The sequence below is a fragment of the Aotus nancymaae genome, unplaced genomic scaffold, assembly GCF_030222135.1.
Source record: "Aotus nancymaae isolate 86718 unplaced genomic scaffold, 86718_ANA_hifiasm-v0.15.2.pri h1tg000006l, whole genome shotgun sequence".
NCBI lineage: Eukaryota > Metazoa > Chordata > Mammalia > Primates > Aotidae > Aotus > Aotus nancymaae.
Window position 1 is genome coordinate 47,586,656 of NW_026988417.1, and position 144,179 is coordinate 47,730,834.

General features: G+C 40.4%; 1 protein-coding gene and 1 pseudogene across 1 annotated transcript; one reads left to right on the forward strand and one right to left on the reverse strand.

Annotated features, from left to right (window-relative positions):
* The first annotated feature begins 1,528 nt into the window (after positions 1 to 1,528).
* On the forward strand, positions 1,529 to 76,844 carry DCUN1D4 (defective in cullin neddylation 1 domain containing 4). The gene is given in 12 exon segments (XM_021670372.2): positions 1,529 to 1,601; positions 1,604 to 1,672; positions 21,904 to 21,974; positions 22,155 to 22,194; positions 32,454 to 32,568; positions 35,896 to 35,987; positions 46,513 to 46,583; positions 51,422 to 51,513; positions 58,819 to 58,927; positions 71,011 to 71,115; positions 73,208 to 73,310; positions 73,445 to 76,844. Coding segments are annotated over 12 exon segments (996 nt in total). The 3' UTR covers positions 73,501 to 76,844.
* Positions 23,536 to 24,020, reverse strand: LOC105709269 (deoxyuridine 5'-triphosphate nucleotidohydrolase, mitochondrial-like; annotated as a pseudogene).
* Positions 76,845 to 144,179: the final 67,335 nt, after the last annotated feature.

Consider the following 144,179-nt stretch of genomic DNA (forward strand, 5'->3'; position numbering starts at 1 on the left):
AGTGAGTGTGGTAAGTTAGTTTCAAGTATTGAAAAACCAGGGCAGAACTCTTAAAAATGGTGCAAATTCTTGACTTAGGGTCAGAAGAATTCACTAAAATTAACGTCCCCCTCTGCCAAATAACAGCCAGTTTCGGTTTCTGGTCGACCTCTCCGTGTGAGTGACAGGTTTTCTTAGATGCCGGCGGGGGTCTTTCGCGGGCTGCTGGCTGCCCCCGGACTTGTCCCTGTGCCAGGCTGAGTCCGCAGCTCAGAGCTCGGCCCTGTTATTTTTGTCTGTTGTCTGGGGAATACAGATGTTTATGACGGACAATGCCTGTGGCATTCGAAGCCTCTTTAACAGCCATTTGTGACCAGGGGAAAGAAGTGTGCGGACTCTGGAAAAGAGGTGCATTTCGAAAGTGGGGAGAGGATGGATCTTCGTACGAGAAATAGGAATTTGCTCCCCACCAGAGGGTTTGCTGGAAATGAAGACGCGGCAATTCTTGATCCAGTTTCCTACGGTAGGAAACAGCTGGCAAGAGAGGTCCCAGTCCAAGTTCGGCGTGAACTGGGCTCCTGCAGGGAGGCGTGGGACAAGTGATGGGAGACCCGGTCGCGTCGCGCTGGGCGCTAGGGACGGGCGCACTTCCACATTTCCAGCAGCCGGTACAATCCGCCCCAACTGCACTGCCCTCGATTCTTGGGGAACACTCCGCGTGCTTTGTTTCAGACGCCGACCCAGCTTTCCTGGTGGGTCTCCAGTTCCACCAATCCCGCCCGCCACTGGGCGGGGTTTCAGGGTCAAGGTGGACCAATTCCCCAGCTTTGCCCCTACACGCGCTCTTGGACCCCTGGGGGTGACTGACAGCAGCCGGGCCCAACCCTCTGCTCCGGAGCGTGGCCTCCGCCAGAGGCGTTACGGAGACAAGGCCCCAGGACCAATCGTATGGGCCGGTGGGGGGCGGGGCCTCGTTGCCAGCTTCAGACCGGCGCTATCTGCACTCCTTTTGTCAAATGAGAAACGCGGCGGGGCGGCCCCTCAGCTGCGGTTCAGCCAATGGAGAAGGCGAGATGGGCGGGCTGGGAGTGCCCGGCGGCGGGTCCTCAGCTCCTAGCTGAGGTGCAGTGAGCCGGTGGGGGGACCGCGAGGCGAGCGCGGGAGCCTGGGCGGCAAGCGGGGTGTGAGCTGCCTGAAAATGCACTCGGATGCCGCCGCTGTCAGTGAGTAGCGGAGAGCCAGCTAGCGGACCGGCGCCGGGCGGCTGCCAGCACTCGCCACTTGGCTCCCGCAGTCCCCGCCCCAAGCCTCCGGTCCCGAAACGTGCCGGGAGCCCCTGCCCGGGAGCCACCCCTTCCCCTCCCGGGGCCGGGGCGGGTGGTGACGCTGCGGGCGGAGTGGGGCGGGGGCGGGCGCGGGCGCGGGGGGAAGGGGCCGGCCTGCGGGGAGGGCGGAGGTGAGGGGGGTGGGGACTGGCTCTCTTTCAGTGTTGGGGGAAGGGGGGGGCGGGACGTGCGATGAAGGGCCGGGACCGGAGTGTCTGGGGTGAATGGAGGTGGAGGCGGTGTTGGGCTCTAGCGGGCTGGGCCGGGGGGTGGCACCGACGGAGAGAGGGAGGGAGCGAGCGAGCGGGGCGCAGGGGTGAGGATTTCCAAGGGGTTGAACGGTGCGGGCGGCTCTGTGAGAAAGGCGGGTGAGTGCGAGGGGGGCGCGGGGGCGGGGACAATGGGAAGAAGGGCTGGATGGCGGGGGTGGGGGGAACAATGGGGTGGGGAAATGGTGGTAGTGGCCGAGCGGGGCTGGAGGGCAGGCGAGGGGATGAGGGCTGATGTAACGGGAGAGCGAGGCGGTGGGAGGGATTGGGGTGTAATGGAGTAGTTGGGGAGTCCGGAGGGCGGTGGAAGGGTGGTGGGTAACGGAGAGTGGAGGGAGAGGAAGCTGTTGGGGTAGTGGGATGGGGCAGGTGTGGGACTGTAGGGCGATTGGGAGGAAGAGAAAAAGGTGGGGAGGATTTGGGATGGCAGAGTGGGGGCTGGGGTAGAGAAGATGAAGTGGGGGTGAGGAGCTAGTTGGGAAGGAAGGGGAGGTGGGGTGGAGTTGAGCAGAAAGAGGACTGTCATGTCCAGATTCGGTCCGGCGCCAGGTTAAGTGGGTATCAGACGGTGCTTGGGGGAGGTGCGTCTTCTCCCCGTCTTGGCAGGGTCCCTGGAGCGGGGAGCCCAGGCTTCGGGGTGCGGGAGAGGAGGGGGCGGGGCTGAGGTGGAGGGGACGGGGTAAGTGCCCCAAGGTTGGAACTGGCGCCGGTTCCCTCCGGGCAGCGGGAAGCGAGGTTATCGCTGGCGCGGGCTCCGGCTGCGGGACTAGGAGGCGGGGCAGGGGTGCGGGCTGCGGGTTTTCCGTGGCAGGAGCCGGATGGGTCGGGTCCTGAAGGCCGGGTGGGGGGCTTGGCGCAAGGGAGGTGTCGGGGTCCCCGGCAGTCCGTGGGTTTGGTAGTCTGTGACGCAGTTGTCTAATTTCTGGCCACCAGGTGTGGGGGTTGGTGCCCTGGAACCCGCTTCCCTGGAGGGAGGGCCGGGCCCGAAGCCGCGCGCAACGCCCGGGGGCGCGACTCTTCCCAGGCTTGCTGGGAGGGCGCTTGAGGGGTTTCCTTTAGGGTTTGTCTCCAGTCAACGGGTGTGAAGGGGAAAGGCGGTCCCGCGGAATTCTGGGACTTGTAGTTTCGACCGCACCGGGCCGCGGTTGGGTTGAGTGCACGTGGGTAACTGTGGAAACCAGTCCCAGCATGCAGCGCGCCCTCGGAGCCTCTCTGCTTTGCGAACTCGTGCTTTATTCCCCGGGCAGTCCCTGAGCGCTCTCTGGAGGCGCTCTAGTCCCCTGGGACGGAGCGGTTCCCCAGCCCTCACTTGGGAGAGGGAGAGCCAAGCCAGGTGCAGCGCTTTCACACTTGGGTTCTTGATCCCCAAGTGAATTTTCCCCCTGCATTGGGTGGCCTTACTTGTAGAAAAAATGCTTGGTCTTGAACCATCATGCGCACAGGTTGTGGGAAAACATTCAGGAAGCAATACAATCTGAAGCAGCCTTTAGGATGGTGTATTTAATTGTGGCATCCAGTGTATGTAAGCACTGGGTTCAAACATAGTCTTACATAAATATGGGATCACAGTGGAGGCACATGTAACCCTTGTAAAGATAATATATATGTTGGTATATCTTGGACTGTTTGAAAAAAATACCGGCTTGAAATGAATTGAGTGATGGAGGTGGTTTAATGGAGTTGAGGGTGAAAATGTGAAGGTGAGCAAAGGGAATTTGTGACATCCTCAATTTTCAAAGAAGCTTGGAAAGCAAATAAGAATAGAGGAAGATAAACTATATAAAAAGTGGAGAACCTTAAGACTTTTGTTTGCGTGTTTTGTTTTTAGCTACAGACTACAATTCCTTCTCTCCTTAATATTAGAAACCTTCCTCTCCATAAGTAGACTCCTTAAACATCACATCCTTCGCCAGTTCCCTTTACTGTTTACAGGGAAGGGACTAAAGAACCTGTAATGTAGAAGACTAAGATTAATGCAAAGATGATAGATTATTTTATGTGATATATAAGGTATTATGAAACTATTGGTAACATAGTCACTAAAGAAGAATATTGTAATTACTCTAATAATAAAAAAAATTACCAAGAAATCCTAAGATTTGGAAACCTTTTGGTGGGGTTGCAAATATACTAAACTTGCATACTTGATTGTTTGATGGTTCTTTTCATGATGTATGAAAAACTGGGCAATGTGTATGGTGTTCTTGTGTAAATCATTTATATCTATCTGTCATATTTAATCGTGTGGTGAAATATCCTGGAAACTCTTGGTAATATACAAATATGTACAAAAATGTGCATTTAATTATGGAATTTTTTCTTGCAGAGGATAAAGTGATGAGGTTGAAAAACGTGCAAGACCTATAATTGTCTTCAAGATGGTGTTTTTAAAGAAAATATGAAGCTAGTCATAGCTTTCCCTTTTTCTTTTGTTCTATTATATCCCAAAGGGCAGGTGCTTTTTATACCCATACAGCCCACTTCCCTCCATTCCCCAAAGCCCTAGGCTCCTACACAGTATCACCTTACGCTTTCTGCTCTGGTTTTTAGGTTCTTTTTTGATTTTTGGCCCTTGGGGAGGTCCTTTATTTTCTTGTGAACCTAGCTGTGCATTTAAACAGATGTTTCTTACACTTTACCCAGAATTTTTGACTGTTTTATATTAGGAAGGAGTTTTAGGTAATCTTGTCTGTAGCATTGCTGGAAAAGAAAGCCTGACTCATTTTCTCTGTCTTGGTGGACTTCTGTTCATTCACTGTCTCCTTCCTCTGTTCTTAACCTCTGTGTACCCCTACTGGCGCTTGATTATATTTTTTCAAACTTTATCATGATTTCCTTTTCTGTTTTTATGTTAAGTTGCTCCCAGAAGCTCTTCTTGGCTTATTGCCTTCTTCCTGGCTACATGTTTGCATTATTATCTCAATCATCATCATCTGCTAATTATAAGTAATAATTAACAGCTAATAATCCTGCTAACTCAGCAGTGTAAAAATCAACCTGTGAGAAACTGACCTCCTTATGATCTCTGTTATATCAGTTAGGATGCGTTTGCCAAGCTACAGTGCTCAAATTAATGGCTTAAATAATAGGGCTTATTATTGTTCGGCAGCAAGAAACCTAGAATTGATTCCAAAGCTGGCAGTGGCTTAATAATGTCATTAAGGATCTAGGCTCTTTGCATCTTTTTCTTCTTCTATTCTTAGTATTTTAGCTTTTATTTGGCATGGTTGGTTTGCCTCATGTTTGTAGTATGGTTGCTGTAGCACCAGACATCATGCCTGGGTTGGAAAGCAGGGAAGGAAGGAGCATATTTCCTTACAACTCCTTGTTAGCAGAGAGGTCTTTTGCAGAAGCTCACTTTAAAGAGTTCCATTTCAGTGTCATTGGATCGAACTGATCTCATACCACTGCTCGTTGTAAGGGAGGCTGAGACAGTGAACGTCTGGCATTTTCCAGCATCTCTTGTAGGATATGGCCTTTCCTAGTGTGGAAGAAGGGTGAGAAGATGCGCTGGGTTGGCAACTTGCAGGTTATATCCCTGAACCAGCTACTTTGGCCAGCTGTCTCTGGCTTGATCTCAACCTTTATGTTGATTTATTTTCTGCCTTATTCTGAAAGAACTAGGGGGTGACTTACTAAATATAAATAAAATCCTGTCAAGAGAAGGAAAATGTATATATAGACTTATAAGGTACACAGAAACACTTGCCATATGTTAGAAATATTTGGCTCTGAGCTTAATAGTCAAAACGAGAAGAACAAAACTAATAAATTTTTCTCATTTGGTTAATGAAACTGCAGTAATTTTAATAACCCACACTGAAATCCTGGACATTTCTTATCCTCTTCCCTGGTCAGTGGTAAGGAGAGATTGCATCTCTTCCCATGCCCGGCCTCTCTTTCCCATACCCATTGCCATGGCCTTATGGCCTATGCCTTTCTTACACTGTTATAATTACCAGCAATCCATTTTTTTCTCTCTCTCTTTCTTTCTTTTTTTTTTTTTGAGGTGGGGTCTTGCTATGTTGCCTAGGCTGGACTCGCACTCCTGGGCTCCAGGGGTCCTTCCACCGCAGTCTGAGTAGCCGGAACTATAGGTGCACACCACTGCACCCAGCTCCAGCTGCCCTCAGTGCCTCTGTTGTAGAATTTTTCTGTACTGTGCTTCCTCTCTAGCAGACTCTCTCTTTCCATGGAATCTCTGAAGCAGTGCTTCCTTCTGTTGCTCAGTTTTATGTTATATAACAATAGCTGCTTGTTTACTTCTGTTTCCCCTCCCCAATTAGTTTATTACCTTTTTGAGATCTGGGACCGTGTCTTACCTAGTATCCACTTTAGCATCTAGCATGATGCCTTGTGTGGGTCCCCAAACATATATTGAATTGAACTTAAATGGTCAACTATTGAATAATTTGTGTATTATCTAGAAAAATTAATTCTTCCTGCTGCTGTGGTTTTTCGTTATCTTTAGATTTTTCTTCAAGGAACACAAGCTTTCACCTATTCATTCTTTGCCTTTTTTAGACAAAGTCAGTTGTATGCAAACTAATATTTCTTTTTCAAATACATGCAGATAATCAGTTTTAGAGAAAGCAGCATGGAGAAATTCTCAAGGAGAGAGTAAAATGCTGGTGACGTGCTGAGGGAACAGGAGTGTTTGTGAATGTGCATACGTCCGTTTCTGGTCGCTCTCTCTCGTGTCAGCACCCTACCTTCAGAAGGTTAAGGCAGCGTTAACAGGTCTGATGTTACGGGGCCTAGATTGTTTGTCCTTTTCCTTTCTTTTTGTTTCATATCCATAGTCTGGTTCTAAGAATTTATTTCTTAAGTTAACAATATAGTAAGATTGCTGAAAGTCTTTCTTCATTTACAGTGTCAGTTGAAGTTAAAATTTACAGAGTAAAATTTTCTGTGATGAATCTGACATAAATGCTGGTAACTTTTTATAGTTGGTCAACTTGAATTGGTGTTAATTTGTCTCATAGCTTGCTTTTTTTTTTTTTTTGAAATTCACATTAGGAAAAGTACCTCTTGAGAAGTATTCTAAGCAGAACATACATTTAAAAATGTGTTTTAAGAAGGAAAACATTGAAATGCATTTTAAATAGAATTAGATATTTTAACAATTTGCATGACAGGTTTAGAGGTAGCAGAGTATCTGCTACTTCAGGTTTGAATTGCTTTTAATCAGAAAATGCTGTTAATGAGTTATGTTCAATCTAGGAAAATAGACTTGTCATTTGTAACTAATGTACTGAATAAAACACTAGATATAAAAAAGGCCCTGCCCTCCTCAAATAGCATTACCTGTGGTATGATTTATTTTAATTCTGCCTTTGAAGATTTTTTTTTCTTGTGAATGCTTTTGTTGGCCTGTATCAGTAGGATTTGCAGAGACGGGGAGTAATCCATTTGTGTCTGTAATGGACATTGTCAGTCTTGTGGGGCCCTGACTCTTGGTCTGATTGGGGAATTCTTACCCTAGCAGGCAGATCTTCTCAGACACGCTCACCTAACACTGTGAACCTGAGGCTGGAGGCAAAGGAATAAGAGGAGCCTATGTGACCATTTTCTGGGGGATGCATGGTGGTGGCTGCCGTGCTGCTTCTAGAGGCGAGGTCTAGTTGTTGCTGTGATGTGGTGCAGTCTGCTGTGTCCCCTTAGGCATTTACAGCCAGTGGGCCTAGTTCTCTGGAGATTCTGTGAACTGTCTAATAGCGCCCCCGCCCCCGACTCTTTTGTTTAAATTAGCTAGAATTAGTTTCTGATGCTCTCAACTAAGAATTCTGATACTTCAGCATCCAGACATGTCACTGTCACTGGTCGGATATGTGGTATAAGCCCTTGTGAAGGGCAGTGATGTATCTTTTTCATCCTGGCTGCTTGTGCACTCTGGTCAGAGGTGACCTAGAGGACTGGAGGAGGACACAGGCGATAGCCGCTGTGGGTGGTGGGAGCTGTCTTTGCTGGTGGTCAGGCAGGACTCAGAACCACACACTAGCCAGCCCACTGGGTCTCACGTGCCACTCTTTACTGCTGCTTTTTCCTAATTACTTCTTTGTCCCCCAAAAGTTGGGATGCCTAGGAGCGAATACATAATTCCTTGTGCATTTGTTTTGTCTCTGATGTGGGAATATTAGCTATGGAAGTGTGTGTGTGTGTGTGTGTGTGTGTGTGTTTGTTTTAGTAGAATGTTTATTTTGTTTAGCCAAAATTTTGATGTACCAAATACCTTTCTAGACAACTTCATTGAGGTATACTTTCACATATTATAAAATTGTACATTTTAAGTGTTGTTTGGTGAATTTACCACTACTAAATTAAGATATAGAACATTTTCATCACCCCAAAAGTTCCCTTGTGCTCCCTTATAGTCAGTGCTTCTCCCCCTGCCCCCCCACCACAGTTGTTGGCTTTGAACATATATCATCTTAGGCCTTCTCTATATTAGTTGATGATTTGTCGCTTTGCTGTTCCTGAGGATATTACAGTATAATAAAAGCATGATAAATTTCTTTTTTACTGAACTATTAAATCCAAAGAAAAACTATCAGTGCTATATAAGTTACAAATCTGATAAATAATACTTTGCCACACCGAAGTGTTTCGAGTTAGATGACTTGTTCTGGTGAAAGTCTTTCCAGTGGATGGCTATTCTGGCTTCTCTGTGGCCTGCAGACATGCAGTGCTAGGGTTTTCTCTGTGGATGTCATGATGTCTTTTAACTGTTATCTGGGTCAGGTTGGGAGGCAGGAAAGCCAAAATGACTGGATTCAAATCCTTGCTCTGTCATCTCCTGGTGGAGGGACTGGAGGGGAGTTACCCAGCTGCTGTGTGTGCACTTCAGAGCCCTCACTTGTAAAAATTACCTATTGCAGGCTGTGGAGTTGTTGAGTCACCAAATGTTTATTGGGCACCTACTGTGTGCCAGGCCCTGCTCTTCATCTTTCATGAAGTTTTCATTCTAGCATAGGGGAGGGGACAGATAATAACAAGTAAATTATGTAGTATGTCTGATGGTGAGAGAAAAACAGAATAGGGTAGGGGTGCATGCAGGCACTCCTGTGTGTGGGCATGGGGTGGGGTGGAGGGTATTAATAGCGGAGTCGGGAAAGGCTTCTCTAAGGAGGTTTTAAGCTAAGCCCTGTTGGAGGTGAGGGGCTGTTCCAGGCAGAGAGAACACAAATGCAGAGGCTCGGAGTGGGAGCAGGCCTGTATTTGAGGAACAGCAGAGGCTGGCATGCTTGGAGTAGAGTTGTGGGAGTGGGTGGGGGGAAGAAAGTAGGAGGCGAGATCATAAATGGTCCCAAGGATTAAATGAGATGAAACACATAAAATGTTTTTGTTGCTTGTAATTACTGCGTGATGACAGTCTTCTAGGTAGGCTTTAAAAAAGAACCCTTGAGGAGAAAAGAGGTTATAAGAACAGAACCAAGTGAGGCGTTCCCTCAGCCATTCAACAAACATTCAAGGTGTTTCTTGCTGCCAGGTGCTGCTGTCACAGACAGGACTTGTGTTTGGTGGGGGTGGTACCTGGGCTTCAGGAGCTTCCTTCAGGGAGTTCAGTGTGGAGACAGAAGGAATGTATGCATGGGACAATGCCTGCTAGGTTAGAATGGATGTGCGCGAGGGGCTTTGAGAACATGTGTGGAAGGGTTAGCAGTTGTCACGTGAGTAGCTTTTGAAGTTGGATCACATGAAGAACAGGATCTGTGTGCTTGTGCAGGTGGCGCATGGGGTCAGGTGGAGGTGCTTTCCAAGCCCAGCGACAGCATGGTGGGGACAGAGAAATGTGGCAGGAGAGTGGGTATTTAGTAGGCTAGAGTGGAGGGGAAGGTGAGGTGCAGGGCTAGGCAGGAGCTGGTGGCAGGGGTGGGGTGGAGGGCGGTGGGAAGGCCTTAAAAGAGGCACCAGGGAGAGAGTATGAGTGGAAAGGAAACCAGAGAAGGAAAGAGAAGTCTGAGGTGGGGCATAGTGAGGGAGGAGGAGCAAAGGGGAATGGGGAGGGACTAACATGAATTCAGTGATGATCTTGGATTTGCTTCAACTGCTTTGCCTGCATTAACTCATTTAATCCTCACAGCAACCCTCAGTAGGTTAGGGACTGTTTTGGTCCCCATTTCACATATGAGGAAGCTGAGGTGTGGAAAAGTTAATTCACCTTCTCAAGACCACACAGCTTACAGGTGGTGAATTGAGATTCTAACTCAAGCATTCTGATTCCATGGTCTTGGTGACCCTCTACTGCCGTTGAAATCATTCTTAACATTTTATTTGTGCTTTTCGTTGAACCCTGATTGGAACACTGAATGTATATTGGAATTATTATTATTTTTTGTTCTTGTCACTGGCCTATGAATGATGATGACAGAGCCATTTGATGTGATTATCTCTTGGTTCTTTTCTTCTTGGAATGAGTCCTGGCAGGATCAGGATCTGGGATTTCCGAATCCCTTCTTTCCTACTCTTCTTCATCACCTTTCATTTCTGCCTGTTTGCTACAATGAGAATAGGCATTTTAAAACTGATTTTAAGTGGGAAACTGAAGAATTGTGGCAAAGTATTTGCATTCTCTTTCTTAACTAATGAAATGGTCATTTTTAGTCTTCTTAGATTTTATTTAAATAGACTTGTTATTTTTAAATATAGGAGATCTCAGCGACATTGCAGCAAAACTAGAAAACAACTTAGTGGAGCTACTAACATTTTTGAAATTATTTTTCTCCTTTTTTTTTGTAGATTAGGGTAAGTTTAATGTCTTATTCTACATAGGCAATTCCCAAAATTAAAGCACAGATCACTTCTTAATGACTAAACAGGAAACTGGGGATAGTTATTACTTTCAAGTCCAATGGCTAGTAAATTAGTTTTAAACACCATCACCTTGTGATTTCTTTTGCTCTGTCTTTTTGCAGTTCTAGGTAATTCCCAAAATTAAAGCACAGATCACTTGTTAATGACTAATTAGACAGGAAACTGGTGATAGTTGTTACATTCAAGTCCAATGGCTAGTGAATTAGTAGTTTTAAACACCATCACCTTGTGATCTCTTTTGCCCTTTTTGCAGTTCTAGGTTCAGTCTTTTAGGTTCTAAGAATAACAGGGATAAAAATAATTAACCTTGATTGGTACATAATATGGACCAGCACTATGCTAAGTACTTGACATGCACCATCTCATTTAATAATCCTCACAATAGCCTGGCAAAGAGGGTTCTGTTATTTCTGTTTATGGATGAAGACGTGGTAACAGTGAAGTTTGGAAGCATATACAGGGTCACTCAGTTAGGACTCAGTTGGAGTTAAGATTCCAACCCGGGTCTTTCTGTTGTCAGAGCTGATTGACCAAAGTCTGGGCTCATTTAACTTTAGTGAGATGAAAAGAGTTTTACTCTGAGATACCCAGTGATTCTGTGTTCTTCAGTGGACAGTACAGATTATTTATGCTCACCTTCAATGGGTAGGTGGGGTAAAGAGAATATATCTAGGGCCCTTTGTACTGTATCATATTGGGAGTACAGCCAGACTGGGTATCCTGAAGTGACCGAGTCCCTTGGGATAGCACCAGCAGGCACAGGCAGTGTGGTGGGTGATGGGTGGATGCTGCCTCCCTTGGGCGGATGGTTTCTTCTCCCAGCCCCTTTTATGGGTCCTGTGAGAGGAAGAAAAAGCCAGCAGCAGCAGTATGCTTGGATGGCTTTAACTTTGGATCTGTGTTCAATGAAAATGCTGAGTCACTCACAATGACCTACTCCCTTATCAATTTTCTCCCTTGGCTTTTGTGCCATGTAAATAGCAAATATTTATTGATGAGGAGAATGAAGTTAATTAACACCTTCCTCACCTGTTAGTTCTTTTGGTTTTAACCCTGCTTTTCAGCTCTGTAGTCTTTTCCCTTGACCTCGGCCTTTTCTTCTTGTGCTGATGGGGTATGGTGAATGAGTTATATTCCTGTCTAGCGGTGCTGAGGTTGTTCCAGGAGTGGATTGGTTACTGGGAGGCCAGGATTGAACTGAGAGTGGGGGGTAGAACCTACTTCTCTGGTTGCACATTAGAATCACCTGGGCTGCTTGAGAAACGTGGTGCCCCACAGCCATTTTTATTCAATTGATCTGGATTGGGGCCCTGGTATTGGTGTTTTTCAAATTTCTTAGGTGATTCCACTGTGCAGCCAATGATTTCATTTAAATATTAATAGCTTAATTAGGAAGCTGGGTTTAGTTTGGGCTGTGGGGATGGGGCTCAAAAGATGCAGCGGTTCCCCCATGGGCCCTGCACTGGGCAGATCACACAGACCCTTCCTGCTTGCTTATGACATAATAGCCAACACTTCGTAGTGCTTCCTCAGTGCCATGCACTGTTTGAAGTACAGTGCAGCTTTAACTCATTTAATCCTCACGATATCCTTATGAAGCAGGCACTGTGATTATCCATTTTGTAGAAAAAGAAATTCCTGCTTGTAGCCATGAAGGACATGTAGTATGAAACTGACCCATAAACCTAGCTTTTGGTTTTTCCTAGGTTTACAGTATAGAACACATTTCACATCTTTGTGTTTTAATAATTTAGCCTCAAATGTGAATATATTTGTTTTTACAAATGAAACTGAGACCTGTGCCATGTCATATAGCTAATGACTATCAGTATACAGAGTTGTAAATTGGTATTGTAAATCATTTAAAACACTACTTTTTAATGGTTTTGACATAGATTTTACTTTATGGTGCATGCTATATTTTGGGTTATTTGAGTTATAACTCATTTTTAATGTGATCTTTTTTACTTAAAATTGCATTTTGTACTTTTTAAAAACATGTACTATGATCTTTGAGTGCATATTAGATCTTCACTGACTTGTGATGTGGCCTGCCTCTTCACATTCTGGCTACTGTAACCCTTCAGGGTACTAAGCAAAACTAATAGCAGCATTTGAAGCATGCTCAAGTCCTGCCATCATAAAACCCAAAGTCAGCACTCCTTCAAAGCCACATGCATTTCTAGTCTCCCCTTTACTGCCAGCTTATTCAACAAGTTTTCTTTGCTTGACATAGTCTCTGTTTTCTTCATCTCTTGTATGATCCTCAGCCCACTTTGTTCTGGTCTCAGTTCTATCACAGCAATCTTCTCTGAGGTCATGGAGTAACCTCCCTGTTGCTAAATTTAGTGACTATTTTAAAAGCATTTATTCCCCTATTTATTGGTACCTGCCTTGTGCTAGGCTTGTGCTGTTGTAGGTACAGGTTAAATATCCTTTATCTGAAATTCTGAAACCCCAAATGCTCCAAAATCTGAAACTTTTTGAGTGCTGACATGACACTTAGAGGAAATGTTCATTGTAACATTTCAGATTTTTGATTAGGGATGCTCAACTCGTAAGTAAAATACAAACAACACTACCTGAAGAAATCTGAAATCTGAAATGCTCTGGTCCCAAGCATTTCTGATAAGGGATACTCTAAAATGCGTTGGGATAGAGTGGTGAATAAAGCAAAAGGAAGTCCCCCTCCTCATGGAGCTTGGGCTCTAGGAAGAGTGACAAAGACATAAATAAATTTATTATATAATGTCAGGATCATGAAAGGCCTCATATTGTATGACTCCACTGATATAAAATGTCTAAATAGGGAAATCTGTAGAGACAGAAAGTAGAATAGTGGTTGCCTAGGGCTGAAGAGGGGTGAAGGGAGAAATAGGGAATGACTGCTAATGAAAAAGGTTTTATAATTAGACTGTGGGGATGTTTGCACAACTCTGAATATACTGAAACCATTGAATTGTACACTATACTGAATGACTTGCATGCTATGTGAATTATATTTCAACAAACCTGTTAATAGTAGGAAGTGGTAAGTGCTGTGAAAAAAATCCAAATCCACTGGGAGATGGAGGTACTGTTTTGGATAAAGAAGTTGCATGAGACATCTCTGATGAGTGACATTTAAATAGATATTTCAGGAAAGACAGCTGCTGGGCCTGTGAACATCAAGGGTCATGGAGGCTGAGGGCACATAAATGCAAAGGCCCTGAGGTAGAAATTCATTTGAATATTCATGAATTCAAGTTGGAATGGAGTGAGGAAAGATAATGGAATAGGTTGACTTAGATCAGATCATGCAGAGCCTTGTGAGGACTAGAATTTTTTTTCTTTTATGCTGCAGTAACAAATCCAGCATCTCAGTGATTGAAGTAAAAGCATGTCCTTTGAGGGTTGGGAGTGGTCTCTGCTCCACATCGTTGACATTCTCATCCCTACTCTATCTGAAACCCATGGGAAAGAGGGCACGTGTTTCTAGAAGGAAGGAAACAAGGCAAATCTGAACAGTGGCTCCCAACCGCAGTGCACCCTTGGCTTTCACAATTTCTGTTTTCTTTTCTCATATCATGTGGTAAAATTGACTTTTCAGGAGGCTGAGCCATGTGACCCATGGCTTGGAACACCCTTAAGCATACCCTGGTAAATCCCAGTTAGAGAGACAGATCCCTGCACTTCAGTCGTGTTCTTGTTCTGTCCCAGAGACATTAAGATGAGTGCTGAGGTTAGATGGTAACCTTTAATTTTGCCCAATTTTGTTTTGCTTTTTTGGCAATAACATGGTCATTATTTTGCCCTTTCCTTCTGCCACCTTTACAGGTTTATTTCATCATCTTTGTCATCAAAAAGTATTTATTAAGAGCATAATATTATTTAAAACTTTTATGCTTGACCGAATTGTTTACTGATTGGCCAGCTGGGGTTTAATATTGAAATACGTTGAGTTTTAATATTGAAATGACTCTTTAGTGACCAGAATAGTGAATTGTGCTTAAAAATAGAAATTCAACACTGGCGTTAAATCTTTTCTGAACCATTATTTCCCTGGGGAGAAAAATGGTGAATTGTTTTAGATTCAGCCAGTTTTAAAATATTTTTCTGTAATAGTAGATTATTTTAAGTTTGCGTGCTTGCTTATTGACAGCTTTGGGTTGGAAATGCTGCTGCTTTTTTCTCATTATGGAGTGTGAAGATAGATTGGTATTTTTGCTTTGATTGGAAATAAGCTAGAATGGAAGAAGTAGCCTTAGATTAAGAGTTAGAAGATACAAATTTTGCCCAGCTTGGCCATGGCTAGCTCTCTGACTCTGCTCAAACTAATAAAATGATAATGGACAAAAGAACATGAGCCATTGAACACCTTACTCACTCTCATCTCCCATGTGCAAGCCTATTAGTTTTTCCTTACACTGCAGTCACATTTTATATAGAGGTTGATTCTTACCTTTGCATAGTCTCGTGCCCCAGTTGGAAATACAGATCCTTAGGAGATTAAAGTTAAACTCTCAAGCAGGATTCACAAGTTCTACCCTATGTAAGCTGAAGATCATTGGTATTAAAAATACCATTGGAAACACTTGGGGAAGATTCCCCTTTGGAGGCTGTCTCAGAAGAATCCAGCACAGCCCATTCCTACTTCCAGCATTGGAACAGATCGCTGGCTCTCCATTTGAGCACCAGTTGAAGCATCTGGCTTGAATGTAGGGACCATGTTTTATGAAAAATACATCTCTTTAAATACTATACCATGTTGTGAGATGCACAAAATCTGATTGGTACGTGGAAACTGAGACCAACGGGTGACTATTCATGTGTCATGTCTCATGTTCATTAAGTAGAAGTGAGGGTGGGCAGTTACTGGGACAATGACATTTCATTTTGTCTTGCTTCCTCCTTTTTTTTTTTTTTTTTGACCAAATGAGAAAAGTTGAATTTGTGTGAGCTAAATGTCTATTTTCTGCATCTCCAGTGTACTCAGGATCTCTCCTCTCCACTTTTACAGCCACTGTCTAACTTAAGGCGTTAGTCCTTTCCCACCTCAGTCACTTCTAGTCATCTCCATAAATGGCCACTCTAAATCCAGGTCACCTATCATCCTTGCTGCACACTTGTCCTAGACTGATCTTTCTAAATAACTCTCCTGATCAGAACACTTTCCTGGCACCAAGACACTCACAGGAGTGCTTCTGAGACTTCCCACCAATGGTTTCCTATGCAGAGTTTGGTGGAATAAGTTGTCCCAGGGTCCTGGGAGCACAGCTTGGTGTGGTGAAATTTTTTTAAAGTCTTTTGTCATAATTATGTTTGTTTCCATGTAAGACTGCCATATTATTGTTGATTAGAATTGATGCTACTGGAATGTGCCATGCTTATCATTATGTTTGCATAGTCTGTGGTGTCCCAGTTGGAAATACAGATCCTTAGGAGATTAAATCTAAACTCTCAGTCAGGATTCACAAGTTCTTCATTTTCTGATCTTTGCCTTCCTGTTGAGTCTCCTCTTAACCATGATGCTTCTCACATTTGAAGATCACTTGAAGTGCCCTGAATGTATTGAATTTAAGCCTTGGTGCCTTTGTATCTGCATCTATTCATTTGTTGAGTATTTATTGAGCACCTAATATGTGCCAGGTACTGTTCTGGATATTAATATCAAAGGATACAGCAATGGGCAAGATTTAAGTCTTGGCCTTTGTGAAGCTTACATTCTAATGGGAGAGGACAATGACAAATATGTAATGTCAGATGGTATTAATGCTGTAAAGAAAAGCAAAGCATGGTAAGATGATAGAGTGAAGAGGGGGCTCTGTTGGTCTGGCAAGGTTATGTAAGGAGGCAATTTTTAAGAATTTTATTCTTAATTGACAAATAATTGTATATATGGAGTACAATGTGATGTTTTGATATATGTATAATTGTGGAATGATCAAATCAGGCTAATCAACATATCCATCATAGGTGATATTTAAGTGGCAACCTGATGAAGTATGAGAGCAACCATGTTATTATTAGGGGGAAGAGGGCTCATGGTAAAGAGAACAGCACAGTGCAAAGGCCCTGAGGTGGGAGGGTGCTTGGAGTGTTAATGGAACACTAGAAAGCTCACTGTGGCTGAGTAGAATGAACAAGGGGAGTTCCGGTGCTGTGGCTCATGCTTGTAATCTCAGCACTTTGGGAGGCCGAGGTGGGAGGATCACTTGAGGTCAGGAGTTCGAGACTAGCCTGGCCAACATGGAGAAACCCCATCTCTACTAAGAATACAAAAACTAGCCAGGCGTGGTGGCACATGCCTGTAATCCCAGCTACTTGGGAGGCTGAGGCACGAGGATCTCTTGAATTCGGGAGGTAGAGGTTGGGTTAGCTGAGATCACGCCATTGCACTCCAGCCTGGGCAACAAGAGCAAAATTCCATCTCAAAAAAAAAACAACAAAAAAAAATGAATGAACAAAGGGAAGATGGGTAGAAGATGAGATTGGAGAGATTAATAGATGCAGAGTGTGCAAGGCCCTGAGCCTGTAATAAGTTTTCTTTTGCTTTGAACAGCTTCCTGTTCCATCCGTTTAACTGTTGGGTGAGGTGGAATTAATTGTAATTTGTTCTACATGCTAACTAGTTGCCCCTCTACTTACTATTATCTCTTCTCCATTGTGTTTGAAATGTTGTGTAGGTAGATTTATACATATATATGTTTATCAACTCTGTCATTGATTTTTCTTCTTGCACACATACTATAACATTTTAATTACTGTACCTGTATACCGGGTCTTGGCAAACTATGGTTCATGGGCCAAGTCCAGCCTACCACCTGGTTTTTATAAATAAAGCTTTATTGGAAAACAGCCATACTTATGTATTGTTTATGGCTGCTTTTGAGCTATAATGGCAGTGTAGTTGCAACAGAGACTGTATGACCTAGAAAGCTGGAAATATTTACAATCTGGCCCTTCGCACAGAGTTTACCAGGCTGTGCTTTATACTGTGTATAGATACCTGATAGGGCAAGTTCATCCTCATTCTTCTTTTTCAACAATTTCTTGGCAAGCCTAACATGTTTATTTCTCCAGATGAACTTTAGAATCAATCTGCCAAGCTTGCCTGACTTCCTTTCTTTTCCCCACCTCTTTTACGGATTGGAGAACTGGGGAGCCAACAGAATAGGAATTTGATTGCATTAATTTGTGGTTTAGTGAAAGCGGTGATTGCTTTACAATATTGCGTCTTTGTATTCCAGAAATACCTCTCTACATGTATGTCTTTCAGCAAACTTGTCCATTTTGAACAATAAAATCATACATATTGGAGTTTATTCCTATATGTATTAATCGCTTTTTGTTGCCATTATATTGAGATTTTGTCCCAGTTACATTTTTCAAGTGACTGTGGTATAAAGGGAAGTTTTTGCTTTCTATGTATTTAAATTCTGTTTCTAACCTTCTTATGAGAGGAAACTATTAGGACTGTTAATTTTTGATTTGTTTCTTTTGGTTGACAGTCATTGTCTAAACATACCAGTAATTGTTTTATTCCTAATGTCTATGTCTCTGTCTATAATGTGGAGTTCTCTTACCTAAGTAGTTTGGGGAAATGGACTTTGACCCCCTCGGTGGCATTTTTTTTTTTTTTTTTTTTTTTGGTGTAGGTCACAGCAAATGGTAGTTAAAACAAGCCCCCCCACAAAAGAAACCAAAAACAAAACAGACAAGTTTATGCCCAGTCAGCAGTTGTTGGTAGTTTTAAGAAAATCCAGAAGATAATGTAGGCAAGCTGTTTATCAAGCAGGCTGTGCCTTTGCAGAGCTGATTGTTGCTTTTAATGCAAACTATAGAGTTGACATGTTACACAGGAAGAGTCAGACTCAGCACTGCTTTACTATGGAGAGCTGTTTGATCATGGAATGCAGTTGACTTAACCTAGTATTTATCCGTTGGAATTGAAATATGAGCAGAAGGAGATTTTTATGAATCAGTTAGTGCTTTCCAGAATACGTTCTTGGTAAAGCATTTGATCTTTACCCTTAACATCTGTGCCTTAAGGAGGTGAAATCTATTTTAGATTTCAAGGTCTGTTACTTGCCATGAGCACTGAACAGATGAACCATAAATCCAGTGTTTGTTAACCTTTGTGAATTAATCTTTTAATGCCATTTTTGTCTTTTTTTCCTCCTGAATTTGGATCTTCTCCTTAACTTCTCCTTATGTTGGTGAGATGAAAGAAAAATTATCCATGTTATTGGTTTCATTTCTTTGTTTTGCTTTTTCCTTTTTTTGGTTGAAGTAATGATGGGGTGGTAGCATAGGAATTGGATACAGAAATGGAAAGTTGCTGACATATACTATGTATTTGTGAAATGACCTGTTTACTTTTGTTGGCTTTAGTAAAGTAAAACTTCATATGTAGAACCTGATTTTAAACGTAATATCTGTATTTTTGTTCCTGTGTGTTATGATAATCTGTAGCCTTCATTATGAACATCAGTTGATGGTCTATGAGTTACTGTAAAGAAATAGCTGAGACTGGGTAGTTTATAAAAGAAAAGAGGTTTAATTGATTCCCAGTTCTGCAGGCTTTATAGAAGCTTTATAGGAAGCATAGTGCTAGCATCTGCTTGGCTTCTAGAGAGGATTACAATCATGGAAGAAGGTGAATGGGGAGCAGGTACATCACATGGCAAAAGCAGGAGAGAGACAGACAGAAACTGACTTTTAAGTGACTAAATCTTGTGAGAACTCACTATCTCAAAGACAGCACTAAGCCATGAGGGATCCACCCCCATAATCCAAACACCTTTTATCAGGCCCCACCTGCAGCATTGAGAATTACAATTCAACGTAAGATTTGGGTGGGGACAGATATCCAAACGATATCACCATCATAGCTGTTAAAATGTACCAGGACACCTGCCTCAATTACAGAGGAAACTGTGACCTTGGGGTCATTGATGTGAGGCTAGAATTGGACCTAGGAAAGGTTAGAGACTATTTTAGACAGCTGTGTGGTATGCAGAATGGTATAAATAAAAACAGTGGGTATTGGTGTCTTTTATTGAGCACTTACTATATTCCAGGCATGTAATGGGAGCCTGATATATCTAGGCATTGTAATAGGTGTCAACCATACAACAACATTATGAAGGAGAATTTCTTATTCTCATTTTACAGATGAGAAAATTGGGAGTTAGGTTAAATAACTGGTAGACCCGAGATTTGAAGCAGCTGTTAGATTCCAGAATCAGGTTGTGAAGCAAAGTAGATTTTTGACAGGAATAGTGTGTTTGTGAGCACATGCACACGCACACACATTTGGATTCTGTTGGGTGTAGGGAGGTCAGTGGGCGGAATGTGGGGTTGGAAGGAAGGGTTTTGTGGAGTGGGGTGGTGAAAGAAATTTGGAATATGAGTTGGGCCCAGCTCACGAAAGTCCTGGAATTCCAAATTGAGGATAACTTGTATTTCTTGTCTTTTCTACTGCCACATTTATATAAAGGAGAGAGAAAGATTTAACAGTTTTGGTTTATTTAGATTCTCTTATGGGAATTTTGAGAGTTGATTTAATAGCAGGGTGGTGAAGTGACAAAAGCATAGCCTGGAGAGTTAGAAGAGACCTCATTGCTGGAATGGCTTTTGGCAAGCCCCTCTTTCTCTCCCCTCCCTTGCCCTCAGTGAAAAGAGAATCTAGAGCCTAAAGTTGTCTCAGTTTTTGATTTGTTTTTTTTTTTTTTTGGGAGGAGGGCCAAAAGTTTAACTTTATATTTTAAGGTGATAATGAAATGTATAATTCGTCTTACCATGTTTAATCTGAGAGAGTACAAAAAGGGGGCTCTGGCTTGGTAGTAGATGGGACGGAGGTGCAAGAGTTGGATGTTCAAGCTCCTCAGCACCTCTTGCTGGTCCTGAGAGGCCTCTTGCTGATGAGAGGGCTGTTGCTTCTAGCTTCTACCCCTGTTCATGGTTAGTAAATATAAATGTAAATAAATAAGTCATAATACACATACTTTTCTAAACCTCTGTGCAATCGTATTAAGATGGAAAAATCCAGATTCTGAGCCACATTATGCCATCATTTACTGTAAGTATGGCTAGGCTATTCAGATGCTAAAGGATTCATGCGTGTCCATATTGGAGGGCCATTTAGAGCTTGAGGCCCTGCTCTGTCTGTCTCTCAGCTCAAGATACTGTTTTTTTGGACCATTCTAGATGGCTGGGACTGTGATATGAGGTAGGCTGGAACAGTGCATGTGAATGTCAGGGACTCTGCGTCTGTCAGCCCCTCTGCCCTGCAGACCTATTCAGAACTGGACTCCCAACAAGCTTTAGAAGAGAAAGTAAAGCTTTCTAGCTGTGGACAAGGAAGCCAGCTTGCTTTCAAGGTTCAGAGTAGCAGCCCAGAGGGTCCAGCCCAAGCACAGATACCTGATACTGTAGCTTCTGCTCTTTGGGTCTGTTCTTTGGATCTGATACGTGTCCCAAATAAAATGTTCTAGTAAAGGGTGCTTTTTTCCTTTCTTTCTTTTTATCAGAATGGTATAACTTAGAGAGTTACAGTATCTTTTCATGGTCATTTTCATGCTAATGTTTACTAATAGGAAAGAAGGAACTAATGTAAGTCCTGATATTTTATGAAAATACTTCCAGTGGTATTTATATATAAAATTATTAATAAACTTTCAGCTTACATTTTTGTAGCGTAATATGTATACAAACATACTTTATAAAAACATTTGAAGTTGAGGCTGTGCATGGTGGTTCACACCTTTAATCCTGACACTTTGGGAGGCTGAGGCAAGAGGATCAGTTGAACCCAGAAGTTTGAGACCAGCCTGGGCAACATAGGAAGACCCTGTCTCTCTACAAAAAAAAAAAAAAAAAAAATTAGCTAGGCATGATGGTGCACACCAGTAGTCCCAGCTAGTCTGCAGGCTCAGGAGGGAAGATCACTTGAGCCTGGGAGGTTGAGACTGCAATGAACCATGATTGCACTAGTGCACTTCAGCCTGGGCAACAGAGGGAGATCCTGTCCTAAAGAAAAAGAAAAAAAGAAAATAGAAAGAAAAAAAGAAACACTGAATGTTGAGATCTTTTCTATCATTTTCTTGCTTTGAGCTTGTTGTACCAGTGATTCTGGGGAAGAGAAGGAGAAAGTGAGCATTTCATTTGAGACTTATCTTCTGTTTTTATTATTTCTTTAATTTGCTAACATTATTGATATCTTCTATTAAGTTCAAGTTCACTGATGGCAGGATTTTATAGCTACTGAAGCATTTTTGTTTTACCTTAGAATTCACATGAAAATTTCATGAACTTAAACATTTGGTTGGGAGTTTAACTTTATTGTCAGACTATTTCTAGGAGGTAGGTCAGTAATTGCACGTTTTAAAAAAATTTTATTAAGTATCAAATTAATTGAGATAGTATTTAATTATATCAAAACATTTGTTTATCTTCTGAGTTTTTTTTTTTTAATAGTCTTTTTGTAGTATTGGAAATAAATGACACTGAAATTTCTCCTTTTTCTTTTAAAGACTTTCAGCTGAACTCCCATCTCTCAACACTGGCAAATATTCATAAGATCTACCACACCCTTAATAAGCTAGTAAGTCATTCTTTTAAAGACAAAATTACCAACTGTTTGAAGTAGTCATTTTGAGAAAGTGTATTTGATAAAAATTTGTATTTTAGATATTAGGGTATCAGTTGCTTATGAAAATAGTGAATGGTAAAACTTGCTATATGGTATGTGATTTCTTGGTAATAACAAATTTATTTCTTGCAGAACCTAACAGAAGACGTTGGCCAAGACGATCACCAAACAGGTATCTGTAAACGCTAACACTACTTAATTTTAAATAACTTCTTAATATAAAAGTAGGAAAGAGAAATACGAGCCACGAATGTTCTATGTTGTCGTAATATACTCCATTAACAAGTCGTTCCTTGGCTGAGGTTGTTTTTCAGGAAGTAATGAAGGCAGCCATGTTATAGCTTCTTTCCAGTAGGAAATCTCTTCTGGGGCTCTGATTTATAACAAAGCACTTTTTAATCTCTTTAAAGAGGCTGGGAATTCTTTTGAATAGTTTCAATAAACCATTTTTTTCCTCTACTGCAGTATTTTCATTTATACTAAAAAGGTGCTAAAGTAATGCAGTTTGAAAGGTATTCCACAAATGTTTGTGAAATTGAGCTGAAAAATGATTTAATATGGTGCACGTGTGTGTGCGCATGTGTGTATGTGTATATGTTTATAGTTCCTGAGGATTTAGGAATGGGAAAATTGAAACTTGATTATTATAAGTTATTCTCTAACCCTAAGGTTCTCAAAGTTTAGCTGGCATTACAATCACCTTGGGGGAGGCCTTGTTTAAAGTACAAATGCTGGGTTCCACTCCAGAGTTTCTGGTTCTGTAGACTTAGGCTGGGACCCCAGAGTTTGCTTCTACATGATGCTGATGCAGCTGGTCTAGAGACCACACTTTGAGAACCACTTCTCTCAACTGTTAGTAATCATAAAGTTCAGAAATTTGCATTTGATCTAAGTTACTAAACTCCCAGCAAAAGTTATTAAAACACATTTTAAATATGGCCATAGTAATAGATGAAATTTGTCATAGTCTGGGCAGCTATAACAGAATACCTTAGACTGGGTAGTTTATAAGCAGAGAACTTGATTGTTCATGGTTCTGGAGGCTGGGAAATTTCAGATCAAGGCACCAGCAGATCCCGTGTCTGGTGAGGGTCTGTTCCTCACTGATTGGTGCCTCTTCCTTGCTGCATCTTAATATAGCACAAGGGGCAGACAGCTCCCTCAGGCCTCTTTTTAAGGGCACTAATTCCAATTAGGAGGGCTCTACCTTCCTGACCTAATCACCTCCTAACCCTACCTCTTAATACCAACAGATTGGGGATTAGATTTCAGCATGTGAATTTTGGAGGCACACAAACATTCAGGCCATAGCAGTGCTTGTTGGGGGATTTTGAATAGCACAAAAGTAAATAGAGTGAAAAGTGACAGTTGTCTTTTTTGTCTCCTAATCCTATCACTTTCTGCCAGCACACGGTTTAACGTTGGTCCTTTCAGACTTTTTTTTTCCGAAGCAAAAATTGTTTATTTTTAAGAAAAAGGTATGATTTCTCATTTTCTATTCTTAGCATAAGTTTTAATTCTTTCCAGTGCAACCCAAACCTCTTGAACCCTTTTCAGTGTCATCCAAAGCTTTGAACTTCTATTTCTGGATAAGGAATTTGTTCACAAATGAACTACAATTCAATCATCTTTTTTGACTTCAGGCTTTTCTTTGCCAAAATTAAACAGTACAGCACCAACATTTCCTCTGTAATCTTCCTCTATGACACCACCTCCTACATCTGTAAAGTGTTTTGCAGCCAAGCCAGTGTGGAGCTATTCTTCCACAACACCTGGAAGTAGGAGCTATCTGAATGTCTGTTTTCACAAGAGATTTCTCCATAGATGGTATTGTGTCATCATAGGCACTGTACAGGTCATAGCCTGTAGTCTGTGCAGACCCTCAGGTCTGGGCTGTGGTGTGCTTGGAGAGCTGGGCAAGGCAGAGCTGCATGCTGACCTCTGCAGGCCGGACAGCTTGCTGGGGAGAATGGCAGGTACCTCTTTAGAGAAGGGCATGGCAGAACAAGAAGGTGAGCGAAGGAGAGAGATGAGGGAATGAGAGGGTGCAGGATCCTTTCTCACATTTTTATGCTTGCATATACATTTTTAGTAGTAGTTTTAAATTTAGTATCGGTGATATACTATACATGTTATACTGCATTTTTCTTTTTTCATTTAATGGTGCATTCAGGGGGGCTGTTGAGACTTAGGATTCTCTCTACCTTCACCTCTAAATTGGTTCAGAATCAATTGAAAATTACGTGTAAGATGGAGATTGAAGTAACAGTGTTTTTGGAAAACACAAGTTAGATGTGCAGCAAAATCATAGGCCTTTCAGCGTTTCACTGGAATCACTGCCACAACTAGATAAGCACAGGCCGGCATACATGCTGACCCTTCACACCCTGCACTGTGACAGTGGAAGTGTTCATACTCTTTCTGCCTGCTCCACTGGCAGGCAGATCTGAAAGGGAGTTCAGAGGGGCGGGGCTTTCTGCTCAGTTCAGTCTCTCCGCACTTAGATCAGGCACTCCTTCTTCCAGTGGGAGAAGTGAGACAGGGGCAGAGACTGCACTAGGAGTGTTCTAGGAGTTCAGGGGCACCGAGGGTCCCTTCACCTGATCTTTCCATATCAGCAAATATAGATCAACTCAAGGGAAGTCAAAAATTATTTATTTAGTAATTTTAAAACAATATATCTGCATGGTTTTAAAAAAATATGTAAAACAAAAGTGAAGATTTCTGTCCCAGTTTATCACCCCTAGCTTCTATCTTCCACTAGTAGTCCATGTTTGACTTTCCAGAGGTTAAGTTTCTTCTGTTTGTTAACCAAATGATGATGATGATGATGATACATTTTTCCTTAAATACAAGTGTATATTTGTATTTGCTTCTTTTTTACTCAGTATATCTTTGAGATCTTTTCATAGTAACACATTTATAAAGCATTTGCTTTCTTTTTTAATGGCTGTGTAATTTTCTAATTTATGGATATTTTACAATATGTTTCTTCAGCCTTCTGTTGATTTATGTACACTTGTGTATTTAACTTTTACCACCACCAATAATGTGGGAATATAACTTTTGGGCCGGTTTTAATAGTTACTTTTGAATTACATAAGTATTGTTACTGTAGTAATTTCACATGTAAATATTTAACCCAAAGTGTGGCAGTTGAAAAACTAAGTTAAAATTCAGGAAAGCAAAAGAGGAAAGTATACTTGGCCTTATGTTTCCACTTTTGCCTTCGTTACAGTGGATATGTCCAATACTGGGAGTACTTTTCATGGGATCCTTGGGGTGTCGCTTCACCAGCTGGAAACTTCTGTGGCTGGTGGCGCCTTCTGCCTGAGTATTGCTTGCACCTGCTGGCCTCATTCCACCCACTTGGCCAGGCAGGCTGCGCTCAGCTCACGCTACCAGCCCAGATCCCACACCTGCCAAGTGCAGGTCAGGCACAGAGCAGCAAGGAGTATGTGGGCAAATGAGCACCTGGTCCAATCACTGCTCACAGCCAGGCATGCTGGCTGTTGTGGTGGGGCAGGTAGCTACAGGTGCCTGCTCTGTGCGAGCCTGCAGCTGGACCAGATGTACTGCATGTGGCTTCTGCTGTGGGCACCTGCACTTGGATGAGGGGAATGTGGTAGCGTCTGGAATCTTGGAGACACCAGTAACCACAGAACCTCAAAGAGGGTATCACAGCCCTGGCTCAAGGAACCTCTAGGTCTGGACTCCCCAAAGGGCTGCGACTCTTCTCTCCTCACCACCCACAATGTGGCGAGTGGTAGGGGGTGTGTTTCAGTCCTGTTTGTGTTACAGCTGTTTTAGTCACGTATTCGGAGGGTCCTGAGTTCTTGTCCCACATCCAGGAAGAATGAGGTATGCAGACAACTGGAGGGTGAGCAAGGTGGAGAGGAACTTCTTTGAGCCGCAGAACAGTTCTCAGGAGCCCTGAAGTAGGTAGCTCCTTTTTGCAGTCAGGTCCTCCCGACATCTTTGCAGCCCTCAGCAGAGAGGTGACCTGGAGTGAATAGCTCCTATCTACAGGCAGGTTGTCCTGTCCTCTGCCCCGTCTGGGGTTTTTAATGGGCTTCAGAGGGGAGAAATTGCGTGCTGATTGGTCCATGGGCGGCCATGAGCAGTCCCGGAAAAAGCACCATAAGTTCTTACTCTAGTCCATGGAACTGGCAGCCCAGCCTTCAGGCATCAGGCCATCCCAGCCTTGAAGGTGTGGATTTACTAGGGACCCACCCCTTTCTGCCCAGAAGCCTATCTGCGTCCTGCTGCCATCAACCTGCCAACTATGGTGCCCACGGCGCTCAGGCTGTTTGTCCCAACAGGCACTTGCAGGTCTGCACCAAGCTGCCCTTAGCACCCCTTGGCCTTCCCCTCATGCTTGTCGGTGCCCAAAGTTTGGAGGGAGCTAAGGTGGCAAGGGGCTGGTGTGTCAGCACTGTCCCAAGCATGTGCACACCTGGCCAGGTTGCGACAGGGCTTGGGCTTGGCCTCAACTTTACTCTAAAATTGGAGCAGACACCAGGAGCAGGGAGATGGGAGCAGGCACTTCTGAGGCTGTGGGAGTAGGGGGCCTTCCCATCCCTGAGAGTGTAGGGATGCCTGGGTCTGCAGCCATGGCTGGGTGGCTGCAGCTGTGCTTGGGAGGGTGAGGGGGGTCCTCCCCAACAGCTCAGAAGGGGGCGGGGCTCCTGCCTGTTCCTGCTTGGTGGTGGAGTGTGCAGAGTTGCTGCTTCTCCCCGACTGCAGCCGGCCTCATGGCAGTGATCGCTCCAGACGGGCTGCTGCTGCCATCAGTGTGATGTGCTGGTTTATTGCCTGGTACCTTGTAAGTGCCCAGTCAATGTCAGTTAGTGTTAGTAATTTCTTGGAGTAGCCCATTTCATTAACATTTCCCATCTGGTTTTAGCCTCACTTGTGATTCCTATACCTAACAGAGTATACTTTAAAAGCTGAGCAACACAAAATCTATGATGTTTAGACATCTGAGAAAGGTGAGTTGTTGTAGTACTTCTTTGAGTCTCTCAGCCTAACAGTAGTAGTCTGGGCAATGCCTGTAACTCCTGTGTGTGGAAGAGCCAAACCTCAGTTCTAGAGGTCAGGTATCTTCCTGCTCTACCTCTTCTGACACCTTTCTTGGGTGCTTCCAATCTTTCTCCCACCAAAAGGAAAAAGAATGAATTAGTAGTTAATCTTGGAGAAATAGCACAAAATAGAAGGAGTGAATTTTAAAAAGCCAATCAGAGAGGACCAAAAAAAATTAGGAAGATGATGATAGATGTCACAAGTATTGAGAGAGAAAGGAAAAAATTCTTTTGTCTTTAGTTAGGATGAAAATTATACATTTAAGCACTGATAGTTTCCCTCAAGCAAGTAAGTAGTTTAATGATCTGTTCAAGAAAATGAAATAAGAATATTAGGTACTGGTAAGATATCTTAAAAGGCAATCTATCAACTTAAATTACTGTATCTTTGTGACTGTTCAATGAAAAGTGAGGCAAAATAGCTATATAAAAAGTACTGAAGTGGCAGGATGAACTCTCTAAAATGTTAGTAAGTGAAACAAGGCTGTGATGCATCAGCTCACTAAAATGAAAAATGAGACAGTGAGACTTTTGTATTGGAACATCTATTTGTATTAAGTTTGGAGAAGTAAAAAATATTCTCTAGTTTTGTAGACCTCTTTGACTTTTTTTTACTTGAGGACCTCAAAGCAGAAAGATTAAAAAAAAAAAAAAGGCAGTGAAGCACCTACTTAAGGACTATTTGGTAAGAATAATGTGCTACGTAGTTAAATTACTATGAAAACAGAACGCTTGATAGACATTAAAAGGCCTTTAGTCTGAACCAGGTGAACTCAAGTTGCCCTTTAAAATGGACTTTCTGTCAAAAATGCTAGGTTAGACCTGTTGAAAAAATGTTGGCAATATTTCTGATTAATGTGGAAAGAAAAGCTATATTCATTGATAGTCTCAATTATTTGAAATCAGATAGTGTCAGTTAAAAAATATTTAATTTTGTTCTCTTGAAACACTGAACCCAAAAGTAACCTGAACTTAAGTAATAATCTTTGGCAAAAATTGCACATAATTCTGATTGCTTTCGTAAGTGTCATATAAATACCACAGCATTAAGAAAGAGCTTCTAATGATAGGAGGATTGATTTCAGAGTCACTGAAGTGGAAATGTAGAAACATCTCCCAGATATGTGAACATAAATAACTTTGAAAGTACTTTGTAATTATTGTTAACAATATAATGAAACATCAGTCTTAATATCTTGCTTCTACCTCTAATGCCAGATGTTTGTACCTAAGTACTTTAAAATGGTTAAAATAGCTCATTCTCTGAAGCAGATAAATATTTCATAACATTCTTGTTTATATTATTTGCATTTTTTTGTTAAAGATAAACTTTTAAAGTCGAATAATACAAGTGATACAAGTTCTGAGTCAGTGAAGTCTAAATTTAATGATACAAATTTGTAGAAATTATTTATATTTAAGTATTTTTATCATAAAAATATACCAGAGTTATCTTAAGAAGCAAATATTTCTTGAATATGTCTTTTAAAAAAAATCATATCTGCCAAGAAACTTAAAGTCAACTGTTTTAGTGACAAATGGGAAAAAAATCTGAAATGATGGTGTTTTATCTACTCATAGGTGTTTTAAGTCTCTGGAAATATATTTTTTTTTTAGTAGAATCTGATGTATACATGTTTTAGGAACATGTATAAATCAACAAATATTCAACAAAGATTTACTGAGAGTCCAGCATATGACTCAGTAATGGATGTATCTTATTATTACTGTAGTAAGACACTGTATTAGCTGCTGAGTATGTACAAGTGAACCAAACAGGACCCCGCAAAGCAGTATGTGCCATTGTCTGTGCTCTTGAGAAATCCTAGTTGTTGTTCTTGCTTAGTTAGGATCCCTGCAGCCATTGGGAGAGCAGATTTGGGGCAAATGGACTTGAATTGGGTGTTATCTGTATGTTTTGTTGATTTAGTTCATTCTGGCAAATTATTATTTCAAGTAAAGTTGTGTTCCTCAGCATTAAAATGTTGCTTTTTTTGTAGCCTGAGTGGGTTCCAGGGTAACTCTGCCTTGACCAGCTGTGCCATGTAATCCTCAGTCACTTTCCTTCCCTTCCCTGGGTCCAAGTTTACCTCATCCTCCTTGTGAGGCAGCTGTGCAAGAGTCAACGAGTCAGTGCCTGAACTAGGATGGCTGTTGGGGCAGGTGGATAGACAGTTTCTTTGTGAAAAATGGCCCCTTAACTGTCACTTGCTTATACTGATGATTAGAGTGGAGAGATGCTTAAAAAAAAAAAAGTCATGCCTCTTAGGAGATAAAAATTTTAATAAATGACAGAATCAGTTGCCAAATCTGGGATGATTTGGGTCTCAGAGATGAGTAAGTTTTCCACAGATATAAGAAAAAATTATTTGTGCAACTTTTTATAGGAAGCATTTATCAATAAGAAAAATAAGAGAAAGTTGAAAATGTTAATTTATGATTGTGTATTTACCAAAAACATGCTCATGTTGTTGACAAGTAGGATTCAGTTGAAACCAAATGTTGTACCAGTGTGTCTAGGAAGAAGCAGGTGGTAGAGGAGCTAATGAGTATTGGGGTAGATGTTATTTTAAACAGTGTTCCTCTTATGGATTGAGGACGTAAGTGCATATTCCTCTTTGTCTGCGCATGTGGAAGGGGAGAGGTTATTGCTAGACCACAAGCTAAGAATCAAACCATGATTGCTGTTGGAAGAAAGAAAATGTCTTTTCTTCCCGCATATACATCTAAGGAGGGAGAAGCCAGCCTTGAGGATCAGGACAGACTCTTCATTTCTGGGCAGTATAACAAGCTTTACAGCTGAGCAGGGAATACCTTTTCATTCTGCAAGCCCCACTCCAGGGCATTAATAGGTATGAATAAATCTTTGTTTTTGTATGTTGGCAGTCTGCAGAAGCTTGGGTCACTGCAATTATTTGGACCTTTTAGTATGCTTTAGTGGTGTTTGTGAACGGGGCAGCATTTTACAGGGAAGATGAATGGAGTGCGTGGGGTGGTGGGTTGCACTCTCCCTCTTTCTCTTCCAGTTCTCATTGCAGTTGTGGGGAGAGAGATATGGGGGTGCCTAGTATCTCTGAAGAGCCCTCTACTCTCATCCTTGGAAGGACAGAGCCTGGTTGTGCCCCCAGGAATGGCGGCTGAGGGTCATCTGTTTAGACTTGAACTGGTTTTGTGCTGAAGGAGCAGGCAGGATCCTTGAGCCTGTGCACTGTCCAAGACAGGTCTGGGAAGGACCCTCATCTGGGCCAAAGTCCCAATTTATAATAGAAAAGGTGCTTTGGACTGGTATGTTCCTGAAGCATGTCATCTCAGGAATTTAGCAGTGATAGAAGCCCAGATGTGAATTGGGATTTGGGTTTTGGCTCTGATCATTGCTCTTAGCAGGCTTGCGACTTTTGGCTATTGACAGCTCTCTCTGCCTTCAGAGCAGGTGCCTGGAAAGAGCTGTCCACATTAACTGTGTCCACTTCCTCACCTCTCCTCACTCCCACCGATCTGTGGACAGTGTACTTTATTGCTAAATCTCATATGTGTCTTCACTCCTTACCTGAGTTGACCTCTGTGCTTCAATTGAACACTCCCTTCTCAAAGCATGCTCTCCTCCTTTGACTTCCAGGACATTACACTCTCCTGAGTTTCTTCCCTGCCTAGGTTTTTACCTTCTTTTTTCCAGGCTCTTGACACTCTCCAGGGCTCTGTCCTTAGTTTTCTGTTTCTCAGTTTTCCGCTTTTATGGCCTTGTAGAGGTGGCATGGAGCCTGAGAGCTTGGGCTTTGCTGCTGGGCTGCTTGGTTCATACCTTGGCTTTACGTGCTGCTTTCCAGCTGTCACTTAATCTCTGTCTGCTTTGGTTTTCCTGTTTGTTAAAATATGAGACATGCTGCAGAATTGTGTCCTGAGAGTTAAGTGAATGCTGAAGGCCTCCATGAGCGTAGTGCACATGCCTCCTTCTGTGGTGCTGCTCGGAACCGATTTCTTTATATCAGCAACACCTGAACACAGCTCTTGGTGCCTAAGCACTTACTGAATGGATATTTTTTTCCTTCATAAAAATTCTGAGAAGTAGCTGTATAACAATTCTCATTCTTCAAATGGTGAATGAGAGACCCCAAGTAGGTTAGCGACTGATAGAACCACATAGGTGAAGAACTGGAGCTTACTCATTGACTGCAGATTATTCATTCCCCAGCACGCCTGCATGCTCTCCTGTCCTCATGGCTCCCTGAGAGCTGTGGGCCTTCGACTGAGGGCTAGTGTAAGGAGGAAAGACATGGGATTCAGAGTTCACCACTTCTCATTCCTGAGACCTCAGGAGGTCACTCAAATGCTTAAGCCTTAGTTTTCCCTGTCTGTTAAATAGAAATAATTATCTTTGCCCTGCCTGTCATTCATGGTTATTGTAGGAACCAAATGACATAATATATTCGAGGGCACTTGTACCAAGATGGGGTATTTTCATCATCTTATAGTTGTCTTGTAATTTATAATGGTTTAAGATGGCCTGAAGCAAGACTGCCTGAGTTTGAATCCTGGCTTTGCCATTTGCCTAACTCCCCTCTGCCTTGGTTTTCTTATCTGCATAAGGCAGTAATAGTTCTTTCTTCATGGGCTTGCTGTGAACATAAATGAGTTAGTACATGCAAGTGTTAAGAACAAGGCCTGGCTCACAGTAAGGCCTCAATAAGTGTTCAGTGGTTATTATTATCTGTTATTACATTTTAATATCAGACAATTACCAAATGAAACATGTTTCCTGACTGAAAACTGACTGAATGGGGCAAAATCTTTAAGCGGCAGAAATAAACAAACAAAATTGTTGTGGACATTTTGCTCAAGGTAATGTCAGACATCTGCCAAAAAAAACCCAAATCCTGTTTTTCTTTTTTTTGTAATCAGATAGCTTTTGAAGCTTAAGAGTATTGGGACTGATGTGCTTACATGTATTTTAGAGTCAGGGTTACTTGTTGAGCTGACCTTGTTTCAGGAAGTATATACATGAGATAGCACTGCAGTTAGTTTTGAGGGAACATTGACATATAAGAGAACAGAAAGATTAGATGATTTAGTATTTTTGGAGAGTAAATTGAAATGATGATAACTTCTATTTCTGGTGTGATTTGGGCTGGTGAAGTATTAACTTATTTGTTTTCATTGCTGGGTTTATTTTTTGACCATAACATGTTTTTTCGGTAAGGAACTAAAAGCCCGTGTTTTCTTTATATAGCATTTATAGATAACATCTAAATTCTTTACAATACAAGCTGGAAGTGTTTAATTTAGCAGTACTGTTCTTTGGAAGTGTTAGGATTTAGCATACCTTAATTTTGTGCTCTTTGAATTTGTTTTGTAGGAAGTCTGCGGTCTTGCAGTTCTTCAGACTGCTTTAATAAAGTGATGCCACCAAGGAAAAAGAGAAGACCTGCCTCTGGGGATGATTTATCTGCCAAGAAAAGTAGACATGATAGGTACGATGTAGAGACAGTAGATCAGAATCAGTGACACGTATGTCGAAGATGCACATTTCTACCTAATTTAGTGTGGGTCTTCTATGTGTGCAAATGCCAAGTGGAATATTGTTTGGGCTTTGCCAGCTGATTTTTCAAAGTATAATTATTTAATCATGTTTATTTTGTATTTTAGTTTAAAAACAAATTAGGTAATTTGAAATCTTAGAAGTTAAAGTTTTATCTTAATCCATTGATCCTCCAAAACTGGTGCAGAGTTCATTTCTTTCTTTTCTTTTTTTTTTTTTTTTAAGCCTTGCTGTCTGTGCCTGCTGTGGACCACAGAATTGGTCTCTTGTTCTTTAGGCTGGTCTCACTCATTCACTTCAACCACAGAGCTGGAGAGATCTGCCTGTACTTAATGGTCTGTGGCTGCCCAGAATATCAGCCAAGCTGAGGTTTATTCTCAGATGGGTGAGAATTTGATAGAACTATGAAAAACAAGACTCTTTAAACCACTTCTCTTTCATGCAAGTGAACTTGTTAATTTTGGTAACTCCAGAGGCCTGTTAGATTCATTCATTTCAAACATCTTTATTGTTTCACCCTGAGTTTAGTAAGTAGTTTTTTTCTTCCTTTGTTTTAGAAACAGTGAATGAACATCATTGTCTAGTCTTTCTACCTTTCTCCATCTTTCCCCATTCTGGCTTTGTGGGTCACATCACTAATGGGCCTGAATTTCCACATCTGTTAATCCAGGGGATTTAAATGAGATTTTTGTTTCCTTCTTGCTGTGTTTCTTTGTATACTACAGCTCAGAGGAATAAGAAAGAAAGACTCTGAAGATGTAGAAATAATGTCACTGTTTATATCACAAATTAATAGAAACTATTATGTAAAATAAGATGGTAGTGATTTAGAAGATAATCACCAGCAGCCTCTAGGCCAGTGATTTTTCAGCTTTACAAAGGCAGGTTACTTTGATAGTTTTTTGGTGGTATGGATGTTATTATCAGAGAATTGTTAAATTCTACCAATCACACAATGTTTTGTGACTTTATAGCATTTAGTATTTTCTCACCATAGTCTAATAAAATATAATATGATAAAGCCAGATTAAAAACTGGTAGTGTAGTTGGAGTTTCTGAGTTTCATTCTTGGCCTTTCTTTTTTAAACAACTTTATTTACATACCATAAAGTTCATTCATTTTAAGTGTACAGTTCAGTGATTTTTATTAAGTTAACTGAGTTGTGCACACCATCACTAAAAGCCAGTTATAGAACATTTACATCATGCCAGTAAGATCTCTAATGCCCATTCAGTCACTCCCAGCCCCAGACAATCACTAATCTACTCTCTGCAGATTTCCCTTTTATGGATATGGCCTTTGTGTCTTGCTTCTCTCACTAAGCATGATGTTTTTGAGATTCTTGCATGAAATATCATATATCAATATATCGTTTATTTGCTGAATGGTATTCCATCATATGGTCTTGGTTCTTTTTTATTATTTTTAAATAATTCAAATATTTTAGTGTCTCCAAGTTATTGGCCAGTTATAGGCTTTGTGCCGAGAAAGGAATGCCTGGGCCCAGAATTAGAACGTATTTATTTGAACCCTTGGCTGGTATCCACTTTTGTTTCCTGGTGGTATGACTACCTTTTATAGAAGAAATACAAAACTGCTGGTTTGCAGCTTCAGTAACCTGACACCCTATTATAACCATGTTTTTTTTTTTGGTGTTAAAACCCAGAATCTAATCAGCAGTATATACTGATAATCAAGTGAGTGTCTAGGTCATGAATCAGTGTTCAATAAAATAGAATTCTACAGTTGAACCTTGAACAACACAAGTTTAAACTGAGTGCACTTATGTGGATTTTTTTTCAGCCAAACAGGGATAGAAAATACGCTATTGAGGGATGTGAAACTCCACCTGTATGGAGCACTAACTTTTTCAATACATGGGTCCTACAGGGCTGACTGGGGGACTTGAGTATGTGCAGATCTGGGTATAGGTGGAGGTTGTGGAGCCAATCCCCTGCTTACTGAATATAATTTTCATATTCTTAAATACTATGTAAATAAAAACTATATTTATAAATGCTTATATACACAACTAGGTAATTTATGTATGAATAAGGGATACAAAAATGTACATACAAGTTATCATTTTAAAGCTATTGCCTCCCCTTCCCTCTCCATGAAGGGAGTATCAACTTCCTCAGCCCCTGGTTATCATGAAGTATATCATTTTTGTGGAAGGTCACAGTTGCAACAGGAGGCTGCTGTAGTTCCTGATTCAGTTCTCCAGCTTATGCTGGACTGTCTATAAGACTAGAATTAGAAGAAAAAGGCAGAAGAAGCTGGATTCTCTATAGTCCTCTCTCCTGAGGTTTCTAAGGTGATACTAATAAAGAAACCACCCAAGGGATATTGTCTTTGTCAGCCTTACATCAAAATTTATTTTTTTCCTGGAAGCTTGGACATGATTTGATGTTTCTTTTTATTTGCTTAGTGTTCTCTTGAGTTGTCTGATATTGAGAGATTCTTCCTTAGACTGTGTTGTGTTCTCAGCCTTAACTTCTAAGACACAGAAGTCAGACATGAATGGTAGGCTCATTAATTGCAGAAAACACCTTAGACACTTCTTGCCATATCTCACCTTCATTTTGTAGTTAGTTCTGGCTGGCAAGGTAGAAGGAAGTCTATCAAATACCCATTCTGTTCAGTTCTTACTGATTATTGTTAATCAGAGAAAAACGTATTATGTGCTTACCATTTACTTTTATATTAGGAGTGACTGTGTTTAAACATTGTAGTTATAAAGCTGAAGCCTGCACATGCAGGAAATAAAATGTTTAAAATATACTTAAAATACTGGGCCAGGCATGGTGACTCCCTGTAATCCCAGCACTTTGGGAGGCCGAGGCGGGCGGATCATGAGGTAAAGAGTTTGAGACTATCCTGGCCAACATGGTGAAACCCCATCCCTACTAAAAAATACAAAAATTGGCTGGGCATGGTGGCGTACACCTGTAGTCTCAGCTACTTGGGAGACTGAGGCAGGAGGAAAGCTTGAACCAAGGAGGCAGAGGTTGCAGTGAGCTGAGATCACACCACTGCAGCCTGGGCAACAGAGTGAAACTCCTCAAAAAAAAAAAGAAAAAAAAAAGATATATATATATATATTTATATATATATATATATATATATATGCGCACAACACACACTTAAAATATTGATTGAATAGATGTCTGGTTTGGGTAAAAGAATATAAATTATCTGCTACTTAAAAGAACTCAGTATCTTTAAATAATTTAAAACTGCTTTTTCATTTTCTAGCATGTATAGAAAATATGATTCAACTAGAATAAAGACTGAAGAAGAAGCCTTTTCAAGTAAAAGGTGCTTAGAATGGTTCTATGAATATGCAGGTAGGTATTCATTTGTATCATCTAAGACTGATTCTCCTTATTATAATAAGGAGTACCTTAGAGGTGATTAAATAATTTATAAATGTGTACATTTCAAATTTGGGGTGTGTGTGTGTCCCTGTTAGAGGGAGAGAGGGACGTAGTTATAACAAATCACCAAATGTCCTATTTATAGTCAGCAGCTAAGCCAAAGAATTCAGAACACTAGAAGGGAACTGAAAAGATGAAATGACTTGGGAGAAATACTTTGGATTGCTAGGAAACCTATTTAGAATGCTGATAATGGGTGATTATTTGGTTTAAGCAGAGATGGTAAAATAAGTTTTGCTGCTTTGAACTCTTACTAGTGCAGTGAAATTTCTTTATATTAAGTGTTTCTATTTGGAAAGAAAGATCATTTGGCAGAAAATGTTTTGTCCCTTAAAATGTCTTAAATTTAGTCTGTTTTTTGCAACTTAATATAATTGGTTGGGTAATACAATGTTGCAATCTGGGGCTTCTTTGTTATTGTGACTTTGTGTGGTATAAAAAAGAAAAAGAAAAAAATTTTAGACAAGCTCAGACTGAAGGCTCTTTTACAAAACTTTCTTCTTTCTCACCTTATTTCAGGCTCTTTTATAACTTACCAACTTAGCTATTCCAGCAACCCTCAAACCAGTTTTTCTGTTATCAGTCTCTTCTCCAGACACGTGCTATGTGCCCTTGTCTTATTTTTTAAAAACTAAGCTGAGCAGATCATACGTGCATACCTTAACAACCACAACCACTCCCTCGACCCCAACCCTATCTCCTGGCCAAAAAATCTCTGCTACCTGGAGGATAAAAGACAGTTAACTCTCTGTCCCTTTGTCTGGAATGATTTTCTCCCCCTTTCCAACTGACATGCTCTATACATCTTTAAACCCTTTAGTAGCCTTTTCTGTACTCCCACAGGACAGTGTTTATAACTTGTTTCGGTTCTCTTTTATTGGTATCAAAAGGAGGAATTCCCCCTGTAGCCTCATGTGGCTATTTTTCTCCTATTCCCACTCAACCCTTTTTCTGATGAGAGTCTTGTACCCTATTGGCCACAGAAATTGGTCTAGGTGGCTGGCAGGTAATGCAGGCCAGGCCAGCCAGACAAATCTTCCAGAGGTTTTCAGATTGAAGCTGGGAGAAGCTTGTCTTTCTCTTCTGATAGAGGACTTGAAAGGTTACAGTTGTAATTCCTGTAGTTCTTTGGACTTTTGTGAGCTACCCCAGCATCTTTCTAATGAATTCTCTGTCATTCCTTTAATGAGTTTGATCTGGATTTTGTTCACAGGGAATGGACACTAGTGCAAACACATAGATGCTGTTAGCATTTGTCTGTTTTCATGTTTACAGACAAATAAACATGCATTTGTTTAATTCATTAAACCTGAATCTCTTGGAAACCTTTTGAATTTCTAGTAAAAGTGATTGACAGTCGGGCATGGTGACTCACATTGTAGTCCCAGCACTTTGGGAGGCTGAGGTGGGCAGACTGCCTGAGCTCAGGAGTTGGCGACCAGCCTGGGCAACACGGTGAAACCCTATCTCTACTAAAATGCAAAAAATTAGCCAGGTGTGGTGGCATGTGCCTGTAATCCCAGCCACTCAGAAGCTGAGGCAGGAGAATCTCTTGAGCCTGGGAGGCAGAGGTTGCAGTGAGGCAAGATTGTGCCATTGCACTCCAGCGTGGGCGACAGAGTGAGACTTTGTCTCCAAAAAGCAAAAACAAAAAGCGACTGACACTTTACTAGATATTCCATAAATGGGTGCTAAATGAATGAAGAGCATTCTCGTATTCTTATCACTTTGATCATGAAGATAGCTTGCTTTCCTATATTGATTCAAATTTATTGTTATGAAAATGTTTTATAAGAAGGAAATTTTAAACAAAGAAAAAGTACCCTTAATCCCATCACCATAGGATAGTTATTCTGATTTTTGGTATACCTTTCTTTATAAGCAAACACAGACTTTTTCATAATATAAGCTGAGAAAATAGCAAGGTATGATTTTTCTTGTTTGCCTTTCTCTAACTGCAGAAAGGTGACATTTTGGACACAAGGATTAAGCTACATTATTTAGGTTCCTTGGAATGCCTGCTAAGTCATTCATTTTAACTCATCCTTTCAAGGAATTTGTGTGGAGGTGACTATTCCTATTTTTAGCCCCCTGCCCTTTTTTCCCCTTGTGTTATACCTTACCCATTGGGAAAATATCTGGCATTAGGAATAACTGAAGGCCCCAATTGGCACGTATTTTCATTTTGAATATCTCAGTCATATGAACTGAAACTGTAGGTCAGTATTAGTCCAGAAACATGAATCGTGAGAAGAACCAGTATGACTAACAGGTTGTGCTGTAGGATGAGTCTGTGGGAGCAGGCTGTGAGGCCACAGGCCCCCTAGATAACAGCACAAGGAGGACTTGTAAATGAATTTGAGATGTGTTCATTTTCCATAGAAGAGAGCAGGCTGGTTTGGGCTGAGGATAAATGCTGACTCCCTGCCTTTTAGTCTGGAGTAGAGTGGAGTGGAAGGGCAGCAGGGGCCTGGTGGTATAATTATTTCAGATGTATAGACCTTCAGTTCTTTCTAGAATTCTCAATTCCACTTTGCACCTTGCCCTCTGCCTTCCATGGCTCCTGATGCCTGAGCCCAGCTCCTCCAAGTTTCTGTCTGGCCAGTTAACCCTAGTCCTTCTCTGCACATTCTAGGATGCAGCTTTTCACTTTCTAGCAGCTCAATTTCTGATTTCCAGAAATGTACTAAATAAACCCTCCTTCACTGGGGCTTTTCTTCCTGCTCTCTGTGGTTGTAGGATTACTCCCTTTTGCACTTTGGTACTTTAGCTCTCTGTGGCTTTAGAAAGGATCAGCTGGAAGGTTCAGGGGAAGTGTTTATTTAGACCTTGATCTGAACCAGGAGTCCCATTCTGTTTCATTAGAATGAAGACAACCAGTTTACATAATTTATCTGATAATTCCCACTTTTTGAAATATATCTAAGAATAAGGAATTAAGCCAAATACGCAGGTGACAACATTGGTTTTACAGTTACACCAAAGCTCACATACATGGGTCATAATAGTTCTACAAGCCCTGGCTGTAGGCCCTTAGTCTGTTTTGGATTACGTTCTATAGCAGAATTGTTTTTTGGTTTGCCAAAAAATAAGTCAGGCATGGACAGTTGCAAAAAATAATAAACTGATCTGATAGTGAAGGAAGAGATGTTAGAAACTACCAAAGAGACCATGTGGGCCCCATTTGCCTCTGTGATGTAGCATGCTATAATAATGGGGCCATCATGAAAAGGTCAAGTATCTTTAGTTAGGTACTCCTGCTTAAGATGGCAGGAAAAATGGAAGGACCACTTTTTGGATTATTGTCAGTGTATCAGCCTTACCAGATGTACCTCCAGTATCTTGTCACCTAATGCATTTTATACCTTATTATTTTAGACGTAAGTTAAAAAAAATTTCTCAGACTTCACTTCTAACCCACTTTGTGTTAACCAGTGGCGTATTTGTTAGCTTGCTTAACAGAGGTAATTACCTTAATTATACAGGTAAATTTAGTGTAAAATACAACTAGAATCCCAACAAATCATGTGATTACAACTAGATTTAAATGTTCGCATGGGAAAGATGAAAAGTGTTAGGGCTGGGCGCAGTGGCTCACACCTGTTATCCCAGCACTTCAGGAGGCCTCCATCTCTTAAAAAAAAAAAGTGTTAGATGGCAGGGATATTGGTAGCATTTAAATAATGTTGATTGGCAAACTATATTTTACCATATTTTGGATAAGGTATTACTTTTGACAGTCACGCCATTGCAAATTATACTCTAAAATCTTGCTTTTCTAAAGCACACAGACACATGTATATATAAGTAGTACAGCAACACTGTATAAAATTGGGAAAAAAGAAAAGGCATGAATAACTTACATAACCACTGCAAAGTATACCTCAGCAGACCTTTGTTGAGGTCTGGGGTGCAGTCAGCAGAAGCACTGTGCTCAGAGTTTCTTTTCCCATGTGGCAAACAGGCAAACAAGTAGAGAAACATCATCTTTGTAGTGAAATAATATTGACAGAGAAGGCAGTAGCCAGGTTGGAGAATGCACAACTAGGAGAGGAAGCCGGGGAACACCCAAGCCTCATGTGCAGAAGCATGGCAAATGCAGGCGGCTTACTAGACTCAAGAATAAGTTGCACAGAAAGAGCTTTTTTAAATCAGGAAGAATAAAAACCAAGGAAAACGGAATTTTAAAAGAATTACAAAGTAGCTTTCCCCCCAGCTCTGTGCAACTACTTCTCAGCAAGTCATATCAGTAGATAGCAAAAAAGTATCTGTTACTGAAAACAACACCTCTTCACAAAATAGGAATAGATGGATATTTTCTTATTAGAATAATTATCCTTTAATCTCACAGCCTAAATACTTGGCAGTAGTAGAATGATGAAAACAACTTTTTTTTTTTTTATTCTTTTTTTTTTTTTTTTGCTTTCAGTTTTTCTATTTATTTATTTTTATTTATTTATTTTTTAATTGCATTTTAGGTTTTGGGGTACATGTGAAAAACATGCAAAGTTGTTGCATAGGTGCATTCATGGCAGTGTGATTTGCTGCCTCCCTCCCCCTCACCCATATCTGGCATTTCTCCCCATGCTATCCCTCCCCAACTCCCCCCCCCGCTGTCCCCCCAACTCCCCCACAACTCCCCCACAACAGACCCCCGTGTATAGTGCTCCCCTCCCTGTGTCCATGTGTTCTCCTTGTTCAACACCCTCCTATGAGTGAGAACATGTGGTGTTTGGTTTTGTGTTCTTGTGTCAGTTTGCTGAGAATGATGGTTTCCAGGTTCATCCATGTCCCTACAAAGGACGCGAACTCCTCATTTTTAATGGCTGCATAATATTCCATGGTGTATATGTGCCACATTTTTCCTGTCCAGTCTATCATCGATGGGCATTTGGGTTGGTTCCAGGTCTTTGCTATTGTAAACTGTGCTGCAATGAACATTCGTGTGCATGTGTCCTTATAGTAGAATGATTTAAAATCCTTTGGATATATGCCCAGTAATGGGATTGCTGGGTCAAATGGAATTTCTATTTCTAGGTCCTTGAGGAATCGCCACACTGTTTTCCACAGTGGTTGAACTAATTTACACTCCCACCAACAGTGTAAAAGTGTTCCTATTTCTCCACATCCTCTCCAGCATCTGTTGTCTCCAGATTTTTTAATGATCGCCATTCTAACTGGCGTGAGATGGTATCTCAATGTAGTTTTGATTTGCATTTCTCTAATGACCAGTGATGATGAGCATTTTTTCATATGTTTGTTGGCCTCTTGTATGTCTTCTTTTGTAAAGTATCTGTTCATATCCTTCGCCCATTTTTGAATGGGCTTGTTTGTTTTTTTCTTGTAAATCTTTTTTAGCTCGTTGTAAATTCTGGATATCAGCCCTTTGTCAGATGGGTAGGCTGCAAAAATTTTTTCCCATTCTGTTGGTTGCCGATTCACTCTATTGACTGTTTCTTTTGCCGTGCAGAAGCTATGGAGTTTGATTAGGTCCCATTTGTCTATTTTGGCTTTTGTTGCCAATGCTTTTGGTGTTTTGGTCATAAAGTCCTTGCCTACGCCTATGTCCTGAATGGTTTTGCCTAGGTTTCCTTCTAGTGTTTTTATGGTGTTAGGCCTTATGTTTAAGTCTTTAATCCATCTGGAGTCAATTTTAGTGTAAGGTGTCAGGAAGGGGTCGAGTTTCTGCTTTCTGCATATGGTTAGCCAGTTTTCCCAACACCACTTATTGAACAGGGAATCCTTTCCCCATTGCTTGTTTTTATCAGGTTTGTCAAAGATCGGGTGGTTGTAGATATGTTGTGTCGCCTCCGACGCCTCTGTTCTGTTCCATTGGTCTATATCTCTGTTTTGGTACCAGTACCATGCTGTTTTGATTACCGTAGCCTTGTAGTAGAGTTTGAAGTCCGGTAGTGTGATGCTTCCTGCTTTGTTCTTTTTGCTTAGAATTGACTTGGCTATGCGGGCTCTCTTTTGGTTCCATATGAAGTTTGAGGTGGTTTTTTCCAGTTCTGTGAAGAAGGTCATTGGTAGCTTGATGGGGATAGCGTTGAATCTGTAAATTACTTTGGGCAGTATGGCCATTTTCACGATATTAATTCTTCCTAACCATGAACATGGAATGTTTCTCCATCTGTTTGTGTCCTCTCTTATTTCGTTGAGCAGTGGTTTGTAGTTCTCCTTGAAGAGGTCCTTTACGTTCCTTGTTAGTTGTATTCCTAGGTATTTTATTCTCTTTGTAGCAATTGTGAATGGCAGTTCGTCCATGATGAACATAGATGCAAAAATCTTCAATAAAATACTGGCAAGCCGATTGCAACAGCACATCAAAAAGCTTATCCACCATCATCAAGTAGGATTCATCCCGGGGATGCAAGGCTGGTTCAATATACGCAAGTCTATAAATGTAATTCACCACATAAACAGAACCAAAGACAAAAACCACATGATTATCTCAATAGATGCAGAGAAGGCCTTCAACAAAATTCAACAGCCCTTTATGCTAAAAACTCTCAATAAACTAGGTATCGACGGAACGTACCTCAAAATAATAAAAGCTATTTATGACAAACCAACAGCCAATATCATACTGAATGGGCAAAAACTGGAAGCATTCCCTTTGAAATCGGGCACTAGACAAGGATGTCCTCTCTCACCACTCCTGTTCAATATAGTACTGGAAGTTCTAGCCAGAGCAATCAGACAAGAAAAGAAATAAAGGGTATTCAATTAGGAAAGGAGGAAGTCAAATTGTCTCTATTTGCAGACGACATGATTGTATATCTAGAAGACCCTATCATCTCAGCCCAAAATCTCCTGAAACTGATAAGCAACTTCAGCAAAGTCTCAGGATACAAAATCAATGTGCAAAAATCACAAGCATTCCTATACACCAATAATAGACATAAAGAGAGACAACTTTGATTCATATAAACACACATAATGTATACTTACAATGGAGTAACATACAATGTATTAATATTAACAAGAATGAAGTAGATGCATGGATACTATCACAGGAAGATTACCAGACACAGTCAGTGAAAAAGGCAAGGTGTACAATTACAGGCACCTCACAAACCTGTGTGCATAGACGAACAAATTTGAAAACTGCATTTTATTATATATTTGCCCATACATAGCAGAAAGGTCCAGGAGGATACATGTCTATCTGGTAAAGAAAGGGCGAAGGCAGCTTTCTGTTTTAACTGTTTATTTTACTCTGTATCTTCTCTATTTGAATATTCTATCATGTGAATGTATTGAGGTGTAGTGTGTCTAGTACACACAAGTGTGCACCTGTGGATATATGTACTCTCAAACCAAAGAAAGCTGGTAATATATTGTATGATAAAATGCTAAGGTCAAGAATGAGATAAGAATGTCCACTCACTACTCTTATTTGCCATTGTTTTGGAAGCTGCTAGTCACTGCTGTTAGACAAGAGAAAGAGACAAGGAACGTAAATATTGGAAAGGAGGAGACAAAAATGATCATTGCAGATGAAATGATTAAATTATTTTATGCTTGGAAGGCCAAAGAGAATTGCCTGGGCAAACTTAGAAACACTAAATAAATATGTATATATTCCGTGCATATACAGTTCTATAGAAGCTTATCTGGGGAGGTGTTCTTAAAGAAGCTCTTTAATAAATAGTTGTCTCTGCAGATTAGGGAAGATTTAGATGGGGAAAACTTTGCTTTTGAAACTTTTATTTTCAAATGAAACTTTGTATCATATTCATGTATTAATGTACCAAACTAAAACTTTTATTTGGTTTTCTTACAATCAAGATAAGAAATTAAGATGATAAAACTAGGAATATATAAATATATGTATTTATATATATTTATATATAAAATTATATGTACATTTATATGTAAATATAATAAATATATAATAATTTACATAAAAAGGGGATAAAATCCCAGAAAAAAGGTACAGATTTGAATATATAAAGCAAAATATTGTATAACAAAGTGGAACATTTGTGATTGAAAGGAAAATAATGGCAAGGAGAAAAAAGTATTTGCTTTGGCCAGATTATGAGGAAGGGCCTGAGTTTGAACTTTACGGGGAGCCAAGGATTTGAAGCAGAGAAGTGACATAAGACTTTCCAGCAGGAGCTCCAGGTGACTTTAACGTTCCTCCTTTCTTAAGAATAGCCACCTCATACTTTGACTCTGTAGGTGAAAGTCTTGTTACTTGGTATTGAAGTTACTTTGTCTGTGCTTTGTCTCCCTTCTTGGAGGGCAGGGACCATACCTTACTCATCTTTGCAACCCAGACAACTGCTGCAGTGCATAGCTCCAGGATGTGTCTAGTAAATGTTATTGGAGTGAAATGGATACATACTAAGATGGTGTATTCTGCTGGACTTGGTGACTTGCTAGATTTAGAGGGTATGGTAGGATTGTAGAGCGATTCCTATATTCTGTTATTTAGCCATTCATTTATTCCTTCATTCAATATTTATTGGACCAACTACTCCATGCCAGATGGTATGCTGAGCTTGTAAGAATAGAAGAACTCTGGTTCTTGAGTTTGGAGTGAAAGATAATGAGCTGGAACTTTGAATGGAGTGTGCTAAATATGTGAGAACCATTCCTAGCATTGTGAGGGGTCACAGGACCGCCTGACCCAGCCTCTGCAGGTGGGGAGATTGGGAGGACTACCCCTTTGCTCTCAGTCTTAAAGTTTGAGTGAGTTAGCCATGGAACTTGGGGGAGGGGACAAGAAGGGGATGAGAGGAAGATAGGCAGAGATGCAAATAGTAGTATGGTGCTGGATGTGTGTTAAGAGGTGGTACAGAGTGGAGCCACAGGTAAGTAGGTGTTTCTGGACCTTAATTTTCATTCATCTGGCAATACTAATTGATTCATTTATTTCTAAGAAACTTGTTTTGCAGTTAGAAAGATATGGGACTTTAGAAAGCGGGAAGAAAGGCACTAGATCATAGAGAACCTTTTTTGATAAGCCAAACACTTTAGATTTTATCTTTAGACTCTGGAGAGCCATTGAAGGATTTTAAGCCATTGTGGGATTGTGTTTGATGCGGTCCCCTTCAGTGACTATGTGGAGGATGGGTCTGGGAAAACGACTCTGGAATTAGGAGATCATGAGGAGACTGCTGTAGTTGTCAAGAATAAAGCCTTGAAAGAGTGTGGTGCGGGAGAGGCACAATTAAGAAATAATTAGAAGGTAAAATTGGTAGTACACTTGATAATTGATTGGGTGTGGCAGAAAGGAGGAATATAAAATGACTCCCAGGTTTCTATTTCTGGGTGTGCCACCAGCTGGGACAGCATACAGGAGGCTAAGCAGGCTTGATATGGAGAGACGTTGGGCTCTGTTTTAGTAAGGTGGTGTTTGAAAATGTGAAATTCAGGAGGAGTAGATTTGAAGCAGAAGATGAGTGTAATTATGGCACTTAAACAGGAGGTGGAGCAGCTAGTGATGAAGTGGCAGATAGTTCAAAAGTAAGGGGAAAGTGGTCTAGAAAGAGATTTGTGTTGGACCTGAGACCTTGAGTATTGTTGAAATTTTCTAGGAAGAATGTATATTGCAGGCACTAGAAGAGGTTAAGGATGAATCTTTGCACATCAAATTTAACCATCTGGGAGAAGCAGAAGAATCCATAAAGAAGCCAAAAGAGGAGAGGAAGGAGGAAAGCCAGATGAGAGAGCATGCTTACAGAAGCCATGGGAAGAGACGGTTTTGTGAAGAAAGAACTGCTTCAGATTTTCAGATATCACACAACTGTCAGATAAAACAAAGACTGAATTTGTCTGTTAGATTGACATTTAGGTGATTATTGGAGACCTTGGCAAAAAGAATTTCAGTGGACAGCTAAGAGAAGAAGAAATCAAATTGCAATGCTTGCAAAGTGAAGGGAAGATAAATTAGAGTTGGAATGTGTGGACACTTCCTTCAGGAAGAAACAGAGCTAATGCTAGACTGAAAAGAGGGGCCTTACTGACTTTATCAAGAACAGAGTAATTACTTGATTTTTTTTCTATGTAAAAGAAACATTTATATTTTTTCTCATTTAATTTTATAGAGACTATTATGTGGTTCTTTGCTATGTTTCCAAAAATTATTTTACGTATTGAAATTATTACCCAAATAAGAGTAGAACATTAAGCTATTTTAAAGAGTAGGAATTGAACTCAGCCTTAACTTTAGACAAATAGTATATACCATATTCTAACCATTGAAGGACATGGTGATAAGTTGATTTAAATGATTGTACAAAGTAGAGTCCTTTAAAGATACAACTGAAATTCCAGAATATTTTTCAGCTTATACTTGATTTTTTTTTCCAAAAGAAGCTATGGCCTTTAAGTCTTATTTGATGACAGTATAATTCTACTACAGTGGTAATAGTATAGTGTGCATGGTCAGATTTAATTTACATAAGATTGTATTTCGCAGGCACTGATGATGTTGTAGGCCCTGAAGGCATGGAGAAATTTTGTGAAGACATTGGTGTTGAACCAGAAAATGTGAGTCTAACTTACTGAGTTGGGTGAATCAGTTGGTTATTTTTCTTGCTTAAGTCTTCTTTAGTAAATAAAGAACTAATTAAAAAGTAATGGTATGTTAGTTTTTATGAGGCAATCTAAGAAATAAGTTCCAATTCTAGTTTGATTTATAAGCAGATTTTCCTTTCTTGTGAGTGATATGGTGTAACTACAGTTATTTTTTCTCTCATTTAATTTCTTGTATGTAAAAAGTACAGTAATTAAGCTAGATGCTTAAAAAGTGGTGTGGGCACATGTGCCTACAATGTTGGATCAGCTGGGGGCCACATTGTACTACTCTGTGTACCTTCGTGCCCCGCCGTAGTTGTCAGCCTAATGTAGAGTCAGTCTAGGACTTATAATTATTCATCATGATTTTGAGTAGATTGTAATAATCAAGACTTTTTCACAGATCTTTTACTTCCAATTGAATTTAGCTCAGAAAGTGATTGCTTTTTATAATATAAAAGCCCTAAGTATTTTTTAAAATTAAAGGGATTTTTATAGCCTGATTATCTTTGCCTAATTCTTAGCATGTTATTGTTGAATATTTTTCTGTTCCCACATCACCTCTTGTATACTAAAATGAAAAATTATGCTTATACACTTGCCCTGCTTCATTAACTTTGCAGTTTAATATTACATTAGCTCCAGTTTAACAAATATGTCCAAGATCCTAAATGAATTTATGATCTGGAAGAGATCTCAAGAGCTCATTCCCTTCATTCAGGCTGTTTCCAAGACATCTAGTGCCCAGGCATGTATATCATGCTTTTAAAGAAAACTAGCAAGATTTGTATTTTTTTCTTTAAACTTTTTTTTTTTTTACCCTTGCCATTTCTTTGTTTCTATCATCTACCTCGTCCCCCAGTAATGCTTTAAATTTTCTAAAGAGTCTTTGGAATGTCTTTCATTTATTACATGGATTTTTATATATATATATATTTTATTACATTAAAATATATATATATATATATTTTTTTAATGTATTCCAGTTCAGGTATTTCAATAAATTACTGAACTTGGCATGAAGGTTTGGGAAACACCTAGGTCAATAGTATTTTGCCATAGACTGGGCCATAGACACACAAAAAAGCCATTTCATTGACTTTAAGAAGGAAGTTTTCTATGGGAGCCAGGCCAAGCTTGGCGGAGTGTTTTCTGAACAGTGTAGTCAGAGGGCTGAGAGAGAGTTGGGCTTGAGAGGGGCTCTGGAGGTTCCACACAGAGTATGGTAATCAGCATATGGCAGAGGAGTGGCAGCAGGGCCCAGGCTTGCAGTTAGAGGCTGAGAAGATTGGGAGACAAAGGGCTTGCTGTTATGTGAGGGATTACCTGAGCATTTAGTCTCAGAGGCAGAAAAGCCTGTCCAGGATGGGAGAGCACTGATGTTGATTCTAAATGAAAAGAAAAGGAGGTACAGCTCTTTAATTTTCCTCACCCCTCAATATCAGTACTTAATAAAAGATAGCTATTATTGTCATTCCTTTTTGGCAGTTATGAGTCCTTTACAACTCTGTTTCTGGCTGGGCATAGTGGCTCACGCCTGTAATCCCAGCACTTTGGGAGGCTGAGGCAGGCAGATCACCTGAGGTCAGGAGTTGGAGACCAGCCTGGCCCCTATGGTGAAACTCCGTCTCTACTAAAAATACGAAAATTAGCCAAGTGTGGCTACTCAGGAGGCTGAGGCAAGAGAATCGCTTGAACCCAGAAGGTGGAGGTTGCAGTGAGCTAAGCCAAGATCATGCCACTGCACTCCAGCCTGGGTGATAGAGCAAGACTGTCTCTAAAAAAAACAGAACTCCATTTCTATAGGAATAGAAGTAGCCTCAAAATTTAGAATCATACTGAAGACCAAAAGACCAAATCAGAATATTATCCAAGTATTTAGGCTGGAGGTGGTGGGTCACACTTGTAATCCCAGCACTTTCGGAGGCCGAGGCAGGTGGGTGGATCATGTGAGGTCTGGAGTTCAAGACCAGCCTGGCCAACATGGTGAAACCCATCTCTACTAAAAATACAAAAATTAGCTGGGCATGGTGATGTGTGCCTGTTATCCCAGCTACTGGGGAAGCTGAGGCACAAGAATTGCTTGAACCCAGGAGGCAGAGGTTGTAGTGAGCTGAGATTGCACTACTGCCTGGGCAACAGAGTAAGACACTGTCTCAAAAAAAAAAAAAAACCACATTATCCAAGTATTTATACTGTATGTACTTCAATTCTGAACTGCCACCCATATAGAAGTTGTATTGTTTTATATCATCACTAGGAAAGAAAAAATGTTGCTAAATGAACTGACATGCTATCAATTATGGATGCATTCCCATTTCAGAGACATTAACATTTGAAAAACAAATGGTAAAATATGATGTTTTCAAGCCTTGTCTGCATTGATGGGCAAGCACCTTTAAACCATCACCTTGCCTGATATTTATAGCTTATGAAATTAAGCAAGCTTATAAAATTCAAGTCTACTTTCATTTACCAAGATAACAGCAAAATTCTTTAAGTACTTAGCTTCCTTATTAGTTAACTTATGTAAGTCTCTTTTTTGTAAACTTTCCCGTTAGAGTATCTGTTTTGACTGTTTAGCCATATTTCATTCATACTTGTTTGTGTGTGTGTGTTTATGTGTATCTGTGTGTTCTTGCAACCTCACCATTTTTTTAACTTAACAAGTGTTTATGTGGAATTTTAAAATATTTTTAGTAGAGAGTGGAATAGAGGTGGTTCGAGAATATACCTAGTTTGCATTAGAAAATGTGAGTTAGTTCACCTAGGTAAATTGATATACAAGAGTCAGAATTCCAAGAAACCTGAGGGATGGGGAGAAAATCCACTAATGTGTGAATAATTTGAGTAACTGTAACCCCATCTTTTTGAGAAATTCTTAGTAGCCCCTTGGTCTCTTAAGTCACCGCTTTCTAACCTATTTAACAATCATATTTTAGCCTTTTAAGCAGTCGTTACTAATCAATCCTAGCAATCTACCTAGTAATCTAAATTTTTTTAATCTAAAAAAACCTGATGACTTTCAAAAAATTGATAGGTACTAATTTATTTGGTGAAGATTCTAAAAATTTAGTAGATTCTCAGTGATACTAATTTCCAATGAGGAAAACCATAAAGTCAGCATCATGAGAAAGCTTTTCCTTACTCCTCTGGATGTAAATTAGACAAAGCTAGAGATTTTTAGCCTACAAACTAGCTTATTGGCAGACAGATTAAAAAGAGCTTCTGAATCTCCTAACTACTCTTGTTCTGGAGTTTTTAATGTACATGTTGGCTCTCGGGGGCTCAGAAATCATTAAAAATGATTTTTTTGCCTCATGTTTTATGTTTTTAGATCATTCTAGTTCCTTTCACCACAGCCATTTTGTGACCCAGTTGGGCACAGGGATGGTGGTTTAATGGTTTTGGATGGTTCTTTCAGTAGCTGAAATGAAGCCTTAGGTTCTATGTAAAGAAATCAAAGTAACTGGAGAAATCCTAGTCCCTGGAGAAACATGTATCTCTCTACCCTTTGCCTTTTTCTGTTTCAATACAGAGAGAGAGCCCATCAACAGTGTATACCTGATACCCAGTTTAGGACTTCGGTGTTCCTTACATATGAACGACTCTCCAGAGATAACCAGCTCCATGGAGTGGCTGGCAGGATGATCCTAAGAAGGCCCTGTCCCTCTTCTTTACCTTTTTAGGAATGACATTCTTTTTTAGTTACTTCTCACCTCTTCTAGGATCTTTGAGGTAGATGAGAAGGAAGGCTTCCTCCTCTTGTCCCAATCGTGCATGGCCTCAGCCCTGTCCCTATGTAGTGTTCCAGATAGCTTAAAAAGCTGGGTGCACCTTTGACCTGTCATTTTATCTTTGTAGCTTCAGGTATTTATTAAAACTCACCATCAGTTCTCTGTGCTATCTTTTCTCTAAAATAGCTAAGTGAAAAAGTGGTAAGCAGTGGCATAAACCAGAGTTGTCACAGTTTCTGAAGTCTGCATGGTTTCAGAAGATTCCCAAAAGCACAGGTGGCACTGGGGGCCTGCCCCTCCTTTACAAGTGATGGGACCATGCCATGGATCCTACGCTCATTCCAGGCATAGTGCTGTCTTAAAGTGGAATGTGGGGCTACTTTAAAATAATTTTCCCCCATTGTATATAGTGAATTCACAAACATTAATTTATGTATGCTACAACTCCACTGCGTGTCTCCTCTTGTCCACCTTGTTATGTTTTAATACATGTTCTACACCTTGCTGTTTCATTTAATACATCTTGGAGATTATTCTATATTTGTCCAGCTAATTCTACTTTATTCATCTTAGTGGTATCATAGTATTCCTTTATATGGAATGTATTCAGCAAAGAAGTATATAACCAGTTCCTTATTAATGGACGTGGTTGTTTTCAGTCTTTAACTGCTACAAATTGTACTGCAGTAAATACTGTTGAGTATTCATTTTTGTGTTGTTCACAGGTAGAGCTATAAGATAACTTTCCGTAGGTGGAACTGCCGAGTCAATAACTGGTTTTACATTTGATACTGCCCTCTGGAGAGGGTGATCACCCTATACCTCCAGTATCATGCATCAGGAGAGTACATGCTTCTCTAAACTCTTGTCAGCAGACTTTATTGTCAAACTTTTTAAATGCTTGCCAAACTAGAACTCATTTTTGAAGTTAACTCTGCTCATATTTCAGTGACTAAACTACTGTGAACAGAAGCATTTGACAAAACATTAATGTATTAATGACTGAGATCGATTTGTCTATTCTTGTAAAATTTGTCTAATATATTTTTTAATTGTGTATTTTTTTTTTAACAGGTAGTTATGCTTGTCCTGGCTTGGAAATTGGATGCACAAAACATGGGCTATTTTACTCTACAAGAGTGGTTAAAAGGAATGACTTCTCTCCAGTAAGTCCTAGGCTGTACTAGTGGGGTCCCTGCCCTTCCCAGATGGTTACCTCCTCCCTGGGACTTCAGGTGGTCTGGCCAAGCTTCCTCAGTGGCCAAAGATGTAAAGACTAAGACCCATTTTGAGGACTATTCTGGGCGAATTTTTAAAGTGTCTATATGTGTATGTGGAGAGAGAAAGAGTGTTACTATTCTTGTAGAGCACCTCTCTCCAGGACAAATGGACCAATGTTTTCTCATAGAAGCAAGCCACCTGTGTAATTTAAGATTTTTTAAATAGCCACATGTAAAAGTAGAAACAGGTAAAATCAGTTTTAATCTATTGTATTAACCCCAAATAATCCAGCATATTTTCATTTCAACATACAATCAGTGTTTTTAAGAAATCGATGAGATATTTTTACGTTCTTTTTTCTCATGGTAAGTCGTCAAAATCTGGGGTGTATTTTATGGTCTGTCTCCATTTGTATTAGCCACATTTCAAGCACTGAGTAGTCACATGTGCCCAGTGGCTATTGAGTTGGGCAGTGCAGGTTTAGAGCTTAAAAGGCAAAGACGTACTGACATCTGGTTTATAGTTAGTGAGAAAAAGTTGAGTAATGTGTTACTTGTAAGTTAAAATATTTGATATCTGTGTATTCTGATTTTAACTTTGGGCAGAATTAAAACTTCATTATTCCAGTGATTTAAAAAATTAATAAAGGTTTGATTTGCGTAACCTGGTCCAGGATAAGAAAAATCAATGGTTGTATGTATTTGCTTTGCGCATGTGATATGTGTGTGCATGTCTGTGCCTGTGTGTTATTTGTTTGCTGAGTTTCATTCAAGAAAACAAATTGTCATTCTATATTATGCCTTGAAAGATGCAGTTGAAGTGGATGACTAAATGTTTCAAATGGCATTGAAGATGCTAATTCTTAAGAGTAATTTTAATATAAAGTAATTGGGATGGCTTTTTCTTTTCACTTTAGAAATAATAGATCTTGATTTTTGCTGGATGAAAATTGGAGTTGAAGTGGTTTATTTAAATAATTTGGAATTTGTCCACTTTTAATATCACTGTCCATTTGTTATTGTTAAGAATGCTTTAATTGCATTGTGCTTTAGTAGTTTATGAAGACTTTCACTGTTCTCCCGTTTGAATGCCTCACAGCTACTTTGTGAGGAAGACAGATCAGACTTTATCCTGAACGTTTTACAAATAATGAAACTGAGGCATAGAGGGAATCAGTGATGTATGAATGTGGCAGAGATGGGAAGAACACTTAAGAATACTTAAGACTTGTGATTCTTAAATCACATTCTTCCTTCTAACAATATTATCTGATGACAAATGAGTTTTAGGTAAAAGCCAAACCATCCTTTTACTAATGTACTTTCCTATCAGTGTGCTCTAAATTTTAAATTCTCTGAAATCTCTTAAAACTCGTTTGTCCTTTTGGGGGAACATCTTATGATTTTAATCTTGTTTGACTCTTTATTATTTTTCTACTTTTCTTCATTCTTTTCTTTTCTTTTTCTTTTTTGAGACAGAGTATCCCTCAGTTGCCCAGGCTGGAGTGCAGTGGCACGATCTTGGCTCACTGCAACCTTTGCCTCCCAGGTTCAAGTGATTCTTGTGCCTGTCTCCCAAGTAGCTGGGATTACAGGTGGACACCACCACACCTGGCTGAGTTTTGCATTTTTAGTAGAGATGAGGTTTCACCGTGTTGGCTAGGCTCGAACTTCCTGGCCTCAAGTAATCTGCCTGTCTCAGCCTCCCAGTGTTGGAATTACAGGTGTAAGCCACCGTGCCTGGCCTTCATTGCTGACTAGAGCATCTGATGGCTGCTTTTTAAAGTGTCCTTGTGATGATGAATGCATGGCCATATCAGGATTTTATTTCAAGCCTTCAGAGAGGTACCATCAACATTTTCAGACTTATTTTTATTTGTCTTAAGAAGGTATGATACCCATTTTTGTATAGTACTAAGTTATTTACAAAAGAATGTCCTTCTACAAAAGAATATTACCTGATACCAGACCTTGCCCATGTGTTTGAGAGCCGGATCTCCTGGGAAGTGAGAAGCAGTTTCCTGGAAGAGTTCTGCGTCCACGTTCTGAATCCAGGGTACTCCTTCAGGCTCTTTGTTGGGAACCTTGCTTTCCACTTTGTATGATGCAGGTGGTGGCAGGTGGGTTCTCAAGGTGATTGCCACTTGATCTTTGCAATTCAGAGTTTAGTGACAAGCCTGATCTACTGTAAAGGCATGGAGGAACCTGCTTGCTTTTCGTGATATGAAACTCTTGAGGTTGGTATCCTCATCAGTGAGGTGGAGAGAATTATTCAGAATAACTTTTAAGGTTCTTCGTAGTTCAAAAATAGTCCAACTTCAAGTTTAAGAACCTCTGCCTGCCCTCCCACCCTGACTTTCCGATTAGTCATTTGTTCAGCAACAGTTTGAATGACAGTGATGTGCCACATGTAGTATTCCAGGCCCTGGGGAATCTAAAACCATGAATAAGATAAAGTCCATTAAGAGCAGGGGCTTATAAACAATATTCAGGCAAAAGAGCCCAAAATAATAAGGTCACTTCTCTTTATGCAGGTAAATTAACTAAATAAACATTGTATTTGTGAGGTATGTGCACCTAGTGCGTAAGAAAACCCAGAGAGTAATCATTTATATGCTCTAAAGGCAGAAAGTAGTCTATCTTTTAAACTACTTTGTCTTCTATTTTGGATTTCTTTTCTTCTTTTGCTCATTTTGATTTTATTAAACCTATCTAATGAAATAGTTTGATCTCAAACTGGAATTAACAAGTGTAGAACAAAATCTGTAGTGATATATATTCATATATGGCTTAGGCCCTTTAGGCAGCTATAACAGAATGCTTTAGACTGGGTGGCTTATAAACAACAGAATTTTATTTCTCTGGAGGCTGAGAAGTTCAAGACTAAGATGCCATAAATTTGGTGCCTGGTGAGAGCCTGCTTTTTGGTCCATAGATGGTGCCTTCTAGCTGGGTCCTCACATGTTGGAAAGGACGAACAAACTCCCTTGGGCCTCTTAACTAATCTCGTTCACGAGGATTCTGCCCCCAGGATGTAATAATCTCACAAAGGCACCACTTTCTGATACCATCACCTTGGGGGTAAGGATTTCAAGGATTTCAGCCTACAAATGTAGGGGGGATACAACATTCAGACCATTCATTATAGTTGATTAAATATTTGGTTAAAATGCCGTAAAAAAAAAAAAAAGTTACTGTACAATGGGAGTGTGGTAGAAACAGAAAGCCCATGGGCTGTGGAACCAGAGTTTTTAATCATCTCTGTCATTTCCTGGGTGTCTGTGAGGCCACTCAAACTAGAGTGGCGAAGTATGGCTTATGGCTTATGCTTGGGCTCTCAAAAATTAGTCTCCCTGATGCTCTCCAGAGGAATTGTGTGCTCGGCTTCCCTAGGGCCTGTGAGCCTGGAACAGGAGGTGGGTAGTATGAGAGTTTGGACTTAGGTCAGCAGCTGGTAGACAACATTAATCCTTGCACTCCCAAGATCCTTGCACTCCCCTGCCAGAGGACACAGCTCCTGTTTTGGTCTGATGAATTAAGCTAATCATGGTTCTTAAACTTAAAAAAAAAAAAGTGAGAATTGTAATTAACTATATAGAACTGATGATAGACTGGAAAAATACCTTTGGGATGACTAAGTGAAGGGGCAGTGGCCTTTTCCTGAGTAATAGGGGAAAGCTACCCCTGATTTTATAGGCTTTGATGATTCTTCTATTGATTTCTGTCACTTATGAATCTGTTACAGCAGCAAACTCAAAAAGAAATGATCTTACATTGTGTGCATTTTTTGTTTTGGGAATGGTGTTCCTTAGAAGTGTGGCACTGTCACTATGACTTCTACAAGTTCTATTATGCGTGGTAAACAGAAACATGTGGGAAAACTTGAGTTGAAGATGTGGCTGCTTTCTTAAGTGTCTCAGGTTGGTGGCTTACATATCCCAAGCCAGGCTCTGTTAGAACCGAGTTCTCTAAGATGTGCTTGTTGAGTGACCACTAGATGGCAACCTGTGGTTCTGGACAGGGTGACTCAGCGGGCTGTTTCACTAGTAGGGGCTAGTTCAGAGGCTTTGTGGGGTCAAGAACCCCTTTAAAACAGATTAAACTCTGTATTGGCAATATTAGCTCCAACCCCAGGTTCTTAATGGGTATGTAAGTTAGAAACATTCCTTGTGCAATTTATGTTTAAAGCACAAGAACTGTTCATTTCCTGCATTTCAGACAGGATCTCTGAGCATCTTTCAAACATAGTGACATCTTTTTGCCAGGGTGTTGGGCTGGCTCCCAGGCATGCTGCAGAACTTCACATTTCTTCTGGTAGTTCTGCCTGGAGACTCACAGATACTTTATTTTCTTTTAGCTATGGGGTAGTTATCTAAATGAGTGCTTTCTGCCCTTGAATCTGTTAAAACAAACAACTGTTCTTCTTCTTGGACAGGACTAAACTGCCAGCCAAATCTGTGGCTTTGGTCCTTGATCCTCTTTTCAGTGAAGAGCAGGGACCTGGACCTTATGTTTTTGGGTTACCTAGTTTCCCTCCTCTTTGACCCTCCTCCATTATTATTATTAATATTATATTATTATATACATACCATTAAAAAATGTAACTCTGTAGTAGAGCACCCAGTATAAAGTTAGCCCTGCCTCCCAGACTTACTCCTGTTGACTGCTTTCTTGTGTATCTTTCTACTCTCTGTAACCCCATCATTGGGGTTCTGGCACTAGATCTCTAACTGGTTCTCAGTATCTCTTTTCCTTCCCCAAATTCTCCATGGAGAGCAAGAGTGAGCTTCTCAAGATGTAGACCTGATCATGGTCTTTCTCATAGTGGCAGGTGGCCTCCATTGTTCCTAGGATGTAATTTTAAAAACCCTCACTGTGAACCACAAAAGCCCTTTATGAGCCCATCCCTGTGTCCCTCTCAGCATCATCTTATACCTCTTTCCCTCTTCCTCTGTCCACTCCAGCCACGGTGGCTTTCTTTTAGTCTGTTGGACTTACTATACTCCCATCTGCTTCTGGACCTTTGCATATGCTGTTCCTAATATACAGAGAGCCTTTCCCACCTCTCCAAAATATCTAGATCTTGCTTATCTTTCAGCCCTCAGCTTATGTGTTACTCTCTTAAAGAGGTCTTTTCCAACTTCTAAAATAGTCTAATTTTAATCTTTTTTATTTTCCACATTAGGAAGAAATAAAGGTCATTCTAAGTTGTTCTGTTTCATAGAAATTAAACATTTAGTTTAATTGTGGGCTTTTAGATAGTTTATCATCTCAACAAAGAGATCATAAGGACTTATTTGTAGTTAGGTGCAAAGAAGGAGCTTTTACAGGCTTGTTGCTATAAAATAGATTAGTGTGCTCTATTATGAGCCATTTTAGTTCATACAGTATACAAAATATATTGATAATACTTGGCGTGTATATTACCTGTACTTAATAGGTTAAAGCTCTGTAGACAGACACAATACATGTTCAACACTGAAAATCTTTAATATTGCTGGTGAAAATGGTGACTTGATTGTCATTTTTAAGGGTTAGATATTGCAAACAGAAAATTACTTTGTAAAAATAACCAGTAAGTCTGCTTCCCTATGAAAAGCAAACACTGTATCACTTACCAGTAAAAACAGGTTATTATCACCAAGGCTCCCTAGAGAAATGGTTGATTTCAAGTCTGGCATAGGACAAGAACAGGGTGAGCTGGAACATCTTGTGCCAGAACTCAAGGAAATGCTCAGAAACTGGTAGGGACATGTCAGAAGGAAACTAGAGCCAGCTTTAGGGGGGCTGTTGCCCAAATGGGGAAAGTTTGTACAATCAAAAAGAATAATGACAGTAACAGATTATAACACACCAAATTAAAAGCAGAAAAATCCTAAGTCCAGAAAGTAAGAAGATCGTGTGTGGAGCTCTTCTTTATAGAAGAATTACAGCCAATAAATGTAGAAGAAATGATAGGATTAGAAAATCACCATCTTGGATCTTCAGATGTTACTGACTCAGGCTGATATCACCAATGGATGCTATAACCATTGTGTGTTGTTGGGAGCATGTCCTCCTAGTGGGGTCTTTAAAGATCATTCCCTCATGGCCACAGAACTTCTGCTGGGAGAGGCATAGGAGATGAAAAGATTTATTTTATTCTCAGGTCCCAGAGAGGGAGGCATGGCATGCCACACAGGTTGCTAAATGGGAGAAGCTCCCAGGGAGTGGGCTCTGCTAAGCAGGCGGGGAACCGAGAGAGAGTGAGGATCCATTGGGCATGTGCCTTCCCTGAATGTCAGATTGATGTGTGTGCATGTCACTCAGTCATACTCAAGGGAGGGCAAGAAGGGGACCTTGTGGCAGGAGCCAGCCTTACTGCAAGTGAACCTGGTCTCCTGGGTAGGATGTTCATTGCCTGTTTGTGGGGATATTGAGGCAGGAGGAAAATAGGAAGTTTCAAAAATGTACAATACACATTTGAGTGAAAGTAAGTATCTCAAGGTATTATCCCGTGGATATTTACTATTTCAAAGAGGAGGAATTGCTTTAAATGGAAAATGGTGGACACCACTATAACCATAGGAATCCACTTAATATCACCAATAATAGGACAGATAGACATGATGAACCTCCCCCTGGTGTGTGCTGGGAAGGGCACACATCTTGTCAGAGTGTTGAATCTGAATATAATTATGGGGAAATTAACTGACAGATTGACATTCTGATAAAACAAGTGGTCTGGTCTCCAAAAGTGACATTGTCAAGAAAGAAAAAGTCAGGGCAATCTTCTAGAGACTAAGGAGATAAGACAGCTAAAAGCAGTGCATGATCCTTGATTGGATCCTGATTGAAAACAGGGGCTATAAAGGAAATTAGGGAATAATTGGGAAATTTGCATGTGGATTGTATATTAGCTAAGAATACAGTAGTAAGACTGATAATAGTGTTGAAGTGTTTAGGGATGAAGTTTCATTATGTTTGCAGCTTTTAAGTGATATAGAAAAAAGTATATGTTACAAGGGAGAGTGAAAAAATATAAAAATAAAGTTCATTGCTGGGTCAAGGGGATGGTATGTGGGTGCTTATTTACTATTTCAACTTTTCTGTATATTTAAAATTTTTTTTAAGTGTAGAAAAAATAGGTTATGGATGTGTTCCAACTTCAGGGTTTTGTTCTTTCCTTTGGTATTGTGTTTTTAATTACTGCCCCAATTAAAAGAAGAAAAAAAGCTCAGGTCATAATTTGCCTTTATTCTGTTTTTCTAGATGTGATACAACAGAAAAACTCAGAAATACTTTGGATTACTTAAGATCATTATTAAATGATTCTACAAACTTTAAACTTATTTACAGATATGCGTTTGACTTTGCACGGGTGAGTTCTCTGGAGCCTATCCAGATGTTTCCCTCTCTTCCCTCCCCTTTTTAAATTGCCTTTTGAGGTTTGTTTTTACATGCGACAGCAAAAAAACTTGAATAAGTTACTCCCAGGATGCTAGTTAGTATTTCTTTCTACATGTATGCTTTTTAAAACTAAGTTTGATTCTGGGTGAACATTTTGTATGTCAGCAAAAAGCTCTAGTGGCAGCAGACGTTTACTGGCTCTTGCAATTGGCCTAGAAGTAACATGGGCATGCAATAGACACTGTCATTTAAGTCTCTTAGATAAGGCTGGAAAAACTTTCCTTCTCACAGAAAACAAAACTTCTCCTGTTGAGTTTATTAGAATAAGCTAATCATATCTAATTCAGATTCACTCTGGGTGCTTTTATTGTATTTGGAAATCATGTGAATTTCAGACCCAAGCTAATTTCAGTGAACATTACTCAGATGTATTTTTCTAGTCATCGTTTTGAAAAGCAGTTAGCCTGTTTGTCTATTACATAGTGAGTGAGTCAAGTCGAAGTATGTGAAAGTGGTTCTATTGGAGTGAAATAAAAGTTTTACTTTTCAGCCTAGTCACCATAGGTAGTGAATATTGAAGCACCAGTTGGCATCATACTTAATTCAAACAAAATCTATATCCCATACAATTATAGTTTATTCTGAAATGATGTTTTCTGTTAGGTCTGTGTGTTTAGTGGATTCAAGTGAATCCACTAGGCTTTCTTGATTGATTGCTTTTTTTAAATGATTTTTTTTTTTTAAAGCAGAGAACTCAGTGACAAATGATTCTTTTTCCTTACCACCATATAGATTTTTTTTCACTTTTTACTCTCTTTGGCTCTGCCAGTTCAGCACCAAAGGTTTATTTGATGGTGAATTTTGATGCATCTGCAATAACGTTCTCTGTGGTGCCCTAATTCATGTATTTTCCCATTATTACAACCTTCTAGTAAAATCACAACATGCATGGAAATTTGATGTTAGAAATGATGAGGTGAAATTCAGATACAGTGTTTGATAAAATGACGTTTGTGTAATAATATATAAAAGTTCCATGCCAGGCCAGACACAGTGGCTCATACCTATAACCCCAGCGCTTTAGGAGGCCAAGGCAGGAATATCACTTAAAGCCAGGAGTTTGAGACCAGCCTGGGTAACATACTGAGACCCTGTCTCTATTAAAAAAAAAAAAATTTTTTTTTAATTAGCCAGATATGGTGCCTGAAATTCTAGCTACTCAGGAGGCTGAGGTAAGAGGATTGCTTAAGAACAGGAGTTTGAGGTTAAAAAAAGAAAAGGGAAGTTATTTGCCAGATGCTTTTAGAATAGATGACTGGTTTCTAGGATTAAATAGTTTATTACCTGAGATTTTTTTTTTCCACCCAAAGTCAGCTATATTTTATAGTACGGGTAGAAATTCATTTAGAAGCATCATACCTTCTCTACCCAAATCAGCTCTGTTTTCTAACTTCCTTGGCTGGGGAGTCACAGTTCTCCCACATACCCACTGTGCTTTAGATCCAGGTACTGGTTTACTCCTCCCTGGCTTCTGTCCCGTTCTGGGGCAGTCACCCTGGCCTATCTCATGAATACTCCTTTGGCAACCTTTTTCTTGGTGCCTCCACTGCAGCCTCGCCGGTGGAGGCCTTGCTTCTCCCTACCAGCACTCTTCCAGTAGCCTCATGTCCACATTCTTTCACTTCTTACCCAGCGCTTGCATCACTAGGGTGTCATTCCTCTTCCTTCAGCCCCTGAGTTGCTCAGCCACCTTCCTGCTTCCCACAGCCTCTAGTACCTCCCTACTGTCTTTATATTGACCCAGCACTTCCCTGTGTATACGACACAGTTGTTCCCATGGCAGCTCTGAGGAACAGCCAGGAGTGGTTTCAGTCCACTTCACAAAGGAAAGTGCGCTTCAGCAAAGGGGAGAAATGGCCATGTTGTTCATAGTAGACCCAGAACTCAAACTGAGGCCTTCTGTCTCCAAATCTAGTGTGTGGGTTACTCCAGACTCTCACAACTAAGTCCCAAGCTTCCGCACACAACACCTGCCTTGTGGTGGTGAAATTGTACTAATGGCCGCTCACTGGCCCTGCTTCCTGGCCTCTCTGCCTTTGGTCGTGCTGGGCCCTTGCCTAGAGCCCTTTTTGGACTTCACAGTTGTATCCATCCAGGCCCTGGACCCGAGCCATGTGCTTCTGCTTCCATGCAGCCTCCCAGTCACTCTGTCGGGAATCAACCTGTCAGGGCGGGATTGTGCTGCCTTCAGCTATGTAACCCTGGTGTCTCCTCTGCTTGGCTTTGGAGTTTGGGTACCAGCCTTAATTTTTCCTGGTAGATTGAGGGACTCTGTACTTTCATTCTTTGTACACCCTTTGTTTTAAACGAGAGTCTCAATTAATATTGGTGAATTAAGTCCTTTCACAGAACAATAAATAAAAACAACCATGTTTAATCATCGCTTAATTACCAGATTCAGTTCAGCTAAAATAGGCTCTAAGATAAATTTTTTAATGGATGCTGTTCTTTTTTGCTTTGTTTTGTTGAGCTGTATATCCACAAGTTTTGAGATGTGATATTTTCATTTTCATTCAGTTAAAAATATTTTCCAGTTCTCCTTATGAATTCTTTTTTGGCCTACTGATTATTTAGAAGTATGTTATTTTCCAGGTATTTAGGATTTTCCAGATAATCTTTCTATTATTGATACTCAGTTTAATTCTGTTGTGGTCAGAAAACATACACTGTATAATTTTAATCTGTTTGATTTATGGTCCAGAATATGGTCTACTGTGATGAATGTTTTATGTGTACTTGAGAAGGATGAATATTCTGTTGTTGTCAGTGGAGTGTTCTATAAATGTCAGTTAGGTCAAGTTGGTTGATAGTATTCTTCAGGTCTTCTGTATTCTTCCTGATTTCTGTCTACTTGTTCATCAATTATTGAAAGAGGAATGTTGAACTCTCCATCTGTATTTCTTCTGTCACGTCTATCACTTTTTTGCTTCACATGTTTTGAAGCACTGATACTAGGTTTAGACATACTTAGTATTGTTATATCCTCTTGATGAATTGACCCTTTACATTATGAAATGTCTCTCTTTATCTCTGGTAGTATTCCTTATTCTGAAGTCTACTTTATCCATTTTACTTTTGATTAAAGTCTGCATGATGTATCTTTTTTAATCCTTTTGCTTTTAACCTGTTTATGTTTAAAGTGAGCTTCTTATGGATAGCATATGGTTGGGCCTGACAATGTGTGTTTTAACTGGGATGCTGAAACAATTAGATTTAATGTAATTATTGGTATGGGTAAAATTTATATCTCCTATCTTGCTGTTTTTTCTCTATGTGTCCCACCTATTTTTTGTTCCTTTCCTGCCTTCTTTTTAGATTTTTTAAAAGTTATTCCATTTTATTTTCACTATTGCCTTACTATATTTTTCCTAGTAATTGCTCTAGGCATTCCTGTATACATCTTTAAATTTCACAGCCTACCTTCATATAATGTTATGCCATTTCATGTATATAATTCAAGAATCTCCACCACAGTATACTTTCATTTTGCCCTCTATACTTTATGCGTTTTTTTTTTTTTTAATTTTTTTTTTTTTTTTAATGAAGATGGTGTTTCACCATGTTGGTCAGGCTGGTCTTGAACTCCCGACCTCAGGTGATCTGCCCACCTTGGCCTCCAAAGTGCTTGGATTACAGGCGTGAGCCACCACGCCTGGCCTACTTTATGCTGTTTTTGTCATACATTTTACTTAGGCTATAAATCTCACAATGCTGCCATAATTTTTGCCTTAAATAGGCAAAAATGCCTTTTATTGTTACTTACATATACCAAATATACCATTTCTATGCTCTTTATTTCTTTTATGTAGATCCACGTTTCTATCTGGTATCATTTTCCTTTTGCCTAAAAAACTTTTCTTGGCCAGGCGAGGTGGCTCATGCCTATAATCCTAGCACTTTGGGAGGGCTAAGCAGGCAGATCACTAGGTCAAGAGATTGAGACTATCCTGGCCAACATAGTGAAACCCCATCTCCACTAAAAATAGAAAAATTAGCTGGGCGTGGTAGTGCACCCAGCTACTCGGGAAGCTGAGGCAGGAGAATCGCTTGAACCCAGGAGGTGGAGGTTGCAGTGAGCCAAGATCATGCCACTGCACTCCAGCCTGGCGACAGAGCGAGACTCCATCTCAAACCACATACATACAACCCACTTTCTTTAACATTTCTCATAGGACAGATCTGCTGGTGATTAATTCTGTAAGCTTTTATTTTGTCTTCAACTTAGAGACTTCTCGGGGTAAAAAAATTCTAGGTTGATAGTTTATTCTTTCTGTGCTTCATTAATGTCTCTGTACTGTCTTTCATCATGTGTAATTTTAAGTCTGGTGTCATTCTTACCTTTATTCCTTTAAACATGTCTTTTGTTTTCTAACTTTTCTCTTTCCATTGCTTTTTAGCAAGTTTATTACGATATTCCCTGGAATAATTTTCTTTATTTTGGTTGGGGTTTGATGAGCTTTTTGGATCTGTGGGTTTATAGTTTTTATTAAATTGGGAAATCTTTCTGCTGTTATTTCTCCAAATTTTTTTGGTTCTGTCTCTGCTCTTCTGGGACTATGGTTATACCTATGTTAGGTTGCTTGATTGTGTCCCACAAGCCACCGATGCTGTGTTCTGTATTATTTTTTGTTTTTTCCGTTTCATTTTTAATAATTTTTATTACTGTCTTCCAATATTAATCTTTTCTTTTGCAGTGTCTAATCTGTTAATCTCAACCAACATATTTTTCATTTTAGATACTATGTTTTTCATCTTTTAAAGTTCCATTTGGGTCTTGCTTATGTCTTCAATTTCTCTCCCTATCATGATAATATTTTCTGCTTCCTCTGATTTCTAGAACATGTTTATAGTAGGTATTTTTATAATCTTGTCTTCTGGTTCCATCATCTGTTATTTCTGCATCTCTTTCTGTTGTTTTATTTTTTTCTTGGTTATGTGAGTCACTTGCCCAAATTCTTTGCTTGTATATATATATTTTTTTAATTGGAGCTGGATATTGTGAATTTTATGTTTTGGTTGCTGTGGGTTTTGTTGTATTGCCTTAGATAGTGTTGAATTTGTTTGTTTTTTAAGTGTATAAATTACTTGGAATCAGCTTGATCCTTTGGAAGGGCTGGTTCAAAGCAGTCTTGAGAGGGATGATTTGGCCCCACTACTAAGGCAATATTTTTTTCAGGATTCTGTCTAATGCCTTGTATACTATGAGATCTTCCCATGCTGACTAGTGGGATTACAAACTGTCCCCAGCCCTGAATAAACCCTGGGGACTTCTGCTCACTCATTTGCCATGGTTCTTTTCAGACTCAGGTCATTTCCTCTCACGTGTTTATATGGCCAAAGACTGAAGGAAACCACTCTGGAGACCTTCACATCTCTTTGTGTAGTTTCCACCTCACTAGTATTTGGCTGCATACATTATAGTTATCTTTGCCACCTTGAACTCCAATCTCTGTCTTCTCCAACTCAGCAAGATTGCTGGGCTCAGTTTTGGGTTCCCCTTTCTTTGCCATGGCGTGGAAACCACGTCTGCAGAGTAAGCTGGTATCAACCTAGGGCTTACCTTATTTGTTTTCTTTTTCCTGGGGATCACAGTCCTGTGTTGCCTGTTTTTCATCATGTGAAGCCATCATTTCATCTTTTTGTCTAGTTTTCTGGTTGTTTTTAAGTAGAAAGGGGAGTCTTGTCTGTTACTCTATCTTGGTTGGAAATAGAACTCAAACCTCCTTTTTTCCCCACCAAATCTTTTTGTTCCTTCTAGAAAAATGGACTCCTGGAGGTAAAAACTCATAATTAACATTGCAGTGAACTTTTAAAAATCACACTTTAATGAAAATTGAGCTTTATGATATAATTTTAATATCCTAAATATTATATTGCAACTAACAGTGGTGGTATAATATATTAAATATTCTGAATTCTGCTTAAAATGCCAGGAAAGAAACTACAGTACAACACCAGAAAATAATAAAATAGCCCCTTTAACAGTTCTCTACCAAAATTGCAGCCCCAATCATTTCTTTTCTCCCCTTTGAACCTTGTAGCCAATTTAAAGTAGTACTTGGCTATAAAGTTGTGTTATTTTTCTCCTAATTTGTCTTTGACTTGAACTTATTTATAGTTTTATGGATGTCTTAGAGTCATGACGCTTGAAAGCTGAAAGGATCTTCAGAAGTCATCTGGTCCAGGCTATCAATGTAGGATGATGAGACTGAGAGCCAGCGAGGAGGGGCAGCAGCAGGGCCCGCGCTCTGCCCTTGATGTCCAGGCCAGTGTTCTTCACAGAGCCACATTGCCTTTCCTTCCACAAAGCTCTCCTTTTCCTGTGGAATCTTGCTAGAGGAAGACAGTGGGATATGCACAAGGGCCAACATGATCAGTTCTCTTCTACAATTGGAATTTTGCCTCAGTATTTTTATGCATAGGGTTTTTTGCCCTCAATGTAAATTTTATTTATTATATAAACAAATATTGTTATATGGATTCTTTTAAATAAAACAGCCATTTTTCCTTGCTTCCTTTTTAAAAAAGGACCTAGTGAGAACAACAAGATTTGATGAAGAGAGTAGACTAAAAGACTATGTATAGTAATTTTTCATTGATCTGAGAGTAGTTAAAAATATCAGTTCATTGGATGTTTTACCTTCTCTGTAGTGGAGGCAAGCTGCTGGTTCAAGGGTTGTGTAGACATGCGTGGCATTTGGAGGAGGATGCATGTGGAGTTGAGTGGGGCACTGACTGGCAGCATTGAGGTCCGGGTGAGAGCAGAGACCACGGATTTGCACTGCTGTTCTCCATAGAGTAGGATGTGTTTCTAGCATTGCAGTCCTGCCTTGATGCAGGAAGGGACAGACTTAGAGTGAGAAGTTTGAGAGGAGCCCTGGTGGAGTGATTTGAGGTGAACCAGACAGAATCAGGAAGGAAGCAAAGTTAGAAGCTGCTAGAGAGGGAGAGAAAGGGAGGCCTTTTAGAAGGGGAACTAGTGAAAGGGAAGATGGGAGGAGGGCACTGGAGAGGTGACTGTTTCACTTCTTGAAATAAAACCTTAAAGCAGTTGAATGGAGAGTCTTGTGGAGGCAGAACACTCCAGTGGGATTGACTTTTACTGAGAGGTAATCTTGTGGGAGGTTAATTTTGAGAGCAAGCCTGTCAGCCCCTCTGTATACTTGCTTTCCTGACAGAAGGTGCCTGCTGGTCTTCTCCAGTGTTTGAGTCCGTGTTTCTGGAAGCTGTAAGCAGCCCCACAGATTTAAGCTGGTACACTGTCCTCCTCTCAGTACTACAACAGCCAAACTAGAAATTATTATGGATATTACTCATAGAATTCACCAAAGAAAATTTTGCTAGGTCTGTTATCAGAGAAATCCTCTTGAAGCCTAACCTATCCTGTGCGGTCATTTGGATTCACTTCCTCTTATGATTTGAGTCAGCCTTTCAGTCATTAGTTGATGTATTCATCCAGTTTCCTTCTCCACACAACCCCCCACACACACACACGTGTCCACATGCACACTCACACACTCTCCTCACTACTTTTCCTCTTACTTTATTGTCAATTACAAAGAAAACAGAAGGTAGACCTGGGTGACAGTAAGAATAAGAATATGATGGTGTCATCTAAGCCCAGGTCTGTTACACTGAAAATCTTCTTAGTTTTATCCTTAAGATTCCTCTTTAGTTGTTGCAGAGCCATGCAGATTTGCTCAGCAGTTATTGGGAAAGCTCATTGGCCTATATGCTTCTTTATATTGAAATCTGTCTTCCCTCATTACTTCTGAGGGAAGCAGCCTAGTAGGCAGTGAAGAGCTCCAGCTTGGAATCAACTTCTTAGCTCAAGTTTCAGCTCTACCATTTATTGACTGTATTTAACTCCCTATGCCTCAGTTTTCTTATTTATAAATTGGAGATTATAGTAGTCTCTATTTACTAATAGAGGTGAAATGAGTTTAAGGCACTTAGAACAGTTTCTAGCTTGAAGTAAGTTCTCAGGAAAACTTAACCATAGAATTAGAAATAATTGTTGAATTCTTCACTGATATTAACCTAGTTGTCTTCAGACATCCTTTCAAATAATGACGTTTTTTGAGAATAGTGCTTATGGTAGTAGAATCTGATTGTACCCAACAAAATAATAAAGAAAGCCTGTGCCAGTTGGCAGATGTTTTCCTTTTGTTTTAAAGGAAATGTCAAGAATTGAGCTTAATTGATTGCCTTGCAAACATTGTTATCTCTAAACTAACGTTGGCTAAGTTCTAAGAGCATAATTAAATTCTATAGTTAAAAAAAATTGATTTGCTATATTTTTGTTTTTATAAACTGAGCCACAGTATTTAAGATATGAGCTCTTTACAGCCCTCTATTTTTATCTTTTGTTTACTTAGGTAGCTGGGTTAAGGAGCACTGCATTTTTTCTATATCTACTTCTCTTGTGGCCTCAATTGGAAACCATGACACATGTAATAGATTTTCACCTAAGGCCTTTTGATTTCATGTACCAATTTCTGACTTGGTCTTCACCATTTATGTTTGGAATTGTGATTTCTTGATTCCAGCTAGTCTGTCTTGAAAATCTTCTGGGTTTTTATTTTTCCTGTTGAATTTTTTTCTTTGTAATTTTAATAATTCAAGATTCTTCTTTTCATAGGTAAGTCTTAAGTTGTAAAGTTTGGTATATGTTGGAAATAGATCTTTTGAAATAGGAGCCTTTGATTTAGCAGGTCTGGATACTTAGATGTTTAAAGGTTCATTTTTGTAATATATTTACATGTTTACAGTTAACCGTTTTGTTTCAGTTGTTAAGTCATTTGTGCCACCTAAGAAGAAAACTGCTTAATTGTCCCCTCTTACAGAAGGACATTTACTGGAACAGTATTATGTAAACAAAGGCACTGTTGCTTTTTTTTTTGGTACTCTAAATCAGATTTTAATAAAACTTCACTATCCTCTACACTAGCTGTTATTAATCTTTAGCTTACGGAATTAGAGTGTATTTATTCCATATGTAAAACATAATGTAGGATATTTAGAGTAGGATCCTTTGGTTTTGCAGCTGTAGTATATCATTCTATAATTTCTATTTTTAATCTACATTAAGGAAGACCACAAAGTAGAATCTAGTTGTATATTGTGGGGGATTGGTATATCTTTCGTGTACAGAGCCTGTTCAGTTCCTATTATTATTTGAAAAATGACATAAAATTCTTTTCCTTTTTATCTTAGTAAAGTTTATGAAATACACGCATATACATTTTGGGTCGAGAGGTGGGTAGGGAGAGAGATTTTCATTTCCTTCTCCTTTAACCTTGATGGGCCTTCTGGGGATGCTGGTTGGCTCTTGGCAGACTCTCAAGGTGCCTTCTGTCTGATTCTGACCTTGGGATGGAGAAATCTATTGGTCTGCCCCTTGCTCCTCGGTGTTCCATGAGCAGAGGGTCACAGGATTGTTGTGGACAGCGTACAATTTTAATTTCTTACAAAGAGCTTTTGGATGTCTTTACTCCTTAAATTTGTTACGGTGATTATTTTTTTTAAAATGCCTATAATGTTGATGGCTGTCTGATAGCATCCTGGGAGATTCATTTCACTTTTAATTGGGAACCCCTTTGCAGAGAATGTCATCAGGATCATTGTTGTCAGACAACCCGCTGCGAGTGTCTTCAATTTTGATGTTTAGTAGATGTTTGCTGTGGGAGCTCTCAACTGTGTTGTTCCAGGGAATTTTGAGTGTTTCCAGTCATGGTCATTTGCACATAGCCACAAGTTCACTCACAGGCAATGTTGGTTATCAGTGAGATGCCATTGTTCAGATTGTGAGTGCATCCATAATATCTTTCTCTTATTTGCTAGGCCGAAGATGATGTTAGTGATTGCGAGCTGCTGGCTGGCACCCTTGCAGAGCAGGAGTAAGTGAGTGCTGTTCAGCTTTCCAGTCGTGTGAGTCTGATGCCTTTCCTCCATGTTTTGGCATCACTGCCAAACATATGCATTGAAATCCTTCATGATCATCAGTTTGTCAGATGATTATATTGTTGCAAAGAGTCTGTCCAGGTCTTTTGTATCTTTTTTTCTTTTTTGTCACCTTAGTGTATGTCCATTGTGATGGGGACATAGGCATTGATGATGATGGAAGAAGGCACAATATATATCACAGCAAGACTAGAGATTTTGGGTTTAGTGAATGATTACAAACTCTGCAAAGGGAAAACTTTTCCAGAGCGCCAGTGTCGTCAGCCCAGTGCTGCATGAGCTGTTGTTCAACAAATGGACTTTGGCCCGGTCCTGTGGTGCCGCGTGTGTTTCTCAACAATTTACTCGTTTATCTTGTGGATTGCTTCATAGTATGGTGTGCTGTTGCCGTCTGCCACACCTATGTTACAGGGTAAGAGGAAGTTTTCCATTTGCTTGCACAGTGCTCACAGGAGTGTAAGCCCTTGAAACACAACAAACCAATGCAGTTTGGCTGGCAAAAGGCAGGCAGTCTCTAGAACACCTCTTCTCCTGTCCTCTTCTCCATTGGGTGTGTGTACTGCAGCCCTGAGCAGGACAATATGTATGGCCCAGGGACAGGCAGAGAACCCTGTGCAAAGGAGGTCCTACCTGTTTGCATAGAACTGTGGAATTGAGATACACCTGCCCTCATCAGACTTATGTGACCTCTAAAAGAAGGGTGATGTGGAGCCATCTGACCTGGTCTATTCATGGACAGTCATTACACTTCACAACTGGGACCAAAAGGCAGATCTACTACATATCTTCTTAGGCAACAAGTTTCCTTATCTTCATCTACCTTGATTGTTGTTGTTAAGTGAGACCCTTACATTTGCTGTACTAAGTCCCAACTCAGGGTCATGGCTAGAAATGGTTTGTGTACTAAAGAGTACTTCACTGTTAAGAATCCCTGCAGTGATGATTTATTTTATCAGGAAGTATATATGGCTGCATATGTGGCTTAGGGTGGTGGTCACAGCATCATCCCTTAATTTGAACATTTAGATTCCACTCCACTGGGCTAGCCAGGCACTTTCTCCCTTTGTAGAAAAGTACTTTTACAAATTTCCACTGTAGTTAAGATACCACATGGAGGCTAGCTTTGGATGTCTAAGGTACGCTTATGGTCCCAGGCCCTGTCTTCCTTTCCATGGAAACTGTCCACTTGTAGTTCTGGAATGGAAGCATATAAGAAAGATGGGAATGAGAAATTAGGATCCTTAATTGCAAATGTATGTGGAATGAGCTTACCCTGCCTATATTTAGGTTTATGTTCTTATCTTTTTTCTGGTGTTCTTATCTTTTTTCTGGTGTCCTTATGAAATGTTGTCTTTCACTTGGTTACTAGTTAGGAGTATTCTACTAGGAAATGTACTAAGAAACCTATCTATCTGTCTATTGAAGGACTGTATTGATATGCTTCCTGCTTTCTACCAGAGTGGGTAGATGAATATATCCTCTGATTTAGAGAGACACTCCAGAGCCCCAGCATTTGTATGAGCTGAAGTTAATTCCAGCATGTTTAGGTTCAAGAAAAATATTTATCAATGAAATCAAATGGTTGGAAAAACCATTTTTGTTAAGGAAACCTGATTCCTAAGCATAGCCATCAAAACCTTTAAGCTCCATTGAGTTATGTTATAGGCTTTATGATCAACAATTAGGATTTGATAATTATCACAAATGTCAAACAAGTGATTGAGTTACAAGTTTTTATTAATCCCATGATGACTGTAGAAACTGCTACTACATAACTAATTGATTTTGCATTAGGGTGACCAGTTGACATGAATCTTTCTCACAGTAAATTTATTTAATATTGCAATGCCCACGCCTTCCATTGTGTTTGACTGCCTCGCCTCCCCAACCTTAGTCTGGATGCAAGGTCTTTAAGGTATATGATAAATGAGCTGTTTACTAATTTCCTGTTGAAGTGAATACACAATTGCAATTATTGGAATTTATTGTTTGGGGGCATCTGGCTCATCCTTGTTTTTGTTTGTTAAACAGGAAAAGGACCAGCGCAGCCTAGACATAAACACTGCCAAGTGCATGTTGGGACTGTTATTAGGAAAAATCTGGCCCCTTTTTCCAGTTTTTCACCAATTCTTAGAGGTACCAAATTGTTGTTTTATGAAATGTATGTTTGCTTGCTTAGAACTACCAAATAACTTTATTTACCCATTTTATGTAATTTTTTGTTTGTTGTACTTTTCTGCCTACGTAGGAATTATGGTGACATAATTGCTGTCAGTCAGCAACTACCCATCTTCTTGGAGTGCATCTGTATGCGTTTGATGTTGCGTTGCTTCATTCCACATTAAAAATGCATACGAAACAGCCACAGCTCTGTCCTTTTCACTCTTTTCTTGTCCCCATTTTAAAGCTTCACTTTTGTTTAGATTTCCTGTTCTTTATCACAATAGAAAAAGAAGATTTACTTTCTTTTGACTTTAGATGAACTTCCACTTTTATTAAGCAAAGGTTTAAAAGACAGCCATCTGCCTTCTTACCAAAATTAGTTTGTAATCTGTTCTTATCTACTCTTCATCTCCAAGTAACTTGAGGACCTTAGATAAATCGAAGTATTAGGCAAACTGACAATATCTCCTTCAGTTTATCTTCAGATCAGTATCAAAACAGTCCAGCACTTTACTCCATCATGGTTTGTGTGCCTTAAGTATTGATGATCAGAAATTCTGAGATACTGGTTTTGTTGAAGTGTCATTCTGTGGGACCTGGAAGTATCTGGGATACAAGTTTGAGTTACTTGGGTTGTCATATATGGCATCCTCCTTTCCCTCCTGCCCCAAGCCCTTTTAAAAAATGTCCTTTGCTTGTAAGGATGAGGGTGTTGGGTCTTGGAGAAAATCCTGGGCCATATGATGACTCCAGCTTCACTCTTGAATAATCCTTCTCACAACTTACTTTGTGTAATGGTCCAGAAAATTTTAATATCTGATTCTTTGAGGACTGTTATTAAAAATTTCTTTTAACATTACCAACTGGGACTCCTCAAATTTTTAAAAATTAGTTTTACATAAGCATTTGTTTACCCAGTAGTCCATGTTGACATATGATCTGTTCTAATTTCTCTGACAATCCCTTAAGATAAGTTAGCATTATTTGGAAAATAAATAGAAATAGTTGTTCTCAGAAAGTTTAGCTGGATTTGCACCTGAGTGTAAAGAGTCTTAAGCTGGAAGACCTGGCCGGGAGGAAATCAGACTTTGTGCAATTCCAGATGCATCATCAACTGTTTCAGGACTGGTTTTTACTTTACTTGCTTAGAAAGTTAAACTTGTAGTCTGTGCTTTGCTCTCTCTCTTATATTAGTTTGCATTTTTCTTTAAAAACGGTAGTATTCCTCTCATTTCAGCTTTTCTTGTGTTTGCATCCTCAAAACCATTGGCTCAACTCTCTTTGCTTTTTATGTACTTGTATTGTTTTACTGTGTTTCTGATTTTAGTGGTGAGGATTTAAAAATCATTGGTCTGGATTTTATTTATGAATCTTTATGCAGGAATACTGTATTTTTAAATAGATATATGGCAAATTTCTTGTCTAAGAGGAATAGAAGAATTATTTCACAGCTATTCTAGTCTCTTTTATGATCAGATTCGAGTTTTGAATTATTAGAACAGCATTTTTTTTTTTTCCGTGACAATTAGTTTTGAGACCACTTGCAGCACTTACCACATCTCATCAAGTGACCTGCTGCTGGATGTGCTTTAAGCTGAAGGCTTGGCCATGGGCAGTGTTGATTATGTCAGGGGTTATATTAATGGGAGCTACTCTTTATTTAGCACTTACTTTGTGCCAAGCCGTGAATGAAGTGCTTCACATAAATTACATAAATGGTCTCTTTTAATTCTTACAACATCTTTATGAAGTAGGTGTTATTCCCATTTTATGTAAAAGGGTTTTTGCAGTTTAGAAGTTTCACTTCTAGGGATATAAAAATCATGTTTCTTTGATGTGGTTGCCGTTTTGTGTTAAGCCCCCATAATATTTTTGTAATGCAAATTGTCATCTTAAATTCTACTCTTGCTCTCCCTCACATCCTCCTAGATTGGTGCCTAACAAACCTCAAATGGAAAGAGTTAACCTTAGATGAACCTTATTAAGTTGATTCATAGAGTAATTGAAACCGTCCCATTTGTTCACTTTAAGTGTCAGTAATTCATATTACTTTTCCCTCCATCAGCAATCAAAATATAAAGTTATTAATAAAGACCAGTGGTGCAATGTCCTAGAGTTTAGCAGAACAATTAATCTTGACCTCAGCAACTATGATGAAGATGGAGCATGTAAGTACTGCCTCTACCCTTCTGCCGTTCATGTATATGTGTACATCATCCTCATTGGGAAAAGCCTCGGCTACGTTATTATTATTACTACTGCTACTACTACTACTAATACTACTGTTTCTCTTTTTCTCCAGGGCCAGTTTTGTTGGACGAGTTTGTGGAGTGGTATAAAGACAAACAGATGTCCTAGGACTTTATGCATAGCAGCGAGAGAGTCACTGTTACCACAGTTATGTCACCCATTAGCCATAAATTGCTGTTTGTATCAAAGCGCATGCTGCTTTTCTTGCACTGTTTCCCTTTTGCAGGGACGTGTTGGTGTTTGCTATTGAATGGGCCAGCTCTGCTTGCTGTGTGGCATTGTTCTCTTGGAAGGCTGCTTTGCAGTTTGTATTTACACTACAGATTGGTGAATTTGCCAACGTCCTCACTGTGATTATGTGTATATTGCTGTTTAAACTTTGTATATGTGTATAAAAGGAAAAAGCTTCACCTAGAGATTATTTCTGAAAAATGTAAAAATAATTTTGTGGCATATTTTTAGTCCCTTTGTTTGAATGAACCAATTATACTTCATTTGGTCTCTTATGTAGCATTTCGGAAAACGACAAAACTGTTACCATGAACAAACATTGCCAGAATTGACCTTACTGTTTAAGAGGCCAACTTCTGGAAGGAGGTAGGAGTCGTAACTTTTCAGTGGCATATGCCAAATATTATTTGGTTTACTTAACAATATTAGTGTTTTAAAATGATGAAAGTTATAATTATTTGAACATATAGACATGTAACATGCCACAAATCATTTCCACCACGCAAAGTATATCAGTTGTTTATTTTTTAGTGTTAAAACTATAGTAGCTTGAATATAGGTACAAATGAACAAATTCAAATTGCACCTTTTTTTTTTTTGAAGAATGGGATTTAAACTTTTGTAAACATTCTTTAACTTTTTGTTTGCTTGTTTGTTTTCTTTTTTTTTTCTTTTCCTCTTGCATTCTTCTAGCCAGTGATTGGCCTGCTAATGCTTTGCCACTTTAAGTAAAATTTATTTTGCCTCCTCAATGAAAACCTCATGGTTTTGCTGGTAATTTTTAACTGCATAGCACTTCTAGTTGTGGCTTGATTTTTTTAGTTAAGCTTTCATGGTGTCTAATTTTCCAGCTCTTTGAGAAAACAAGCATACTACAAGTGAGAGGTGTTTTGTTTTCTGTTTTGTTTTCCTTGTTTGTTTGTTTCATGCTAGGCTTTTCCTGGCAGCATGTCCATTGCAGGCAGTGGACAAGAAACCACCAGCATTGAGCTAACCCAGTACATGCTAGGACCTGTCCTAGAGGGGCCACTTGTCATTACCTGAGTTATTTGTACAGAGGGGTGATAGCCATTATTTTTGTGGGTGAGGAAACAAGAATAAACAGGATGGTATTTTTAGGTTTGTATTTTATGTCTTTTTTTTTTTTTTTGCCTTTCTTGAGGAAATATAGAGATGACATGTTTTCACCCCAATTATCTGGTGCTATTGAATGACTAACTCAGTCCCTAAAGTTCTGTGAAAAGACAAAAGTCTAATGATTTGAGCAAGTAAAAGGTAATGGTGCATTTGAACAAGTAAATGCTGTCGTGGTCAGCAAGATCCATGATTTGAGCATGTGATGATCGGAAAATCGGTTTGGGTTATTTGGAAATCTGGCTAAAAATTCTTTTAGGTGACATGTGAACCTTTAAATGGCATTAAGTGAATAAAGCACACAGACAATGCTACTCTTGACCACTATTTTACCATTTCTTTGCAAACAGTGTTCACATTTTCATATTTTTTCCCTTACTAAACCACCAAAGACAGAGATTTTGTGTGTATATACAGTGTGTGTGTGTATACAAAATCATGATATGGTAGAATGCAACTACTTTTTCTACCAAATGAAAGGTTTTATTTGCTGTGAAATAAACCAGAAGTTTTAAAAAAAAAAACCCTGTAGTGATTAAGCATACTTAACCACTCCTTGTTTGTAGACTCTCTTTTAACCTTAAAAATTATTACCAGTTTGCATAAACCAGTATCTGAAAATAATAGAAAATGTTGACGGTAAGCAATAGCTACTAAGACTGATGTGATGGATGCGTTTGTTTTGCAGTGGTAGCTGGCCTAGGCAGGTTTGGATCTGTGAAGAATTGATTCATTTTTAAAATTACTCCTTAAAGTTAAAAAATTACACTTTAAAGGCAACAGTTCATACAGTTCTTTAAATTTGATCAACTGTAGCTTTATTTAAAGCAAATATAAATCATAGATGAAATTATTTTAAACATTTTTAGAATCTAGAGAATTTTAAAATGCTAAGCACAGTTAATTCTAAAATGAGAGGATTGTTACAGGAGGGTGATGTAACAGTTAATCCACAATCAACATTTTGATGGTAGGGAAAAAAAAAACGTGTAGAAATGATTTTATGATGTATGATAAGCAAGTAAGTATTCCAAAGGGATAATCTTGCATATATAGAAAACTCCAAATAATCTTTTAACTGCCTTGAAAAATAAACCTCTGTGACTGCTGAGTGGCAGAGTGCTTACCCTTGGTTTTCTTGATTTTATATAGTTATTTCTAAGGGGAGAGAAAGGGGGCAGAGTAATGATACATTTTTTAAAAACCTCTCTAAGTTACACAAAATTGAACAATCATTGATCACTTATTTACTGGCTAATATTGAATAAATTAGGGTGCCTTTGTCTGTTTTTTTTTTTTTTTTTTTTTTTTTTTTTTTTTTTTAGTACCTAGGTCTACAACCCTTTCTCTTTTTCTGTTGTGTTTTGAACTCCACAATACCCTGTTGTCATGGAATACAGCCTTTAGATGTTTACTGTGAAGTAGGTCAGAAACTTTATTATTTGATTTGCCACAAACATCCACTGTCATGTTCCATGCACCTTTTTTGAAGCATGAACTCTGAATTACATTTTTTTTTTTAATAACTCTGACTAGACAAACCTCTAGATTCTGGTTTCACAATAGATTTCTTTTGTCTCCATTTTAACAGTGCTTTTGAAGTTTATACAGAAAGCTTTAAAAGTTAGTTTATGCCCTTGATTTTTATTCTTACAACTGCTAAAATACCTCTGTAAGCCTTACCCTTTATTCTTTCATATGTTGTATAATTAATGTATAGATTTCATTGACCAACTAAAATGTTGGGTGTCTGTAAATGAGACCAAAACGTGGGTTGCTTTTTTCATAAAATAATTTCTATTGGGGGTTACTGTTAAATGACAGCAGCTAACCTATAACTGTGAATGCTTCGTGTCGTCAGTATTTGCATTACATTCATAAAAGTGTGCAAGTCCTGTGACTCCCAGCTTAACTGAAATACTGTTATGCCACCTAACTTGAGTACAGCAAACTGGTTTTAGGTTTCAATGAAATTGATGTAAAATGATATCCCATAAATAAAGAGTATTTGTGTTTGGTTTCAGAACTGATGTGTAAATTTTTTCTTCTCTCTTATGGCTTTCTCTTCAATAAACCATTTTAAGGTAGTCTCTAAAGCATTTTTCATCTTTTTTATTTGTTTTTTTCCCAACTTTTTCTATTGAAAATTTCCAAAGCTACAATAATACAATGAACACTTGTGCACCTATCACTTAGATTTTCCAATTGTTAACATTTCACCGTATTTCCTGCCTTACTCTTGGGCTGTACGTGTGTGTACTTCTTGCTTTCTGTTCTGAGAGTAAATTACATTATGACACTTCACACCAGATATTTTGGAATAAGGGCATTCTCCAATAACCATGATACAGTGATCACACTCAAGAAGTTCACTGGTGGAACAATGCTGTAATATACAGTGCAGATTTAAATATCCCCATTTGTACCAGTTATAGTCTTGATAGCTGTTTTATTTTTAATCCAGGGATAAGCATTGTATTTAGTTGTTATGCCTCTTTAGTCTCTTTTAATCTAGAACACTTTCAGACACAGTATTTTAAATGTTTTGATTAAAGATAATGCAGTCACTCCTCAGCCAAATAGTGAGTTTTAAAAAACCCACCGTGTTTTGTGTATTTCTACACATTGAGCCAAGAAGAATTACATACATACTGTGGGCCACAAGCCAGTCAGGAATGACCACTTCTACCCTCAAGGCTGCCACTCAGTTAGTCTATAAGTGTGTATTAGCCCTGGTTACCCCCTTCTAAAATTGTCTTACACTGTACGAGAATGTAAGCTTTCTGAGAGCAGGATCTCTGGCACATAATGGATAGTCAGAAAGTGTATGTGGAAGGAAGCAGGTAACAGAATTCCCTCTCTGGGCAAAGAATTGTCAGGACCTAAGAAACATTATGTAAAGATTAGAAAATCCAAGAATAAATCCAGGAAGACTTTTGATTTTTAGAAGCTTGAAAACAAGAGAGAGGAAGTAGAAAAGATTTCGTAGAACAGAATCCAGGTGCAGTCTGTTTAAACTGTCAGTGTAGATGATTAAACTATGATTTGGGCCAAAAGCTGAGCATCACACCAAGAAAATAACTTCTAGACATCCAAAAAGAGAGATGGAGATAAAGGAAAAAGCTTAATCCCAAATTGATAGAAAGGAGTGAGAGGCGACAAACCTGGGAATGGGAATTCATAACCTGTGGCAGAGCAAACAGTAGAAACTCATGAGGCACATTATCCAGTAATAGAAAATAGGAACATGAGATGTATTCCACTGGACAGTACTAGGACTCTACATGTAAATGTGTGGGAATTGAAATAAAGTTCTCCAATATAATTGGAACAAGATAGACTGAGGAGAGAATAAATCAAGTATGCTGACTCAAGACAACCCAGCAGAGGTGCATTGCAGACATACCCATGAAGGAAAAAAGTTACACAGGTTCACTCTAAAGGAAGGATGTCGTTAAGGCTTTTGAAATAATGGGGTGGAGAGGAAAGTGAATTTTAAAAAATGGAAAACAACCACAGAAAGAAACTGAAGACCATTGGGTCAACCGCAGGACTACAGACAGAAGTGAAGAGGAAAGTTGGCTATTTCCAGACAGCGACTTTCTTGATTTGTTGAACATATAGGCAGTACGTGGTTTTTCCATGGTTGCTGGAATGTATCGCATCAAATAGAAATAACTCATTGGAGTGTTACCTCGAAATCCTTGCGTGAAGAGTAACTTAAGCAAAAGATGAAAGCTTTTATGATTCCTTTAGAAAAGAATTGCCTTTGGGAATTTATTATAGCTAGAAAAAACAAAACAACTTTCACGTGAGGAAATAACACATCAAGCTTTCTGGCCCTATAAGGCAGAAGGTAATTGAAAATCAGGCATGTTCACAACTTTTGGCACATTCAGCAGAAAAATGTTTAGTTTTTTCCCTGCCAGAATTTGTTCCTAGTATTTCCAATTGCCATAACGAAAAATAAAATCATCCCATGTAAAGAAGTACTTGCTTAGAAATCATGGTGAGTTAGTACTTAGGCTATGCTGAGAATAATAATTGGAAACTGAAAAACAAAGATTGACTATAGTAATTAAATGGAAACTTTAAAAACCATTTAAAATGTAAATCTCTTCTTGAATAAATGTATTCGGTCCTTTGAAAGAAATTTCTTTGCAATCACTCTCTGAAGAATATGGATTGTAAAGAATCCTGGCTGTGAGAAAGGAAGCTGAAAAGGGCTTGTTTTTCCTCTGACACTTCCCAGCAGAGACATCTCAGAATTGTCTGTGTGAATATCTAAAATTACAAACTCTGTTCTCTAGAAATCTTAGGATACATGTGTGATGATAAAGAGAGTGACAGCTGTACTCATTACCAGGGAAATAACTAATGGAAAAGTTTTGGGTCAAATTTCGATAGTATGTTGAAAGCCACTGCATTTTCTTTCTCTCTACTTGCTTATCGTTCATTTTTGCTTCATTATCCATGGTGGCTTCTGTGTATCCCTTTGTGAGAGTAGGGCTTGGGCAAGTTTGTAATCCTATCACACTTCCAAAATCATTCGATAAAATAATAGATGCCTTCTAGCAACCTGTTCTGTGTGTCTCAAAGTGTTCATAAATCCTTCAAGTCCTTATTTTGCCTCCATTGGGGTTGATTTTTAGATTCTCAGTATAATCATTGGATCAACAAACTTTAATTGTGCGTTAGGCGGAATTCCTATGTGAAATTGGTAACAGAGTCATTAAAGTTTACCAGAGTGCATAGAGGAGGCTGGAGTAATAGAAAACAGTTGAAGAATTAGGAAAGACCTATGAATGGGAGGCCTTATGCCCACTGAGTGTCAGTGCCTTCAGCCATTTAAAAATGGTAGACCAGAAACACACCAACTGGGTTAGAGCTGGGCGTTCCTCTTGGAGAGTATGGTATGATAGGGAGAGATCAGGAATTGGTGTAGGTCTCTCCTTAGATGCCACGTGCATACTCATGGATCTGGTTTTGAGAGTTGGGTCAGCAAGCTCTAATGGATTGCAGAGATGTAGTCAGGAAGGCCAGTTGGTTGCTTATTGACATCATTTAGCTCCTTTGAGAAAAAGTGTCCAGCCAATGTGCTTTATACTGATCCCCTTGAACACCTTTCAACACTCATGTGAAGTATGTGAAGGAAACTGAAGTTGAAAGAATGTAAGTAACTGGTCTAAAGTCACATAGCTGGAAAGTTGGGAAGCTGAGGTTGAAGCTTAGGTCTGTCTCCACCCCAGCACCTTACAGAGCCCCAAGAGATAAACAAAAGTCTGCCAAGAGCTAGGAAGGTTGAGGTAAGTCTATGCTGTCTGCCTCATACCTGGTGCCCTTTGCAGGAAATCCCCTCTCTCCACTGCAAAGCCCTGGCATCCACTGAGTTCTATTTTTTTTTTCTCGTTTGCTGGGACATGTAAGTGGAATCTTACGTTATATAGCCTTTTGTTTTTGCTTCTTTCGCTTACAATACTTTTCAGATTTAGCCATGCACCATTGTTTCATTACTTTTTATTTCTCAGCAGTGTTCCATTGAGTGGCTGTGCTATGAAATGTAGATGGACATTTGTATTATTTCCAGTTCAGGACAATCATGAATATTTTTGTGGACGTATGCTTTTATTTCTCTTGGGCATTTTGGGATCGAGTAGGATTACTGGATCATATGGTAAGTGTATGTTCAATTTTGTAAGAAATTGCCAAGCCATTTTCCAAAGTCATAACCATTTGGCATTTCTATCAGTAATGCGTAAGAGTTCTAGTGGCTCCCTATATCCTCATCAGCATTTAGTATTTTCAGTTTTTAAAATTTTAGCCATTCTCATAGGTATTACTGGATGCTTTCTGACTTGCAATATATATCAAATATATAATGGTGGGTAATTAGCCCAGGGCTGGTAAGTTCATTTATGGTTTGAGCAAATTCAGTTTTCTATAACAAACGTACGCTGCAGATCAACTGAATAAACACAGTATCCTCTAATATATTTTACAAGGGCTATGGTAACATTTTCCCAGCTAATGGTTACAGACAGTCTGTTACTTCACAGGAGTAGTTGAGTGTTTTGGAATGCTTCTTGCTCCTTTATAATACTCTGGAGAAGAGCTATAATTTGATAACTAGAGATTATCCATATAGATTTCAATGAAAATAAGATTTTATATTCACTTATCTTGGTCTGCTTTGTTCACTGTGTCCCTCTAACCTTCTCTTCCTCATTGGTCCACTCATATATATTTGGAATTCAAAGGCTGCCACTAAAATTCTTTCTAATTTTGGATAACTTACTTGTAACAAAGGATAAATCCATTTTGAGAGGCTTATATTTCGCAGTTGACAAAGTGCTTTTTACATGGTCTTTCATTTTAGTCACACAACCATCCCATGAAGTAGAGTTTATCATTTTCATTTAGCACATGAAAACAAAAAACAAAGGGGTCACAGAGTTCCAGTGACTTATTGAAATTCACACTTAGTAATTGAAAGGAGTATGCCTGGAACCTGCATCTTCTAGTTCTGAATCCTATGTGCTTTCTTCCATGCCATCCTGCCCTGTGCTTTAGCAGCTCTCCTCTGCGATTAGTGCTAAAAGCCACAGGCCAAGTCAAATTTTGAAAGCCAGTTGAGGACGGCCAGATCTAGCCCTGACATCCTGAAGGATGCTTTTGGCTCCACTAGGCCCTACCTTGTAAGAGCGTGGAGGATCTCATTGCTACTCTGAGGAGATGAAGGGGAACATCACTCAAAGGAGCAGAGGAAATGCACAAGGCAGCCCCCAGTGTAGTCTGGCCGATACCATCTGGGAGCCAGCACAGAAATCTTGACAGACAAGCACTCAGCAGGCAGGAAAGCAGAAGGTGAGCTCTGGAGGGACTGACTATGTGCCAGCCGCAGGTTAAGGGCTAGGAATAATACCTGGCCTCCACTCTTAAGCGTAGACCTGTGGAGGAGCTCTGTGAATGATGTACCCTGTTAAGTCAAGCTTAGGCAGAGGATTCAAAGGGTGCTGTGAGGCAAGATGGGAGGTTGGGTGGATTATATTAGAATTCTGCAGAGTAATAGAATCAATAGGGTGCATGTGTGTGTACCATATGCAGGTAGGGAGTGGGGTTATTAAGGAATTAGCTTATGCAGTCATGGAGGCCAAGAAGTCCCAAAATCTGCAGCCACCAGGAAAGTTAATGGAGTAAGTTCCAGTTTGAGTCTGAAAGCCAGAGAACTGGATGTAGTACCAGTCCAAAAGCCATCAGTCTCAAGACCCAAGAAGAGCCAATATTTTAGTTTAAGTTTGATTACTGAAAAAGATTCACGTTCCAGCTCAAGCAGTCAGGCAGGAAGAATTTCCCCTTACTCTGCTTTTCTGTTCAAGTCTTCCATTGAATGGATGAGACCCACCCATATCAGAGAGTGCAATCTACTCAAATCTGCTGATTCAAATGTTAATTGTCATTCAGAAACATCCTCACAGACAAACCCAGAATAATGTTTGGGCGAATGTCTGGGCACCCTGTGGCCCAGTCAAGTTGACACACAAAATTAACCATCACAAGTCCACCCCTTGTCAACCTGGAACCCATACACATCTCCTTAAACCATAAACTCCAAATCAAGACAATAACAAGGTCATAATTTCACCTAATGATAACTACCCTGCATATGACTGAAAAAACACCAATTCCTTCTCCAGAAGAGAAGGTGAAGTATTTGAGTGATACTTAACTCTTCCTCATAATATCCTATTATTTAAATAATATGATATAAAATTAATACTTAAATACTATTATATCAGTACATCTATTATAAGAGAGTAAGAGAAGGAAGAAAACAAACATAGAGTATGTTAGAGACTGAATGTTTATGACTCCCCAGAATTCATATGTTGAAATCCTAATCCCCAATGTGATGGTATAAGGGTGTTTGGAAGGCACGTCATGAGGGTGGGGTCTGCAGGAATGTGATTAGTGTCCTGACAGAAAGAGACTCCAGAGAGCTCTTCAACCTCTTTCTGCTGGGTGAGGATATAAGAACAAGTCAGCAGTCTGCAACCTGGAAGAGGGCCCTCATCAGAATCCAACCACACTGGTATGATCTCAAACTTTCAGTCTCCAGATCTGTGAGAAATAAATTTCTGTTATTTATGAGGCACCCAGTCTATGGTACTCTGTTATAGCAGCCTGAACTCAGACTAAAATTGACACAAAGATCCATGACAAAATGAGGAAGAAATACTCATGAGAATTACAGTCTTCTTTCCTGTTACTAGGCATGTGGTCATAGGCGGTATTTGTGACTAATTTTTTCCACTACACATGCTTTATTCCCTTTTCATTAAGCAAGCACCTTAGCTGGTCATGGTTCCTTATCCGGCAGGATTACCCAGTCTATTTCTGAAGGGTCTTGGCCAAGTTATCTTGCTTGGATTGGGTGGTTGTATTTTTCCATTGATCTTAATCACAGGACATGGTAATATTAAGAGCTGCTTTAGGGGATCTCCTGTATTTCAGACATACTCTTCCTTGCCTCCATCATGGAAGAGAAGTCTAATTTCCCCTTGGTAGTCAGGATCAGTCACCCTAGCTGGCATTGCAACTCCCTTTGTTGCCTGTTGATTTGGAGATGTTGGGAATCTAAAATGGTTCAGTGGCAACTTAAGTTTCAGTTCAGTGGAATCATTGTTTTGTCTCCTGGTGGAAGCATTCTTCCCTTTGGCACAAAGATCTCTAATCCAGCAGAGCAAAGGGCACAGGAACAAGAGGCAAAAGTTCTGCTAGTGGATCACTAGGTGGTAGTGATTTGTGCCACTCGCATTTCCACCCCTTGATTCCTAGGCCAGTGAATCCTTGTTAATAGGAGAAACAGCATCATATGTAGGATGCCGATTCAGAAGATATAACCCTTCTGTAGAACCTTGCCCCAGCCCTGCAAGGTTCTGCCCCACTTTGTATCTTCAAAAGCCTACTCCACAATTGTATCAAGACAGTTGCTTCAGAGAATGAATCCCATGAGCATGGGCCCATTACTGCACATCCTTTCCTATTAAATGAGTTCCTTGATCAGAAGCAATGCTGTGTGGAATACCATAGCAGTGGGTGAAGCAATCTGTAAGTCCATGGTTGATAGTTTTGGTAGAAGCGTGCAGGGAAGGACAACATATAGGCAAAGTGTCTATTCCAGTAAGAACAAAATACTGTCGTTTTCTTGATGGAAGTGGTCCAATGTAATCAACTCATCACCAGATAGTTGGCCGATCACCCTGGGAATGGTGCCTATCAGGGACCGTCAGTGTTAGTCTTTGCTGCTGGCAGAGTGGGCACTCAGCAGTGACCATAGCCAGGTCAGCCTTGGTGAGTGGAAGTCCGTGTTACTGAGCCCATGCACAGCCTCCATTCATGCCACCATGGCCACTTCGTTCATGAGCCCATTGACAATGATGGGTAGCTGAGGGAAGAGGCTGATTAGTCTCAGAACAGTCATCTATCCACTTATTCATGTCCTCCTCTGCCGAGGTCACCTTTTGGTAATAGCACACAACTTCATGTTTTTTCCCCATTCAGAGAGGTCTAACCACATCCTTCTTCCCCGTATTTCCAGGGGCAATATATTTGTGGCCAGTTTTCCAATCATGTTCCTTCCAAGTCCCTGACCAGTGAAGCCATTGGCCACAGTCTATGAATCAGTATATCATTGGCTATTTCTCCTTCCAAGCAAAAGTGAACAATGCAATGCACTGGGTGATGTTCTGCCCACTGGGAGGTCTTCTCTCCACCATTGTCCTTCAGGGATGTCCCAGAGAGGGGTTGTGTTGCTGCAGCTGTCCACTTTCATGTGGTACCTGCATATTGTGTGGAATCATCTGTAAACCAGGCCTGAATCTTCCTGGGTCAACTGATCATAAGGTACTCCCCATGAGGCCCTAGGTGGAGGCTGAAGAGAGAAGGCAGTATAGCAGGAGTGGGAACCATGGACACTTGCCACTTCATGTAACTTACTCATGTTACTTACTCATGTTTTCAGGGCCTGCTCAAAGCCAGTCTCCCATATATACCACTTCCATTTGATGATGGGGTACCTCTGTGTACACTCAGCTTTGTGACTTGGTGGGTCAGAACACCAAGTTCATGAAGGGCAGCTCAGGTTTCATGATAATGTTTTGGCCAGTCCAAAGGCCATCTTTCCTAAGGCTCACTAGAAGGCCAATAGGTGTTTCTTATAAGGGAAGTAGGTGTTATTTTACCTCTTTTGGTTGCAGATACTTGATGCAAAAACTTATCTTCCACTTTAGAAAGACATCTCAACGAGCCCCAAACCACTAGACCCCTAAGAATTTTATCGAGGTAGAAGCCTCCTAAAGTTTTATCAGATTTGTTTTCTGACCTTTGGCACACAGATATCTTGCCAGTAAGTCTAGAGTAATTTTTACTTCTTGCTCACTAGGTCCAGTCAACATAATGTCCTCGATGTAAAGAACCAGTGTGATACATTGTGGAAGGGAAAAGTGATGAAGAGTCTTGCAAACTAAATCATGACATAGGGCTGGAGAGTTTATATACCTTGAAGTAGGATAGTGAGGGTGTGTTGCTGACTTTGCCCACTGAAAACAAATGGCTTCTGGTGGAGACATTGGCAGGGATGGAGAAAGGAATTTATCAGATCAGTAGCTGTATATCAGATACCAAGTCCATGTTTCAGACAGCCAACCAACCAACCAAAGACCTGTATTAGTCTCAGAGTTCTCTAGAGGGACAGAACTAATAGATAGATGTATATATAAAGGGGAGTTTATTAAGGAGTATTGACTCATGATCACAAGGTGAAGTCCCACAATAGGCTGTCTTCAAGCTGAGGAGCAAGGAAGTGAACCCAAGTTCCCAAATCTTAAAAGTAGGGAAACTGACAGTGCAGTCTTCAGTCTGGGACCGAAGGCCAAGGAGCCCCTGGCAAATGACTGGTGTAAATTCAAGAGTCCAAAAGCTGAAGAACTTGGAGTCTGATGTTTGAGGGCAGGAAGCATCCAGCACAGGAGAGAGATAAAAGCTGGAAGTCTCAGCAATTCTGCTCTTTCCACCTTCTACTTGCTTTATTCTGGTGGCTGATTAGATGGTGCATATCCAGATTGAGGATGATTCTGCCTCTCCCAGTCCACTGATTCAAATGTTAACCTATCTCCTTTGGCAACACCCTCACAGACATACCCAGAAGCAATACTTTGCATCCTTCAGTCCAATCAATTTGACACTCAATATTAACCATCACAAGACCTAACTCCCAGAACTGCAACATTAAATGCAGAATTTCTGCCTAGTGGGTATGTGGCAATCAGACACCAGAGGATGTGTTTTTTGTCACCCCACAAAATGGGCTCACAGGCTCCAGCCCCAAAGTTAAACCGGCAAACCTAAAAGGCTTTGGGCTTTGGACTCCTCTGACCTGGAAGATTTCTCCCTCTGTACAAGCTGCTGACACCACTCAACTTTGGACATGCCCTCTGAGAAAAAAGGGAGTCCCAGCGAAACCACGTCCACTGGCTCGAATCATCATGTGTCCTTGAATACTTGCATATACTTTGCAAATGTTTATTAGGTAAAAGGATGGTAAATAAAATGGAAGTTTCCATAGTTGTGTCCCCATTCCCCCCAGCCTTCAAAATCATCTGTGTTAATTTGCTCAAGCAATGAAACCACATCTGGTACAGCAGCTGCAGTTGGAAACACCACCAGGTTAAACTTATGATAATCCATTGTTATTCTCCAATATCTATTGATCACCTGACCTCCATAATCCCCTACTGTGACTGGTGAGCCACAGTGATATTTCAGGTCTCTTGTAGTGTCAGTTCAGAGCCAGTGTCCAGTAGTCCCACAAAGGTTTGATTATTTCCTTTTTTCAATGCACAGTGAACCTGGTAAAAGACCATAGGCTCCTTTGGGGAAGACTGAGAAATTAATAGCACAAAATTTTGACAGTGTACTGGAGTCCTTCCTCAAGGGGATTTAGTGTCCTCTTTATTCAAGGTGTTCTGGGTCTGTCACTAGGGTTAATAGCGAATTGTGCCACTCCCTTTTCTACTATTTGACTCCTGGACCCATGGATCCTAGTTAGCCAAAATCTGGGAGTTGATTAAGTAGCTGTCACTTTCTGTTTTTATGATTCAGGTTAGATATTTGTTCACCTGACCTGGAAGTTTTCTGTATACAGATGAAGAATTTAGTAGGTGCCTATCTATTTCACTTTTAGGCACACTATGATCAACCAGCCAATATCCAAAGTTAGTGAGATTGAGACTATTCTGATTGCTTCTCTGACTCTGTTGTTTGTTATGGTTACCAGGCCCACCTATCTTTGGTCCCTGCTCCACCACTTGACTCCTGCCTCCCTGGGATCCAATTATTCCCTTTGCTTTTAGGTTTCCCAATTCAGTGGCTGTAGTTCCCATGGTAAGGTCCCACCTACAGAGAAGAGCAATCACAAAGCTCTTTAAGAATGCTAGGGGGGCCGGGCGTGGTGACTCACGCCTGTAATCCCAGCACTTTGGGAGGCTGAGGCGGGTGGATCACGAGGTCAAGAGATCGAGACCATCCTGGTCAACATGGTGAAACCCTGTCTCTACTAATAATACAAAAAGTTAGCTGGCCATGGTGGCACATGCCTGTAATCCCAGCTACTCAGGAGGCTGAGGCAGGAGAATTACCTGAACCCAGGAGGCGGAGGTTGCGGTGAGCTGAGATAGTGCCATTGCACTCCAGCCTGGGTAACAAGAGCGAAACTCCGTCTCAAAAAGAAAGAAGAAGAAGAAAAAAAAAGAATGCTAGGGCTCCCCTCACAAATTCATTTCTCATGTTATTGGTGAAAGGTAGGACTTCTGGATCCTCCTGGGGTGAATGAGTATGTCTTAAGTAACAAATCCATTCTAACATTCCAACCTCCCTAAACCTTCGAATCTTTTCCTCTGCATTAACCAGGGCAGGTGGGGCACTTCCAGTTTGCTCACTGTGGGCCATCTTTTGGTCCATGTTTCAGATATCTATCTAACCAAACAAATATTTAGAGCTCCTTCTATGTTGGAATTCACTCAGGTTGGCTGGCAAAATACTAGGGAAATCTTAGGGAAAGTTAGAAGATTATTGTCTCAAACAATAATCTTTGGAAGGCCAAAAGGTTTTAGTGGAACAGGCTGAAGGCAGCCAATTCATTACGTTAGAATTTTAAGTCATAGGGTAAAAGTTTAGGATAATAAAAACTTCCCAGTTAAGTCTGTTTGCCCCACATCCCTTTGTCTCTACTCTCTTTATTCATGCAAACTTTGTGCTGGATGGTCCTCTCAAAGGGAGGTCGAAGGGGAATTACCCATTAACGGTGTTTACTCTGGGCCCTGGAACCAAAAGCTTTTATCATTTGTAAAACCACTCTTTTAATCATGTTAATTATCCATAAGCGTGTTGACCTCTGTTATTAAATCTATACTGAATAAATGTGAGGGGCAAGTGGTGGTCAGTTAGCTGCAATCACCCTCGGAAAGCAGTTGACGACCATTCCTAACCCACTCCAATCACTGAACTAAGTGTGAGAGTGTATTCATTCATCCAGTCATTAAATCAGGGTCTGCAGGACAGACCTCTGCAGGTGGTGATCAGTGTCTCAGGTGGTGACCCTGATGTGACCGAGGCCTCAGGTGGTGACCCTTACATGACACTCACCATACTTCTAACTCCCAGAAATGCAGAATTAAATGCAGAATCTCTGCTTAGTTAGTGAAGCTGTGTCAGTAAATTTAGCCAGATCTTTCTGTTTCCTTCCACTATTAACCCACACCTTTTATTTTATTTTATTTTATTTTTTTGAGATGGAGTCTCCCTCTGTTGACCAGGCTGGAGTGCAGAGGTGCAAACTTGGGTCACCACAACTTCTACCTCCCAGGTTCAAGTGATTCTCCTGCCTCAGCCTCCTGAGCAGCTGGAACTATAGGTGTGTGCCACCACGCCCAGCTAATTTTTGTATTTTTAGTAGAGACAGTGTTTCACCATTTTGACCAGGCTGGTCTGAAACTCCTGACCTTGGCCAATCCACCTGCCTCAGCCTCCCAAAGCGCTGAGATTACAGGGGTGAGCCAAGGTGCCTGGCCCTCACATCCTTACTATCCATTCCCACGTATTCCCCAGATGTCTATCTGTATAAATTAGAAAACTTGAGTAGGTTTTTTGGAGTGTAGCTCACCTCCTCATGGGTCACATTTTTATGTCTCCTTTAGGGGCCCACTGGCACTTGAGTCTAGTTATAGGTCTAGAAGCAAAGAGAAGTGGTAGGGGTGGGTCTTGAGGAGACTCAGCCTTGTCTTGCTTGACAACGGCCTCAGGAAAGATCACTGTAGTTTCCTCAGTCATTTCAGGGTTAATCTCCTTAGTTGGAGGTGAAAAGTCCAGTGCAACTGGGGGTGGGGAGACTGCCTCGGCTGGAGATGAAGAGAACTCTTCAACTGGCAGAGAAAACGTATCACAATTTTGATGAGTCTTCAAACTCGCTGATGAAACTCAATGTTCCCAACTTGATCAGGGTTTTCCCACAGGTCCTCATTCCAATTTAGAGGATCTCATTGTTTCCCAATCCCAATCTACTTTGGCAGTAGACACTCTGCAAGGCTGGGAGTTCAGCTTCAATTGTAATTCAGCCAGTTGCAGGATGAGATTCTGTATGTGATTTGATATTTCAGCCATCTCAGCCTTGTGGCTACAGGTATTTCCTTCAGGGAACACACAAAGCCTTCAGGTCATTTATATGGCACTTGAGCTGGAATACAAATCCCCAAGCTTTTTTTTTCACCACTTTTTCCAGGGCCATTAGGAGCAACCAGCCAACCTTATATTCATTAATTTTTAAAAAATGTTGGAGAGTATCATATACACAATCACCCAGCTTCTTGCTTCTTAAAAGCCGTGGATTAGGAGTATCCAATGCAGGTATTTTGCATCTCTCTATTGCCAGATTACAGCATGGACAATCAGTGCCTTCTTTACTACTAGAAATATATTCATTAGCATTTTTAAATCTAACCACATTAGAGAGCCAATTCTAGAGACTCCAGAACCAATTCAGAAAACATTCTTAAAATTCTATTCCTGTAGACCCACTCCTGGTGTCAAAATCTGTACTACTCAGGATTCTTCAGAAAAACAGAGCCAATAGGTGACTATATATATACACATATATATACACACATATATGTATACATACATATAGTCTAACATTACATACATACAGTCTAACATTCCAGTCTCCCATATATATACATATATGCATATATATGTAATCTCCCACATATGTGTGTGTGTATATATATGTATGTGTGCATACACATGATCCCTGTATGGGTGACAAAAACTACAAGTACATGTGTATATGTGTGTGTGTGTCTCTCTCTCTCTCTCTATATATATATTTCAAAAGATTTATTTTAAGGTATTGGCTTCTGTGATTATTGAGGCTGAGAAGTCTCACAATCTACTGTCTGTAAGCTGGTGACCCAGGAAAGCTGGTGGTATAATTTGAAAGCCTGAGTGCTGAAGAGTCAGTGGTGTAAATTTTACTCTAGGTCTGAAGACCTGAGTTCCAGGAGTGCTGAAGGTAAGAGAAGATCCATGTCCCAGTTCAACTTGTTAGGCAGAGAGCAATCCTTCTTTCCTCCACCTTTTTCATCTATTCAAGCCCTCAGTGGATTGTGTCATGCTTTCCCACATTGGGGAAGGAAATCTGCTTTACTCAGTCTACCCATTCAAATCTACACCAGTAGTATTGTAGAATCACCAGATACTTTCAGAAATAATCTTCTATCAGCCACCTGGGCATCCTGTAGCTCAGTCAACTTGACACATAAAATTTACCATCACAGGTGCCCACCTTTATGACTTCGTTTAACCTTAAACCTCCCTAAAGGCCCTGTCTCGAAATATAGTCATATTAGGAGTCTGGGCTTCAACATATGAATTTTGAGTGGACATATTTCAGTCTATATTGGAGGGAGAAAGAAAAAGAGGGTAGAAAGTTCAAGGAGAGAGGTGAAAGTTTGGAAGTGCCCCTGAAGAGAGTAAAAAAAGATAATTAAGAGATAAATCTCATTGCCCACCCAGAAACAAAATGGAGAATTTAGACTAGGTGGTACAAAATGAACTTATTTTCTTAAGTTCATTCTGTGGTACAGAATGAACTTATGAATTCAGAACCTGGACATTAGGTCCAGGTGACATGAGCTGATAGGCTCTAGCCCCAAACCTAAATTGGCATGAAAGGCAGCAGGCTTTGGGCTTTGAACTCCTCTGGTTTGGAAAATTTCTACCTCTGTACAAACTGCTGAGACCACCCAAATTTCAACACGCCTTCTGAGAAAAGAAGGGAGTCACAGTGAAACAATGTTCACTGGCTTAAACCATCATGTATGTATCCTTGAATATTTGCATATATTTTGCATTGTTTACTAGGTGAAGGGATGGTAAACAAAGTGGAAGTTTCCTTAGTTGAATTGAGTTCCTGTTCCTACCAGTCTTCAAACTCATACCAGCCTGGCGTCCAGCACAGTCCGTGTGGAATGGTCAGCAGGCTTGGGCAGAACAACCTCATTTGTAACAGCAAAGAAAGGCTGAGGTCAGAATGAGAAACTTTCTAAGTTACTGGAGTTGTATAGTCTAGTTGGTAACTTGCCATAGCTTTTGAACTGCAGGCCCAGTGGAAGATGGGCATCTGGGATTATTCTGGGACACTAGAGGGGATAACTTGGCGAATTAAAGAGGAAGAGTGGGATACGGGTCATGCTGCATCTTAGCACTGCAATACTAGGATACAAAACTTCTTACTAATTTGGAATAAACTGCAAAGGATGTCAAATTCTCCCAAGGATACAGTGAGCCTTAGGGAATGAGATGCTAAGGTAGAAAGACTGTATGACCGCTTAGGTAAAGAGGACCCACCTAGTGGTACCAGGGCTGGATTCTCACTTGGCAATTAGGGGATCTTGAAGGGTAGGCTCTGGAGGATAGAAGTAGAGGAAACCAAGAGTCTAACCAGGTGGAAGACAACCACTCCTATGGGGAGCCATCTAGAAATGGAACTGGTAGAGAGTAGGAGGAAACTGAAGGATGGGTCTGGTGACTTTATCCCAGGACTATGACATCAGCATAGGCATGGCAATGTATTTAAGAAACAGAAAGAAGCAGAGGTTGACCTCTCCCATCATCATCCAACCCCATACTCCTCCAGACCTTGGAGACTAGTGGATGGATTCCACAGACCCAGGTTATCCTAATATCAGGAACATCAGAAGATGGGAGGCTGCACATTAAGGTATTATATTAATAAAGGGGGTGGGTGGGAAAATACGTTCTAAGGGCTTCCTAGATGTGAAAAGTCAGAAAGTCAGTGACCCTTGTTCCTTCCTTCCTTCCTTCCTTTTTTTCTTGAGGCGGAGTTTTGCTCTTGCCCAGGCTGGAGTGCAATGGCATGATCTTGGCTCACTGCAACCCCCACCCCCTGGGTTCAAGTGATTCTCCTGCCTCAGCCTCCCAAGTAGCTGGGATTATAGGCATGCACCACCACGCCCAGCTAATTTTGTATTTTTAGTAGAGATGGGGTTTCACTCTGTTGGTCAGGCTGGTCTCAAACTCCTGACCTCAGGTGATCCATCCGCTTCAGCCTCCTAAAGTGCTGGGATTACAGGCGTGAGCTACCGTGCCTGGTTGACACTTGTTATTTTACAAAATGATCTCCTGTTTGGTGAGACGTCTCAAAGGGCATATCAGAAGACCCAGAGTGTCTATGAGAAGCACAATCACTATCTGATGATTATGACTGTGGGAGACAGACCAGCCAGAATGCACTGCGGGTTGGGCATATAAGGAAACAGCAGGAAGGGCAAGAGTCTTTATTTCTTCCTTTCTTTTCTTTTTAGATACTTTGTTGCCCAGGCTGGAGTGCAGTGGCACGATCATAGTTCACTGCAGCTTCCAACTCGAGGACTCAAGCTCTCCTGCCTCTGCCTCTAAAATAGCTAGGACTGCAGGTGTGCACAACCACACCCAGCTAATTCTTTTCTGTAGAGATGGGATCTCGCTTGCTCAGGCTGGTCTCTAACTCCTGGCCTCATGGTGATCCTCCTGCCTCAGCCTCCCAAAGTGCTGGTATTACAGGTACGAGCCATTACACTGGTTGAGAGTTTCTTACGTAGAGACCCACACCATGGTGGTAGATAGAGTCCATCCAAAACTTCTCAGTTTGTTCCAGCGATCCCATTAGTTTAACATTTGTTATTGCCCTTACCTCAGGCAGAGTGGATGAAGTCACAGCTCTTATTAAAGCTAAAAGCAGTGGTTGTGGTGGAGGAAGATGTGTATATCACGCCACACAACCCTTTCTCACAATCATGAGCTGCTCAGGCTTTACCTGGTTTATGGCAAGAGCAGATAATAAGCCACATTGACCTATGTTTCCCGTAAGCTCTTGAGAAGGACCATCAGATACAATGGTTAATGTAAAAGTTATAAGATCTTCCATAATATGGAGGAACAAGTGACCTGGGAAAGAAGACTAATTATTATGCTAAAATGGTGACATTCTTGGGAATTATGTGGATAACGTCTGGGGATTTACTTCCAAAAGGGGCTACTTTCTCCTGGACAGCCTCCTAATAAGAATAACAAAAAAAGTTAAGCAAAATGTTTTAAACGATCTGTTTGAAGGTGTGGAGGCCAAAGCAACTCCATCTTGGATGCTAATCTGCCATGTTGACTTCTGATTAACTCCTTTCTGGGAAGTCCCCTAAGATTTTCAGTTTATCTGTTTTTCCTTATAAGAGCACATGAACTGTAAATCCTGCCCTTAGGTCAAAACAACCTTGATGCTCTTGTACTTCAGTCGTTCTACACATCCCTTCTGAGTTACCTCTCCTCTACAGTATGTAAGCCCTGGGTCTGGGATTAACGGCGCAGGGATCCACCATCTTATCTCGCTGCCACCCAAGACATAGACAGGTCTTGTATTCATAAGTCCCTATTAAATGCTTCTAAGAAACTGGATTTGTCCGCCTTTATCTTCTTTCAGTTTCCTCAGACTTTTGGGAGTAGGTTTGCATAATCCTGCCCACTACAAAACAGAAAGAATCGAAAATCTACTAAGGAAGTAAAAATTTGTGGGATAAAGATCAAGAAGAAGAAAGAATCCAAGAGAGATGAGCCTAGCATTTGAGACCACTTTCCCCACTTCATGCAGTTGTCAATTCTGACAGTGAAAGCAGAGGCTGAGCAGCTCAGAAGAACTTCAGAAAGTTTCACTGGAACAGAGTGACAAAACCCAGAGTTCAGAGTCTTCAAAAAAGGATGGGATCTGGTAAACCCCCAGACATATGGTCAGGGCCCTGAAAAGCTAGTGGGGTCTAAGTGTAAGGATGAAGGAGAAATACTCCAATACTCACAGGGAAAAAACTCAGTTCTAAACCAACTCAGTCCTTGCTGGGATTAGGATGATTGCCTGTAGCCCAACTGTCTGCCAGAAACAGAAGTAACTTCTTTCTGGAAAAATATATCACCCATGAGTGATACATATGTGAAGTAAAATTCTGCCTCACTTGTGAAAAATGAATTCAAATTTAAAACAATGAGATTCAATTTACTTTCAGTAAAGCTAACAGCTGAGGGAAATAAAATCTAGTGATGCTGACATGAATTTTCTCATACTATACGATTACGTTTGGTTTCTGACAAAAGTGACTTCTAAGCTTGATCTTGCTGCCTTTTTTGGACACGTGACCCTCATACCTTATCAGCTGTGGATGATTGGACCAGGAGCACCCACCTGTTCCTGAGCCTTTCATAATCTATTTCTCAGGATTCGAATTAAGACACATTGAGTCAGTCAGAAGATAGAAGGTAGGTGTGAGATGCCATGAAGGTTTGGGGTAGACTGACATTTTACTTTGTTTATATGTCAGTAAGTCAGAAGCAAAAGCTGATTAAGACCAGCAGTATGAGATGTTGCACAGTTCTCTGAGAGATGAATGGGACAGCTTTAGGCGCCAAAGTTCCAGGTCCAGAATCCATTTTCCCAGCTGTTTTTGTCCTGCTTTTTGATATCAGTCTTTGGATATCTATAAGATGGACAGTTGAAGCCTTAAAATAAAACTTCTTTTACTAAATATGTATTGTCCAGAACTTCACATTATGTCTACATTTTTTTGTTTTTTGAGGCAGGGTCTTGCTGTGTCGCCCACACTGGAGAGCAGTGGGAAGATCACAGCCCATTGCAATCTCTGCCTCCCAGGGTCAGGCAATCCTCCCACCTCAGCCTCCCAAGTAGCTGGGACTATAGATGTGCAACATTATACCCAGTTAATATTTGTATTTTTTGTAGAGATGGCATTTCCATTGGTCTCAAACTCCTGGGCTCAAGCAACCTGCCTGCCTCAGACTCCCAAAGTACTAGAATTACAGGCATGAGCCACCACCCCCAGCCCATGTCGACATTTTCTTGTACACGATGTTAGCAATTAATAAAAAATAATCAGGCCTTCCTAAAAAAGGATAATAACTTTTTTAAAAGGGGAAAATCAATATTAAAATGACACCTAGGAGATTCAGATATTAGGGTTGATATGGAATTTAAATTACTATAAATTAATATGAATAAGAATTTATACATCAGAGAATTTCAGCAAAGAAATGGAAAGTATTAAGAAAGAATCAAATGAAAATTCTGGAACTGAAAATTCAGCATATGAAATTCACAACTCAGTAGGTTATATTTAACAGAAGATGAGACACAATATAGATAGAATTAGTGAAAAGAAAATAGGACAGAAAAAAATCTAGACTAAAGCACAGAAGGACCAAGAAAGTAGAAAATATGGAGAAGAGCCAAGAGATTTATGATACAGTGTAAAGATCTAAAACGTGAAATTAAAGTCCCGCAAAAAGAGGAGTGAATGAGAAAGTGGCAGAAGCAATATTTAAGAGATCATGCTCAAGAATTTTCCAAAACCAATTAAAGACAACAAGCTCCAATTCAAGATTGCTACAAAGCTCCCAACAGGACAAATATAAAGAAACCAAACCTAATCAGATACAAATAAAGCTTCTGAAAAACAAATACAAAAATCCTGAAAAGCTGCCACACTCAGAGATAGAAACTATATAGATAAATTAAAAGCAATCTCTTATGATTCATTTTTCTATTGATTTTCCCCTTTTAAAAAGGTATTTTTTTAAGGAAGGCCTGATTATTTTTTATTACCTGAAGGGACTGGAGCATAAACAAAGACAGCCAGATGCAAGCAGGAAGTTGACACTTGAATCAAGAGAATGGCACCAGTGAGTTCCCCATTTTTTACAGTTTATAGCCTAGGTCATGCCACAGTCATCACCACATGCATGACTAAAACTTTTACAGAAATGTCACGGTATTTCAAAGAACCAAAGGACAAATTTCAAGGCAGCTACAGCCTCTAAAAAGTGAGAAGAGAATCCCAGAAACAGCCAGAGAGAACTTCCAAATTCTGTGTATAAACTCTGCCCAAATCTTCAGCTGGTTTCTGAACCACACATGTGCAGAGTGAGTTGCAGGCAGCCCAGCTAAAGATACAACTACTAAAATAAAATTTTAATTGCCACTCAACAGACAGAGTTTGCAATTTGAATTGAAGCAAATTAATCAACATTCTTTGGAGGAATTTAACATAATCCAGAGTTTCCACAACAAAACAATCTCACTCTTCAGGATAAAATTCAGAATTATTTAGTTTTTGAAGAACCATGAAATTATAACCCAATCTCCAAAGAGAAGACTATCAGCAGACTGGTCCTGAGGTGATCCAGATGTTAGAATTTGTAGACAAGAATTTTAAAGCAGTATTATTACTTGCTCAATAATATAAAGAAAAATGTGGTCATAATAAGTGATGTGATAGGAAATCTCAGCAGAGAAATAGTAACAAGAAAATACAACTATAAGTGGGAATTCTGGCACTCAAGAGATATGGTACCTCAAATAAAAAACTTACAGGGGAAAGATTTCATAGGAATGAAGATAGATCAATGAATGAATCTAATATGAAGAACAGAAAAAAAAGATTTAAAAAATTACTTAAGAATCTACGGAATAATATCAAAGATTAACATATATAATCGGAGTTTCAGAAGGAAACAAGAGGAAGGATGAGAAAAAAATAGAATTAAAGGGTAGGATTTCCCCAAATTTGGTGAAATACATATATTTAAACATTTAAGAAGCTCAGAAAACCCAAAGAAGGGTAAATATGAATAAAGCCATGCCTAGGCATATCATGTCAAATGGCTGAGAATAAAAGATAAAAATCACAAAAGCCAGGATTTTAAAACAACACATATATACAGGGGAGAAACAGTTTCAATACCACTGCCTTCTCATCAAACATAATGAAGGTCAGAAGACATTGGACCAATAACCATAATGTGCTAAAATTAAAAATAAGCTTGTCAACTCAGAATTTCTATGTCCAGTGAAACTATCCTTCAAGAATAAAGGTGAAATTAAGCAATTTCAAACAACTGAAAAGCAAGACAATATGTTCCTAGCGGTCTTGCAGTACAAGAAATGATAAAGAAATTCTTCAGGCTGAAGTCAAATCTTATCAAATATAAATGGTAAGAATATATGTTAATAGAAGGGAAGCAATGTAGTAATGAAACGTAATCAAACAAAATGAGAATAAAGAAGGAGATGAAAATGAATGTGAACATATGATACAAGTAGAAAGATGGTAGATTTAAACTAAAATATATAAGTAATCACATTAATTACAAATGGATGATTTACTCTATTAAAAAGATAAAGACCTTCAGAACAACAAAAATAACACCCTGACTATATGTTGCCTTCAAGAGACAAATCTTTTTTTTTTTTTGTACTTGAAGTTCTAGGGTACATGTGTAGATTGTGCAGGTTTGTTACATATTATACACGTGCCATAGTGGTGGTTTGCTGTATCCATTACTCTGTCATCTTCATTAGATATTTCTCCTAATATTATCCGTACACGATCCCCCACCCCTTGCTATTCCTCTTCTATCCCCCCAACCTCCAGGCCCTGGTGTATGATGTTCCCCTCCCTGTGTCCATGTGTTCTCATTGTTCAACACCCACTTATGAGTGAGAACATGTGGTGTTCGGTTTCCTGTTCTTGTGTCAGTTTGCTGAGAATGATGGTTTGCAGTTTCATCCCTATCCCTGCAAAGGACATGAACTGGTCCTTTTTTATGGCTATATAGTATTCCATGGTGTATATGTGCCACATTTTCTTTATCCAGTCTATCAATGATGGGCATTTGGGTTGGTTCCAAGTCTTTGCTGTTGTAAACAGTGCCACAATAAACATACATGTGCATGTGTCTTTATAATAGAATGATTTATAATCCTTTGGGTATATACCCAGTAATGGGATTGCTGGGTCAAATGGTATTTCTATTTCTAGATCTTTGAGGAATCACCACACTGTCTTTCACAATGGTTGAATTAATTTACACTCCTACCAACAGTGTAAAAGTGTTCCTATTTCTCCATATTCTCTCCAGCATCTGTTGTCTCCTGATTTGTTAATGATCACCATTCTAACTGGCATGAGATGGTATCTCAATGTGGTTTTGATTTGCATTTCTCTAATGACCAGTGATGATGAGCTTTTTTTCATGTTTGTTGGCTACACAAATGTCTTCTTTTGAAAAGTATCTGTTCATATCCTTTGCCCACTTTTTGATGGGGTTGTTTTTTTCTTGTAAATTTAAGTTCTCCATAGATTCTGGATATTAGCCCTTTGTCAGATGCGTAGGTTGCAAAATTTTTTCCCATTCTGTTGTTTGCCAGTTCACTCTATCAATAGTTTCTTTTGCTGTGCAGAAACTCTTAAGTTTAATTAGATCCCATTTGTCTATTTTGGCTTTTGTTGCCATTGCTTTTGGTATTTTAGTCATGAAGTCCTCGCCCATGCCTATGTCCTGAATGGTATTGCCTAGGTTTTCTTCTAGAGTTTTTATGGTATGAGGCCTGATGTTTAAATCTTTAATCCATCTAGAGTTAATTTTTGTATAAAGTATAAGGGAGGGATCCAGTTTCAGCTTTCTGCATATGGCTAGCCAGTTTTCCCAAAACCATTTATAAATAGGGAATCCTTTCCCTATTGCTTGTTTTTGTCAGGTTTGTCAAAGATCAGATGAATGTAGTTGTGTGGTGTTCTTTCTCAGGCCTCTGTTCTGTTCCATTGGTCTATATCTCTGTTTTGGTACCAGTTCCATGCCGTTTTGATTACAGTAGCCTTGTAATATAGTTTGAAGTCAGGTAGTGTGATGCCTCCAGCTTTGTTTTTTTTTTCACCTATTTTCATGATATTGATTCTTCCTAACCATGAGCATGAAATGTTTTTCCATCTGTTTGTGTCCTCTCTTATTTCCTTGAGCAGTGGTTTGTAGTTCTCCTTGAAGAGGTCCTTTACATCCCTTGTTAGTTGTATTCTTAGGTATTTTATTCTCTTTGTTGCAATTGTGAATGGAAGTTCACTCATGATTTGGCTCTCTGTTTGTCTATTATTGGTGTATAGTAATGCTTGCAATTTTTGCACATTGATTTTGTATCCTGAGACTTTGCTGAAGTTGCTTATCAGCTTAAGGAGATTTAGGGCTGAGACGATGGGGTTTTCTAAATATACAATCATGTTATCTGCAATTTGATGTCCTCTCTTCATATTCAAATACCCTTTATTTCTTTCTCTTGCCTGATGGCCATAGCCAGAACTTCCAGTACTATGTTGAATAGGAGTGGTGAGAGAGGGCATCCTTGTCTTGTGCCAGTTTTCAAAGGGAAGCTTCCAGATTTTGCCCATTCAGTATGATATTGGCTGTTGGTTTGTCATAAATAGCTCTTTTTATTTTGAGATACAATCTATTGATACCTAGTTTATTGAGAGTTTTTAGCATAAAGGGCTGTTGAATTTTGTCAAAGGCCTTCTCTGCATCTATTGAGATAATCATGTGGTTTTTGTCTTTGGTTCTGTTTATATGATGGATTACGTTTATAGGTTTGCGGATGTTGAACCAGACGTGCATCCCTGGGATGAAGCCAGCTTGATTGTGATGGATAAGCTTTTTGATGTGCTGTTGGATTTGGTTTGCCAGTATTTTATTGAAGATTTTTGTATCAATGTTCATCATGGATATTGGCCTGAAATTTTCTTTTTTAGTTGCGCCTTTGCCAGATTTTGCATTCAGGATGATGTTGGTCTCACAAAATGAGTTAGGGAGGATTCCCTCTTTTTGTATTGTTTGGAATAGTTTCAAAAGGAATAGTACCAGCTCCTATTTGTAACTCTGGTAGAATTTGGCTGTGAACTCATCTGGTCCTGGACTTTTTTTGGTTGGTAAGCTTTTAATTTCTCCCTCAACTTCAGACCTTGTTATTGGTCTATTCAGGAGTTCAACTTCTTCCTGGTTTATTCTTGGGAGGGTGTAAGTATCCAGGAACTTATCCATTTCTTCTAGATTTACTGGTTTATTTGCATAGCGGTGTTTGTGGTAATCTCTGATGGTAATTTGTATTTCTGTGGGATCGGTGGTGATATCCCCTTTATCAGTTTTTATTGCATATATGTGAATCTCTCTTTTCTTTTTTATTACTCTGGCTAGTGGTCTATCTATTTTGTTACTCTTTTCAAACAACCAGCTCCTGGATTTATTGATTTTTCAAGGTTTTTTAAATATCTCTATCTCCTTCAGTTATGCTTTGATCTTAATTATTTCTTGCCTTCTGCTAGCTTTTGAATTTGTTTGATCTTGCTCCTCTGGTTCTTTTAATTGTGACATTAGGGTGTTGATTTTCTGTCTTTCCTTGCTTCTCTGATGGGCATTTAGTGCTACAAATTTCCCTCTAGACACTGCTTTAAATGTGTCCCAGAGATTCTGGTACATTGTGTCTTCATTCTCATTGGTTTCAAAGAACATCTTTATTTCTGCCTTCATTTCATTATTTATCCAGTAGTCATTCAGGAGCAGGTTGTTCAGTTTCCATGTAGTTGTGCAGTTTAGTTGTGAAGTTTTGAGTGAGTTTCTTAATCCTGAGTTCTAATTTGATTGTACTGTGGTTTGAGATAATGGTTGTTATGATTTCCATCCTTTTACATTTGCTGAGGAGTGTTTTACTTCCTAATGATGTGGTCAATTTTAGAGTAAGTGTGATGTGGTCAATTTTAGAGTAAGTGTGATGTGGGTTGAGAAAAAGGTATATTCTGTGGTTTTGGGGTGGAGAGTTCTGTAGATATCTATCAGGGCCACTTGGTCCAGATCTGAGTTCAAGCCCTGAATATCCTTGTCAATTTTCTGTCTCATTGATATATCTAGTATTGATGTGGGGTGTTAAAGTCTCCCACTATTATTGTGTGGAAGTCTAAGTCTCTTTGTAGGTCATTAAGAACTTGCTTTAAGTGTCTGGGTACTTCTGTATTGGGTGCATATATATTTAGGATAGTTAGCTCTTCTTGTTGTTTTAATCCCTTTACTATTATGTAATGCCCTTCTTTGAGAGACAAATCTTAAATACCAAAATAATGAAATAAAAGAGTAGATAAAGATAGATCATTGCAAATGTTAACAAAGAGAAGGTTTGTAAAGCAATTCTAATATCAAAGTAGATTTTAAGGCAACTGACATTTCTAAACATAACTGGCATTATTAACTATAAGGATGGACATTTCATAATGGTAAAATTTCAATCCATGGCTCCAAAATATAGGAAGCAAAAAGTTGTACAAGCAAAGGACAAATAGACAAGTCTGGAATCACAGTTGAAGATATTAACACATCTCTCTCAATGTCTGATAGAACAAATAGACAAAGAGACAATATGGATATTCAACATTTAAATGACACACTCATAAAACTTGACCTAATTGACTTATACAGCACACTACTTTCAACAACCTCAGATTAAGCAATTTGTTCAAATGCACACAAAACAATATCACAACTAACCACATGCTGCATCAAAAAGCAAGTCCCAACAGATTTCCAACAAAGTACCAAACAGCAAATTGAAATCATGGTCTTAGATGTCGGGAGAGTGATTACCTTTGGGAAGGGATGCAATGATTGGAAGAGGGCAAGAAATAGGTATCTGATCCAGCCAAACTAAGCTTCATAAATGAAGGAGAAATGAAATCCTTTATGAACAAGCAATTACTCAGAGATTTCATCACCACTAGGCCTGCTTTACAAGAGCTCCTGAAATAAAGAGAAAGGAACAACCAGTACCAGCCACTCCAAAAACATACCAAATGGTAAAGAGCATCAACACAATGAAGAAACTGCATCAACTAACAGGCAAAACAGCCAGCTAGCATCAAAATGACAGGAGCAAACTCACACATAACAATATTAACCCTAAATGTAAATGGGCTAAATGCCCCAATCAAAAGACACAGACTGGCATATTGGATAAAAAGCCAAAACCCATCGGTGTGCTGTATCCAGGAAACCCGTCTCACATGCAAGGATACATAAAAGCTCAAAATAAAGGGATGGAGGAAGATTTACCAAGCAAATGGAGAGCAAAAAAAGCATGAGTTATAATTCTTGTCTCTGATAAAATAGACTTTAAAGCAACAAAGATCAAAAGAGACAAAGAAGGTCATTACATAATGGCAAAAGGATCAATGCAACAAGAAGAGCTAATGATCCTAAATATATATGCACCCAATACAGGAGCATCCAGACACATAAAGCAAGTTCTTAATGACTTACAAAGAGACTTAGAGTCCCACACAATAATAGTGGGAGACTTTAACACCCCATTGTCAGTATTAGACATATAAACGAGACAGAAAATTAACAAGGATATCCAGGACTTGAACTCAAGCCTGGACCAGGTAAACCTAATAGACATTTACAGAACTCTCCACCCCAAATCCACAGAATATACATTCTTCTCAGCACCACATCACATCTACTCTAAAATTGACCACATATTTGGAAGTAAATCACTCCTCAGCAAATGCAAAAGAATGGAAATCATAACAAACAGTCTCTCAGAGCACAGTGCAATCAAATTAGAACTCAGAATTCAGAAACTAACTCAGAAGCACACAGCTTCATGGAAACTGAACAACTGGTTCTTGAATGTTGACTGGATAAACAATGAAATGAAGGCAGAAATAAAGATGTTCTTTGAAACCAACAAGAACGAAGACACAACATACCAGAATCTATGGGACACATTTAAAGCAGTGTCTAGAGGAAAATATATAGCAATAAATGCCCACATGAGAAGCAAGGAAAGATCTAAAATCGACACCCTATCGTCAAAATTGAAAGAGCTAGAGGAGCAAGATAAAAAAAACTCAAAACCTAGCAGCAGACAGGAAATAACTAAGATCAGAGCAGAACTGAAGGAGATAGAGACACAAAAAAACCCTTCAAAAAAAATCAATAAATCCAGGAGCTGGTTTTTCAAAAACGATCAGCAAAATAGACTAGCCAGATTAATAAAATAGAAAAGAGAGAATAATCAAATAGATGCAATAAAAAACTATAAGGGGGATATCACCACAGATTCCACAGAAATACAAACCATCATCAGAGATTATTACAAACAACTCTCTGCACATAAACTAGTAAACCTGGAAGAAATGGATAAATTCCTGGACACTTGCATCCTCCCAAACCTAAACCAGGAAGAAGTTGAAACCCTGAATAGACCAATAGCAAGGGCAGAAGTTGAGGCAGCAATTAAGAGCCTACCACCCAAAAAAAAGCCCAGGTCCAGATGGGTTCACAGCCGAATTCTACCAGACATACAAAGAGGAGCTGGTACCACTCCTTCTGAAACTATTCCAAACAATCCAAAAAGAGGAAATCCTTCCCAAATCATTTTATGAGACCAACATCATCCTGATACCAAAACACGGCAGAGACTCAGCAAGAAAAGAAAACTTAAGGCCAATATCCATGATGAACATAGATGCAAAAATCTTCAATAAAATACTGGCAAACCAATTGCAACAGCACATCAAAAAGCTTATCCACCATGGTCAAGTAGGCTTCATCCCAGGGAGGCAAGGCTGGTTCAACATACACAAGTCTATAAACATAATTCACCACACAAACAGAACCAAAGACAAAAACCACATGATTACCTCAATAGATGCAGAGAAGACCTTTGACAAAATTCAACAGCCCTTTACACTAAAAATCCCTAATAAACTAGGTATTGATGGAATGTATCTCAAAATAATAAAAGCTATTTATGACAAACCAACAGCCAATATCATACTGAATGGGCAAAAACTGGAAGCATTCCCTTTGAAATCTGGCACTAGACAAGGATGCCCTCTCTCACCACTCCTATTCAATATAGTATTGGAAGTTCTAGCCAGAGCAATCAGGCAAGAAAAAGAAATAAAGGGTATTCAATTAGGAAAGGAGGAAGTCAAATTGTCTCTATTTGCAGACAACATGATTGTATATTTAGAAGACCCCATTGTCTCAGTCCAAAATCTCCTGAAACTGAAAAGCAACTTCAGCAAAATCTCAGGACACAAAATCACTGTGCAAAAATCACAAGCATTCCTGTATACCAATAACAGACTTAAAAAGAGCCAAATCAAGAACGAACTGCCATTCACAATTGCTACAAAGAGAATAAAATACCTAGGAATACAACTAACAAGGAACGTAAAGGACCTCTTCAAGGAGAACTATAAACCACTGCTCAACGAAATAAGAGAGGATACAAACAGATGGAGAAACATTCCATGTTCATGGTTAGGAAGAATTAATATCGTGAAAATGGCCATACTGCCCAAAGTAATTTACAGATTCAACGCTATCTCCATCAAGCTACCAATGACCTTCTTTACAGAACTGGAAAAAAACACCTTAAACTTCATATGGAACCAAAAGAGAGCCCTCATAGCCAAGTCAATTCTAAGCAAAAAGAACAAAGCTGGAGGCATCACACTACCGGACTTCAAGCTATACTACAAGGCTACAGCAATCAAAACAGCATGTACTGGTACCAAAACAGAGATATAGACCAATGGAACAGAACAGAGGCCTTGGGAAAAATTTTTTTTTTATTTATTAAAAAAAAAAAAAAGAAAGAAATAGGTATCTGAGGTTATAATAATATTCTGTTTCTTGTGCAGGGTACTGATCACATGACTGCATTAGGTTTGTGAAAATGTATTGCACCATATAAGTTAGTTTATGTGCACTTTTATGTGTGTAAATTTTATGTGTATAAATTTATGTGCACTTTTCTGCATGTTCTGCTTAATAAGCAGTTAATAACAGCAAAATCTTCCTACCAAACAAACGAAGCAAAACTTCAAACCCAGGTGGCTTCACCAATGAATTCTTCCAAACATTTAAGGAAGACATAATAGTACCTTTGGACACTTGTTTTATAACATCAGTGTACCCTAAGAATGTCACAAAAAAATGTTGTGGGCCAATTTCTTTTGTAAACATAGGTGCAAAAATCTTAAGCAAAATATGATCATACAGAGCTGAGCAAAAATATAAACATCATCAAGTTGGGTTTATTCTAGGAATGAAAATTTGGCTAATTTTTGAAAACCTATCAATGTAATCTACTGTATTTACAAAATAAAGGGAAAAAAAACACATAATAATCTCAGAAGACACAGTAAAAAAGATGTCACATGATTAGGCAATCAGTCATCTGAGAAAAGCAAATGAGTACTCCCAGAGAAACACTTCTTCTCTAATCCTAGAATGGCTGCAATTAAAAATAAAATGACTGACAATACCCAGTTTTGGTGAGGCTGTAGAGCCACTGGAACTCTCATACATGGCCGGCATGAGTGTACTTTGATAGAATTTCTATGCAGAATTGTTTGGTATTATCTACTAAATTTGAATATACATACATCCTATGACTCATTCCCCACAGGTATATACATACTCATCAGAAATGCTCATATGAGTGCACCAAATGACATTAAAATGAATGTTCATAGAAAACTACCCCTGAAAATAAGGGGTCCAAAGATGGCTGATCACTAGCAGCTCGGGCTCGTAGCTCCCAGTGAAAGCGCAGAGAACGAGAGGACGCCACATTTTCAGATGAATATTTGTTGCTCACGGACCAGGAGATTCCCAGCAGAGGAGCCCCACGTGTTGCCAGGGCGACTTTTGTGGCCGGCGCGGCAGTTTTGCTGGTGCCTTAGCGTGCCAGTTTTTGGTGCAGAGTCCGGAGATTCCCAGGCAGAAAAGCACCATCAATCTTAACACCGCTGTTTTGGCCTGCACAGTGGACTGCTCAGATTTCGGCACTGGGAATCAACAAGTTGGACGTCTGCTCAGAGACCTAGTTAGAAAGTTGGTAATTACAAAGACAACAGACAGATAAACATATAATGAAGGGAAGAAATCAGCGTAAAAAGGCAGAGAATACTCAAAATCAGAATGCCTCTCCCTCTACAGGGGATCGCAATTCCTCATCAGTAACGGAACAAGGCTTAATAGATTACGAGTGTGTTCCAATAACAGAAGCAGGCTTCAAAACGTGGGTGATAAGAAATTTCTGTGAATTAAAAGAACTTGTTCTAACCCAATGCAAAGAAACTAAGAACCTTGAAAAAAGGTTTGATGAAATGTTAACGAGAATGGACAATTTAGAGAGGAATATAAGTGAATTGATGCAGCTGAAAAACACAACACGAGAACTTCGCGAAGCATGCACAAGTTTAAACAGTCGAATTGATCAAGTAGAAGAAAGGACATCAGAAGTCGAGAACCAGCTCAGTGAAATGAAACGAGAAGACAAGATTGGAGAAAAAAGGATGAAAAGGAATGAGCAAAGTCTCCAGGAAATATGGGACTATGTGAAAAGACCTAATTTACGTTTGATAGGTGTACCTCAATGTGATGAAGAGAATGAATTCAAGTTGGAAAATACTCTTCAGGATATCATTCAGGAAAATTTTCTCAACCTGGCAAGGCAGGGTAATATTCAACTCCAGGTAATACAGAGAACACCACAAAGATATTCTTCAAGAAGACCAACCCCAAGGCACATAATTGCCAGATTTATTAGGGTTGAAATGAAGGAGAAAATACTAAGGGCAGCCAGAGAGAAAGGTCAGGTTACCCATAAAGGGAAACCTATCAGACTTACAGCAGATCTCTCAGCAGAAACCCTACAAGCCAGAAAAGAGTGGGGACCAATATTTAACATCCTTAAAGAAAAGAACCTTCAACCCAGAATTTCCTATCCAGCCAAACTAAGCTTTATAATCGAAGGAAAAATTAAATCCTTTGCAAACAAACAAGTACTTAGAGAGTTCACCACCACCAGGCCTGCTTTACAAGAGCTTCTGAAAAAAGCACTATACATATAAAGGAACAAACAATATCAGCCTTTCCAAAAATATATCAAAAAGAAAAGAACATTAACACAACGAAAAATTTACACTAACTAATGGGCAAAACAGCCAGCTAGCATCAAATGCTAGTATTAAAGTTATATATATTCTAATTGGATAAAAAGCCAAAACCCATTGCTATGCTGCATCCAGACCCATCTCACATGCAACGATACACAAAGACTCAAAACAAAGAGAAGGAGGAAGATTTATCAACCAATCAGAGAGTAAAAATAAACAAATAAAAAGCAGGAGATGCAATTCTCGCCTCTGATAAAGTAGACTTTAAAGTAACAAAGAGCAAAAGAGGCAAAGAAGGACATTACATAATGGCAAAAGGATCAATGTAACAAGAAGAGCTAACAATTTTATAGATCAACGAGACAGAAAATTAACAAGGACATCCAGGACTTGAACTCAGACCTGGAACAAGTAAACTTAATAAACATTTATAGAACTCTCCACTTCAAATACATAAAACATACATTACCACCTCACACCTATTCCATAAGTGACTACATAATTGGAAGTAAATCACTCCTCAGTAATCGCATAGCATTTCATAGGTTTAAATGAAATATTGTTTGGCTGCTCGTTTGTTATTTTCTTCCCTTATTCCTTCCTGTTTACATCAAGTATAATTATTGGTATAAAAGAGGTTTTCAATACCCATTACTAAACTGCATTCTAGCCTGGGCAAGAAAGCAATACTCCCATTCTCTCTCTCTCTTTCTCTTCCTTTTTCCTCCTCTTCTTTATTCTTTTTCTTTCTTTCTTTCAAAAAAAAAAAGAAAGAAAAGAAAACTACCCCTACATGCAACAGCATAGATGATCATCATAATTCCAATATCAAATTTAAAAAATCAGACACAATTCATTCCCTATGATTCCATTTATAGAAGGTTCAAAAATAGGAAAACCAACTTCTGGTGTTAGAACTCAGGACAGTGGTTACCTCTGAGATGGGGTGAGGAGAGTAATAGATGGAAGGTGGAATTCTAAGGTTCTGGTAGTGATATGTCTTAGGGTGATGGTTATACAGGTTTCTTCACTTCGTGACAGTTCCTCAACCTGTATATTTAATATTTGTGACATGTTCTGGTATATGCATTCTACTTCCATAAAAGAGTTTATATTGACATGATAGCATATGAAGTTGTCCATTTTATTGAAGTTCTAAAACCTTTGAATCACTATATAAACACTGGTTGTATTTCTTATCTACTAAATTTGAATATACATACATCCTATGACTCATTCCCCCCAGGTGAGGGGGGAGCAACAATTTATCCTGCAACTGTATAAACCCTAAAGTAACTCAAGAATCGGGCCAGTGAGTACAACATAGAGCTTTAGATGTGGTATGGGAAGCATCCAGATAGATCCCTGGGCTGTGACAGTGGAATCACAGAGCTGCCAGGGATCTCAAAGAACAGGGGAGAACAATTTTGGAAAATCCATTATGGGGCAGGGGCTTTGATGAAGGCTTGGTTGACAAACACCCTACTGAACTCCCTGATGTCCCTCTCCTGAAGACTCCGAGAGGGCACCTCCTAGATCACAAGCAATTGAGAGGAAAAGTGTGACACCAAAATAATCATAGGTAACATCTGCCGAGTGCTTTCTATGAGCCACGCCCTGTTCTAAGCTCTTTGCAGGCAATAACTTGCTTAGTCCTCACTACACTGTGAGGAGGATATTAGGATATTATTATTCTTACACAAAAATGTAGACCTTATTAGTCTCATTATACAGATGAAAAAATCAGAGGCACGGACTGGTTAAGCAATTTCCCCAGGATCACACATTAAATAATAAGAGGCGGCAAGATTTGAACCCCGGCAATCTGGCTACAGAGCCCATACTCTTAACTTTTATCCACACAGCTAGCCTTTCTAGGCTAATTGGCACCTTCACAAACCACTCTTGCATACACACTCAGTAAGGGTATCAAATACAATTTTTTATGCAGTGGAAGAATGCTCTTTCTACCCAAAGAAAACACTGGTTTTTTTTTTTTTCCCCTCCACTGGTTGTGGTTAGAAACTCATCTGTGTGGAAAGCCTTCACTTTGGCAGCTTTGCATAGCAAACCCTTCCTGCAGCCTAGTCACGGAGGAAATGTGGAATCAAGGGAGGCTGCTGACCAACTAGAAGCTTCTGACTTGAAAGGGGCTTGGGTGTGACAATAAGTAACTCTCCCTATCATGGCAGTGGCAGGATCCTTCTCTTGGCAAACTCTGTTTCTGCTCAAGAGTTGGTCCAGTGTCAAACCCTAAGTCCCTTGGAAGAAGGGAGGTCATAGACTGCATGTTGTTAGTAACATCAGACTTTTCTCGCCAAGATCCTGTAAGTTCTAAGCAACTAAATAGAAAGTGTCCAAGGAGTGTACTAACAGTTAAGATGTTACCATTTCATACCATTTGGACCCATTTCTTTCTGTAAGTATGTATTTCTGGAAATGCTGGGGGTTTTTTTTGTCTCATCTTTTCCATTTTTCTTTCTTTCTTTTTTATTATACTTTGAGTTCTGGGGTACATGTGCAGAACATGCAGATTTGTTACATAGGTATACACATGACTTGGTGGTTTGCTGCATCCATTCCCCCGTCATCTACACTAGGTATTTTTCCTAATACTATCCCTCTACAATCCCCCCACCCTCTACTATCCCTCCCCTATCCCCCCAACCCCTGGACAGGGCCCAGTGTGTGATGTTCCCCTCCCTGTGTCCATGTGTTCTCATTGTTCAACACCCACTTATGAGTGAGAACATGTGGTGTTTGGTTTTCTGTTCTTGTGTCAGTTTGCTGAGAATGATGGTTTGCAGTTTCATCCATGTCCTTGCAAAGGACATAAACTTATCCTTTTTTATGGCTGCATAGTATTCCATGGTGTATATGTGCCACATTTTCTTTATCCAGTCTATCACTGATGGGCATTTGGGTTGAGTCCAAGTCTTTGCTATTGTAAACAGTGCCAAAATAAACATATCTGTGCCTGTGTCTTTATAATAGAATGATTTATAATCCTTTGGGTATATACCCAGTAATGGGATTGCTGGGTCAAATGGTATTTCTATTTCTAGATCTTTGAGGAATCACCATACTGTCTTCCACAATGGTTGAATTAATTTACACTCCTACCAACAGTGTAAAAGTGTTACTATTTCTCCACATCCTCTCCAGCATCTGTCATCTCCTGATTTGTTAATGATCGCCATTCTAACTGGCGTGAGATGGTATTTCTATGTAGTTTTGATTTGCATTTCTCTAATGATCAGTGATGATGAGCTTTTTTCATATGTTTGTTAGCTACATAAATGTCATTTTTTGAAAAGTGTCTGGTCATATCCTTCGCTCACTTTTTGATGGGGTTGTTTGCTTTTTCTTGTAAATTTGTTTAAGTTATTTGTAGATTCTGGTTATTAGCCCTTTGTCAGATGGGTAGCTTGCAAAAATTTTTTCCCATTCTGTTGGTTGCTGGTTCACTCTAATGATAAGAGCTTCTGCACAGCAGAAGAAACTAAGTTTAATTAGATAACATTTGTCTACTTTGGCTTTTGGTGCCATGGCTTTTGGTGTTTTAGTCATGAACTGGTACAAGACAAGGATGCCCTCTCTCACCACTCCTATTCAACATAGTATTGGAAGTTCTGGCCAGGGCAATCAGGCAATAAAAAGAAATAAAGATTATTCAATTAGGAAAAGAGGAAGTCAAATTGTCTCTATTTGCAGAAGACATTATTGTATATTTAGAAGACCTCATTGTCTCAGCCCAAAATTTCCTTAAGCTGATAAGCAACTTTAGCAAAGTCTGAGGATATAAAATCAATGTGCAAAAATCACAAGCATTTCTATACACCAATAACAGACAGAGAGCCAAATCATGAGTGAACTCCCATTCACAATTGCTACAAAGAGAATAAAATACCTAGGAATTCAACTAACAAAGGATGTGAAAGACCTTTTCAATGAGAACTAGAAACCACTGCTCAAGGAAATAAGAGAGGACACAAACAGATGGAAAAACATTTCATGCTCATGGTTACGAAGAATCAATATCGTGAAAATGGCCACACCACCCAAAGTAATTTGTAGATTCAATGCTATCCCCGTCAAACTACCATTGATTTTCTTCACAGAACTGGAAAAAACAACCTTAAACTTCATATGGAACCAAAAGAGGGCCTGCACAGCCAAGACAATTCTAAGCAACAAAAACAAAAACAAAACAAAACAAAAAACAAAGTTGGAGGCATCATGCTACCTGACTTCAGACTATACTACAAGGCCACTGTAATTAAAATAGCATGGCACTCATACCAAAACAGAGATAAAGACCAATGGAACAGAACAGAGGCCTCGGAAGTAACACCAAACTTCTACAACCATCTGATCTTTGACACACCTGACAAAAACAAGCAATGGGGAAAGGATTTCCTATTTAATAAATGGTTTTGGGAAAACTGGCTAGTCATAGGCAGAAAGCTGAAACTGGATCACATACTTTCACCTTATACAAAAATTAACATCAGATGGATTAAAGATTTAAACATAAGACCTAACACCATAAAAACCCTAGTAGAAATGCTGGTTTAAAGAAAGTAAGAGAAGACACATAGAACCCTGATCTGGCTCAGATTGTCCACAGGTGTCAGGCTGTCTGTGTACACTATGGTTCCAGCTCAGGTAACAGTTGGGTGTTAGCAGATGGCAAAGTGTTTGTTGGCTAGAATGATGGGTGAATGAAGGCATTATGAATTTTTGTAACCACTAAAGTGTTTCTGCTTGCCTGGGTAGTGATCTCAACATGTGAGACCTGATAATTATGGCTCATCTCATGCAACTTAATTATATGAAGACGAATTTTAAGGATACTCAGAGATGTCGACTTACTTGGTCCTGCAAACAACTCAAAATTTTTCAGTCATTAAATAAAGAAGATTCATAAAAACAACTCTTTTTACAATAAGTCATCACTTCTTGACTTAATTTCTGTTTCTTAGAGGACAGCTATTTCAGATTCTCTCAATGGGACAGACTTGGGTTCTGTCGTTTTGATTCTGTGCACTCCCAAATGCAGCGGCAACCAACAACATATGACTGAGATACTTTCCCTACTGTTCACGACTTAGTGATCAATAAGATTTTGTGTTCTTTCCATAACTTTAAAATATGTTTCATGCTGGGCATGGTGGCTCACATCTATTAATCACAGAACTCTGCAAGGCTGATGTGGGGGGATCACTTGAACCTAGGAGTTTGAGACCAGCCTGGCAACATAGTGAGACCTCATCTCTACAAAACCAAATTAATTTAGCAAAATAGTGGGGCATGGTGGCATGTACCTGCAGTCCTAGCCACTCAGGAGGCTGAGGCAGGAGGATTCCTTGAGCCCAGTAGTTTGAAGCTGTAGTGAACTATGATCATGCCCCTGTACTTCAGCCTGTATAACAGAGACCCTGTCTCTAAATCACTCACTCACTCAATCAATCAATCTATCTATCTATATCTATCTATCTAAAATATTGGCTGGGCATTGTGGCTCACACTTGCAATCCCCAGAACTTTGGAAGGCTGAAGGGGACAGATCACTTGGGGCCAGGTTTCACGGGGTGAAACCCCGTCTGTACTAAAAAAAACCCAAATACATATACATCTATATATAATATTAAATATAAACATATATATATATAGCCAGGTGTGGCGGTGGGCACCTGCAATCTCAGCTACTCGGGAAGCTGAGGCATGAGAATTACTTGAACCCGGGAGGTGGAGGCTGCAGTGAGCCGAGATCCTGCCACTGCACTCTAGCCTGGGCAGCAGAGTGAGACCCTGTCTCCATTAAAAAAACAAAACATCAAAATAATAGATGACCACAGTTATATGAATTGTGTGATTCAGAAGGGCTTCTAACAAAAACCAAGTCATCTGTAGCACTCATTCGCGGCCCAGTCCACCCCTATCATATTTTTAATATTCAGTCACTTTCTCATGTTACTTGATGGTTTATTCTCCAATAACCTCTGTTTGCTACTGAAACATTTTATTCATTTGGTTTACTGTGGTCTTGTTCTTGAACATTTTGGGCTTTATTTAAATGAAAAGTGAGCTGTCAGAAAACCTGCAAATTAACTCCTGTTCTTGAGCCTATCAGGCAGCAGGGATTGCAGGGAAAGCAACTAACTTGAAATCTAAAAATCAACAGGCACATCCAAGGAGGAGGGGCCATGAGCACTCCCTTGCTCAGGGTAGATGCTTCCAGATGCCATACATGTTGGCAAGAAGAATTCAACTAAGATGTTTAATTAACTGTGAAAGGCAGAGTGTGAGCTAGGGTAATAACAGAGAAATCTCAGAAGGTACAGGATTTGAACCCATTTGCAAGCTCTTCACTAAACCTTATCAGGCGCTCACAAGAAAAGTTAGGGCAGGGTGAGGATGGTTGCTATCATGTCCAAGGAGCACTGAGCTTAGGGAGTCGACTTCTTTCACAGCAAGCCTGCTCTCTGTCTGGGGGAAGATGTTTCCTTATCCCTTAGGCTGCTCCCTGCAAACATAAACCCAAGGAGTGGCCAGGACAGGCATGAGAGCCTCACATTCTTAGCACACCCAGCAAGAACTCACAGGGACCCACACAGCAGCTCCTCTCCCAGAATGTCCAGAACCAGTCTCAGAGGACTCAGCATGAGGAGTTTCTTCTACAAATAGGGAAGGTCCCTTTAAAATAGGGAAGATCCCTTTTCTGTCTATGATGCCTGGGCCACAGGCTTGCTGCTGAGAATAGGAGGATATGAAATAATGGGAGAGAGAGGTTGGAACCTGCCCCTTCTGGCCTTGAGGGATTGTGGGAAGTGGTAAGAGAGGAAGTAAGATGGCCTTTCTCAATACAGAGGTAGGCATGTGGGTTAGGACAGACCAGGAAAATGCTGACAGCATCAGGATCTGGGAGGACGACCACCTCAGACACCCACCACTCACCAACGTGGGGCCACCACAGCCAAGGAAACACAGTGGTGCAGTGCAGTGAAGGAGAGGGGGGCTGGAAGTCAGCTGTCCAGAGCTGCTCTCTGCTCCACTGTGGTATGGCTTTGACCCAGACCATCCCACAATGAACCAGGACGAGGGTGGATGGGGCCTCATTTCTGTGCCTCCCCAGGTTCCCCTGGCCACAGGCTCCTGAGCCTACTCATGAGGCTGCTGCCAGCCACGGAAATCCTTTCCATTTCTTCCCCTCATTTCTCATTCTAGATACCCTGGGCTAGTAAAGGCGGTAGTTTGGCCAGCTTGGTCTAGAGAGTCATAACTTACCCCAGATGATGCAATTGACCTTACCTCCTCACAGCCTGCTGTGTGCCCTATGGGAGCTATTGCTGCTGAAGCCAGAGCTCCACCATGTTCAAGGTCAGATGCAACATGGTTTGACTTCCCTCAGTGCTACCTAGCGGGGCTGGGAGCACAGACAAGCGAGCGGAAGAGTTTTGATCACCTTGTATCTGCCTTCCCTTGGCCCCTACTTCAGTCACCGTTTCCTTTCACTCTGGCTCTCTCAGGAGGGACCCCCTGCCCCGATAATACCCCGGCTTTTAGGTTTTACTGCAGACTCTTTTTCCAGGCAGCCCAGCCTCAAGTTGGCACGTGTGGAGGTTAGTTAAGGGTTTGCCTGGGGACCTTGTCAAAGAGGATCTCCACGATGAGGGCCAGGTGGCTTTAGGGATGGGAGTGGAAGAAAGTGAGAGTCAGACCTCAGGGGTCACAGTGCTTGTGGGAGCCTGGGTGGAGGCAGGTCAGTCAAGGGAGGTCGCCAGGCCCCAGCAAAGCCAGAACAAGTGACAGCTGCTTTCAGTCAGAGACTGACAATAAGACGAGCAGCCACCGGGCAGTCCAGAGACACCTCCCGAAAAGCTACGTCTGAGAAGCCCTGTGCCTCAAAGCCTCAGAAACAGAGTATGCCCTCATATACCCAGACGCCAGCCCCAGGAAAAGAGGGAAGCAGAGACAAAAGTCAGAGGGGTGAGTCATTCCAGGGAGGCTACTTTGACCAGTCCTGAGACAGAGTTCAGTGAATTTTTAACAGATTAAAATTGGAAATAGAGAGGAAACCATTTAGATTGGAAGACATAGAAATATGTTTCACTGACAAGTCTTAAGTTGTTTCTGCTATCCAGGGTGGTGGGGGGCCCAGGAAGACGATCAGTTATAGATGAAAGAAAGAACGTGCATTTACTCTGCAAATCTGCGTGCCTTGCGAGTAAGGTTGCAACCCTGTTATAATTCACTGGAGTCTTACAGGAGAGCCTTTGCTGCTGGCCAAGATTACAGACATGGGGCACCCAGAATGGAACGAGACGGGCAGACAGTAGACATGAGCGTGGCTGTTCTCCGAACTTTGTGACTGGAAGTGAATTCATTCTTTCTTTTTAAACATGGCTGTTTGACCGGATCCATGATTCTAAAGTAGGGGCTGCAAACTGCAAATGCCCACAGCGGGCAGGCAGATAAGGATGAAGTGGGCCAGACGGGAAATGGGTGAACTGGAGCCCTTTTGCCCCCAGGCACACAGAGCCGATGCTGCTTGACTCCTGCAGGAATACAGTTTGGTTTTTCCCAGATAATAGGTTATATTTACTAAGTGTTTAGTATGTGTTAAACCAGTGATCTCATTTTAAGCTCACAATAACCCTATTTAGGAGGGACTATTATTATCTCTGTTTTTCAGATGAGGAAAATAATTGGAGTTGCTTCCAGTCCTGAGGCACAGAGAGGTTAAATAACTTGATGAAGGTCAAGGAAGTAGAAAGTGGTGGAACTGGGATTGAGACCCAGGCTGTCCGGCTGCAGAGCATGCTTGATCACGACAGCACAGTTCTCCTGATTTTTCATGATTAGTGAGACACTGAGATTTTTTAAAACATTAAAAGCTTGCCACTGAAAAATGCAAAGTTAAAAAAGAGAAAAACTCAGCGAGCTTCAGAAGACCAAAGTATGGGCCAGATATGGCCTGCAGGTTGCCAGCTTGTGTTTGGCATTCCAAGGCAATGAGTCATGAGGTATCCTTGGAAAGCAATGATTTTGTGGGTTTTCTTTTTCCCCCAGATATTCATACCAGAGTTTAAACCTGTAGATTTTTCCTTCAGGGTAGTCAAGTCGGGCACCTACACACTGTTTCAGATAATGCTTCTATGGCTCAAAATATTTTTGAAATTACACTTTTGGAATTGCCTTCAGAAAGGTTCACAAATTAGTATATTTGTTATTTTGTAGTCATATGTCATTTTTTTGAGAAAACTTGCATTTCTGTGCATGGTTCCAATCATCTTCACCAGACGTGGCTCTGAATCACTTTTAGTTATTTTCAGAAATCACATCTATTCTGAATGCATGGCTATATACTGCCTGGGGAATCATAAAAAAGAATATGGTTCCAAAAGCATTAAAATATGTTTATATCTTTCAAGATAACAACATTTAAAGAAACATACTAATTCATCTTTTCAAGTTCTTATTGGTTCAACAAAGACAAGCCACTAATAGAAGGCTTCATCTCGTTAATTTTACCTGGGTTGGATATTCTGAGCAGTGCTGTGATATTATCTCTTGTAAATTTTGCCATATGAAAGAAATATCTTTTTTGTTTTGGTGCTAAGAATTATGAGCAAGGCACAGAAACATGAATGGTTGTAGGCCAATAATAGAAAAAATCTGAAACATCATCTGAAATCTTCAAAAATGGATCAGTATGCATTATTTTATTTTTTAGACTTTTTGCTATATATAAAATGGCTGTGTGTGATGTCATATTTCTTTCTTTTTTTTTTTTTTTGAGACGGAGTCCACTCTGTTGCTCAGGCTAGGCTGGAGTACAGTGGTGTGATCTCAGCTCACTGCAACCTCTGCTTCCTGGGTTCAAGCGATTCTCCTGCTTCAGCTTCCCAAATAGCTGGGATTACAGGCATCTGCCACCATGCCCGGCAAATTTTTTGAGTTTTTTTCTTTTTTTTTGGACAGATGGGGTTTCACTATGTGGGCCAGGCTGGTCTCAAACACCTGACCTCAGGTGATCTGTCCACCTTGGCCTCCCTAAGTGCTGGGATTACAGGCGTGAGACACCGTGCCCGACTGTAATATCACATTTCTAAATGTACCTGTTATGTGTAGTTTTCCCTTAATTTTTGTTATTTGACACAAATTCCAGTGTAGTTATTAGCCATGTAAATAATACAGTTTCCTAGAAATTATTTAAATAGGAAAAAATCTAAAGAAGAATATAAAATAGGGCCATTTGAACAAATCATTCTAACCTCAACTCAGCCTCACGAGGAATAGGGTGTGTGAGGCTGTGTGCTACTCGAAGGCCTCTGAAATTTATTCACTATCCATGCTAGAGTAGACTTGGTGGAATTGGCTTTGAACTAGGCAATCTATTTTTCTGTTTCTAGTGCACCTGTGATAGAATCATTCCCTTTCTCTCTTTGTTTTATACACAGATTCTCTTCTTACCCCACACAGATGTTGGCGCATTTACTGCTCTTTCCTGCTCAGTAGGTTTCTAGATTTGGATTTTTATGACCTGAAATTGTTCTTTTCATTTCTGAGTCAACTTTTAATTTTTCCATGTAAGAATATTTTTTAAATGCCATCTACACTTGCCATCATTTGATGAAAGAAAGGAAATTTCAACTTAAAAAAAAGTAACAAAAGACACAATCTTAGAAGAAAGGACAGTGGAACAATGGAATAACTTCAACTTTTCAAAACATATGTTACATGATCACACTCACTATGATGGCCACTATTAAAAACCCCAGAGGATAACAAGCATTAGTGAGGAAGTGGATATACAGGAACTCTTGTGCCCTGTTGGTGAGAAGGTAAAATGGTGCAGTCATCATGGAAGACAATATGAAGTTTCCTCAGACAAGTAAAAATAGAATTATCTTATGATTCAGCCATTCTACTTCTGGGTATATATTCAAAAGAATTGAAAGCAAAGACTTGAACAGATATTGGTAGATGCAAGTGCATAGCAGCATTATTCACAGTAGCCAACGGGACAGGTAGAAGCAACCCACATGTATAAGAACCAATGAGCAGATAGGGCAAATGTGGTATATGCAGACAATAGCATATTACTCAGCCTTCAAAAGGAATTCTGACGCATGCTATAACATGGATGAACCCTGAGAACATTATACTAAGGAAAATAAGCCATTCACAAAGTGACTGTACGATTCCATTTATGTGAGGTGCCTAGAATTGTCAAATTTGTAGAGACAGAAAGTAGAATAGTGGTTGTCAGGGGCTGTGTGGGGGAAGGTAGGAATGAAGGGTTATTGTTTAATAAGTCCCATTTTAGTTTTGCAAGATGAAAAATTTCTGGAGCTCCACTGCACAAAAATGTGAATGTACTTAACGCTACTGAGCTGTACACTTAAAAAAGGTCAAGATGGAAAATTACATGTCGTGTGTAGTTTATCACAAGGAAATTTTTAAAAATGAAGCCACCATTTTCCCATTTAAAACAATAAATAAAAATTAAAATCCTACCTGAGTTTATTCCTTACATCCCTCACAGCTCAGCAGGTTGGTAAAAGTCTTTATCACAGATGGGTACTGACCCTCAGTAGCTGTTTTGGAACCGTTGTGCCAAGGAGCTTCATGCCCAGGTCCTAGGCTAGAAACAGAGAAAGGAGTGAAGCATCCTGGCCTCAACCAGCAAGAGCTGCTCTGCGGAAGAAGCAGCTGGGTCTGACCACAGGCAGCAAAAGCTTGCAAATCTCTATTTATCCTTAACTTTAGATGAGGAATCTGAGCCCTGTTCCCCTTAGCATGAGATGATATTCAGCTGCTTTAAAGCTGAAGTGCTAATTGCATCAACGCTTGCTGAGTGCTGGGGCAGGGTTGTAGAGCTCCCCCTGCTGCTGCAGCCAGTGTTCTGCCTTTGATGGGGGCCTACAGGGGAGTGGGGAAACTGTTGAATACATGCTGATACTGAAGTGTTTCAGGATCTTTACAACCGGTAGGATCATACTGGTGAACAACAGCTCAATATGGATCTGTACTTTAAGTTCCTAATATTCTTTCTCAAAATTTCCAAACCCTGCTGCACTGAACTGAGGGGGCAAGAGATTTGTCTGTAGCTGGGGTAAGTTAGGTAGGAGAAGCAAAGTGGCGCAGATCAGATTCAGGGGACTGGAGAGGGAGTTAGGGAGGAGGGATAAGCAGCAGCTGGCCCAGCTGGGTCATCAGAGAATAGCCAGAGAAGCCGCGGTAAGGATATGTGCAGAGAGGTGAGGTTGGAAAGAGTAAGTGGAAAAACACCTTTCCCTTCCCTCTTTCCAAGGGCACAAGCACAACCCTGGCATTAACCTTGCAAATTTCAAATGTCAGGACAGTTAATCATTTCCTCTTCCTTCCACCACTCCACTGAAGTTCATACCAAGTCAGAAAGCGAATTTTCTAAAGCCAGAGAGCCGATAAATAGCTGGTTAGTTCAGGAAAGATTGAACATTTACACACATTGAGCCTCCATAGCTCTTTGGCGTCTCATGGGCACAGCTTCACTATAACTGTGTTTCTTTTATTTCACCAGGAGGCGATGATATTGAGGGACAAGAAAAACTGAAAGCCAAGCAGGAAGCATTACCCAGAAAAAGTCAGGGTCTGTTTGCCTGGCAAGTAACAGACAACTCTCCACAAAATCGCAGGTTTTGATCAATAGCAGTTGTATTACTTGGCACAGTAAGGAGAGCACCGGGAGGATTCTCCTAAGCAGTATCTCTCTGAGGGAAAGCCACAGGAGGGTTTTATGGGGCGATGGGGAGGGGAGAGGCTGGGTCATCACATGGAGAGGAAGGGTTCCAGCTGTGCAGATGCAGCAAGTCATCAGGTCAACACACTGGTCACATGTGATGATAATGAAGCTATAACTCCTCCTGGAGTGGAGACTTTAGCATGGTGATGGGGCAAGTTTATTTGGGATTTATCTATAAGTTGCCAGGGTCTGTCAGGAGCTGGTTTCAACTGACTAGGTGAGCACATTCCACATAGAGTTTGGGAAAAAGCAGACTGCAAGGCAGGAAGCTGAAAAAAGGCTTGCTCAAGCAGATTGAATTCCTATAGTCCCTGGAGACCCTCCCTGTCTGCTTACAAAATAGGCAGCAAAGGTCCTGGAGAGCATACATGAAGAATTGAGAGGAAGGCACAGCCCGTTCCATGGAGGAGCCCTGAATGTCACAGTTTAAACCTAGGAATCCTCCCACTCCCACTCCCACTCGGGGTGGTGGCGGAGAGTGTGTGTGCATGTGCGTACACACCTGTCCTTATATCACACACACGCACACACACACAGGTGTGGCTGCTTATGTTTTGCTGGTGGATACACAGAGGCATGTAGAGAATATCACATTTTCAGAACAACAAAGAATTAGTGGAGGTGTCAGAGGTGTTCAGAGTGACTCCACCTTGAATTGGTGCAATAGGAATCAACAGGACTAGTTTTGCAAGGTACAGCCTCAAAGACCTCGCTGATCAAATGAGATGTGGCAAAGAAGCCAGCCAAAATACACCACAACTAAGATGGCGATGAAAGTGACCCTTGTCATCCTCACTGCTCATTACAAGCTAATTAAAACGTATTAGCGTGCTAAAAGACACTCTTACCAGTGCCAAGACAGTTTACAAATGCCATGGCAACATCTGGAAGTTACCATATATGGTCTAAAATGGGGAGAAACTCTCAGTTGTGGGAGCCCCACCCCTTTCTCAGAAAACTCATTAATCCACCCTTTGTTTAGCAGATCATCAAGAGATAAACTTTCCTATAATCAGTGAAGTATCAGATGAATAGCAATTGTATTACTTGACACAGTAAGGAGAATGGCTAGTAGGCATTCTCTAATAAAGTTGCTTTCACTTTACTCTGTAAATTTGCCCAGAATTCTTTCTTGTGCGAGATCTGAGAACCCTCTCTTGGGGTCTAGATCAGGACCGCTTTCCAGTAACAGAGGCACTAGGAATAAAAATCCAGTCCTTGCCTCAGGAAAGCAGCTCTTTACTACTACTATGTTATTTCCCTTTCTCTCAATCACAACTTCTCTCCTTCCATGCCCTCCTTCACAGAACATACGATTCCAAATAGGGCTGCAGTATAGTCGGGCTGAGGGAAATTATCACAGACAGTAGGAGGGTGTGGGAAAACTGATGTAAGATTTACCCAGAGCATGGCGGCGGGCGGGGGGTGGCGCAAATATAATGTTTATTGAGTAAATGAATGATGAGTTAGAATGACGACAGCTTGGAGGTTGTCTTAGTTCCTTCTGGCTGTTAAGACACAACCTTAGACTGGGTGATTTGTAAACAACAGGTATGTATTGCTTACAGGGCTGGAGCCTGAGAAACCGAGATCAAGGCTGAAGCAAATTTAGTGTCTGGTGAGGGCTGCTCTCTGCTTCATAGATATGACACCTTCTATGTGTCTTCACATGGCAGATGGGACAAACAGGCTCCCTCAAGTCTTTTTAAATAAGGGCATTAATTCCATTCATGAGCCCACATGACCTAATCCCCAAGTCTTCTACCTCTTAATACTATCACACTGGGGATGAAGTTGCATGTGAAAATTCATATGAATTATCGGGGAGACACAAACATTCAGACTACAGCATCCCACCTCCTTCCCCCCAAATTTATGCCCATTTCACATGCAAAATAGATTCATTCCATCTAAATAGCCCCCAAAATCTTAACTCTTCCAGGATCAACTCAAAAGTCTAAAGTCCAGACTCTTAATCAGACGTGGATTGATATGGTTTGGATATGTGTTCCTTCTAAGTCTCATGCTGAATTGTTATCCCCAATGTTAAGAGCTGGGACCTGCTGGGAGGCGTTTGGGTCACGGGGGCAGATCCCCCATGGTTTGGTGCTGTCCTCAAGGCAGTGAGTTCTCATGAGATCTGTTTTTTTAAGTGTGTGTCACTCCCCGCTCACTCTCTTGGTTCTGCTCTGCCCTATGAGATGCCTGATCCTACTTTGCTTTCTACCACAAGTAAAAGCTAAATGACCTAATACAGAAAATTGGTATCTGAGATGCCTGGTTCTGTTTTGCTTTCTATCACAAGTAAAAATTCCTTGAGGCTTCCCCAGAAGTTCAACAGATGCTGACACCCTGCTTCCTAACAGCCTGCAGAATTATGAGCCAATTAAATCTATCTTGTTTATACATTACCCAGTTTCAGATATTTCTTTACAGCAGTGCAAGAATGGCCTAACCCATGGGTGAAATTCAGGATTCATCTTGAGGCAAATTGCTCTCATCTGTGAACCCGTGAAATCAAACAAGTTAAGAGCTTCCAAAATACAGTGGTGGGATAGGCATAGTATAGACATTCTCACTCCCAAGGGGAGAAATAGGAAGAAAGAAAGGTGTCACTTTTAAAAAATAAATCCAAAATGCAACAGGGCAAGTGACATTAAATCTTAGGACTTGATGATCATCCTCTCTGACTCCGTGTTCTGTCATCTGAACACCCTGAGGCAGGAGTTGGGCCCCCAGGGCTCCAGGTGTCTGGCCCCATTTCTGTGGCTTTGCTGGGAACAGTCAACACCCACACTGGAGCCTTCATGGGTTGAAGTCACTTACCTGTGACTCTCCCAGGATTGAGTTGCACACCAGAGAGGCTATGCCTCTGGAATCTCAGGGAGGCTCCACAAGACACTGTCTCAGCATGGGGAGTGGAGGAGGAGGTGTTCCCTGTGGGGCCTCGCCCCTCTGGTAGTTCTCTTCCCGGGCCCTTGAGGCCCTCCAGGGCATTCTTTGAAATCTGGGTAGAGGCAGCCTTCCCGCAAAACTTGTGCACTCTGTACACTGGTGGAGGTAGCACTGTGTAGATGCTGCCATGGTTACCACCTGTGCCTTCTGGAGGGGCAGAGAGGTGTCACACCCAGGTCTGTTTGAGTCTCACAGCTGGGACAGCCAAGGAGTGCTGATGTGCTTTGGATTCGTGTCTCTTCGTAAATCTCATGTTGAATTATAATCTACGGTGTTGGAGGAGGGGCCTGGTTGGAGGTGATTAGATTACAGGGGCAGTTTCCAATGGTTGAGCACCATCCCCCTAGTGCTGTCTTGTGATAGAGTTCTCCCGAGATCTGTTTGTTTTAAAATGTGTAGCACTTCCCCCCACCCCTCTCTCTTCCTCCTGCTCCAACATGTAGGACGTGCCTCTTTCTTCTTCACCTTCCACCATGATCGTAAGTTTCTTGAGGCCTCCCCAGTCATGCTTTCTGTACAGCCTGAGGAACTGCGAGTCAATTAAACCTCTTTTCTTTATAAATTACCCAGTCTCAGGTAATTCTTTATAGCAATGTGAGTGCTGTGCTGGAATGTCTGGAGCAGTCTTGAGATCGTTCTGTCCCAAAATGCTCCGGCATTTTAGGCCTGTGACAGGGGGACAGACCCAGAGATCTCTGAAACGCCTTCAGGGTCATTGTTTCATTATCTTGATGAACAGCATCTGTTATCGCCCTGATCCATACTAATCTCCTTATCACGTGATCACTTGGCCACACCCTTGGTCTTCTGTCTTGAACGTTTCTCCGTTCTTTACAACATGGCTAGGCTGAGACTTCTCCAAATCTTTAAGTTTTGCTTCCCTTTTGATTATAAATGCCATCTTTAATTAGTTTCTCCTCACATTTTACTATAAGCAATCAAGAGAAGCCCTGTCAAGCCCTGAAATCAAATTTCAACCTGAAATTTGATTATTTCAGGTTGAAATAATACATCATAAACTGTTAGCTTTCAGTGAAAGGAAGTGTTTAACAAAGAAACACTTGTCAACCTGAAATAATCAAAAGAGTCAGAATCCAGTTTTTAAAGAGTTTATTCAAGTGAAAATCTAGGAATGGAGATTCTGGGATATATAACTCCAGAGAAACAGGGTCAGTTCTCCAAAGTTGAAAGTTAATGTCTTGCATATATAGGAAGAACACAAATACATTTAACAGGATTATAAAATTTTCTATACAAGACTGATTTAAGAATTACAATAAATTAATTTGTTACAGTCCCCCTGCCCCTCAAAGATTGTTTTCTCTTCTTTATATAGCTTGTTTACATTTCCTTTCCAATTTAAAAGAATTTAAGGCAATGTGATAACCATGAAGTCTTTGTTTAAGAAAGGTAAGGGAAGTTAGACTATAATAAAAGTCAATCCTAGAGAGGAAAGAGCATCTTCCCTGGCTCCCTTAGGCCATTTACGATGTTTTACAAAACAATGCAGGTAAGGGAAAAGGCTTAATCTATAATCAAATAGACAAAACATTACAGCTTCCTAGTTTACAGCTGCCTGTAATTAGTAACACAGGTCACAGGTTACTAATCTCCTTATCACAGGATCACTTGGCTGCAGCCTTGGTCTTCTCTTGAGGAGATTAGTAACCTGCCTTCCTAGGTAACAGCTGCCTGTCACAGTGACTCAGTTTCCATAATCGTATTATTCTAAGGCTCCAAATAACTTAGAGTTCCAACATCTTAGGTTTTTCAAAAATTTATTCATTTATTTTTTTAAAAGATGCTGTCTCACTATGTTGCCCAAGAGATGGTGTCTCAAACTCTTGGGCTCAAGTGATCAGGTCCTGCCTTGGTCTCATTACAGCTTAGATTTTGAATTACTTATTTCAACATTTTGCTTAGATATTTCTTCTGCCAGATATCCTAGTTCCTTCACTCTTAAGTTCTACTTTCCACAAAACACTGGAACACAAGTACAGTTCAACCAAGTTCAGTGCCACTTTATAATAAGGATGCCCATGAGGAGCATGTTATTGGAAACTAGAGGAGAGGTCACCTTGTTATAAAGTGGACCTCTCCAAGATCTTATCAGAAAAATCTACTGTCTGTATTTCTACCAATATTTTGATGATGACATCTTAGGGAATCTCTAAGAAGACTGAGTTGATTTCTCCAGCTGTCCTCTTTTTCTGACCCTCACCAGAATCACCCTGTATAGTCCATTCACTATACAGGGTTTTTCCAGCATGCACTTCAGAACTGTTCTAGCCTCTACCTGTTACTCAGTTACAAAGCTGTATCCACATTTTAAGATATTTGTTACAGCACCTACTTATCAATTTCTATCTCAGTTTATTCAGGCTGCTATAACTAAATACTTTAGAATGGGCAGTTTATAAACAAGAGAATGTATTGCTCGAAGTTCTGGAAGCTGGGAAGTCCAAGATCAAGGATCCAACAGGCTTGATGTCTGGCAAGGGTTGCTCTTGGTTTCACAGATATGGCATCTTCTATGTTTCCTCATACGGTGGATGTGTTGCCAGAAAAGGAGTCTTGGTCCAGATCCCAAAAGAGGATTTTTGGATCTTGTGCAGAAAGGAATTCAAGGTGAGCCACAGAGTGTGGTGAGAAGAGAAGGCTACTCAGATTCAGAGTAGGGCTTCCTCAGAAAGCAAGAGGAGGAATGCATGGCCTTTGTTTTAAACTCTTCTCATATCAATTTTTTATCTCCATAAAAGCTAAGCTAAGCTATGACTATGTGAGGGTGGGCTGAGAGCATGAAAAAATTTATTACTTTGTTGATTTAAAGAAAGTTATCCTTGGCATTTTAGTACGTAAGTACACCAAAGCATGACTATAATCATGTTAAAAGCATATATTGTTATGCAATATTCGGACATCTGGACATTCTGCTGTCGTAGGAGTTTGCGCTTATAGTCATTATTAGTCAGCCTCCCTGGCTGTAAACATCTTATGACCATGGGTTGTGATTGGCAGGGAATGTGCCTTGCTAGTTTTAAGATGGAGTGGATTTCAAAATGGTGTCATCCTGGCTCTCCTATTCTTCTCTTTCCCTAACAGATGGGGCAAATAGGCTCCCTCAAGCCTGTTTTACAAGGGAACTAATCCCTAATTACCTCCCAAAGGCCCCACCTCTTAATAATATTACATTTGAGATGAAGTTTTGATATATGTTCATTTTGGGGGAACACATTCAGACCGCAGCAGAGGTACCAATCAAGTAAGAGGTGGATAATAACATAACAACATGGGGCACTATGCTAGATACTTCCCGGGTATTGCACATGCGTTATCTCATTTCACTCTCACTACGATCCTGTGGGGGAGGTACTGTTGTTATCCCCGTTGTATGGATGAGCATCTAGGGGTTAGAGACAGTGGAGTGCTGGTAAATGTTTAACCATTGGCTTGGGAAGGGAAGGAGATGCCGATTTATAGTGTTTCCCAATTTCCATGGTGTAAAACATCACTGCTGTGAGGTATTTAAGTTAGGTTAGGTGTTGTAAGTTTTAACACAATAAAGGGGCCATTTAGATGGAAATGGTGACGAGATTATTACTCTGCTTAGTTAAGCAATTTCCTTAAGAGCACTTCTCGGCTGGGGGTGGTGGCTCATTCCTGTAATCCCAGCACTTTGGGAGGCCAAGGCAGGTGGATCACAAGATCAGGCATTCTAGACTAGCCTGGCCAACATAGTGAAACCCTATCTCTACTAAAAATACAAAAAAGTAGCTGGGTGTGGTGGCAGGTGCCTGTAATCCCAGCTACTGGGGAGGCTGACGCAGGAGAATGGCTTGAACCTGGGAGGCAGAGGTTGCAGTGAGACGAGGTTGAGCCACTGCACTCCAGCCCAGGTGACAGAGCAAGACTCTGTCTCAAAAAAAAAAAAAAAGAAAGAAAGAAAAAAGCATTTCTCTGCACATTAATAACAGAGCCAGGGCTCGATCCTCAGTCTCTCCCCGAAACGCCACTTTACTAATGCACTGCAGCACCTCTGTGTTAAGTCACCCAGGATGTAAAACAAATCCACTTTGGTATGCCAGCAGTAGCAAAGAAGGGGAAAGGATGGATGAGAGAAAGCACTCTAAAAGACAAATGTTTTTAATTTTTTTCAGCCCAGCAGCCCGAAAAGCAGACTTTAAAGATCAATGATCAGTTAGTATCTAGCTGCCAAAAGAGAACAGTGCTTTGCGCTTAGCAGAAAATCATGTAAACTCTCCTCTGGCAAGAGATTTCTTAGGGAGAATTAAGTGGCAGAACTAACAGAGTTCATCTGGGAGGAACTGAGAAAACTTTCATTTTTTTTTTTTTTTTTGAGACAGAGTTTCGCTCTTGTTACCCAGGCTGGAGTGCAATAGCGCGATCTCGGCTCACTGCAACCTCTGCCTCCTGGGTTCAGGCAATTCTCCTGCCTCAGCCTCCTGAGTAGCTGGGATTACAGGCACGTGCCACAATGCCCAGCTAATTTTTTGTATTTTTAGTAGAGACGGGGTTTCACCATGTTGACCAGGATGGTCTCGATCTCTTGACCTTGTGATCCACCCGCCTTGGCCTCCCAAAGTGCTGGGATTACAGGCGTGAGCCACCGTGCCCGGCCCTCATGTTTAATCCATAGAATTCCACCTAAAGCTGTGGGGTCAAGCACAGAGGGGGAACAATATAACATCTCTTGAGATTATGGGATTAAAGAATCAGGTTTCTATAGGTATTTCAAAGTCAAACAGTTGGGGTTGGGGGAGCTGGGGGCAATTTCCAAATTCTTGTGTTGCCTTCTATACCCAAACTTATTGATTGCAGTAAAAGCTCTGGCTTGAGTCAGTCATTGGCACATGGTGCTTAATTTGATGTATACGGTGCTCAGCGTGGCATGTTGCAAAGAACTTACTGGATCCTGGTCTCAGCTTTGCCATTACTGGGCTGGCTGACCTTGGGTATACTACACTGAGCCTGTTTTTGCCACTTGTAACTCAAAAGGGTTGGACTAGATTGTTTTTTAAGATCTGTTCCAAACCTAGAAGGCTTTAATTTTGTGACACTTACATATTTTCATGTCCTAAGTGATATGACTCATGCAGAAACTTTGAAGAAGCAAAATTAACTAGGAAACAGAATAACCATAACAGTAAACATTTCGATGGCACTTCTTAGTGCCAGACACTGTTGTAAGTGCTTTGCATGTGTTAAATCATGAAATCTTTACAACACTCATTTGAAGTAGGTAATATTATGAGCTCCATTTTACAGATGAAGAAACCGAAGCAAAAAGTAGTGACATAAGCCAATGCGTAGGGGCTATTCTACTCCTTACTACATGGATGAAGAAACTAAGGCTCATAGGCAGTAGTATGCGGCTAGCTTGTGGCAGAGATGGAACAGGCCCTGTGTGGCTGGCAGCAGTCCCATGAATGGGCCCAGGAGCACGTGGCCAGGGGAACCTGGGGAGGCACAGATGAGGCCCAGTCCACCCTCGTCCTGGGTCACTGTGGCGTGAACCACACCACAGTGGAGCAGAGAGACGCTCTGGACAGCTGGCTTCCAGCCCCCGTCTCCTTCACTGCACTGCACCGCTGGGCTCCCTTGTCTGTAGTGGCCCCAGGTTGGTGAGTGGGTGGGTGTCTGAGGTAGTCGCTCCCCCAGAGTCCTGATGCTCTCATCATTTTCCTGGTCTGCTCTAACCCACATGCCTACCTCTGTACTGACAAAGGCCATCTCACTTCGTCTCTTATTGCCTCCCACAATCCCTCAAGGCTGGAAGGGACAGGTTCCAACTTTGCCTCCCGTTATTTCGTGTCTTCTTATCCTCAACATCAAGCCTGTGGCCCAGGCATCATGGACAGAAAAGGGATCTCCTTATTCAGTGGAAGAAACTCTGTGCCTTCAGTCTTCTGAGACTGCTTCTTGACCTGTTGGGAGATGCGATGACCACGTGGGTCCCGAGTGTGAGGCGCCCATGCCTGTCCCGCCTACTCCTCGGGGTAATGTTTGCAGGGAGTAGCCTGAGGGATGAGGAAACATCTTCCCCCAGACAGAGAGCAGGCTCGCTGTGAAAGAACTCTCCCTAAACTCAGTGACTCCTTGGCCACGACCCAAATCATTCTCATCCTGCTCCAGTCTATTTTGCGAACCTGATGAGGTTTACTGAAATACTTTGGCAGGAGTTGATTTGTAGCATTTGCCACTTTTCTTACTGTACACAGCTTTAATCTGTAGTTGTGGTTGAGCCACAACATATACAAAGCCAGGTGCTTAACTATCTCTAGAAAGAACAAGTTGTTTATTGGCTTCCTGGCTCCAGACAATTTGATTCATGATTTAGTATGCACTCCTGCAGACTAGTGGGAGGGAGATAAAGCACTATGAACTGTGCTTACTTGTAAAGTTCACAAGAGTTTTTTTCTTTTTTTAAATTCCAGTTTAAGGCACTCTTTCTCAAAAAGATTGTTTTAAGGGTAACAAGGAAGACAATAGGTCACATGTTAGATGCAAGAAGATCTCTGGTAGGCTGACTGCACCCACAGTCTCAGTTTTGTAGAATGAGCCATTGTACCAAGACAATTATGTAAACCTGCTTCTTGCCCTTAAGGAATGGTAAAATTCCAGGCAGGTCCATTGATGAGACCACAGAGGATTATAATAAAAGCCTTCCACTGCTGTGTGACTGAGCCTTTAGGCAAGCATGCCATGCAGAAATGAGGGTGGCGTCCAAGTGTGGGTGAAAGGCCCGGGCAAGTACAGGACTTTGGTTGAAGCACTGGAACGTGCAAAGGAAGGTGTGCAAACTCAAGAGACTGAACTGAAGTCAGGGGTGAGCTAGATACCACCAGGGACCTAGAAACCCAGGAATCCTTGCCCAATTCCTTAAATATACAATGACAGGTACATTTCCTTTCACCAAAGCATGTAAAAGTTAGGTCAAAGCAGCCGCCTCCCAGTGGTGAAAACTGTCAGTACTTGGTAGCTCCTGCTCTACTGAAATTTTATGAAAATGTTTTAGGCGTAGAAAAAGTCAGACTGAGACTCAGGGATAGTAAACATTCTGCTAAGTTTTTGATTTTTTGGAACATGGAGATGCCTCCCACAAAATCACATGAAGTCATTAATAAAGGAGATTGAATGCATTTTTCTTCAGTCCGTTCTGAAATTGAACAGTCTGAGACCTCATTCCCATCATTAATATGTGTGTCCTTTCTAAGAAAGTATGTTGAAAAGCATTGTTTCTATTTGGTTTATCTGGAGTCCAAATTTATTTGCTGAATCCCCAAATGTTGACTGAGCACCAGTATACTGTGTGCCAGGCACTGTCCCTAGCCCAGGAGATGCTGTAGCAACCAAGACAAAAGATTTTTGTCTTCTTACTGGAAGACCAATAATACACAAGGAAACACTTCAAAAAACAGTAGTTCTGTAGATCATTTTAGGGAGTAGGAAGAAAATAAACACCAAAACATGATAGAGAATGCTGGGAGTTGGGCGTTATACTTTAGACAGGGTAAAACGGAAAGGTCTAGGTGCACAGGTGAGATTTATCCTGAGATATTTATTACAATAAGAAACTGGGCTAGGAAACACGGGCAGCACATTCCATGCAGAGGAAACACCAAACATAAAGGCTCTGCTGTGGCCCGAGTTGGGATGTTCCAGGGGCAGAGAGAAGCCACTGTGGCTGAAGTGGTGAAACAAGGAAATAGCAGGTGATGATGCTGGGAAGGCGCGGGTGGGGTAGGTCACACAGGGTGTTGTGGCCCAAGGAAGAAGCTGAGTTGAAAGGTTTTCTATGGGGCGGTCACATGATATGGCTACCCAGTGGAAAGATTTGCTTTTTAAAGAATAACTTTAAAGTTTTGCTTTTTAAAGAAAATGATATTTATTTGTGAATGGGCGTTGCAACGAAAATACACATGCCCTAGTAAACTATGTTCGTATTCAGGACAGTAAAGGAAGACAAAGTGTTTTAAAGTAAAAATGAGGAGGATTACCTAATTGTTTTGAGACAATTACTCTCAGCTACAAGGATCAATAAGAGCAGTGCCAGGTTGAGGTCAGACAGGCAGTGATTGGTCAGATGTCCTTGCAGAAGTATTTTTGGTGTGTAAGATTTTGATGGAAAGGTTGTGATATTTTCAGAATCTTTTGTGATCGTTCTTGTTATCCGGAATTCATGCACAAGAACTCTGCATGCCTTCATGGCCTTCTCTGGCTCCATTTGTCAGGGATTTTAACATAAGTGACTCCATTTTTATTTTGACCACTTTCACAATGGAAACTTGTGTGTGAAGGGCTGGTCTTTCCAGCCCAACTTGCAAAGTCCTACCTGCTGGATCCGTGTGCCATCTGCTGACGGGGAGTCTGGGAAGATAGTAATTCTTGAAATGTGCAGCCTCCTGCATACCCGTGGAGTTCTTCAGTTTCATGGTTGCTGCTTAAGAGCCTACTGAGATTTGGACATTCTCCTTTCTCATTCTTCTTCTTCTTTTTTTGAGACTGGGTCTTGTTCTGTTGCCCAGGCTGGAGTGCAGTGGTGTGATCATAGCTTACTGCAGCCTCCGGCTCCTGGGCCAAGTGATCCTCTCACTTCAGTCTCCCAGTAGCCAGGACTACAGGCATGTGCCACAATGCCTGGCTCATTTTTGTATTTTTTTTTGTAGAGACAGGGTCACAACATATGTTGTCGAGGCTGGTCTCAAACTCCAGGGCTCAATTGATCCTCCTGCCTCTGCCTCCCAAAGCATTAGGATTACAGGTGTGAGCCACCACACCCAATTCTATTCTTTTAAAATAAGCAATAAGGCAGAGGTTCCAAGCTAGCAATGTTTTAATGGAGAATAACGAAAAGCAACCTGTGCATTCATAGCCAGGATGCACAATTTTTTAAGGAAATCATTTCCTATTTTGTGTAATGGTAATCTTATTCATATACAAATGAATGCACATTTGCATTTCTTCTGGTGTGTTGAATTTTGCTCACGTATTGCAGTTTGTAACATTACAGACTCAAAGATAAAATTTCCATATGCTTTCATCTGTAGATTTAGACTGTCCAAAGTGGTTAGGCTTTCATAAACTAAATGTAAATAAAAGCTGGTTCATGAATTTGCAAATTGATTTTTCTTCTACTGGCTCACGTAGGGCCATAGCCCTTTATATTCTAGTAGTTTCGAATGCAATTTAACATCTATTATTTAGATATGTGGTACAACACATTGGTATTACTTCTGCATAAATCCATATATTACTTTAAAATATGGAGAAAAGTCTTGCTTGCAGAGTCCCTACCTCCCTAGCTCTCACTCTTAGCTCCTCTCCTCCATCCTTCCCTTCCCAAACGTGGAGTTCATCTCTCTGGGCAGCATATGTTTGTACTTTCGGCGTACAGATTTGTCTTGATTGTTAAAATGCATGCTCTGAATGAAGAGCCCCCAAACAGGCTTTGTGTGAGCAACAAGGCTCTTTATTCACCCGGGTGTGAGTGGGCCAGAAAGAGAGTCAGCAGAGGGCGGTGGGGTAGGAGTTGGTTTTACAGGTTTGTAGTGGGCAGTGGAAAGTTACAGAAGTTACAGTTTAGGGCAGTTTTTTGCAAGCTGGGAGGGGGTCATAGGTTTGCAAGCTGCGAAGGGGTCATGGGGCGTGGAATCACAAGGTTGACCAAGGTTGGTTACAAAGTCCAATGGCCTTATCATTTGAGGCAGGAATAAGAAACAATAGAAGAATGTTTCAAGCTAGTTAGGCACCGCAGGAGTTGATCGTTCTTCCGCTTTTCACGGTCTTCTAGCTACTTCAGTTTTTCTAATTCCGGAAGGCCCTCCAGAGGTATACGTGCGGGTCACGGGGCTCGCCATAGTGTCCATGGTGCCATCAGTCAGCCTAAAAGACCTTACATTGATGAGTCTTTCCCACTGGATTCCAAGCTATTTGAGGGCAGAACTGTATTGGCACAGCCCCTATCTCTGTTCTCCCGTATACCCCATTCTTCCTATGGCTTGCATTGCAATTTGCGCAGTAGATGTGTTTGGTTGAATTGAGTGGTAAATATTTTCCATGCATGTGTGTACAATTAAGCAAGGCAATGTAGTGCTTCTGGTATTTTTTTAAAAAAATGCATCATAGAGTTAACTGAAAGTAATTCCTTCCAGGCTGCTGAGTCAGCCACAGTAAGAGCGGCTGCATTTTGAAGCTGTGGGGATGTAGTGGTAGAAATTACAACATGGAAGACTCTCAGGAAGCCTCACCTTTTGAAACTCTCCAAGCTTTTACGTAATCCACACTCTCCCTGCAAGGGACTCTTTGCTTCTGTGCAAGAAAACACTTTTGCAAGTATTTTGTTTTGTCATGTTTTATTTTGTTTTTCCTTGGCAACTGCAGGCAGGACTGGATGTTCTGGGTTTTCTCCCCCCTGGATTTGGGTGTGAGTGAATTTCCACTTTTACTGTTTTGTAAATCATTGCCTAGGCTTTGACAGAGGCACTTTTGTAGGCAAGGGTGGTATGTGATTAACGCCTCATGCAGAACATACCAGACATGTAATCACTTCTTTGCTGCAGCAGATGTAACTCAGCAATATTTGCTTTCCTCCACCCTAGCTGGAACTGCAGAATCTTTCTGCACATTGCATGGAAGATTTTTCAGTTCATTTTATTTGAATACTGAAGTAGGATTGCCAGATAAAATACATTTCATCCAGTTGAATCTGAATTTCAGATAAACAATGAATAATGCATCAGTATAAATAGGTCCCAAATATTACATGGGAAATGCTTAAATATTAAAAAAGTATTTATTGTTTATCTGAAATGCAAACTCAACTGGGCATTCTGTGTTTTTATTTGCTAAATTTGGCAGCCCCAATCAAAATCCCAGTTGCAGCCAGCACGGCTGGCTGATATTCTCTCTCAGTAGACGGGAAGATGTTTGATGGCACACACTGGGTTGAGGCTGTCTTTAGCAGGAATAATTTCAGGACATACACACTCCAGCTACTTTTTAAAAAGGCAAGTGAAGGCCACTTTTTGTTGTTGCTGCTCTTGTGAATGTAGAGATTCCCTGCTGCTGGCTGCAGGGTGTGCCCGGGTAGACCCGAGGGAAAGACGGTGTGGGAAAGGCATTGTGTGGAACTGGAAAGGGTGAACCGCAGGGAGTGATGGAGAAAGAAGGAGGACTTGGAAGTGCTCATATTTGAAGCTGGCTCCGTAGAGCCAACCTCAGATGTCAGGAAGATGAAAATTCAGGCTGGAATGGTGAGCAGCACAGGGCTAAATACAACTGCAAATTACCACCCACTCTCACAGTGAACGGAGAAGTTAGGCCATCAGACATGGCATTGCTGCTACGGGCAGCCAGTTCTCTTGGAAAGGAGTGTCTGCAAGATGCTGCGATCTCATGGAAAGAATGTTTTCTAACTCCTCAGTGGCAGGGTTTGCCTATTAAGTGAGCAAGCCAGCAGGAGGCAAGCAGCAGGAGTGTTAGATACAAGGATAAAGATTGTCCTCATTGATGGGAGACATCCAAGGTAAATTCTGGTTAGAAACAAGAACTAGCTGGGTGACCTTGGGCGCACACGTTACTAATTGGTGCTTGGGTTTCCTCATCTACAGAATAGTTGGTCAGACTGGTGGGTTCTTCCAAGTCTGAATTCATTATTTAACTGGAAACTGCTCCAAATTGGAACAGCACTTCTTCACTATCAGTTCAGATACCTACATTAATCATAAGAAAGAACAGAATGACGAGTTGGGGAAAAAGGGGGAAGGGGGTAAGATTTGTTATTCCCTGCATAATTCTTGACATTTCTCATCTTCCAGCATCAGAAGCTCATTCCTCAGTGACTGAAGGATGTATGGATGGCATTCAGGGAATGTGATAAACATGAATGAACTGATGCTGAGAGAAAAGAAAAAATATATCTATGGTGTTTTTGGTGTTTACAAGGTGTCCATAAATAATACTGTTTCAGGTGGAAGATATTTGTGACACAGTATGTATATTACCCTATGTTTCTAGATTTTATGTACACCTTGTGTAACTACTTGATTTCACATGTATGTATATGTATGTGTATACAGATATATTTTTATATATTTATACTTATATAACTTTTTTTATTTTTAGACAGAGTCTCTGTTGCCAGGCTGGAGTGCAGTGACACCATCTTGGCTCACTGCAACCTCTGCCTCCCAGGTTCAAGCGAGCCTTCTGCCTCAGCCTCCCAAGTAGCTGGGACTACAAGCGTGTACCACCATGCCCAGTTAATTTTTGTATTTTTAGTGGAGACAGGGTTTCATTGGCCAGGATGGTCTTGATCTCTTGACCTCATGATCTGCCTGCCTCAGCCTCCCAAAGTGCTGGGATTACAGGCTTGAGCCACTGCGCTGGCCAATAAATATTTTTTTTCAGAGAGACAGAAGTATAATTATATAGAGAGACATAGAAAGAGAGGAGGCACATATGGCAGAAATGTTAGTGAATGTAAAAATAGTCAATGAAGGTATAACTAGGTTTTCCGCAGGTATATTCAGGTAACGACTACTTAAATGGTCATAGAATTGAATTTGTATGCAAAATCAGCCTTTAAATCAATGAGCTAAAATAAATGACTGCAATATTAAGGGCATCAAGTATAGAGAAAGATGACTTTACAGGAATTCAAATAATTTGTGGAAAATAGCTAGTATTAGTAAAAGTTCTGCTTTCCAAAAATAGACACTGAAGCTGAAGGAATAATTTTTGTTGTTGTTGTGGTTCATTTTGGAACTTTATATCTTACTTGAAAAGCGTTTCTAATCTCTACACTAAAACGTAGGCAAAGTTGTAAGGACGATTGGGTCGCATTCCATCCAGCTACGTCTGCATTGAGTGGGTCAAGTGCTCAACCTAGAATCAGTTAAGGCTCTGCTAATTCTTCTTGTTTATTAGCTAAAACCTAGCTGGTTTCATGAAAACTAAATAGTCAACTCTATTTACTTTAGTTTGATGAGATAATTCACCAGAGCAGGATTATTTGAAATATGACCTTTCCTTGAGTTCTGTTTTATACCTGATACTGGAATGTAGCGGGTAGGAGAAATGGACAAAACATGATCCTCGCTCTCAGTGACCTTGCCATCTACATGCTGTAGGAGACAGGTTACGCTAGCCTGAGGACTGAAGTTTTAATTCCAGAGATGAAATTGGAAGCAGGTTCTTTTTCCTCCCTCCCTCCCTCCCTCCCTCTCTACCTCCTTCCTTCCATCCCTCCCTCCCTTCCTGCCTTCCTGCCTTCCTGCTTTCCTGCCCTCCTGTCTTCCTTCTTTCCTTTCTTTTTCTTTCCTTTCTTTTTTTTTTGAGGCAAGATATCACTCTGTTACGCAGGCTGGAGTGCAGTGACATGATCTCAACTCACTGTAACCTTTGTCTCCTGGGCTCAAGCGATTCTCTCACCTCAGCTTCCTGAGTATCTGGTACTAAAAGTGCGTACCACCACGCCTGGCTAATTTTTGTATTTTTTGTGAAGACGGGATTTTGCAATGTTGCCCAGGCTGGTCTCAAACTCCTGGACTCAAGGAATCTGCCCGCCTCAGCTTCACAAAGTGCTGGGATTACAGGCATGAGCCACCACCCTCAGCCAGGTTCTTCTTTCCCTAAAAAAGTGGACCTTTATGCAGCCCCATGGAGAATGGGTAAAACCCCGGTAAGTTTCAGTGCTGTCTCCAGCTCCTTCCTTGGGGAGCTCCATCACAGAGTGGCACTGACCTGATGCCAGCTGGAATGCTCTTGAACAAGGTTTCTGACAATGTATGTTGTGGGGTCTCACCCGGTCAGGAGGCACGGGATCAGGGACCCACTTAATGAAGCACTCTGGCTGTCCCTTGGCAGAGTGGGTGCACTGTGTTGGGGCAAATTCCCCTCATCCAGACTGCCTGGAGTCTTCAGAGCCTGCAGGCAGAGAAGACTAAGTCCACTGAACCATGGAGAACGTGGCCATCCCTCCCCACCAGGGGCTCCATCCCAGGGAGATGAGAGTTCTGTCGGTAAACGCCTGGCTAGAGTTGCTGAAATTCCCACAGGGAGGCCCTGCTTGGTGAGGAGGGATGGATCTGGTTCCTGCCTAAAGAAGCAGTCTGGCCACGATCTGCCATAGCCACTGTGCTGTGCTGTGAGAAATTTCTCCCATTCCAAACCACCCAGTCTTCCTGGAACCTACAGGGGAAAACAGCAGACTGGAACTGCAGTGATGGCAGCAGCCTCTCCACTCTGGGAACTCGGTCGTCTTAGGCAGTTTCCAGTCTGCTGCTGCTGCTGGCTGCAACCTGAGTGGCTGCCGACGGTCTGCATAGCTATGTGATTGAGACCCAAGGCCCTGGTGGTGTGGGCTCATGAGGGGATCTCTTGATCCACAGGTTGCACAGATCCGTGGAGAAAGCGTGGTTTCCTGGGCAGGGTAGCACACTCACTCACCGCCTCTTTTGGCTGGGGTGGGGGCTTCCCTTCCCCTGTGCAGCTCCTGACACCCTGTCTTGCTTTTTCTCATTTTCCGTAGGTCACACCAACCGCCTAGTCAGTCCCAATGAGAGAACCTGGATATTCAGTTGAAGGCACAGGATTCATTCACCATTTTAATTCTTCTCCTATTTATTTTTAATTGAGAAATAAACATTGTACATATTTATCACATACAAAATATCTTGAAATATATACATTGTGGACTGGCTAAATGAAGTTAATTAATATAAGCCTTACTTCACATACTTATCTTTTTTTTTGGTAAGAACACGTAAAATCTATCCTCTCAGCAATTTTCGAAACTACAATACATTGTTATTAACTATAGTCACTGTGTAGTGCAATATATCTCTTGAATTTAGTTCTCCAATATAACTGAAATTTGTACCCTTTAACCAATGTCTCCTTCACGCTAACAACCACCCCATTCCCCAATCCATGCTAACCACTCTTCTACTCTTTATTATGAATTCAATTTTTCCAAGAGTTTTGGGTCTTATATCTTGTAAGGCCGGTGCCTCCTTGGGAGCCGAATGGACATGCCCTTCTCTCTCCGGGCCTAAAAACTACGTCATGATTCTGAGCGCATTGCTCAGCATTTGCCCTCTCCATGTGGGCTCCCCCTTGCCCATTTCCGCATTCCAATCTCAGCCGTGCACCCGCCAAGAATTTTGAAAAAGCCCGCCAAGAACCTGCCCTATGGTAGCTTCTCCCGTACGTCCTCGACCAGCCCCTCATCCGTGCTCACTCCCTTCATACCCAATGGAAATGCCCCCGCTTTGTTCACCTCGCCCGTCCCCAGTCCTTTAATACCCAATAGAACTACCTCGTCTTTGTTTCCTCGTAGTCAATCAGCTATCTCCACTCCCTATAAAACCCCACGCCCCAAGAAGAGAAGCGTGACTTCTTTGGCCCCTTTCCAGGACCATAGAACCTCGCCCGGGAGCTGAATAAATTGGCTTTTAATTTCCTTACTCCGGTCTCTGTTTCCTCCTTGAACTCAATGAGAAATCTTACGTATCTAAGTCTTCAACTTTTTGGGTTTCACATACAAGTGAGATCATGTGATATTTCCCCTTCTGTGCCTGGCTTATTTAACATCATATCCTCCAGGTTCATCCATGTTGTCCCAAATGACAGGATTTTCTTCATTTTAAAGTATGAATTGTGTCTACATGCCATATTTTCTTTATCCACTCATTCATAGATGAACACTCAGGTTCGCTATTGTGAACAATGCCACAGTGAACGTGGGAGTGCAGATATTTCTTCAACATACTGGTTTCATTTCCTTTGGATGTATACCTAGTAGTGTGATTGCTGGATCATATGGTAATCCTATTTTTGACGTTTTGAAGAACCTCAATACTATTTTTCATAATGGCTCTACTAATTTACATTCTCACCAACAGCGTACAAGCGTTCCCTTTTCTTCACGTCTGCTCCAACACTTATCTTTCATCTTTTTTGTAACAGCCATTTTAACTTGTGTGAGGTGGTATCTTTTAATTTGGATTTCTCTGATGATGAGTGATGCCGAGCATTTTTTCATACACCTGTTAGCCATTTGTATGTCCTCTTTTGGGAAATGTTATTCAAGATTTTGCCCATTTTAAAAATTGGGTTATTTGTTTTCTTGCTATTGAGTTGTTTGAGCTCCTTACATATTTTGGATGTGAACACCTATTGTCTCTTCTGCAGGTTATTTGTTCACTCTGTTGATTGCTTCCCTTGCTGTGCAGAAGCTTTTTAATTTGATATAATCAAATTTATCTCTTTTTGCTTTAGTTGACTGTGCTTTTGGGGTCATATTAAGAAAAAAATCACTGCCCAGACCAATGTCATGACATTTTTTTCTCCACATTTTCTTATAGTAGTTTTATAGTTTTGGGTCTCATATCTAAGTCTTTAATATGTTTTTAGTTGAATTTTGTATATGGTAGGAGATAAGGGTGTAATTTGTTTTTCTACAAATGGCTGTCTGGTTGTCTCAACATCATTAATTGAAGAGACTGTCCTTTGCCCATTGTGTTTTCTTGGCATCTTTGTTGAAAATCAACTAACCATTAATGTGTGGGTTTATTTCTGGGCTCTATTCTGTTCCATTGGCCAATATGTCTGTTTTTATTCTAGTACCATGTTTTTATTATTATTATTTTGCTCAAGATTGCTTTGGCTATTCAGAGTTGTTTGTGAGTCCATCAAATTTTAGGATTGTATTTTCTGTTTCTGTGAAAAATATCCCTGGAATTTTGATAGAGATTGCATTGACTGTAGATTGCTTTGAACAGAATGGACATTTTAACAATATTAATTCTTCTAGTCCATGAATATGGGCTATCTTGAGATCATGAACAGGGTCTTTCTCTGTCACCAAGGCTACGGTACAGTGGTGGAATTGCCCCTCACTATAACCTTGAACTCCTGAACTCAAGTTCCACCCACTTCAGCCTTCTGTGTAGCTAGGACTATAGATGCATGCCACCATGCCTGGCTAATAAAGTCATCTTTTTTTTATTTTTATTTTTGCACTAAGAATTACCAGAATCATGAAGTCATCTTTTTAAATAAAATGTCTGGCATACAGACTGGAATGCATGGGATGATTGGAGCAAGTTGGTAATCTCTCTCTTCATGTGGCTTCTCCCCATGGCTAGATTGGGCTTTCTCCTATATGGTGGTTTTAGGGCCATTGGACTTCTTACATGGTGACTGGCTTCATTCAGAATGAACATTTCAAGACATCTAGGTGGAAGCTGCAAAATTTCTTATGACAATCTCAGATGTCCTGAAGTGTCACTTTTTCTGAACTCTACTGGTTAAAGCAGACATAGGTCATTCCTCACAGAAATAGAAAAAACAATTTAAAAATTAATATGAAACCACAAAAAGACCTTGAATAGCCAATGCAATCCTGAACAAGAAGAATAAAGCTAGAAGCATCATACTACCTGACTTCAAAATATACTACAAAGCTAGAATAATCAAAACATCATGATACTGGCATAAAAGCAGACACATAAGCCAGTGGAACGGAACAGAAAACCAAGAAATAAACATACATATATACAGCCAACTGATTTTAGAACCAGCCAAGAACATTTACTGGGGAAAGTAAAGTCTCTTCAATAAATGGTGCTGGGAAAACTGGATATTCATATGCATAAAAATAAAACTAGCCCCCTATCTCTCACCATATATGAAAATTAACCCAAAATATATTAAGAATTAAATGAAATACTTGAAACTATGTGCTGGGTCCGACCCACAGACCTTGACTCAGTGACAGATGAACAAACACACTCAGACACAGATATCCAGTGAAAGCAGACTAGGGGATCAGTCCACTCACAGACACCAAGGAGGGTGCTGTAAAGAGTCAGCAGCTGTGGCCCAATAAGCCAGCCCTTTATTTAGTACAGGTTTATTTAGTACAGGTTTAATGACAAAGGCCTAAAGCAAACACATTTGTGGGTAATTAACATTGCCAACCCCCTAAGTAGAGAGCAGTCATGTACCCACAGAAGATCAAAGATTGGTCTTAAGACCACATGAATAAACAAGCTCTTTAAATAAACTCCCCTACATTCCCTTGTTATCTGCTTTATGCTAACTCAAGGTAAGGGGATTAGGCTGCCTTCAGCCATAAACTTTTCCTGAGGCTTTTGCAAAAGCCTCCCAGCCTTCCAAGAAGGTTTGTATCCTTTTCCTACAATTTCTCCCACCACCCTGACTGAACTTCTACAACTGTGAAATTACCAGAAGAACACATAGGAGAAATGCTTCAGGACATTGGTCTAGGTAAAGATTTCATGGAGAGTATCTCAAAAGCACGGGCAACAAAAGCAAAAATAGACAAATGGGATTATAACAAACTAAAAAGCTTCTGCAAAGCTAAGGAAACAATCAACAGCATGAATAGACAGCTTTCAGAATGGGAGAAAAAACCTGAAAACTATTCATCCAACAAGGGGTTAATATTTAGAATACACAAGGAACTCAAACAGCTCAAGAACAAAAAAACAAATAACCTGATTAAAAGTAGGCAAATGAGCTGAATAGACATCTTTAGAAAGAAAATATATAAATGGCTAACAGATACATAAAAAAATACTCAACATCACTAATCATCAGGAAAATGCAAATCAAAGCCACAATGAGATACCATCTCACCTTAGTTACAGTGGCTGTTATCAAAAAGACAAGAATAACAAATAATATTGAGGATGTGGAGAAAGGGGAACTCATATACACTGTTGATGGGAATATAAATTAGTACAGCCATTATGGAGAGCAGTTGTAAAGGTTCCTCACCAAACTAAAATTAAGCTGAGTGCAGTGGTGTGTGCCTGTAGTCTCGGCTACTCTGGAGGCTGAGGCAGGAAAATAGTTTGAGCCCTTCAAGAGGGCAATGTGCAATGATCACACCTGTGAATAACCACCGAATTTCACCCTTAGGCCAAATGGCAACATAGTGAGAACCCATTCTTTAAAAAAATAACAAATAAAAAAAATGGAAATAAAATGTGATCTAGTAATCCCACTACTGGGTATATATCCAAAGGAAAGGAAATCAGTATGTTGAAGACATAGCTATACTCCTATGTTTATTAAAGCACTGTTCACAATAGCCAAGATATGGAATCAACCTACATGGCCCTCAACAGATAGATAAAGAAATTATGGGGACTGGGTGTGGTAGATCATTGCAGCACTTTGGGAGACTGAGGCAGGGGAATCATTTGAGGCCAGGAATCCAAGATCAGCCTGGGCATCAAAGTGAGACCTTTCCTCTTCAAACAATTTTTAAAAATTAGCCAGGTGTGGTGGCATGTACTTGTAGTCCCAGATGCTTGGGAGGCTAAGGCTGGAGGATGGCTTGAACCTAGGAGTTTGAGGTTGCAGTGAGCTATGATCATGCCACTACACTCCAAAAAGGAAATAAAAAATTGTGGTATATAAACACAGTGGAATGGTATTTGGCCCAAAAAAAGAACAAAAGTGTCATTCATGACAACATGGATGAGCTTGGAGGACATTGTGTTAAGTGAAATAATTCAGGCACAAAAAAGATAAATGCCACATGTTCTCACTCATATGTGAAAGCTAAAAAATTCAATTCATTGAAGTAGAGAATAGAATGGCAGTTCCAAGAAGCTGGGAAGGGTAGAGATAGTGAGGGAATAACTAAGGGTTGGTTAATGTAGGCAGAAGAACAGCTAGAAAGGAGGAAGAAATTCTAATGTTCTATAGCACTATAGGGGACTATAATTGAAGCAGGAGTGGCCTCGAGAAACGGACCTCTCAGACACGGAACTAGGAAGGAAGGAGGGATTTATTTTGGCTGGGAGCAAGGCACATAGCTGCCTAATAGTCAAGCTTGTCTAACAAAGAGAAGCTCTGCCTTTATATAGGCTTACAACTCTAGATCTAATCACGCATGAAAGGGTCTTGGGTTTACAGCCTTAGAAATTACACGTGAAAGGATCTTGGGTTTACAGTTTTCGAAATTACATGTGAAAGGGTCTTGGTCCATGGAGTAGGTGTGGGGTGGGAGTTTGATCTTGTTTAAGTAAAAACAGTGACTTCTGGAAAGATTCCCCCTTACTATGCCTGCTATCTATAGGAAGGCGATTTAGGAGGCGCCGGTTGGCCAGCCTTTTCTTTTATTGAAATGCAGTGTGGAAGTCAAGGGGCAGGTGATCTTAGATGCTTGGGTCTCTTTCTTCATAATTAACAACAATTTTATTTATTTATATATTTATTTTATTACATAAATTAACCCATTTGTGATAGACCAGTGATGTCTCAAATAGTGGAGCTTCTACTGATCTTTCAATTTCTTCAGTCTTCTGATGGCAACTTTACTAAGACAGTGGAAATGGTGTGATAGGTCCAGGCAGCACCAGCTACCATTTCCATGCAGGAACCACAGTGCCAGATCCTCGCAGCTCATTTTTTATCTTGTTTTTGCACAGAAAGAGCAAGTGTCCTAGGCATACTGGCAAATTTAAATTTTCTTCACCATTTTCTGGAGGGAGGCACCATATTGGGTCCCATAAATATTGATAATTCTGACTTTCTTGTTGGGTTTAACCATTTCACCACCAACTGGGTCCGAGCCCAGAGAGCAACAACAATTTATTGTATATTTTCAAATGGCTAGAAGAGCAAATTTTGAATATTTCCAAAACAACAACAAAGTTTGAGATGACAGACATGCTAATTACCCTGATTTGATCATTGCACGTTGTATACATGTATTGAGATATCACCCCGTACTCCATAAGTATGTTTAATTATTATGTCAATTAAAATTAATAATAAAAGGGAAAAAAGCAGTCACAGGTCAACTAAGATTGGAGGTGAAAGAATAACCTCCACCTCTCAATGTACTTGCATGGTCAAAGACACAGGTAATTCGTGATTTCACAAAGTGTGTTTCTAGAATCTGATTAGTTATGTGAAGAGAGACTGATGTCTATGTAACTGAGAAGTCACGTTCGATCAGATCAGGTTTCTCCTAGGCAAGGGGAGCCAGAAGAATAGGAACAGAGTTACAACTTTCAGTAGGAAAGAGAAAATCCCACATTTCAGTTGCTGTTCTGAGAGTGGGATTCTTCTAGCTGCATTTTAAAAAAACGAAAAATGACTGCCAGCATCAGGTTCTCTGGAGGCCCCCAGAGGTGTGTTCCAGCCTT